Source organism: Peromyscus leucopus, chromosome 8a (genome assembly GCF_004664715.2).
Source record: "Peromyscus leucopus breed LL Stock chromosome 8a, UCI_PerLeu_2.1, whole genome shotgun sequence".
Lineage (NCBI taxonomy): Eukaryota > Metazoa > Chordata > Mammalia > Rodentia > Cricetidae > Peromyscus > Peromyscus leucopus.
Window position 1 is genome coordinate 14417032 of NC_051085.1, and position 144179 is coordinate 14561210.

Here is a 144179-nt window from a genome sequence, read left to right on the forward strand (position 1 = left end):
AGGGGAACATTTGCTAGCAGGGTCCTGGGTGGATACTTCAGCTCTGACAGTACTCACTGCACAGAGGGAAAGCAAGCCAGGGAGGTGGTCTTCAGGAGCCTGCAGAACTGCCGTGTTCCAGGAGGTGGGGCGGGACCTGGGCTCTGGCGGCAAGAGGCCGCCGCTACAGGCCCCGCCCCACTCGGCCGGCCCCGCCCTCCCAGACCACGCCCCACCCCGCCTGGCCCGGCTGTCCAGTAAGGCCCCGCCCCGTGAGGCCCCGCCCCGTGAGGCCCCGCCCTAGGTCGTCAGGCCCCGCCCTGCCCCGCCTCCTTCCTGCGAGCCTGGCTTGTCTTAGTGATTCCTCCCGGCGCGCTCTACCAGCCTTCCGGTCTCGGCACCCTCCGCTGCGCAGCCATGGCTCAGCACTTCTCCTTGGCCGCCTGCGACGTGGTGGGCTTCGACCTTGACCACACCCTGTGCCGCTATAACCTGCCCGAGAGTGCCCGGGTGAGTGGCGCGGGCAGCACCAAGCGCACCGCCTCCACGGCGGCTGCGCAGCGTCGTAGGTTCCCCCGGGCGCTGGGCGGAAGTGTGTTGGTGGGGCCCTGCGGGGACAGAGGAGGAAACCTGGGGCAGAAGATAGCACCCGATGGAGCACGGGAACCGGCTTCTAGGGCACTGGAAAGACTGGACCGGGGGCTTTGGGTGTCTTTTGCTGATCCTAGGCCCCGTTATTTCTTTCCAATTCCTCTGGGCACCCGCTGGTTGGGTACAGCCACTTCTGGAAAACGTGGCTGCACCTTTCCTTGTGCACGGCCGAATAATCACCTGTCAGAGTTTAAGCACTGCAATTAGGGAAGAGGCTGCCTAACAGTGTTGTGAGAAACACCGTCCGAAAAGTCATTAAAGTCTTAGCCCTACTTTGGTCTTTATCAAGAGAAGAAAAACGAGCGTTTATTGTGCACCCTACTACTTGCTCTGTGCATTTTAAATAAAGTTGTAATCTCAACGGAATCTGGTTGGCACCAGGGACTTAGTTAGGGACACAGAAATGAACCACTCACGGGAGGGGGGCGGCAGCAGCCTGTGAGCAGAAAAGTGGTGTAAAGTTCTTTTCCATCCTCGTAGTGGAGGGCAGTCTTTGCTGTCTTGCTGCATGCCGCTGCCTGTGCTGGAGGCCCCGCTTCACGGTGTCTCTCTTCTTCATGCAGGGGTCTCAGGTTAAATACCCTTCCCTTATAGAAGCCACCCCCAGCCCTTCCCTTCCCACCTGTGAACTGTATCATGTCACCACCTCCAGTTTTCCTGAAAACTTAACCTCACCAAACACTCACCGGAAGGGTTTTTTTTGTTTGTTTTTCGAGACAGGGTTTCCTTGTGTAGCTCTGCGCCTTTCCTGGAACTCACTGGGTAGCCCAGGCTGGCCTTGAACTCACGGAGATCCACCTGGCTCTGCCTCCCGAGTGCTGGGATTAAAGGCGTGCGCCACCACCGCCCAGCAGAAGGTTTTAACATTTTCCGGGTGCTCTTTGGAATCCTACCCCAGAAGCCCAGTCTTCTTAGCATCAGGCTGATGGACAGTGTTTTCTGTGTCCCGCGAGTTAGCACTGGGCACATTGGGCTCGGTAAATTATGATGTGGTTGGAGTTAAAGGACTTTGGTAGCTGAGTATGACACAGTCACTTTTTTCTGTTTTGGCATATGTGTGTGGGAGTGTGGGGGGTTTGTGATATGCGTGTATGTGTAGGGGTGTCCTACACACGTGGAAGTCAAAGGTCAATGTCATGTGTCTTCCTCTCCTGCTCTCCACCTTACCTTTTTAGACAGCGACTCCGTGAACATGGAAATCCCCACTTCGGCTAGACTGGCTGGCCAGCAAGCCCTTTGGAGCTGTCTGTCCCTGCGTTGCCCCCCCCCCCCCTTGGGATTATGGATTCACATAGCCACGATTTTAATATGGAATCTGCTTATGTGGGTGGATAAGTTGAACTTGTCTTAGTTACTTTTCTGATTGCTGTGACCAAATCCCTGACAAGAAGCAACTTAAGGAAGGATTTAATTTGGTTCACTGTTTCTAGGGTTTCAGTCCATCCTGGCCATGAGGGCAGAGCAGCAGGAAACTGAGGCAGCTGGTCACATTGTATCATCAGTCAGCAAGCAGAGAGAGAAATGCTGGTGCTCTGCTGGCAGTGTGTGTGTGTGTGTGTGTAAGCAGAGAGAGAAATGCTGGTGCTCTGCTGGCAGGGTGTGTGTGTGTGTGTGTGTGTGTGTGTGTGTGTGTGTGTGTACATGATGTGTGCACACGTGGAGTCAGTTATCTCCTTCCACCATGGGGGATCTGGGAATTGAACTCGGGTTGTCAGACTTGGCTGCAAGCACCTCTACCCACCAAGCCTTTTTTCCAATCCCTCCAGTTTATTTTTTATAACAGAGTCTCTTCACTGAACCTGGAGCCTAGCTCATTTTTTCAGCTAGGCTGGCTGGCTGAGGAGCTCTGAGGAATCCTGTCTCCTCCACTCTATGCTAAGGTTGCAGGTGTTTGTATGCCAAGTGCTGCAGCTACTGAGCCATCTCCCAACCCCTCTACCGGCTTTTTATTCCACTTTCATTCAGTCTGGGCTCCCAGCCCTTGGGACGGTACTACCTTCATTCAGAGTAGGTTGTACCTCCCCAGCGAAATCTCTGTGGAAACACCCTCAAAGACCGCCATAGAGGTCTGTCTCCTAGGTGGTTCCAAGATCCAAGTTGACAAGATTAGCTGGAGTAGCATCACAGCCCCTCTGGAGAATCCCTAACCACAGGGCACAAACCGGTTAAGTCCTTAGCAGATCCTGATATCTTTGGGTCCCTCCGCACACATGCACGATGCTGAGGCTTGAGTTCTCATGTCTCACGCCCAGGCACTCTTTTAAACTGCAGAGGAGAGGCCTAGGGCAAGGTGTCCACGTGGAGTTGGAACTGGAAGGTGGCAGGTGAAAGGGGCATGCAGGGGACAGCAGAGGTAGGTGTTCAGAAAGTGAGAACCGCAGAGGCTTGGAGAGGACTCGGGGATGTTCTCGGTGCGGCATTTAACGAGTGCATGGAATTTTGCAAATGTGCATCTGTATGTGTCCCTTCTCCCAGGGCTGCAGGGACAGCATCCCAGAGGACATGACGCTTGACACCTGTGTCCTTTGGGCTTGCGGACTGAAAGGTCAGGTGACACCCACTCACCAGTTTCAGGAGAATGGGGTGTCTGACACTGAGACTGTGCCCCATCTGAAGGAGTAGCCACACGCCAGTCTTTCCAGTGTTAACCAAGAGCAGCTCTGTCCCACCAGGTCTTCTAATTCACTTTTGTAAGCTGGAAATCTGAACTAATTTGAAACCTTCCCATTTCGGGACATTGCCTCATTTTCCAACACAGCGGGTTCATAGGGTTGCCAGGTTGAGCAAATTAAAAACACAGAGCACACAGTTCAATTTGAATTTCAAATTACGGAAGCATTCCTGGTTTTTATGAACACCCCAACTATTACATGGAACATGGTTATCAGGGGGAAAAAAAACCTATTTGCTATTAATCTAACATTTGGATTTACCTCGTCACTCTTTATTTGGCAGATTCTAGTGGAAGCCAAACCTGTGTTGGTGGCTGGCAGGATAGGTATATTTATACAGTGGAAACGGACAGGTGTTACAGTCAATCATGGTGTTGGTTTATAGTTAGCACAGGACCAATGACAATAGCAAATGCTTCCGTTGAATTTGCCTGTGTGCCAAGTACTTCTCTACGCCTTACGTCTGTTAACCCCAGGCTGGCAGTCGACCCTGCAGGCAGGATCACCACAGATACACTGTCACTGCTCGGAGTGGTTACTTTGAACCTTGGTGTGACTCAGTACATTTTAAAAAATTTTTTCAACTTGTATGTCTGTGGTTCCCAGGCTTCAAAAATCCTGCAGGGTCTGAGCCTGGTGGAGCACATGCTTCTTAATCCCGGTATTAGAGAGGCAGAGGCTGGTGGGTCTGTCTAGCTTCAGGCCAGCCAGGGCTACATAGTGAGATCCTATTTTAAAAGAGAGAGAGGAAAAAAAAAGAATCATAGGAACCCACCAGGGCCTCTCTCTTCCCTGAGAGTCTAGTGACTTTAGGAGGCAGCACCCATTCTGAATCACCTCCGTGATGTAGAACTGTTGATAAATAGTGTGACCTGGATGAGGGTCACACTGCACTAGACGGAGTCACACTCGGTGTTTTGAATCAGCGTTTAGACAGAGAGCAGCTCTCTTAGACAGAAGTCTTTGTTTTCTCCATTCTCATGTCCGAGCACCCAGCCCCCACCACCCCAGCCACTGCCGAGTACAGGCCCCTCGGTGCCTACTCCTGCCTGGTTCTCCATGTCCCTGGGTTCACCAGCTCTGCCCTGTCTTCTAGGTGGTGGTGAATCACTGCACTTGGCTCACAGATTCATCCAACCAGCAAGTTCTGGAGAACCACTTTCTCTGACCCCCCAGTGCTCCAGTTACAAATGGGTGTCATGCCCAGATTTTACGTGGGTGCTGGGGATTTGAACTCAGGTCCTCACGCTTACGCAGCAGGCACTTCGCCCACTGAGTCCTCTCCCCAGCATCAAGCTGCTTATTAAATATGGGTATTTTAATTAAAAAAAAAAAAGCTGTTGAGAAATCAGGTCTGTCAACAATGAGAGCTTTGATTTAACCTGTGCTGGCTTCCAAAGGCTTCCCGCCTCCTTTGTGCTTAGTTGCCTTTGCACAGACAGATCAGAGGCTCCTGTGTCTGATAGAGCTCATTTTTGTTCTGTCTTGTTTTTTTTTGTAGAGCCTTGTGTTTCCTCCTAACTCATCTGCCTGGCTTGATGTATCTCACTGAGTCTCCTGTCAGCCCAGGCCTTTGTTAGCACTGATAGACCAAAGCGAGAGCTAAGGATTGAATAGCCAGCGTGCTTATTGTCCTAGTGATAGTCTAGTAGCTACAGAGCATTGCCAGGTCTTACTGATGAGTGCCAATCCATTAGGACCTGGGTGTAAGATGATTCCTGTCTTTGGTTGTGTACTCAGGGTACAATTTCAGGACTCTTTGGGACTGACCAACTCGCCTGGGAAGGGGATTAATCAGCGGCAGAACTTCACCGTTATGGATAGTGCCCTGCTCCCTGGCCCCATCAGCGACCCCATTAGGTTTCCAGGTGTATGAAATGAAGAATGAATAGTGGACTTCATGGTTAATCTCTCTTTTTGCTTCCCTTCTTTGCAGCTCATTTACAACAGCTTTGCGCAGTTCTTAGTCAAGGAGAAGGGGTATGATAAGGAGTCGCTCACTCCGACACCAGAGGACTGGGATTTCTGGTAAGTCCCCCAGCCCCTTTTGCTACATCCCCTGTGTGTGGCCCTTAATGGTTGCTGGTAAAATCTTCGTGCTTACCCTTCTGTGAAGGTGAAAGGTGAAATGGAGTCAAAGGACAAAATAACTTCTGTGCTAAAAGTCTTGTGTTTAATGAGTTAAAGTCTTTTGTACTTTAAATGTGTCTAGACTTTATTTAATATGAAAATAAGCTTTCAGCTTGTGGCTACTTGTAGGATATTAATATGTAGTCAGTCAGTCACAGGAGGCTGAGAAGTTATTAAGAACTAAAATTTATATCTATATGAAAAAGTTTGTTTTGTTATTCAGAACCATGAAAGAGGAGTCATCATGTTTAAGTGACTGAATTGGGGCATTTGAATAAATATTCCTTCCTCATTCTTTTGTTCATCCCTTCCTGATTTATGATTCTTAACTTCATACAGGATGTTCTTTGTCTTTCGACCTCTAAACAAAAAAAAGAAGCAAAAAAAAGCTTCATCAACTTAAATTGTTCAGCTTAGACAGGTGTGGTAGCCTATGCATGCAGGTGTGAATGTAGTTCCAGCTACCTAAGGCCTGAGGGAGGAGGAGGCCAGTCAGGGTTAGCGGGGCAGCATGGAAGTCCTGGTCTCTTAGGTGAATTAGGACTGGGAAGATGGCTCAGTCAGTATACTGCAAGTGGGAGGACCTGGGTTTAGTCCTCCTGAGCCCACAGAAGCAAAAGGAGCCGGGTGCCTCCCAAGGCTCAGGGATCAGTGCAAAAGGAGGATGGAAAGATTCTAAGAGGTAAAGGAACCTTTCAGGACACAACAGAGTGGCCGCACATACCAACTCACAGAGGATGCGACAGCATGCACAAATCCTGGGTGAGCTCACGCCCAACCAAATCCAAGTATGGAGCAGGGCGATGGGCACCACATCCCACCTTAGCTGAGGCACTGTTAACAATTGATGGCTACTGAGAAGAAGGTCAGTTTTCTTCAAGGATGGGACATTGAGAGGCTACCCAGGTACCAGCAGAAGGCTCTCTACCCAGCCAAATACATGGACTCCGGACAACAACAGCAGCAGCAAGACAACATAGACAGGAAGTTGGGAGCAGATAATAGAGAGGATGGGGGAAGACTTGAAGCCCTTGGAATTCGGAGTGTGATCAAAGCACATGGCACATATACAAAATTCTCAAGAGAAAGGGGTGTGGAAGGAAGGCAGAACAGATCTGAACGCATCTGAGTGCAGTGGCGTCTCTGTAACCCCAGCATTAGGGAGGCAGAGACAGGGACCCGGGGCCTTGCCATCCAGTCCGCCCAGCCAACTGGGGAGCTCCAGCTTCAGTGAGAGAGACTGTTGAAAAGTAAGGTGGGGAGATGGAAGGATGCCTCGTGTCGACTTCTGGCTGCCCCTACACACAGGAACACTCATGTGAACACACATGAAAACATGTATACAAACAGACACACAAATTCAGAAAATAACCACCTGGTGTGTAATTAATGATCATAAAATAATTTATAATACATAAAATGCAGAATGAGCATGAATTGAGCATCCCTCTGAGATTTGTCTTTTGATATATCCTTTCTGTCCTGGGAAGTAACAGAAAGCTCTTGCCATGTGAAGTGATTGTTTCTAGGCGTTTTACTGTGAGTTGTGGATGCAAGTCAATAGTGCCCAGTTGCCCTTTCATTTCATTTAGCCTTGCTGCTTGTCAGCCATTGTGCTGTTTAGCTATTATTGTTCATAACGGCGAATCTATACATTTTATCCAGGTCCTACAAGGTTTTATAATAAAGAACCTAGAACTCAGTGTTTGACCTTCTTTTGCTGGTTTTCAATAATATACCTTACCCAGAGGGTAAGTTTTTATAAGTAGAACTATACGGAGGTTTGTTCAAAATAACGTAGAAAATGCCCTGGCAAAGAGGTTAGCTTGAGCATTGTAAGTGAGTGTGGATGTATATATTCCTGTGCATCTTTCTGTCTGTATGTGTTTTAAGTTTGTGTGTGTGTGTGTGTGTGTGTGTGTGTGTGTGTGTGTGTGCGTGCATGCATGTGTGAAGGTCTGGGGTCAACTTTCAGGAGTCTGTTCTCTCTTCCACCATGGATCTGGGCATTGAACTCAGATTGTCAGCTTTTACCCACCATGTCCCCGCCCACATGTATTAGATAATGGAAAACATTTGTATATTTTAACAAGGTACAGGATAATCTTCATTTAATATATTTTCTTTTGAGTGGTGTCTTTTTTGGCAAAAGCCTAAAGACTTTATGAGATGAACATACCACCCTGTGCCTCCTGGCACTTTTCCTTATGTATCTGTTTTTAAGAGATACTCAATTTTATAGTTCCTGAATGTTCTCTCTCATTGATAAACATGTTCTTCGTATAGGTGTGGAGGAAATCTCTTTTAACATTGTAACATTTAATAGTGCAGATTTTTGTCTCTGAGGTTCACTAAATGCATGAGCTGGTTGATAATCAGACTTTTCCATTTTAGTTGCAAGGGTTTGGCATTGGATCTGGAAGATGGCACCTTCGTCAAACTTGCAGCCGATGGCACTGTGCTCAGGTAATCCGAGGTCATTGTGGTCAGAGTCTTACTCCTTCCAGGGTACTTTATGACTAGTGTATTGTCCTTAAGCTACAAGATAAGGTTATTATTTTGGTCAATCAGATGGAGGGTAGTAGCTCTGAATTACTTTTCACTTCTTAGAAATATTTGCAGCAAATACAATAGAAATGACATGCCTTGTGACATTGCCTACCCTTTTTTCTTTCTTTTTTTTTTTTTTAAAGATCGTGGATATTTTACTGTTCCTCTTTTATTAGGTACTTAGAATAGCATCAGAGATCCTTTGATAAAGAAGATGCAGATGGCTACTGGGTAGGGGTTGATGGTCTGGGTATACCCCGTCAGGCCATGTTCTGTGTATACCCCGTCAGGCCATGTTCTGTGTATACCCATTCAGGCCATGGTCTGTGTATACCCCATCAGGCCATGGTCTGTGTATACCCCGTCAGGCCATGGTCTGGGTATACCCCGTCAGGCTATGATCTGTGTATACCCCGTCAGGCTGTGGTCTGGGTATACCCCATCAGGCCATGGTCTGTGTATACCCCATCAGGCCATGTTCTGTGTATACCCCGTCAGGCCATGGTCTGTGTATACCCCATCAGGCCATGTTCTGTGTATACCCCGTCAGGCTATGGTCTGTGTATACCCATTCAGGCCATGGTCTGGGTATACCCATTCAGGCCATGGTCTGGGTATACCCATTCAGGCCATGGTCTGGGTATACCCCGCCAGGCCATACTTGTTTCCCTTATGCATGCTCCTTGTGGACCTCATCAGCCCCACGCCCTGGTTTCCTTTCCGTTCCACCTTTCTGAGTGCATGCAGGCCTCACAGGGGTTGATCAGGGTATGGAAAACAGTCAGTAGCTGCTGTCACTACTGAGTCTCTGGACAAGCACCGTGGAGTGAAGATCTATTTCCCACCTCGTGCTAACAGTGTAGACACTCCAGCATGGCCGTGCAGATGTGCTGTTACTATTTATACCCAGTTGGTCAGAGACAAAGAAGACTCACTATAGGACCCCTGTGAATACTCCCTCTCTTGATACTTCTGATACATCACTTGCTCTGTAATCAGGGTACTTTCATATTTCTCCCAGATTCTCCCCTAAGGTACTTCTAAAAGGAGTAGGTATGGCCTTATCTCTTATTATTTTTGTAATTTATTTGCCTGTTTTTTTCAGGCAACTAGGGAGTGTGTTTATCTGTATGCAGTATGTAAATACTACATCCGTTGCCTTTAAGTCTGTGGTAAGCTTAGTAGTGTTCTTGGCAGTCTTCACTCATTCTCTAGTTGTTAACATCTGTCTGTCTGTCTGTCTGCTTGTCTGTCTGAATTTGTCTCTGTCTCTCTGAATTCAATTTCTGAAAAACCTGAAGTTTCTCTTGCACGCTTTCTCTCCTTGATGGCTTCTTTCATCCCACACAGTGGAGTCTGGTCTGCTCATGTGTTTCCCTAGGATCCCTCCATCTTGACATAGCATTCTGAAGGGTCAGCCTCTAAAGAAAAGAACTCCACGTGTGTTCTTTGTTCTTCCTTCATTTCTTCATTTTCCCATCAAAATGAAATACACTGTGTGTTAACATAATGAGCTATTTAAAATATCACCTATCCACTTACCTGCACGGTGAGAGTCCCATAACAAGGCTCTAATGGAGAAAAGCAGATTTCTAGCTATTTCTTCATCCTGTCTGGCACATTTCTGTGTGCTTCTAGTGTGTTTTTTGATCCAGTGTATGTGGCCTTGTGTGGTAGGTTGTCCATTCTTGTCCCCACAGGCCCTTGGTGCCAGGTGCCCACGGCTCCTGGGGACCTGATGTGGTTCTAACCTGCTCTTCCTCACCACTACCTACGTCACCTCCCCACTGTCTACATGGTTGTCCCCTCACTGTTCCAGTTGACTGTATTTTGCTCTTGCTTTGTGTGTGCCATTGAGGATAGAATCCAGGGCCCACACACATGCTAGGCGAGTTCCCTGCCACCAATCCACATCCCAATGCTTTCCTTAAGTTTTCCAGGATGGCTTTGAACTTGTGGCCCTCTGGATCTGGCATTCCAAGCATGTACCACAACACCAGCTTTGCCTTATCTTTTGATGACTCCACAGCTTCTCTAGGCAAGGGCAGCTCCTCGTCACTTGCGAGTGGATGGACTAAAAGGGGAAGAGCCACAGCTGTGGTGGAGACCCCAGAGCATCCAGACGATGATCTTTGAACTCAACTACTCTTACTTGTGTTACTTAGGCAAGTCTTTTCTATCTCAAGTGCCTAGTATCTTGGTGCTGTACTATAACCATAAAGTGCTTCTAGAATCCCAGACCAGATGAGATCAACCCAGTGAACACCAAATATGCAAAAGGAAAGACAGTGGTTGGCATGATGGCCCACGGGCAGCACTCGGGTGGCTGAGGCAGGAGGATCACAAGTTTGAGGCCAGCCTGGGCTATGGAAGGATGGGGATCGGGATTCTCAGTGTTATCAAAGAGGCAATCGAGGAGCTACCAGTGAGCACCGCAGTCCTCCCCAACAGGGCCAGCCACGGCACCAGGATGATGACTCCGGAGGCGCTGGCGGAGGCCTATGGCAAGAAGAACTGGAGGCACTGTGCGACAGACAAGCACTGTGCTGCGTCAAACGTCGACATTCCCTGCTGCTCAGGTAGGACACAAAGAACAGCCTCTGTCCCTCTGGCCAAGCAAGGTGTCCAGAGGAATGGCCTTGGCTTGATAGCATCAATAGTGTTTTTTAAGTGTGTCTGGTTTGGTCTGGCATGGGCTCAGGGTGGGCTTCCCATGTTTTCCCTGCTGTACAGAGGTTCCATTGAAGCTCCTTTTACCTGGGTTTGTTCTGGAGGGAAAAGATTACCCTGAAGACCATACATCTCTTAGCTGGGCTGGGTTCTTTGTGTGGCAGCTACATGCACCATCCTCAATTTCTGTCTTCCAGGTCTTATTTCCACTGTCTGCCACTCCTGTTTCCTAGACCCTGCTTCCTCACTGACAGCCCTGTCTCCTGCCTCTGGTTTTTATTTTAAAATGATTCCACACATTCTTCTCAAGTCTACAGAGAGCTTTGCTAAAGCAAAATGTGAAGCAGTATTCCAGAAATTATTTACTGACATAGGTATTAATAAGTCTTAGGCCTCCTGAAGGCCTCTCCACTGTCTCATTAAACCGAATCAGGAAAAGCCAGGTTTAATGGGTAAAGTGCTCCCAGGTGATTCCCCACATCCCACCCCCACCTGCCAGCCACAGAGAGGAGACTGGGACAAGACTGGAAGAACCACCTGTCTGTTTTGGGGATGCCCCTTATACACCCTGTGGGGGTGGTCTTGAGCCTCTCTGGGGAAGGAGCTGTGTTTGGCAGGCTTTGAAGGGGTGGGTTTGGGGAAAGAAATGGAGATGGGAGTTGAGGTGGGTCTTCCCTCAGACTGCTTCCAAACAGGTATGCCTGGATTGATTTGGTGTGGGTAAGATCTTTTTTTAATGGACAGGAAGTCCTCATTAAAATCATGCTGTTTCTCTGTTCTCTCTGTCTTAACCCTGTGTTCCTTCTACCACACTGTAGTGTTAAATTGCACCTGTTTCCTTTCAGACACGTGATAACCTGAAAATAGTTAACATTTATTTGTTACTACTGTGCTGCCCTGTTATATTTGCCTTCTTTGGGGATGTTTTGTTTAAATCTTTCTGGTGAGTTGAAAGTATTAGAAGATATGAGTGTTTTTGTCAAAATAAGTGTGTAAAAAAAGACAGTACCTTAGAGTTCAGTATAGGATGCTTTTGTGCATCTCAGTCGAAAGCTTTCTTCCCAAGTAATGATAATGAACTGCTGTCTCGGACTGGGATTATTGCTCACGGTAGAGTGTGCCTAGTATGTGTCAAGTTATACATTCAATTCCCAGTGACAAAAAACCCTGTTAAGTAAGTTCTTCCCTTTTCCAAGGAAAGCTAGACACATAGCTAAGTGTTTCACTTTCACTTGGAAATTCATTCAAAATCTGGAATATTTTTTAAGATAAAATAGTCCCTAGCTATGAGAAAGAGCTGGTACCGTTAGGACAGGTTTGTATTTTCACTGCGTTCCCACCAGAGGGCACTGTTTCTTTGAAGTGACAGCTCCTGTAAGCATCTTGGTGGTGATTTTGGAGTTGGTCTCATCTTACCTGGTTCATGGAGCAGAGCTGCCATCCAGAGTGCAGAGCCTGGGATGTCGACTGTGATACACAGTGAAGGCCTGTCTCTTCTAAGAAATAAAGCATTTAAGTGCACACAGAGGAGGATGTCAGATCTGGAGCTGGAGTTACAGGTGTTTGGTTGAAACCACCATGAGTGCTGGGATCTAAGCTCCGGTCTACTGGATGAACACTGCTTGTTCCTAACCACTGAGCCTTCTTTCAACCCACAAATATAATTGTATAAGTGTAGAGAAGGATGAAGGGGAAAAGGTCCAATGGTTCCATAACGCAATTAGACTATGCTTACATTAAAATACAATTAGAGCATATGGTTGGTAAAGTTAAATATTATATAAATATGGAACAGTGAGCTCCAGATATCCCTGAGATTTCTGGGGAGAACGGAGGTTGAGGTGCCCACTTCACTTGCTTGTTAGTTGAGTTGACCACCTGGGCCGCGTGACTCCAGGGCCTTGGGTGAAAGCACGTGACTCTGTCCTGTCTTTTGTGTGATGCTGCTCGGCAGCACAGCTGGAGTCAGATGTGACGCGGACCAGCAGAAGTGTGGCCCGGGACATGGAAATCCAAAGGTGACAGGTGTCCCAAGGAAGGGCTTGGATTTAATTTACCCCAAGACCAGACAAAATAAACCTTAGTCCTTTTCTCCCAAGAGACCCTGGAATGTACTTGCCCGTACTCTTGAGATTTTCTGACTCAGGCCACCTTCACTCACATGACATGACTTTTATTCTTGTCATTACTCTGGCTGTTCTCAAGTTTTCCTGTTTGTCTAAAAGGACATAAAAATTGAATACAGTATTCTCTATGCATTCATCAGCACAAGTGTTAGGGCAACTTCTAGGAACATTTCATGGCACTCTAATGTCAAATTATTTAACTGTTTTGAAATGTAACATTAAGACATATTGTGGCTTCTTCATATTGCATTTTATAGTGATATTATATTGTCTTGGGGTTATATATTATTTTGCAACTGGAATAAGTTTTAATAAAATGCTTGACTTACAGATGTCCTGTTCCAGCTTTCTTTTAGTGTAGAACATCAACATTCCTCAACAGATAAGGACGGGGACTGGAGAGATGGCTCAGCAGTTAAGAGCACTTATTCTGGCCGAGGACCTGATTCAGGTCACATGCCAGGTTACAACGGTCTCTAACTCCAGTTCCAGGGGCTCTGACACCCTGTTCTGGCCTCCACAGACACCAGGCACCCATGTAGTGCATATACACATGCAGATTAAACACTCAGGCACACTCAATAAAAAGAAAAAAATAAATTAAATAAACCTTTAAAATATGAAAAAAGGATAACCTGTAGTAATGCTAATTTGAATTGAAATGGGTTTTTCACTGGAATTACTACGGACAGTTCTCTCCATATCCGGCCAACAGTACCAGTGTGTGCTGCATTGTTCAAGGACAGGTGAACACAAGTAAAACGTCCCCAAAATAAAAAATGGAAAAGGATAGGGAAGACCTAACTTCAGTCCCCAGAACTCACATTTAAAAACCCTGCATGGTGCCACCTACACTCATAATCCCAGTGCTTGGAGGTGGAAACACGTGGAATCCTGGTGTCCTCTGGCCAGTCAGCCTGGCCTACGTGACAAGTTCCAGGCCAGTGACTGACCCTGTCTTACAAACACGTGGTGGCTGGTGCCTGAGGAATGACACCGGCTGTCGTCTGGCCTCCACTCCAGACACGCAGCACACACTCACACATCTTGCCCCACCCCCAGCACACAGGGTAGCCTGTAGTGGAGGCTTTTCAGACAAGGTTTTTCTCTTTTCCGCAAGCAGGAAGCATTGATTTTTTTTTTTCTGTTTGTTTGTTTTAGGCAAGTGTTACTTCTATGATAACTACTTTGACCTGCCAGGGCTCTTCTGTGTGCCAAGGTGGTGGACTCTTTAACAAAGGTGAGCGGGCACTCGGTTTTAAAACACTGCAGTTGGTCCTAAGTGTAAGAGCGTAATTTCACTTGGTTTACTTTCGGTGGTTTCAGGGTGACTAGGGAAGCAAACAAGGTGAATTTGGTCAAAAATGGTTTTGGAAAACTAAATAACAGTACCCTTTAAAAAAATGTTTGGTTAGGCAAAAGTCACCCTCTTACCCAGTAGGGGGTGTGAAAGTCTAGAGAAAGGGAACAGAAGACAGGCTCTGGACAAATATTTTCTTGCTTTCATTAGCAGATCAAGAAAAAAAAAAGTACAGATAATTAAGAAAAATTCCCTGTGTTTATGTATTCTAAATATCAAGCCAGGAAAACGAAGCAGTTTTTTTTAATTAATCATTTGCTTTGTGACTGTTCAGATGAAATAAATCTCTAGTTTGACAAGTTATACTTAAACTTAAGACCTATGACTATAACTCAGTTTGTGTGTCAGCATTACTTTTCTTTTTGCAGCGATTGTATTTGAAAACCGCAATTCAGTGCATAAGTGACTTATTATTGAAATGACAATTACCGTCATGCATTCATGAAAGTTTCCATTGAGCAGGAGAGGTTTTTGGTTTGGTTTGGGTGCTGGGAATTTTACCCGGGGGTAGATCCCCAGCATTGCGCTTTTTATCAGCACAAAGTGGAGTCTGTCTCTTAACTGACAACAATGAGGGGGGGAAGTATCAAGTCTTCTCCTCCCCTCCAGACCTGGAGATCAGATCCAGATCCTTCCACTTCCAGGCAAGGGCTGTACTGCTGAACTTTACCCCAGTTCATCAGCCTGTAGTATCTTGTAGTGTGCGTAATTATATATAAATACCTGATAATCTTTTTTGTATAGAAAGTAGACACTGTTGATGTTTCTATGAAGCAAAAGGCTGTAGAGTTGCGTAGTTGAGTGCAAATTGTTTTACCAGCTTGGAAAGTTCTCCATGAAATGATTGACATTTCAGACTTAGCACCTTCCTCCTGCTCCTGCAGTGAGTTACTGCTCAGCATGTGAAGTGCAGGACAGTGAATTCTGAACTACCCTGCTTCGGGCCCTGCTGCTACCATCATGCATGAAGTAGCACATTCAGCCAGTTCAGAAGCTAGAGCACTTGGTACATTTCTTGTATGTTTAAGGATTCTATACCTTAGGCTGTATGAGTGGACATTTTTACCTTCTTTGGGCTACACGAACTGCATTAATACTTAGTGATGTTTATTTATTTATGTGTTGACTTGTAGCAGTGATGTTTGAGAAACATTTCTGCATTGATCTGTCATGTTCTCTGAAACCCGAACTCCTACCTTAGAGTGAGTAGACGTAATTATTTGCTGTAGCTTACCACTCTGCTTAGGAACAGAATGACGGCATTTGTTACATTTGGAAATTTCTTTTTTTAGCAGAACAGAGGTCAAAAAACATTTGATTTTTGGAAGGATGTAGTTGCTGGTATACAACACAATTTTAAAATGTCAGCCTTTAAGGGTGAGTAACATGAGGAGGGGCTTTCCTGGTAGAGGTTTGTTACACGCCCGCCCCGTGTCTGCTGAGTTGATAGACACTCCCTCTCTTGCTCTGCTCCCCACTTGGGATTTGCTCTGATAAAAATGTTTACAGTTAGTTCTGGTACCTGTATTCATGCTGCTTTATGGTTGTAGCTGTCCGGAGTCTCAGCCGGTCTGTTCCTCTGCCTTCACATGCTCCCAGTGCAGCTCTCCTGGGCTGGAGGATGCTCCCTCAAATGAAGGTCCCAGTCCTTGTGTCGCGGCTTAGGAACGGGAGCTGGTGACAGCTGTAACCCTCGGTGCAGTAGTGCCAGAGAGACCAAGCACCCGCTGGTAGAATTTCCATTCTCTTGGTTTAAGGAACAGGAGTGGCTGACCCAGATTGGGGCCAGAGTTACTGCCAACCCCAAGCTAGGGCTTTTTGGTCTCCTCTGCAGGTTTACAGAGTCTTACTCCAAGTGTCAATAGCCTTTATGTTACCCTGACTGAGTCAGACTGACTTGATTAACAAGTGGGCTGATGGATTCAGCAGGATTTTAAGTTTTGAAATATGTTGCCTTTTGATTGACACCCCAAGATTACATGCCTTCCTTTCAGTAAATCAAGCTATCAAAATAATTCTAAATATTATGACTAAAATGTGCTAAGTCCATAAATAATAATTGCAGGATATTTGTTCCAATTTGATATTTCTCTGACACCTTCTTCTCTCCCGCCAAGACAAAACAGTGTTTTAAAGTGATGTTGGTATATGTTTATTTCCCTGTGTCTACTGATCAGCCTTGGTCCTGGCTCAGAGTGGCTTTTTTTTTTTTTTTTTTTTTTTTACTTCATAGTACATGGTGTGTGCCGTGCCCATCCTGACAAAGGGACAAACCCATGACAACTGTGAAGTCACCCTCTGCTTCATTATTTTCTCATTAGCTTTATCCAAGGAAAAGCGTGGTTTGTTGCTTTGAAGTAAACTCAGCGTAGAAAGAAGATCTATTCATGACATTTTATTGCTTTATAATAACAAGTAGATTGAGTACTCCGTGCTTGAATAAGTGAGGTACAGCTCAACAGTTTTAAACAGTAATATAAAAATACAGTACAGAGCATAAATAAATAATGTCTTTTCATTTCTAGACTGATTTTGAAACCTTCAATGTTAATTATGCTTTCACTGGAATGGAAAGCATCCCATGCTAATGTTCTGTAAGGCCCTAAAATCATTTTACAGAGATGCAGCCGAATTAAATCAGAGTGATCACACTGTGTGGCAGACAGCAGACTAGGTCAGACATCTGTTTCCAAGTCGCACCAGGTATGTGGACTTTCCACAATTGCAGAAAAGCTCGAAAAACTTGTGGCAAAGCACCATGTAGTTCAAATTCATGTTAATATGTTAGTTTGGTTTCTTATGCAAGCTTCAAAAAGTGTGCATGCACCTGTGCATTTGGATTTATCTTGATGAAAGGGGCTATATGAGCCTTAGAGTAATGCACCATCAGAAATATCCTAGGGTATACAGTGTCATTTAAATTTGAATATTCAAGTATTCAAATAATATAAAATTATGTGATACTTCCTGCATGTTTCTTAGAAGTTCTCATATTAATTATTAAAAACAGACTTAAAAAATGCTGCATTTCTGAAATGAAATTTATGGTGAGTTGGAACCTTATTTCTGTTTTTGTGAGGTTTTTGTTTTTTTTTTTTAACTTATGGTAAAAATTATGTAAAAGGGGAATTCACAGAAACCCACATGGGCTTTGGGGTTGCTGAGTGCTCAGGAGAGTCCTCACATAGTCACCATTGCTGCTCACTTTTCCAGGAGGAAACTCGGTCTCGGAGTGCATTTTTTAGAAAATTTCAATTGTTCACATTACTTTTAGCCTACCTCCATATGCATCTCCAGGGTGGACGTAATGGCGCTGGGGGGAAAGCCTTTCCAAGCAGAGGATTTATATGAGCTTGGTATTAAGTGCTCACATGGGAGCCACTAGGAATCCTGAGAAGGAGGAGTGGACGTATTCAGAGGAGTAGAGGCCATTTGACTCTGCATTGGGTAGCTGGAGCCACACCTGGTCGTTTTCTGTGAGCTCCATGACTGCGCTCCCTGAAGCCTGATCTAGGTAGCCTTTGCTGTACTCATCATATGTGTACATTGTGGGGGTGCCGTTCTTATACAGGCCTACCCACACGTGCGTCCCCTTCACGTGCACGTGATAGGAGAAGTAGTATACCCCGGGGATCTTACAGGTAAAGATTCCAGTCCTTGGGTCATAATGCTGCTGCCTGTTATACAAGATCTCATCAAATGGGATGGGGGCACCCACTGCTGGGTAAGCTTTGGAGAGGATGACAGTAAAAGCAGACACAGGCATCCCTGTTACTCCATGGTTAGCACTGACCAGCGGCGTCCCAGGGAGCCTGGGCCTTTGGCCTGCCTTTGTGAAACCATCGGGCATGACTCCTTGGCCGGGGGGGCCGGGGGGCCCCGGGGGACCCGGGAGACCAGGCTCTCCACTGTGTCCTCTTGGTCCAGGAGGGCCGGGAGGACCAGTGGGTCCACTGAGGCCTTTAGTTGCTATGCCAGCTGGGCCAGGAGGACCTGGGTTTCCAGGGACCCCCTTAGATCCAGGGAATCCTGGGGTACCTGGTGGCCCAATGGGACCTCTGCCACCTGGAATTCCAGGTTCACCTCTGGGACCTGCCTCACCATTGTGTCCAGGCAGTCCCTTAGCTCCTGCAGGGCCAACAGGACCTTGGAGACCAGGGGGTCCTCTCACTCCAGGATCACCTTTGGGGCCTGGTAACCCTGGGTTACCCTTAGCACCATTGAGACCTGGCTCCCCAGGGTACCCTGTTTTTCCATCTAACCCAGGGGGACCCCTTGCTCCTCTAGCCCCAGGTGGCCCTACAGGCCCAACTGGACCTGCCTCTCCTTTAGCACCTGGGATACCATGGTTCCCTGGGATTCCTTTAGGTCCTTGGGGTCCCATATTCCCAGGGGGTCCAGTCAGACCTGCCTCCCCAGGATGACCCGCTGGCCCTTGTTCACCTTTGGCACCTGGGGCCCCAGGAAGACCAGCAGGTCCCCTTTGTCCCCTCAAACCTGGCAAGCCTGGTTTTCCAAAGCCAGGAGCTCCTGGTGGCCCAGCTATTCCTGGAGCTCCTGGGTGGCCTTTTTCTCCTGGGATGCCCGGCTGACCTGGGGCTCCAGTGGTTCCTGGCTTCCCAACGCCTTCTCGTCCTTGTTTCCCAGGAGGCCCTTGGGGACCCGGTGGACCTGACGGTCCCCTTTCCCCTGGGAAGCCCCGGTCACCTTTGGTTCCCGGCTGCCCTGGAAAACCATTCTCTCCTCTTCTTCCCACCCCAGGAGGGCCAGGGGGTCCTGTGGGACCCTGAGGGCCTGGAAGACCCCTCTCACCTGGACGGCCAGGAGCACCGTATCCTGTTTCCCCTTTCTGTCCGTTTGCACCAGGGGCTCCTGGTGTCCCCTTTTCTCCAGGAAAGCCCCTGGGTCCTGGGGCCCCTGTAAGTCCCTGCTGTCCAGGTTTTCCCGACACAGAGATCCCAGCTGGGCCAGGGATTCCAGGTGGTCCTGGAGGGCCCCGAGGTCCTGGTAAGCCAGCTGGTCCAATGTCTCCTTTGTGTCCATATGGTCCTCTCTCCCCTGGTTTGCCTGGCAGGCCTGGCAGGCCTGGCTTCCCAGTGGTTGATATTCCTGGTGGTCCTGGCAACCCTGGCTCTCCTTGGAGCCCAGGGCTTCCATAGCCTGGCTTTCCTGGAGGTCCTGAGGGACCTGGGTGTCCTCGGGGTCCAGGTGGGCCTGGTGGACCAGGAATGCCTTGCTCTCCTCTTACTGGGATTCCTGTAAGACACAGCAACATACCACTCAACATCAGCATCATTAAATGCAACCAGAGGGCAGAGTGCGGTAATCCTGCATCCTAGAAAAATCTTCCACACAACCATCTTCAATGGGGTTGGAGGTGGCTTCACAAAGCCACAGCTACCTTGCCTCTTTCATCCTAATGAGGCAATGTAAATAAACTGGATTGAGGAATCCCTCTAAGGTAAACATAGCATGGAGGTGGGTTGATGGCGTTTGTCATAGGAAGATCATCTAGTTAGGAAGGTAAGGAAAGAAAAGGAAGAACTAAGCAGTCTAGACTCACTCAGGTTATTCTCTGAGGGAGGCAGGAGAGGCTTAGACCTGATCAGCGTGTCCTACGGAACAGCTTAGATCTAGACTCTTTGTCAAACTCAGTATATACTTGGGCTTTTGTTCTCCTTTACTGACCTAAAATTGAAGCAAAGCATGGCAGGACTAGACAAAATGCATTGATAAGGCACATAGAATAGTTTCAAAGTGATGATCAAAATATAGTAAATGTAGTGGCTTAATCTCATAACGCTGTGGATTCATTTAACCAGAACATTTTCCTGGTGTGCTAAATTCATCTTCAGTAGCCCCTTACTCAGTGCCTATGACAGACCCAGAGACGGTGGTGGAGCACGGAATGTGACCTGCCTCGGGGATAAAGTGTGATGATTACTGTAAGAAGCCCACGGAGTGGTGGGATCTAGCCTGCAGTGTAGACACTACCATATGCCATGAAGACAATGCTTGTTTGTGCCTATTGCCAGTAGTTATTGTAAATGTCACACAAAGTGTTTTCTTTTCTCAGAGAAATTAAATGTAACTAGTAAAGACGACAATAAAATGGCAGGTGATTTTTTTTTAAAATATTTACTTGTATAATTTTTATGTGAGTTATTTTATATAAGTTCCCAGAAACCTTTAGAGTTTTGTACTGTTGAAAAGCAGTTCATAGTAGTAGTGCTGATTTAGCAGATGTGACAGTAGATTGGTCAAAACTGTAAAAATGATGTTTAACTGTGATCTACTTATTTATCGTGTGTGTGTGTGTGTGTGTGTGTGTGTGTGTGTGTGTGTGTGTGTGTGTGTTCCTAGATCTCAAAACCAGAACTTTCGTGCTAGATGAGTGCTCTACCACTGAGTTAAACTCCTAATCATATATCTATCACTTTTAACCTAACTTTTAATATGGTAAACTCTTAAGACTTTAATGGTTTGAAAAGTCAAAATGGAGACTAGGGGATATTTATTAACAATTATAAATGATCTTTGATAACATTTTAAAGAATATCATTCCCTTTAGCCGTAAGTTATTAGTATGCAAGTACATTAATTTTTTAAAAAATCTCTCCTGTTAGATCTTTGGCCTTAAAGAGCAGTCAACCAACAGTAGTTACTAACATTCTCAAAGATGACTCCTGAAAGTAACTTTGGTGTATGTCCATGATAGTGTGTATACACTTTCACACACAAAAGAAAACTGATAAGTAAATAAGGGATTTGTAATGGCTTGGAGTAAAATAGCATAGTTTTCAAATGCAGAATTTACCTCGGCATCCAATTATCAGGTTCATCTTTATACAAAAAAAAAAAAAATTGTCATGGATCATGGAAATATGTTGTACTGTTAAAACAAAGGGGGCAAACTCATCTTACTGGAAAGGATAGCACCAGACACCATTGGAAACTTGACCTCCAGTGACAGGGTGATGATCTCTGTAGCCTGGACTGTTGCTGTTAGGATCCTAACCTCTCAGTGCAAGAAAGAGTCTGGCTTCTGTAGTATTGGGGGGATAGCCATCAAAAGTCAGATTAGGGAGCACCATCCCTCAGGACCAGCAGCTACCTTCTGAGAAGGTTCTAAGAGTCCGCAGGCTGCACTGTGGGTGGTGTAGTCTCCCTACTACACACCTGACTGAGCTTCAGCTCTTCTCTCCGTCAGCCTGTGCCGAGCAGATTTGCCCAGAGACTACATCACCCTCTGGGTTAGGTGTGTGTGTTTGTTAGAGGGCGCTGATGCCTGGCAGTGGGTGGGATTTCTGTTCATTATCGGAAAGAGACCAAGGTGGTTTAATAGTTAAAATAGAGCTTCTCTGCTTTGTATCTGTTAAGATATTTCCATTGTTCTGTAGGAACAATAGGATGAAGAGCAGTATGTTTAGGTGGGAAGACAGGGGGACATGTTTAACCTTCTAACAATGGTGTTTGTTTTTAATCCAGTACTTTTTGTACTGAACAGTCTGAATTTGGTCAAAGTGCCATACCCGTTTCTGCCTGCTGACATTTCAAACTACACTCACTGCTTTAAGTGGAGTAACTTTGTCTTCTATTCCTTCCTCCTAGCTTTTATCTTTTCCTCAATTTATATATGTTATCAGACAGTCAAGTGTATCTCTCATACTTTTTGAATATTAAGCTGCCTTTCATGAAATGCTTAATTCTTTTAAAAAGACATTCTTTTTTTTTTTTTTTTTTGGTTTTTTGAGACAGGATTTTTCTGTGTAGCTTTTGCTTTCTGAACTCACTTGGTAGCCCAGGCTGCCTCGAGCTCACAGAGATCACCTGGCTCTGCTTCCCGAGTGCTGGGATTAAAGGCGTGCGCCACCACTGCCCGGCTATAAAAAGACATTCTTAAACATTTGATTTTTTTCAAAATGTTTCTAAAACTGTACCATTTAAAGATTACAACACATGCCTTTGCTCTATGGTGGGCAAAATATATGAATAAAGTGAAAAATACTGTGGAAAATGAAATTTGGAAACAGTTTGTATTATCAGTAGTCATCGGGTCTCAATCTGTTAGATAGAATTAGCAAAGATATGACCTGATTGTTGCCCTTCTTGGACGATGTCATGTTATTTCACATGTACTGTCTCAGGTTCCTTCATAGTAACAAAGCCAGTAGGTGAGGTTAGATTCCAGAGGAAAGATCAAATGTCTCAGGCTATCCCAGTAGAGAAGCAGAAGAGAAAGCAGTGTGTGGATGTATAATAGCCAGACGTACACACTCGGCAGACGTAGACACATTTACACTTCACAGCAGCCCTTGGCACTCTGAGCTCACACAGCCAGCACTTAGCACTTAGTTATGTCTGGACATCCAGATGTCCAGTTAGTAAGTTAGTATGAGAATTGTTACTTTCTTTGCCAGTTAGGTTTATTGAGGGCTGTCTCCTTTTATTTGATGCCAGTTTTCTTTAATATCTGCAGGTTTGGGTTTTTTAAGTAAACGTTTAAGTAATTAGATACATAAAATTCCTAGTCTATGAAATTGTTTTTAGTTTAAACTAACTTAATTTTATTGAATTCATATTTCTAGATTCTGGGTAATTAGTTAATTGTATGAAGCCATCATTTGAAAGGGGGACAAAGCTGGCTCCATACATAGCCTTTGATATTTCTCAGGTGTGACTTTCTCTTCTGCCAACTCTGCAGGAATATTGTCTTTCTATAAAGACTTGTCTCTTCCACACATCAGTTTGTTGTAGTAACTTGAGCCGACCAAAAATTTAAAATAGAAGAACAGACTGTAAAGTATTTTGTTAAGGAGCTCATCATTAATATTTGAAAACACTAGCCCTCTGGTTAGAAGAGCAGAATGTGCAGCTGAGTTTACCTTTACTCTTTATGGAGTATGGGATGAAGAACTGTGCCTTGTGGTTGGCAAGTGGGCCCTTTATGCCTGTGGGAGTTTGGTATCGCTCGGCATAAAACACTCCATGGACTGAGGTCAAGGATGTTAGCAGCAGAAAGGCTATTTGTGGCAGCATATTTTCAGACAGATTCTGCAAAACAGAAGAGAGTGATTATACATAGCCCCATACCTGACATGTTTTATTTTTGTGATGTTCTGCAGATTGATTTGTTATATAGTTATGTCTTTTTTATGACTGACCTTTTACATTTTGAATATATTGCATAAAATAACAGGAAAGTTTTTGTTAAATGAATATACATGTCTTGCTAGTTTTCAAATGCAAATAGATGCTGCATTCAAATAATACTCTAAAAATAAAATGACCCCCACCAAATAATCTCATTACTAGATGACTGTATTAAATGATCCAGAATCTTTGACATAACTAACCTGAAATAGCTAAAACTTTCAAGATACATTGAAATTCACATTAAGGCAAATTTGTACAGTCCTTTTTATTAGCATATCTTAAGTAGATAATTACAAACGAACCTGTCTGGGTGCCTTTTGGTAGAAAGCCACCTTTTAAAATCATGCACACATAGACACAAAGATGTCTATAATTGACTGAAGTATGTTTCCAAGCCACCTGACAGGGACGTCTCCCAGTGATCCTTGGTCTAGACTTACCTGGTGCTAGGAGTTTCTGGAGATGTATGGGCAGCTTTCCTGGTTCCTCTGCCCGGTGAGCAGTGGATGATATCCTCGCACAGCTGCCCTGGGGTATTTATACTGTTTTTTTTTTTTCCCACTTATTGAATGAGGTTACCCTGAGCTTAAGCTCCACCCCTCAGGGGTGGTAAGCACTAATTATGGAGGAGAGTGCTATTGGGCAGGCATACAAAGTCAGGCTGGGTCCTCTTCTCCTTGTTTGTTTGTTTGTTTTATTGAAAAATAAACTTTTTGTCTTCAATATATATTAATAGCTTTAACTGTGCACCATTTTTTTTCTGTATTTCACTTTAGGAGTTCTGACCCCAGTGTTGATTCATGATGGAATGATGATTTGCCCTTTTTATTTTTAAAAAGTACATTCTTGTGTTATTTGATTGAAAATATTTGGTAGGAAAATTATGAGAGTTATTTTAGGGAGAATATGGATTTAAGTCATCATGGTAATCTTTCAGTTATTAGAAAAAAAAAAGGTTTTATAAAAGTAGCTGACCCAAATTTTTGCTCATTTGAGGGCCTTAAACTAAAAGGGAAATGGTGAAAATGTAAGTAGACTGTTTTGCATTTCAGGATTTTAGGGCAAGCTTTTAGAGGCTAATACAGGGAAACGATAGCATTAAATATTTCAGATATTTTCTTCTTAAATATTATTAAATTTTGAGACAAGTGCAAGATATCTTGGACTTATGGTAATTAGCTGTTCAATTTCCCTGGAGAGTTTAAATTCTTTATTCATAACTACACAAACGTCAATAAGTGTCTTTAGATTTTCCTCCTTAAATTTTCCTTCTCCCTTATAGTTGAAAGGCCGTTAATTTGATAATCCTACAATATGTTTATTTACATGAAATTGCTCTATTCATTTTGAAGGAAAAAGATCGTCCGACTCAGCTTTTTAAAAATAAGGTTGGCTAATGATGCAGTTTCCTAGGGATCTTGAAGCAGCCAGATTAGTAACCTTTTTCTCCCAGAGAAGTAAACATTATCTCCATCAGTTCTGGCCCTTGGTTTTCTCTTTCACAACCTTAGAGAACTTAGCATCAGTTTTCAGGAATTCTGAGAAATAGCAAGGAGTTGAGACCAACAGCATCCCCTTTAATGTCATCATTTGGGTTCGGAGCCAGATCAGCTGTGCGGGTGAGCAGGCTTGGAGCAGATTCGGTGCACAGCATGAATCCATCGTTTGCTGCATCTAGCTAGAATCAGGGCAGTGTACGCTGAGGATTGATCGGTGAGTAGAGTATTGACTGGTGAGTAGATAGAATAAGTTTGCCCCTTTCCTCTGACAGGGCTTTTCCTGTGTGTGTTTGAGCAAAACCTTGTACAGTTGTTGAAGGACAAATGCAGAATTTATTCTTCCTCTTCCTTCTTAATTTTAAATGTTTTGCTCACTGCCACATTTAACAATCAAAGTCATTGTGGTACTGGAAAGATGGCTCAGCAGCTAAGAGCTCTGGCTGCTCTTCCAGAAGACCTGGGTTTGGTTCAGACCCATGAGCTCACAACCCTGTTACTCAGTTCCTATTGATCACTTCTGACTTCTACTGCATGCATGTGTGATGCCATACAAAAAAAAAAAAATAAATTAAAAACTGCATTATCGTAATTTTATTTTCTTTTTCAGTATATATCTTTTTTTTTTTGCTTTTGTTTTTTTTTATAGAACCCTAGCTAGCCTGATCCTTATGCGTAGCCCAGGTACCTCTCAACTCACAACAATCCCTCTGACTCAGCCTCACAAGCACTGGAAATATACTGGGAATACAGAAGTGTAACACCATACCTGGTTTTTAATATGGCTTTTTTTTTTTTTTAAATCAGTCTAGATTATCAGGAGAACCAGAGAGTTGATATTCTTGTGTGTATTTTATCATTTAGAAATCATATAAAAAATAGCTTTTGCAGTAATATGAACTATGCTGCATCTGAGAAACCACAAAAGGTAAATGAGAAATCAAGCTACCTCCTCTGCACATGCTCAGTGGAGACTGTTCTGAATTAGGAAGTAACATGCTGAAACCCAGTGCTAGGAGGAAGACTGTGGAAACACATCTTCGGTATGGTCACCTCCACATCTGTGCTCAGGCTTGAGACCCATGCTCTGTCTGGTCAGTAAGTGTGTGTGTGTATATTTCCATGCTCAACTGAATCTGTGTTTCAGTAATGTGTGTGTATGGTCACATCCACACCTGTGCTCAGCTTGAGACCCATGCTCTGTCTGGTCAGTAAGTGTGTGTATGGTCACATCCACACCTGTGCTCAGGCTTGAGACCCATGCTCTGTCTGGTCAGTAAGTGTGTGTGTATGGTCACATCCACACCTGTGCTCAGGCTTGAGACCCATGCTCTGTCTGGTGTGGGGGGGGGGGTCTATGTGTCAGGCTTGAGACCCATGCTCTGTCTGGTTAGGTATCACTCCTGTGAACGCTCAGCAGAGTTGTCCTCAGCTATAGACTCAGATATCTGGCCTTATGCAGTGTGTCCAGCTGTGGGAATGCCTCATCTTTTCAGATCTTCTTCCTCAGCATTTCTACCCATCTGGTTTTTCACCAACACAACGAAACCTTTGTCCCAAGAGATTTCTAATCTCCTACTGCCTCTGTAGAGTCAGAACCTGTTTCAAGTTTAGAGAAAAAGGAAAATGGGGTTTGTGCTGGGTGTTTGTGTGCCTTCTTTGGCGGGGGTGTGTGACTCTATGTGACTGTCTCAGCCTGTGTTCCCCAGCTTTGAGAAGTGCGCTGTTTTACGGGCAGACTGGACAGCCGGCCCTTTTGGCAAACCCTGCGCTTATTTCAGCCCATGGCCTCGGCCTACCGTTTGCTTTGTTAGTCACTGACGAAGCACTGCCCTGGCCAAAACAGATTGTAGAATCGGAGTATTTGCTGGCCACACCCACACCTACTTGTGGGTATGAAACTATTTTTATTCTGGGTGTTTCCTTGTAGCTGTTCAGACTGACTGCTGTGTGGCTTTATGAAGGAAACCCTATTTTACTTGAAACAGAAGGCCCTGCCCTCTCAGCCCAGTGAGCCCCGAGGTTTCCATATCAAATATGAATTGCTGTTTTTGTACATGTAGCAGTTAGCTGCCATTATGTACCTTGGGCCATTCATTCATTCACCAGCCATTTCTTGAGTGCCCCTTAAATGTTAAACACTGGGTAAACACCACGTGAACGATGCACATTCCTATCCTTGGGGTGTTTCCACAGTGGTTCTCAGCTTCTCCCCACTGCTGCGGTCCTTCGGGCTATGACACAGATTGCTTAATGTTTGGAGTTGATTTAGGTGGCTAGAAGCCCTCAAGTAGCTGTGATAGACTCTGAGATGGAACGTGTGGTCTGTCTGATCGTGTTTTCAGAATCTTTCTCACGTTAGCTCCCTAATTTTTTGTGATTTGTGCTCATACTTTTAGCTTTATTATAGAAAAATTTGATCTTATCTGTAAACAGGGAATGGCCCATCACCTAGTCTTAACTCACGATCACTCAGTCTCCTCCCACCCATCCCTACCCCTCCAGATTTTGAAACAAATCATATGTATGGTGCTAATCCATCTATTCATATCTTAATAGATTTCAAAAGAAAAAAATTATTTAAAAAAAAATCTCATATCTAAAAAATAATTATTTCTCAATAATGTCAGACACTGTAGTGGCAGTTCATGTTTTCCCACTTACCTCAGGTACAGTACATACATGTAGAGACATATGTATAAATATGTGTGTGTGTGTATATATATATAGCTATGTGTGTATTATAGCCGTGTATAAACACATACTCTCGTGTAATTTTTAGTGGTTGGTTTATTTGTTCCAATAGTGTTCCTAAGGGGCCATTGACTAATAGGTTGCTTATCCCCATCTTCTTTCCCACTTGCAGTTTGTAGAAAAGCTGAGTCATCAGGCCTGTGCACCTACCTACACTCTGCCTCTGCTAGTGGACGTTAGATCTAGAGTGCTGATGTGATGCAGTTTTGAGATAAACGCATTCACGTACAAACAAACTCTTCTTTGTCAAGAACACTTTGCTACTTTAGAAAGAGCAGTATGGTGTCTCTGTCGGGGGCCCTCAGTTGCTGCTGGTTGTCTCTCGTGTTATTAGACATGGATGATTAACCTGGTCCATTATTTTTATTATAGGTTGCAAAATGCTGGTATGTATGTAACTTTTATAATTTCCTCTTTTATTTCATCAGCCAAAATATATCTGAGAGCAAAAAAAAAATGTCTTGACCAACTGTTTGGTTATCCTGGGGTACAGTTTATAAAGAGAGAAACAAGAAAAAAGGGAATTGCATTCACCAGTGTGAAGAGTAGTGTGCTTTCTTAATCTCGAGGGCCTGGCCAGTGTCTGTGTGTGAATGTTTAAGCATCACCGTGAACTCACGGATTTAAATGCATTGCCATGCAATCCTTGGCAGTTTTGTTACTGCTCAGCATTTTCCCTGTCTTTGGACAGAGAGGACAGAGAGGACATCCTCAGACAGGCTCCTGGGGCCCGGTGACTTCATCCCCGTTGTCTTTAATAGTATTTTTTCCCCTTCCAACGTTCTGTGCTTTCCTTGACCCAGATCTGTAATAAGATAGGTCTTATAAAGTCTTGTATCTAGTGGGAAATCGAAATTAGGAATTGAAGTTTGGGTACAGCTGCCTGGGTTCTTTGGATGCCCCATGTTCCTAGAATGGCCATTATTTTCTTATTTCCAGCTTATTTGGTGAAAAAAAGCTATGAGATTCATCATACATGTACTATCAGCTTGATTCATCATACATGTACTATCAGCTTAATACAACATACTGTAACTTCATACTTATATATGCAGTTCAGCTTCAGGACCATTAGATGTTTCTTAATGAACTCAGACTCCTTAATCCCACTCTCAATATCCTCGCTCTCCTGCAGTAATAACAGTGATTTGTTTAGCATATTTTATAATACTGATAATTTTCTCATAATAGAAGGCCAGCATTCACACTGTGATACTGAAAACAGTTAAACTGCTAAGCTGATTAATTCTGCAGTCCTTTTTACTGTTTCCAGATCTGTGAGGTCAGCTCACGGTGTTAGAAATTCTCTTGAAGTGTTCATTTAGAGGGAGCAGTGCTGTCCACCCGTTCACTGTTAGGCTTGTTCTGATTTAGCACTGTTGTAAGTTGCTTTGAACGTTCCTACAATCTCTACATTCCTTGTGGATCGCTGCTCAGACCCAGTGTGAGGGCAGCAGTTATGTACTGGCTGATTGCCACCGTCTAAACATTGCCAACCGGCACCATTTTCTAACTATCAAAGTAATGACCACCGGTTCACAGACCACTTGACTGTTTTCCAGGAGCCGGAATGAGCCAGCTCAGGCACGTACTGCTGACTTCCCGATTCAGATATGTAAAACAAAGACTTACAGACATTCTAGCCTCTGGGGCCGATCTAACCACCTACTGCCTCCCTTGTAGGTAGCCATGCGTACACACTTGTGTGCACTCCCATGTGCACATGCAGAGGCAAGAAGTGCACGTCAGGTGTCTCCTGCGACTCCATCTTGTTTTTTGAGTCAAGGTCTTTCACTGAGTCTGCAGCTAGCTCCCAGGCAGTGATGAGGCCTTAGTGACCTACCTGTCTCTATTCAACACACACACAGACGTGTGCTGGAATTGTAGACCTATCTCTCCCCACTTGGCTTTTTGTGAGGGTACTGGGGAATCCCAACTCAGATCCTCGTACTTGACAGGCAGATACTTTATCAAATGGACCATCTCTCCAGGCCCTTTAGAAAGCTAACTTATCTCTTATAATAATTTATTCCTGTTTCTTCTCTTTTTCCTAGATCAAGGTCATTGCACCTTCCACTTTATTTCCTTTTTATGTAACTGTTCATCATGAAAACCATATACATACAGAGATGATTTGATCTTGGCTCCTTTCTTTACAGTTTCATAGTACTCCACTATATGGATGTACAAGTGTGTCTTCCACCATTGTCCAGCTTATCTCTTGCCTTCTGTATTTTTCTTGTTAAAACAAATACTTCTACAGTGAGCAACTTTGCGTATGTATATTTTTTTGTCTTGATATTGACACTCTTAAAATTTGGATTCATGGGTCAGAAGGTAAACACAGACGTAATCTCAGGTATCATCCATTTCCCCTCTGTCAACACTGGATCATTTTGCATATTCCCTCAAGTATTATTTCTGCTTAAGGCTTAACAAACAGAATGTGTTTGTAATTTTATTCATGGCTGTTTAGGTTTTGACCCACCTTAGAGGTAAAAATGACAGTTTGATCTCCTTGTAATTTTTTTTTTCTTTTTCGAGACAGGGTTTCTCTGTGTAGCTCTGCGCCTGTCCTGGAACTCACTCTGTAGCCCAGGCTGGCCTCAAACTCACAGAGATCCGCCTGGCTCTGCCTCCCGAGTGCTAGGATCAAAGGCATGCGCCACCACCACCTGGTTCTCCTTGTATTTTCATGCATCTTACAGGTAGAGCATCTTTGCATATCATTAAGATGCTCACACCCAACAGCCCTATCTCTGGCTGTCTCCGGTGCACTTTCCCAGTGTTTAGGGATGCGAACCCTAGGACTTTGATAAGAACTTCCATGTATTTCTCCCCTCTGTGATCCATTTTTAGGGTTTGCTTAGGAAGTTCCCTTGATGTACAGAGCTTTTTTTTAATGTGGGTAGCATTTTGATTCTCTTATAAACTATAAGCTGTGAAGCTCGTGGGGAGCAAAGGTCATGGGGATCGGGTGTTCCATTCCTTAGATGGAGACCAGCTTCCCTGTCCCTCTGGTATGGGTTTAGTTTCTGACCGCGGCACTGCCGGTGACCGGGCCCACGGAGGGAAAGGGCTAGTGACTCAGCTTGTGCCTCTTCTCCTTTCTCCTCGGACACCGTCGTCCTGCACCTCTCTGACTTCATCTTTTCTCAGTGGGAATGGTCAGTGAACCCAGAAGTTCATTTAGGGCCCTCTAGGACCCACAACTCCCACTGCCACCGTGCCGTGCCTCATTCCTCTTTTAAAAAAATGTGAAGGGACATTTGTTGGTGCTGTGACAGAGTCAAAGCTGGGAATGACGTTTGTGTAAACAGTCTAATGTGGGTTTGTGGTCTGATAGCTACTGAGGGCTTGGAAAGAGACGCTCATGCATAAAAACAGGTGTTTATGAAAATCCTGCAGCGTCAGGTCAGGTCAAAAGACACTGAGAGTCATTTAAGAAGTTTAGACAAAGGCTTTATGTTTTATTTTATTTTCTGTTACACTCAAATTGCTGTGTTATTTATGGCAAGCTTATGGTTTTGTGCCTGGCACTTAATGACATCACTTTCTTTCCATAGTAACTTGATTGAGTTAAAAAATAGGAGCCCCCTGGTCCCTCACCTCAGCTCCTCAGGCTTCCTGGTGGCTTCACAGCCACGCAAACTCTCATGCAGTGTCTGCCAGCTTCTGAGGAGAAATACGTTAGAAATGCAGTGTTACGGAGGTCATAGGGTGGCGCTTAAAATGTGCCCCTGTGTTTATCATGCTTCAGAACGACTGTAGTCAGGGCTGTAGTTCCTACAGGGAACAAAACACGTCACTTCCATAGGCTATGAAGTTATCTGTTTTTACCTGATACCTGTAGCTTTGCATAGCAACACAGACCAAGATTCTACCCTGGGGACTCAAATAGTTATTGAACTTACTAATGGGAACATAGCCATCTCAGAGATTTTTATGTCATCAATGCTGGGATTCTTGTCTATTTAGCTTTTAATCCAGCAACTTTGTTGCCTGGGTAACAGACCTCTGCTCCTGAATGTGGGTGGCTGTAGGTTCTAAACCTTTCCCAGGGGGTCTCATGTCAGATGTCCTGCATATTTATATTACAATTCGTAACAGTAGCAAAATTGCAGTTATGAAGTAGCAACAAAGATAATTTTATGGTTGGGGGTCAGCACAGCATGAGGAAGTGTGGTAAGGGGTTGCCGCTAGGGAGGTCGGGAACCACTGCTGGAGATGGAAACCTCCCCTGCAGCCTCCGGCCCAATAGTCACTCTCAGAGTCACCTGGCCGCCTTTCATCTGATTGCCCCACTGGAAAAATCCATGAACACCTGCTTGCTTTCCTTTACATTCTAAAGGTGATTCCTACTTAGAGAAAAGAGCAAACAAAATAAATTTATATGCCATAGAGATGAAATGTTTGTAAATAATAATGACTTTACCCTGATGACCTTGTTAGACATTCTGTCATTTATATCTGGCACCTTGAAAGTCAGACTAACTCAACACTTTTGATACCACAAAGACCAAGGAACAGTAAACAGTGTGTATGGCCTAATCTTGCCTTCTCTTAATTTTACTGGTAAAATACCTTGAAATGCAGAATGAGCTGTGGATAAATGGTAGGATCGGTTTTCTCAAATATTTGCCTGTTCTCTGACTTTCTGCTGGATTCCACTCGGCAGGCGGCTCAGCAGAGCCTCCTGACAGTCCCAGAGCTTGCACCCAGCCCAGCCTTTACAGGCTCTGCTCCAGCTTTGCCAGTGTGAACCCACCTTCCAGGCCAGGAAATGGTGTTTTCTCATCACACCGTATACTCTGATGAGTGTGACTCAACGCTGCTTGGCCATTACTCATTGGAGCACTGTCCTCCATGGGTACAGAGTTGAGGAACGGTGCTGGCAGGATGCTCCTGGTCAGGAACTGAGAGCTTTAGACCAGGTTTCAGTATTTACAGGGTGTAGCAGTTTCTCTACACTTGTAGGCATTCAAAGGCGGACTCATTTGCACAGTGCTGTTTTGTACTGTTCAACGATGTCAGACCTTAAAATAGTGGAATTATAAGTGTCAACAACTGCTTCCAAAAGCAGTTCTCACAGATAAGTAAATAAATAATAGCTGTCATGGTAGCTGTGTCCCTCAGTCTGTGCTCTGTTGGCTGCCAGGTTACAGTTTCCGAGTTTGATTTTCTGATGGTAGTTAATGATCAGCTCATCGTGATAGGTACTTAGATGTAAGAGGCTTGGTGAAGGTTAGAAGCTAAGATAGAGTCAGAAACAAAGACAAGAAGAGGAGAGGAGAGGAGAGGAGAGGAGAGGAGAGGCATTAACTATACTGTATGCCACTTTTTGTTAAAGTTGCTGCCTTTGTTTTTAAATATGTCATTGCTAGTGGAGAGATGCAGAGGAAAAGAACTCATCTAGAATGGGATGCTGAAATATTCTCAGGGTCAGTGAATATGCCGTGTATAGGTTTGATTGACAAGGAGGACACACAGTGCTTTTTAAGTTTAATCCACTAGGAAAGTTATGCAGTATGCAAGCTTAAAACATTGTACAAGATTATAAATTCTATAACATATACGCTCTTTGAAATGTCATGCTCTGCAAATGTTATGTTGTAGAGGACAAATAATAACTGCTAATGTAGCCAGATGCATTTGTTTGGAAAGGTGAGCTATGATAGAATACTTGGATTTTCAACATCACCCAATCCAAGCTTAATATTCTTCACTGTGAAATTCTAAAAGAAAAATTAGTAACATTAAATCGATGGTGAAAAGAAATGCTGATTTTCAAGATACAGAACTTCCTCTATTCTTATGTTCTCTCTTAATAAAGACATCGTTACATCATTGTTTCAGGACAGTCACAAGCAGTATATTCATTTAAGATTATAGCATGGGTCCTGCTAGTTTATTAGGAGTCCCGCTGTTGAGATCACTCTTGCTTCAAATCTTTGCTCACATTTGTTTATTTACTGTGTTGTGTCTTTTACTGTCAATATTGGAGAGCTGCCATTGAGTTCCAGCTCTCTAAATACCAAATTTGTGTCATATTTCCACTGAAACACAAAAATTAACTGTTTGTTTTGGCTTTTTAGTAATTAGTCTTTTATAGGATACCTTTTCATGTTCAACAATAAGTTTATGGCTGAGTTGAAAATTGTTAACCAAGCACATGTAATTCTTTTTTTTTTTTTTTTTTTTTTTTTTTTTGGTTTTTTTTTTTTTCGAGACAGGGTTTCTCTGCGTAGCTTTGTGCCTTTCCTGGAGCTCACTTGGTAGCCAAGGCTGGCCTCGAACTCACAGAGATCCTCCTGGCTCTGCCTCCCGAGTGCTGGGATTAAAGGCGTGCGCCACCACCGCCCGGCGCACATGTAATTCTTTTGTAGCTTAACTTTTCTTAACATGCGTGTGATGATATTTAAAAGCACCATACACCTTCCCAGGGCTTTGTGTTTGGTTATTTTTGTTTGTTTGTCAGTCAGTCAGTCAGTCAGTTGTCTTGTTTTGCTGTTGTAAGGACTGAACCTAGGGGTTCAGTACACTAGGCAAACATGTACTAGGCAAACACTCCGTGTACACTAGGCAAACACTCCGTGTACACTAGGCAAACACTCCGTGTACACTAGGCAAACACTCCGTGTACACTAGGCAAACACTCCTCCGTGTACACTAGGCAAACACTCCGTGTACACTAGGCAAACACTCCTCCGTGTACACTAGGCAAACACTCCGTGTACACTAGGCAAACACTCCTCCGTGTACACTAGGCAAACACTCCTCCGTGTACACTAGGCAAACACTCCGTGTACACTAGGCAAACACTCCGTGTACACTAGGCAAACACTCCGTGTACACTAGGCAAACACTCCGTGTACACTAGGCAAACACTCCGTGTACACTAGGCAAACACTCCGTGTACACTAGGCAAACACTCCGTCACTAGCAAACACTCCGTGTACACTAGGCAAAAAAAAAAAAAAAAAAAAAAAAAAAAAAAACACTCCGTGTACACTAGGCAAACACTCCGTGTACACTAGGCAAACACTCCGTGTACACTAGGCAAACACTCCTCCGTGTACACTAGGCAAACACTCCGTGTACACTAGGCAAACACTCCGTGTACACTAGGCAAACACTCCGTGTACACTAGGCAAACACTCCGTGTACACTACCACTCCGTGTACACTAGGCAAACACTCCGTGCCTAGTGTTACACTCAGTGTACTAAACACTCCGTGTACACTAGGCAAACAACACTAGCAAACACTCCGTGTACACTAGGCAAACACTCCGTGTACACTAGGCAAACACTCCGTGTACACTAGGCAAACACTCCTCCGTGTACACTAGGCAAACACTCCGTGTACACTAGGCAAACACTCCGTGTACACTAGGCAAACACTCCGTGTACACTAGCAAACACTCCGTGTACACTAGGCAAACACTCCTTCCGATTGTACACTAGGCAAACACTCCGTGTACACTAGGCAAACACACTCCTCCGTGTACACTAGGCAAACACTCCTCCGTGTACACTAGGCAAACACTCCGTGTACACTAGGCAAACACTCCTCCGTGTACACTAGGTAAACACTCCTCCAGTGTACACTAGGCAAACACTCCTCCGTGTACACTAGGCAAACACTCCGTGTACACTAGGCAAACACTCCTCCGTGTACACTAGGCAAACACTCCGTGTACACTAGGCAAACACTCCTCCGTGTACACTAGGCAAACACTCCGTGTACACTAGGCAAACACTCCGTGTACACTAGGCAAACACTCCTCCGTGTACACTAGGCAAACACTCCTCCATGTACACTAGGCAAACACTCCTCCGTGTACACTAGGTAAACACTCCTCCGTGTACACTAGGCAAACACTCTCCGTGTACACTAGGGTACAAACACTCCGTGTACACTAGGCAAACACTCCGTGTACACTAGGCAAAAACACTCCTCCGTGTACACTAGGCAAAACACTCCTCCGTGTACACTAGGCTAAAACACTCCGTGTACACTAGTGTCAAACACTCCGTGTACACTAGGCAAACACTCCGTGTACACTAGGCAAACACTCCGTGTACACTAGGCAAACACTCCGTGTACACTAGGCAAACACTCCTCCGTGTACACTAGGCAAACACTCCGTGTACACTAGGCAAACACTCCGTGTACACTAGGCAAACACTCCTCCAGTGTACACTAGGCAAACACTCTGTGTACACTAGGCAAACACTCCGTGTACACTAGGCAAACACTCCGTGTACACTAGGCAAACACTCCTCCGTGTACACTAGGCAAACACTCCTCCGTGTACACTAGGCAAACACTCCGTGTACACTAGGCAACACTCCGTGTACACTAGGCAAAACACTCCTCCGTGTACACTAGGCAAACACTCGTGTACACTAGGCAAACACTCCGTGTACACTAGGCAAACACTCCTCCGTGTACACTAGGCAAACACTCCTCCGTGTACACTAGGCAAAAACACTCCTCCATGTACACTAGGCAAACACTCCGTGTACACTAGGCAAACACTCCGTGTACACTAGGCAAACACTCCTCCGTGTACACTAGGCAAACACTCCGTGTACACTAGGCAAAACACTCCTCCAGTGTACACTAGGCAAACACTCCGTGTACACTAGGCAAACACTCCTCCGTGTACACTAGGCAAACACTCCGTGTACACTAGGCAAACACTCCGTGTACACTAGGCAAACACTCCTCCGTGTACACTAGGTCAAACACTCCGTGTACACTAGCAACACTCCATGTACACTAGGTAAACACTCCTCCATGTACACTAGGTAAACACTCCTCCATGTACACTAGGCAAACACTCCGTGTACACTAGGCAAACACTCCTCCATATACACTAGGCAAACACTCCTCCATGTACACTAGGCAAACACTCCATCACTGAGCTAGACTCCCAGGTCTATGTTTAATAGTTGTTTTAATCTGGTATGAAGTCCAGTCTCTCTGCCGAAGGCTATGGCAGACTCAGCCCTCCCTTTCTTATCCTGGGGAGCAGCAGAGAACAGAGGAATGTGGGTTTCCATTTCCTCTCCTCTCACAGTTACTTGGCGCACTGTGGCCTACCTTGGTCGTAATTGGTACTGATTGGGGGAAGCATCTGTATTTTGTATGGAGAGTTTGGGGACTACAATATGAGGCAATGAAAAATCCCTGGGACATGATTAGTGAACCTAGAGAATCTTAAAATTTGACTCTAGAATGGAATTACCAGGAATTAATCAAATAAAAATTATGCAGGCCATCAAGAAAGAGTACAAGGCTGTGTACTTTTCAGGTGGGTGTGTCAACCTGTAGGTGCCTAATGAACTTGGCCATACTTTCTCCTCTAGAGTTTAAAGAAAAGGGGAAGAAAGGATTCCTCCAATGCTATGTGACATTATAAATAATGTGAGGTTCCTCGCTTAAAATGAGAGAAAGAAATGCCTTTGTGTTGAAACCCGGGGAATTCTTAGTTGACAGTTTAGAAACTTGCTCTCTCTCTTTTTATTTGTTTGTGTGGTTGGTTGATTTTTCAAGATAGGGTTTTTCTGTGTAGCCCTGGTTGTCCTGGAATTCACTCTGTAGACCAGGCTGGTTTCAAACTCACAAGAGATTCACCTGCCTCTGCCTCCTGAGTATTGGGCATTAAAGGCATGCGCCACTACCACTCAACTTAGAAACTTTCTCTTTAGAGAGAGAAAAATTGAATGTCAAAGGGAAGAAGTAGTTAAGTGAATTATGGTAATTTGAAAGAAGAGTTAAAGAGAGAAGAAATGTCCTTTCTATCTTATAGTTTCCTGTGGTTACAATACAATATAATATATTTCTAAAATTTCAGTATGTCATAAATTCTTCTCAATCTGCATTAACTTATTAGAGATCAAGTGTTTTCAATACATTAGTTAATCAAATTGATTAGATTAAAAAAATCTACAGATTGACCCAAAGGAATAAGTGGGTGTAATATATGGAAAAAGTAGCATTTCAAATCTGAGAAAGATGGGTTCTGAAGATAGTGTTTGACTTTAAATAGTCAATTGGAAAAAAAGTAAGTTGTGTTCTCATACCATATACCAAGACAAACTCCACAGAGATAAAAAGAATCTTAAGAATTAAAAAAAATATATGAAATGTCAATAGGAAATACATATGTTAATCCTGGAGTCAAAAAGCTTTTTGAAGTGTGACCTCAGACTCATAGATCAAAATGCAGGACTCTGGACAGGGGAATGATTAAGTGTGTAAAACTCTTGTCATGCAAGTCTGAGTTCAAATCCCAGAACCCACACACCCCCAGATATGGTAGCATAATCTGTAATCCCATTGCTCCTGTGGCAAGATGGGCAGCACAGTAGAGAATTCTGTGAGCTTGTAGGCCAGACACCCTGCAGTACAGGGAAGCAGACGGTATACCAGACAGCCTGAAGTGCAGGGCAGCAGGCGGTACATCAGACCCAATCTCCAGCAGGATTGTCCTCTGACCTCCACATGCAAACTGTTTCTCTTGAGCTACTAAGTTAAATGATAAAACTACTACGTTAAATGATAGACAGAGGAATAAACAATTTACAAAACAGAAAATACGCATTTTTGAGATCTCATTCATCATCTTTAAAAATGCAAGCAGACCCTGCTATAGAAAGTGTCGGTATGAATTTTAACATTTGAAATGCCTGTACCTCCCACCCAAGAGTACAGCTGTAAGAATCATTCTACAGCTGTATTTACATGTATGCAAATGATGAAACCACAGAGTGAGTCTTTAAAACACAGTGATAACTGCAGCAAACTGTTCAGATATTCATTACTAAAGAGGTAGTCACAGCTGGCTCATCTCTACAGTGGAACTTTAAGCAGCCACTAAAAAGATGGGGGCGGGGCACTGCATTGTGGAGGAAGAGGCCCAGAGCACCTGTGTGTGGAATTGAGTGCCCACTCTGCAGCACTTGCAGAAAGTGCAGCTGCCTGATTGGTAGATTCAGACTGTCATATCTAATATGCCTGGAATATTACATATGCACATATAATAACATACGGTATATATTATAACTCATGTAATCTGTCTCCTAGGACAGAAACTAGGAAAAAATGTTGACTTTTAGGAAAGCACTTGAGTGACTGGAGGCCGAAGGGGGAGGGGAACTCACTCTGTCATATGCCAGTCTGTACCCTGTGAATATTGTACTGAGAAAAAATATAATCTGTGCCCCACAGTTATCATATTTTTTAAAAATAAATGAAAAAGCTAAAGAACATAGCATGTTCTCATTGCCATTTGACATACATGCCATTCAAATATTACCTTCTCTTATAGCATTTGAGTATAATAATAATGTTCTTATTATTATATTTACCATGTATTTTCACACTAATCTAGCTCCTCCTTGAGTTGCCTTGGACTATTATTATGAGTCTTTGCTTTCATTTTCCTCTCTGTGGCCATATTAACAAGTAAAAGTACAGCAGTTTATGGTGCATCTTTTTCAGCACATTGACTTTTTGGTTGGGAAGAAATAACTGGAAATTAAGTAGTTCGTGTACTAAACTGATCAGTAACTAAGTTGAGTTTTTGAGAAATGTTTTGGTTTCCTTTTTGACCTGTGGGAAAGAAGCAATTGAACAAAGTGATGTTTAATCTTAAAATTTGCTTAACTGTTTTAAAACTATATTTTGAGTGATCTGCTTCATTAACAGTTATTGTCCTAAGTAAATCAAAGTGAAAGAAAAAATAGCAATGTAGCCAAAGAAATACATTCAGTATAGTGTGTGACCCGGATGTTTCAGTTACAGCTTCCACTAAAGAGCCAATACATGGTTTCCTTAGCTGAAAGACACTGAACACCTCAGTGCTGGAAAGTGCCTGTACTTCTCAAACTTGACTTGACCTGTGGGTTTTTAACTCACTCTTCACATTTCTCACATTTTGCTTTCTTTAGGACAGGTGTGTGATCCATGGATAAACACAGTGGACATTAAGTCAGGAAGGTTCTCAGAAGTATATTTTACCTGGCAGGACCGTTAGGGTAATTATACATTTGGTTCGCAATTTGAAGGTGTAGATGATATTATTAGCAAATTCAACACAGTTTTAAATTTTAAATGAAGAACGTTTCTATAATTAACAGCTTAACTATCTTTTCATCATTGCAGTGTGTCAGCTATTTTAATGTACTAATTTATGCTGCTTCTCACTATGTGTGACAGGAAGTCAGGTAGACACTGGGTTGACTGCATTCTTAGGATTAGAGTCTTCAAAATTATTTCTGTGCCAGTGTTAACACAACACTGGCCTCGTCAAGGCTACGTTAGCCGGCTAATAAGTTGAGTCTGAAATGGAGCTTTCGAAACACTGTGATGTTTGAAGAGTGAAGAGTATATATCACTGGTGCTTCTAACCAAGAGGAACCAAAGGAGAGCTGTCATGAGTATCTATCTAGACTTTGGAGAAATAGTTACTTTGAAAATTCTAAATGACTCATGCTGACACAGAAATGAATGAGGGGACAATGTTGATTTGCCGAATCAGAATGGAGACTAATGAAGAGCCTGTGGGTGTGGCATCTCCATGTAAAATAAGTGGTCGAAGAGTCCTGCCTCAGACTGGAGAGTCAAATAGAGGTCTCTTGAGCCACCTCTTTCCTGCAGAGATGAAGAAACTTAGAAGGTATTTGACCTACACAGAGAATCGGGATTTACACTCCTGCCTTTTACCTAGTGTTCAGTGTCCCTTCCCTGTCCTACTCTCAAACAGGTGCCATTGAAGGAATTGGCACATCGTCATACCATTATTCCTTCTGATAACTTTCTTCAGTGATGGCCTCCGAGCTGTTGTGGAGCCCAAATGATTTGAGCTACAGGGAACAGTTTCATTGGGCCTGTTAAAAAAAAAGACTGGTCTTTTGAAAAAACACTATCAGACTGGGTTTTAAGGAGTTTATTTACAAAAGTGACCCAATTAGATGGGTGTTTGGTTGTTTTTAAAACCCCTCTGTCTGCAATATGGAGAACATACAGAGGGAACCAGTGGTCACTGAGAAATCAGTTGAAAGGATGGTGTGTTAGAAGAGAATTGTACAGTGGGAAAGGATAAAGTCTGAATAGGAGATGCTCTTAGGTCTTTTTCCTTTTCTGTACAGATTGAAGCATTAATAGGATAGTATTTGGTGAGCTGATTTTGATTCCATGTGTTTACTTTTGTTACTGTCTGCCATTATACCTTTAACAGATTATCTATCTGTTGTGAATCTGAAGAGACTTGGTGAATTGTATGTCTCGTGATTATCAAGTGTTTCCTTGGGAATGTTACTTAAATTTCTATGTAATATTTACAAATTCAAATTTAACATTACATAAGTTGACTTAGGCGCTGTGTCAACATTTAAATTTACAATCAGAAATAGTTCATGCTGTGTAGTTTTACAGCTTAATAAATAAGGGAATAATAAGGTGGCATTTGATAGCCCTATGGCATTTAAAAGTGTTATTATGTAGATTGAATTCTTGACATCTCCAGGCTCATATAACTTCCTGAATTTGATCAGGGTTTCGAATTTATAGCTCCTAATTACAGTATCTTCAATCTCAAATAGAGATGGTCATCCCCACTTCAGTGCCTGCACCCTCACCTCATGCCCCTTTCCTCCACTGGGCCTCACCTTCAAGGACTCTGTGCCCTTCTCATAACATGACATTCATCTTGGATCTCATGCATAAGTGCAAATTCCATGCATGTTTCTCTTGGGTTATTTCTCTTCAAAATAAATTAGAGAGGAAGGAAATCCTTTTAATATTTTCACTGGTTTTGATTTTCGCAGACTAAGTGATCATATAGTTAAAAGCATTTGTAGACAAAAATTGTATTCCATTTTATTCCATTTTTCAGGTACATTGAGCACTTACATACTGTTCCTTATTTAAGTTCATTAACACAAGGTAATTCAGTGCTAGTGATGTATATGTGATCTGTTGGTATGCTTTTAAAATTCAGTGTTGTCCAACATGCAATAAGGAAAAACATAATTACTGGGTCATTACCTTTAGAGTTAGGTTTATAGGCAGAATGATTGAAACCTTATTTTATTTTCTTCCCACTTCAATGGGGGTAAGGCATCCAGGTCAGCTTGTCCATATTAACTACTGACTTAGGTTCCCACAGCAAATACATTGTAAATTTAAAAATAAGCAGCAACAAAACAATTCTCCACAGTGGGTGAAGAACAGCAACCCTTTTCTCAGTTGTTGAGAGGTTTATGAACTGATAGTTTTGTGTCGTCAAATATTCTTTTGTTTCTGGAACACCAAGGTGTTGATTTTGGCTTGTGGACCTTCAGAAAGACGTGTTGTTAGGGGAGTATGTGGTGCCAACTTTATTGAAAACAACTATTTTATTTTGCTAAGGCACTTCCCTTGACGAAGATGCAGGATCACAGTGACCTGCTTGATTCTGCTACACTCCTCCTTCCAAAAGAGAGATGTGGAAATTTTTGAGATGGTGGAACTCTTCGTATTCCAGAGTCTGCTTTCAAAGGACACACTGTCCTTTTTTTATTTTTGTTGTGCTTTACCATTGATACCAGAAATGCAAGTGTTAAACTAATGAAAGCTTCAGAATGTTGAGTGAATGTAGAGGCTGGGAATTATATGAGCTGCTTGACTTCTCTTTGTCTAATAGTTATAACGGTCTTTGTGTAAATGCGGAGGCGTATGCATATGAGGTGTGCGTGTGCAAATGGAGGCCAGAGCAAGATGCTGGGTGTCTTCCTCTGTCAGTCTCTGTCTCATTGCCTTGGCCTCTCGCCGAGCTGGAAGCTTGCCATTGCAGCTAGGCTGGCTGGCCCATTTTCTGTACCTCCTGTGTTGGAGTTAGATGCATGCACAGCAAAACCGTGCTTGGTGTGGATTTTCTGTGGATGCTAAGGATTGGGACTCAGGCCCTCAGGCCTGCCCAGCAAGCAGTGTACCCACTGAGCCATCTCCTCAGCCCGTGAGGAGAGTCTTAAGAGTTTTAAGGGTAGACACAGTAATTTATTAGTTTGGGTTTTTTGGTGGTGATGGTGGTTGGTATGTGTGTGTGTGTGTGGAGCGGGGGGTGGCTAGGAGGCCAGAGGCCAATGACAGATACCATTACTTAAAAGCCATCCATCCATCATGTTTTTTTGAGACAAAGAAGCCCCAAAGAGCTACCTGTCTCTGCTTCCCCAGCCCTGGGATTGCGTAAGATTAGGCACCGCCATGCTTGCCTTGTTCGCCCTGATTCAGACTCAAGCTCCCAGGCTTTCTTTCGCGGCAGCCCTTTCCCAGTGGGGCAGCTTTCTCTCCAGCCTCGCTGTACAGATCCTATTACCATTTACCTCCCATCACCGTCCCACTGGCCTCCCCTGCCTGACGGGCATCCCTTTGCCTGCTTCAGAACTCAGGAAAGGGAACATTAGCTGTCTCTTCACCCCTTCTCCGCCTTGGAACTCAACCAACTCAACAATCATAGTGACTGGCACACAGCTGGTCACAGCTGGCTGTCTCTTTCTCCTTGATCTCCCTGAGACTTTCAGTCTCTGTCCTCTAGATCTTTGTTTGCGCTTTTAACATATTTGAGACTTTAATGCCTATAGTTCCACAGTTCATTCTCTTTCTTTCTGGCCGCCCTCCCTTCACAGCTATCCTGAATGGACTAACCTATACTTTTCCATTTCCTTAAGTCATGATGCCGTTCTTGTTCTCTCTTCTCGGTTTTTCCTACCAACCACGAGTTTCCTCTTCCTCTGGTATCCTGACTTCTGATTTGGTCATCTCATGAGTGTTGGGATTCCTAAAAGTCATATCTGGACCTCTTTTTTCCCATCCTTACATAACTTCTTTCACCATTTCCTTTCTTTCTTTCTTCTTCTGTAGCCTCTTTGTAGGATTGCTCCCCTCTGTTCCCCGGCCGTATTTGAACACTGTTTGAACTCAGTAGGTACAGGGAGTTAGGAGTCAGCACTGTTACATACAGCTAGCCTCATGAAAGATACTGTTCAGCTACACTCAGGATGAGAGAAATTCGGTGTTTCCAGAACAGAGTGAGGGAGGAGACTGTAGAATCAAGAGAAGTTCGGTGTTTCCAGAACAGAGTGAGGGAGGAGACTGCAGAATCAAGCATTCTGGTTGGTGGAGAAACTGAGGGGATGACTGAGATTTACAGTTGGGTCTTTTGAAGATTTCTAACTTAGAGAATGAGAGAAATGAGTGGAACTTTCAAAGATGACAGTTCTGTCTTTGAACATGCAGAGTTGGGAGGATCTGTTGGTCTTTAACTGTTCCTTTGAATGTGTGAAGTCCAGAGAGAGGGCTCACATGCGCATGGTGAATTTGAAAGGAACACCTGTGCAGATAGGCGTGCAAGACGAGCACACATAGCATAGCACTCAAGAAAGACTAACATCGCTCCTCCTCCTAGTAACTGATGTCTTCCCATCCTCTCCATGTCAGCTTGGTTGTAGCCAGGACAGATTGTGTGGAGGCCTTTAATGTGCTGCAATCTTGTTCCTTTGTTGTTATTCACATGTATTGTAATGTCCGGAATACCCCACTACCCTTCTGGTGAATTCCCCTTTTTCTCCTCCCTTATTTGTGTGTACACACACACACACACACACTCCCCTCCGAGACACTGCAGTGAGGTGTGTTCCTTCTTTCTCCCTGTTTCTGCAGCACCTTACAGCGGCACCTTTTGGCTCTGTGGCTTTTATATGTCTAGCCCATTGCCTGCAGACAGTAACCCCTGTAGACTTACAGCGTGTGGTGGCAAGTTTGGTGCCAAATCTACTTCCTCAGCAAGGTCATTGGAACTTCGGTGAGATGCTTTATAAACACTCAGCTCACTAAAGTGTAATGAAAAGTTAACTTGAACCTAATACTTAACTCTAGTCATATTGAAACATGACTTTTTAAAAGTCTGGGAAGAAAATCCATCAGGATTCTTTGTTGTACTTGGTGAGTTCACCAAAGGAAAGAAACAGTAAATTTAAACCAGCTGTGCTACCCTGTATTGCTGCTCGGCTTATTTTATTACATAATGGAATGTAGAAACGGTGTTGCTTTGTGCTTTACCACTAGGTGGCTGAACTGCATTGCTTGGGAAAAGAAGTTAAATCACTTGAAGTAGTTCTGTGCACAACATTTAACAATATATTTTCCATTTGGCAAACGGTGCATGTACCTCTGTTTACATATAAACATACATGCTGGTACATGTACACATACATACTAATGTACATATAAATAGTTTTGAGTAGCAGAGTTAGAATTAAGAATTGTTTCTTAAAAATCTATCAGAATTATGACCTTGCATGCTTTTAGCTCCATGTGTAAGGTTTCTTGTGTATGATATACAAGATTAATACATTTTAAAAATGTGATCTTACACAGAGGATGCACAGCCATAAGCTCTGAAGTTTCCACAGAAAGCTTGAGGTGAGTGTGGCCCTGTTGTAGCCTACCATCAGTTGTCAGGTGAGGACATCGCTTACATGAAACCTTTTCAGTCTCTTCCGGTCAAATCATCAGCTATCAATAAGTACTTCCTCCTTTGTTGATGGTTTTTTTTGTTTACTCCATGAGGTGTCGCCATTTATCAGGTGTCAAAAACACTCAAATAACAGCAGTCCTGTGTGATTCAGTGTAATCACTTTCTTATTAGTCATGATTTTCATTTCTGTGTTCTCTGCAATAAACTTGAGTAGTCCCATGGAAAAGACTTTCAACTTGACCTTGATACTTGTCCCTCTGTCTTCTCTGGAATTTTGTGGGTGATATGTATACAGAAATGTAATTTGATAAAATAAAGTTTGGAGGGGATAGGCCATGTGACATACCAAATGTTTTTCCAGCTACTTTCCATATAAAGTGACATACACAGTATTTGGGAAATGCAGGGTGCATCACTGAACATAATCTGTGGCTATCTAGAGGGCTTATTTCTAGACTTGATGATGTGCTAGTTGAAATAATAGAAGAAGGAGATGTTAAAGCATAGCTTTCCAGTCAGCTAATAATGTGTCTTGTCTTTTCCCGGGACAGCATTTTTGTTTAATTTATTTTGTATGTGGTGTGTGTGTGTGTGTGTGTGTGTGTGTGTGTGTGTGTACACATATATGTGTGTTTATGTAGGTTTGTGTGTATGTGTGCAGATACCTGTGTACATGTACATGGGGTCAGAGGTCAAGCTCAGGTATATTCCTTAATCATTCTCTACCATGCATTTTGAGATAGGGTCTCTGCATCTGGAGCTCACTGATTTAGCAAGGATGGAAGGCCAGTCCCATACAGCTGTGCACCACTGCCTTGAGACCTTCTGTGGATGTTAGTGATCCAAACTCAGGTCCCCATGCTTATGTAGTAAGCTCTTTACTGCTGGGGTATCTCCCAAGACCAGCAGTTACATTTGATTATGTACTGGTAATGTTAATGTTTAATGAAAATACATAAAATTGTGAAATCAGTGGTGTGGTAAACATGCTTAATATTGAAAAAAAAAATAGTAAACTATCTGAAGTGATCGTTTTGGCTAAACTAAAATGTTGTCTCTAAGCCTTGATCTCCTTCCGTTCCAAACACTGCCCCTGGTGACAGGCTTTCTTCTCCAAAGTAGACATGGCCTTGACTCCTTTTCCTCCTTGAACTCTGACAGCACATTCACCCAACACCTCGTCTCTTTGCTACAGGTGATCATGTTCATGGTTTGGAGTGCTCATGTAACCTTAAGTCTCCTAGCAAAATGCTAATTCAAAAAATACGCAGAACTCTGTATTTGCTTAAAAGATGCCAGCACAGTGAGCCAGTGTTCAGCAGTTTGAAAGTTCACCGTTCATGTGTTTGTTTGGTAAATTTACAGGTTGATTTAATTAGGGAAGGGAGAGGTTCTCCCTGAGAAATCCATGGGTGTTTCTGATGGTGAATTAAAAAATTCCTTATTTGCTCTGTTTTATTTTATCCATCCATCTAAAAATAAAGCCACATTTAACTTGTTTATGCCTCAGGATTATTAATTAAGAGATTCTTCTCTTACCAAACATGCCATACTACATTCCTCAGCTTGGTGGTGATACATTGGAGACAAGGAAAACTAATGATTTAGAAAATAAAATACCTTTTTATCTTGAGTAAGCAATATAAACACAGTCAGGTTTTTCAAGCCAGAAAACAACCTTTAGCAACTACGTTGTTCTTTCTACGTTTCTTTTACTCCCTGTTGATTAGGAAAGGGACTGACAGAACAGAACTTAGTTTGGTCCTTGACTGGGTGTGTATGGATTTCCTGTGTTGGCAACTATCTATAATGTAACATCGAGGGGTCTTTCTCATTTGGATGGGTTGTAGGTTATAGAGTTTTTATGGCTTTAGAGCTCAAAGGCCAAACATACTTGAATATTGTACAAGTTCCTAAAATTTCCAAACTACTCCACACATGGGATAATCTGAGAGACAGTCTCTCTTACTATGCATGACAAACTTGGTTAGTTAGCTCTTCCCATGGGTAGTTCTTGTCGCTCACTACCACCAGGCACTGTTAGAAGACCCTCTGAATGACCAGCGTGAATCAGCATCTGTGTAAAACCATCTTTTTAAAATAAATAATATACAACAGACAATTTAAGAACCTTGAAATGGCCTTTTAAAAGATAAAGTAGCATTAGAAGCAATTTAAATTAATTTTGAACCAATAAAAAAAATCCTGAATGCATTTACCTATCAATAATCCAATTCATCAGTGAAATAACATGTGAATGGTGATCCATTACCACATGGGCCCATTACATTAGAACAAGGCCCATGCTCTTCTAGGAGCTAATGGTAAATAAACCACCTGTGCCTGTGCAGAGGAAATCATATGGTTCTCCCCAAAAGCAAAAAAAAAAGTAGTTTGTTCTGTAGGTAAGGTGATGTAAGGATTCCCAAGATGTATAAATTTTAAAACCTCAGATGCACAAATATATGCATTGATGCTATCTTTTATAAAATGGAATGAGGATGGGTAAATATGCAAAGAAATGCTGGAAACATACCAAGAAATTGAAAGGTTTTAGGGATGAGAATGTGCCAGAAAGAAATTGCATTCATTTTAACAAAGTTCAAGGATAGCTTTTACCTCCTGTAATGAAATATCATAATAATAACCAATCTACTTACTTAAAATTCTTGAGCTCATTTAAATATGAATATCATTTACTTTGAAAAAAAACCAGTATCATTGATATCCTGTTCACTGTCGTTTCTCATTCAGGAAAATAGTAAAGTTTTTCTCTTTGATTCCTGGTTTAGCTCTTCAATTTATGGAGTTGTTTTTTGTTTTTGTTTCCTTCTGAGTCGATCTGATTTTCTGTCAAAACTTTCTCATTTAACTGGTTGAGGGTTTTGTTTGTTTGTTTGGGCTTTTTAATACTATATTGAAACTTTGGGATTTCATGCTATATTGTATGATCCCTACTTTTGAGATTTTCATATTATCCATAGTGTATCTATTAAAGAATTGCATGGTGTGTATAGTACAAAATAGAATGAACTGTGCTTTTAAAGGGCACAAGTAATGTGAGAGAGGGGAAACGAAGTGCTGACAGAACACGGATGGAGGAGCTCTGTGGAATCCTTCATGGAGATAATGGGATCAGCGAGGCCCAGAGAGATGAATGTGGTCAGGAAAGAGACAGGACATAAGTCAGATGGGATGACACTAACCATCATCTCAACATGCCTCCATAGTGTTTGCTTTTAAATTACATTTTACCTTAAATAAGAGTTTCATTTCAGAGTGAAGTCACATATATCTGTAGATGGAAGAAGGTGTCGATCAGATGCAGTAGCAGTGGGTTTTCGATCCTCCCTCCCCCTTGTGGCCTATCACAGCACACCTCTTCTCAGGCCCAGGTTCCTTCCCCGACTACAGTTTGTGTGTAACAGCTGCTGCAGGACTGAGCTGCCGGGCTCCATAACAGGAAGACCTGCTGCATCGTCCTCATACAAACTGCATCTGGGCTCTGATATATTCATGGTACACCACCACCTCCCTTCCACCAAACGGGGGAGGGGGTACCAGTGTTGGGCGCACTAGAATTGTTTAGGAGAACGTAGAAGAACAAAGCTAAACTTATTTATAGGCACCCTAGATTTTGTCCCACCCTACCCCAGTTCCCCGTACCTGTTTTCTTGAATAATTTGGTTTAGGAACAAGTTCAAGTTTCTTTTGAACTAACTGTTGCCCATCAGCCAGTTTTGAAACTGTCTACCCATGCCAGAACAGTCAGTGGTGAGAGTTAAGTGTTTAGTGGAAGCCCAAACAGACAGCCCTGTGGGCCTCGTCCTCACTTCCATTCTCTGGCTGCTGGCGCCTTGGAAGGTCAAGCAGTAGGAAAATAGAGTGGCGACAGGTTCAAAGAGCTGAACCTGGTGAAAGGAATGGCTGCTAGAATCCAGTATTGAAATATTAAAACCAAATTGTTTTTAAATTCAAAAAAGATTAGCATGCATTGTTGAAGAGATTTGAGTCCATTGGGGGATCAAGTGTATGTGAAATTGCATTTTTTAAAAATTTTCAGTAGACTAACAAAGTGCATGAAGGGAGAGAGTATCTCCCTGCCCTCCTAGAATTTGGAATTCTTTCTCTTACCCAAATAAATAAATGAATGAAGAAAGGGGAAAAAAGCATTGATGTAAATGAAAATGTTGAAGTGGTGAAGGAGGAGGAAGTCAGGAGCCACATCAGCCATGGAAACTAAACTGTACAGGGCTAGAAGACTCTAGCTGTCCTGGTCCAACTACCAAGTCTCTTTCCAAAAGGCTTTTCATCCTTTACTTCCACATCTTCTAGCCTACTAAGAATATTAAAGAGCAAAACCTAAATGCATCATCAGTTATGGGACCATTCAGAAAAATGAAAAGCATATTTTCTACATGTAGTCTCATATTTTCATTTCTAGTCTTGGCATTTCCCACTTTTTTTTTTTCCTTAAGCACATCTCATTGACAGCTTGAGACTCAAGAAAGCAGTTCTTCTAAAATGGCGAGAACATTTTAGTCTCAATAGCTGTAACCAGTTCAGACTACTCTACTGCATGTCTAGAAGTCACGCTCCAGACATTCCCTGGTTCCTGGAGACGCTGATACCGTAGTGCTGTAAAGGGAAACCTCGCTGGGGGCCAGACATCCCGACACCCGCTTCCTCACTAGTCTTTCTGCACATCTGCTGATGTTCCTCCCTTCATTTCAACTGTCTCCTCCAGCTTCTCTTACAGTCCAGAAAAAAAACATGTTGCTCGTCAATGATCTGCTTTCTTTTTTAATTACTGAAGACCAAAAGGTTCGACTTTATAGTGGTCTTATGAGACACAGAGAAAAGTATTCCACATTTTTCTTAAGAATTTTTTTATTCATTTTACATACCAATCACAGATCCCCCTCTTCCCTCCTCCCGCCCTCTAGCCTCCACTTTTTAAAAAACATGCGCCCCGTCTCCTCTCTGAAACTGTTTAAATTGTTACGGCTAGTGTTCATGCCCTGTTTCCTATCTGTTCACATTGTGACCAGGTACACCAGTTGTCACATTTGCATTTTCTCCTACCTGTGTCTGCTGAGAGTCCCCCGCGTGCTTGTCTGCTTCTCTTACAGCAAGGGGCAGCTTTGCCGCGGTGCGTGGGCTTCCGCTGCACAGTCCGAAGTAAGGACGTTGAGGGCAGTGATTCCAGGAAGGGTCAAAGCCGTCCACTATTGCAGAGCCCCACGACTGTTTCTGAACTTTGTGCTTTTTATACAAAGCTCTGCTGAATCATGTTCTGGCTACTGAGCGATGGTCTGCCTTCAGATTCCCTTCCAGGAGAGAATCAATTTCTGTTGTTCCCAGCAGCCGGTGACTGTGGACGTGGCTGGGGATTGGGGAGTCTCACTTGCTTGATCCCATGTGTTATTGTAAGGACAGACTGACACCTTGGCACAGACTCTTAGTGGGACTTTTAATTATTAGATCTAAAGGATGTTTCTGTTTCAAAGGGGGAAATTCCTTTGTGTCTCTGCCTACTAGCCAGTGATGCTAGCCAGTTTCCACAGATGGATGTCTCCTATGCCATCCCCTGCCATCAATGCTGTTTTTGAGGTAGTTGATGACATGTGACTATTTTGTAGTTTTATTAACTTTTTTCTATATTATTGTCTTTTTAAATTAACTCAGCTTTGTCTTTGCTCAAAGCAAAAATCAGAAAAACGTGATTTTCTTTTATCTAGAGAGAAAAAGTGTTTATTATGGAATCTTCCGTCCTATTCTTTTCTTGTATGCTTCTTCCCACCTGTTTGATAATTACTCCCCTGTGATTACCCGTTTTCAGGCCGTTCCTTTGTCCTGTGTTGTGCAGTAGTCAGAAAGTACCCAGCATTCCTGAATGCCGGAATACCGGTGATAGCATAACATCATGGCTGCCTGGCTGTAGTTAATTTACCAGCTTATTTAATCTCTGTCTAGGGTTCCAGCCCATGTAGTTTTTATGCTCCCTGGAGCTAAACTAATACTCATGTCCTTATCTCCATGAATAAATACAAAACACTCCTTTAGAAAATAGTTCAATGATAGTCTAAGCCCATGGGAAATTTATGGCAAATTTTCATCTTTGCCTTTGTTTTTTGAGACAGTCTCTTTCTGTAGCAGGGGCTGACCTGGAACTCGCAGAAGTGTTCCTGCCTCAGTTTCCCAAATGCTGGGATTACAGACGTGAGCTAACGGTCCAGCTTCCTACTGAATTCATGGGGCTTTTCTCTCATTTGCATCTAGTGGTTAGAGTATGTGGAAGATAATGTGATTCCCTGCAGTCGGCCTCATTGAGGGCTTTCTGGAGAAGAGGAAGCACTTGGGCCTGGTGGGTCATGGCACTTGTTCTGCAGAGCTTTCATGAAGCGGGGAGAGAACTGACTTAGCACAGTCCTCTGACCGCCACACATGTGCCGTGACATGCACGCACACACAATCATGCACTCACACGCATAAGATAAGAACAGCATTCTTACAGACAAGAGGGCTGAACTGAGTGTGTGGTTCCCATCCTGAATTGAGAATTATTTTTTCTTATGGCAGTTGAAACTTTCTTTCCTATCTGAATGTTGTTTAATTGTGCTAGACTCTGCTGTGTATGAGGCTTGCTGTAGAATTTACAAATGCTTCCTTTCAAGATTAAATCACACTTGGACCAGTCAGAACATTCAGTTACCCTTAAATCAGTATTCGCACACCTTTACCACCCATGACTGTAGTGGGTAGCCATTCCAGCTTTGTCTGGAAGATCCAACCCCCATTGAGACTTCAGTAACTGTCATGCCTACAAGGCGGGGCCAAGGGAGGGCCCTGAAGACCTGAGATCCAGATGTGCAGGCTCTCTTGGTTCCTGGACCCTGGACGCTAGAGGTAGACCGAACAGAGTTCTTCAGAGAACACTACCGGACTGCGCTCTGTCTTTCCCAGACCCTGTAGCCTACCTATCTCTTCACTTGTAAGTTATGCCACTAAATAAACCTCCCTTTTAACTACGTGGAATGGCCTTAATAATTTCACCAATAATGACTTTCATGTGTAACAAAATGTACCTTGGTATTCCGAAAGCATTTGTAAAATTAGCTCAAATACTTCTGACCTTCAAAGGCAAGAAGGGTGACATAAATGTCTGTCTAATTGACTCCTGAACTGTACATATTTATGTACTTTGAGACACACAGTATGCAATGATCAAAGCGTTTGAATTGGCAAGTCTCTCATCTCAGACACTTCTCATCTTCCTGTGCGTTAGTGTTCCTCCTGTGCCAGTACACACACCCCTGACCTATCACCACCCTCTGCCCGTCCCCCGTTGACCCTTGTCCTGCCTGTGAGACCAGCTTTTCCTAACTTTAACTTTGACATATGAGAACATGCAGTATGTGTCTTTCTGTGCTTTCCTCCCAATAAAGAAAATGTGAAATATATATACAATGAATTTTTTTCCACCGGAAAGAAGCTAAGTCCTATGCAAAAGAATAGATGTAGCTGGAGATAGTCGTACTGAGGGAGTCTGTGGTTCCGACTTTTAGGTAGATACATAGAATCATGCATGAATATAGGGTGTAAAAGTAGAAGCAAAACTGTCTAGAAAAACAAAGGGATATCAGGGAGGGGCACAGAGAAAGGAAGGGCCAGGCTTAGTGGGCAGATCAGCTCAATGTGTATTAGATACTTGTATGAAAATGCCCATACGGAATAGCACACATTGAAAACTTTTTAAAATTAAAAGGTACGTAACTTTGGCTTCACTTAATTGTAGAATTTCACATGATGAAATTCAGACATTTTAGGAGTTAATATTCCTTCCTTTTTTTTTTTTTCCTTAGCCCTGTACTGTCCGTCAGTGGCTTCTTTTCAATCATTCATAAACGATTATATTCAAGGGCTTACCAAGTAGGACTTACTTAGAAAATGCAACAATTTGGGCCTTTTTTGTTTGTTTCTTTTGAGACAGGATGTTTCCATGATGTAGCTCTGGCCGTGCTGGACTGGCTGTGTAGACCAGGCTGGCCTCAAACTCACACAGATCCACCTGCCTCTGCCACCTGAGGGCTAGGGTTAAAGGTGTGTGCCACCACACCGGCTGGCCCATTGTTGATTAATTACTTCACAGAACTGCCGAGCTGTGATAATGGAGATGATATTTAACTCAATTGGAATATGAAAAATTATACTATGGTGTTTTTTAACAATTTTTTGGCTTTTTTGTAATTATAAAATAATTATGTCATTTCCTCCTTTTCTTTCCTCCCATCCACCCTCTGATGCATCATCCTTGCTGTCTTTCAAATTCACGGCTTCTTTTTTTGCACTGCCTTCTTTTTCTGTGTGCTTGTTGACAAGCCTGTGGTCTGTCTAATTGTTTTTCATTTATTTCTATGCATATCAGTGATTTGCTTGTGTGTGTGTGTGTGTGTGTGTCTGTGTGTGTGTGTCTGTGTGTGTGTGTCTGTGTGAGAGTGTCAGGAACTGGAGTTACAGACAGTTGGGAGCCTCCTGGTGGGTGCTGGGAATTGAACCCGGACCTCTGGAAGAGCAGCCAGGGTTCTTAACCTCTGAGCCATCTCTCCAGCCCCCCTAATTGTTTTTAAAACCACAATCTGCTTTGCCCAGACAACTTCTTTATCTACTTTAGGTTTTTACTCTGCTATACCTTAATATCATTGATTTTCTTTGTCTTCCTTGGTGTTCTCAGGACTTCTCAACTGTGTATGTAGTACAATCGGGTAGTTTGGGAAATTTCCAAGCCATTGTGTCTAAGGCTGCCACATCTGTCTCTTTTCATTAAGCCGAAATAGCCTTAGAGTGGGGGATTTCTTTTATTCCCCAGGACAGCCCTAGACCTGTAGTAGACATTTAGGAGATTATTGAATGAAAGTTAATTTAAATGCAAATTAGCTGTTATATAATTGTTGCCACTGTTACAGCTTTGCATATTTTAAAGGTGTAATCACTGGGCCTATTTGGCAATTACTCACCAAGATTATTTTAAAAATACACATTTGAAATCAAATAAATATGTGGTGTTTGCTCAGGCTTTGAAGAGCTTTGTTTTGTGCACAGACTTTGAGCTCAGGAATTAGGACTAGACACTGTTCCAAAAGGTCATTTGTAATCTAGTTACCAGAAGTTTAGGATTACTTTATAAAAACAAGTCATGCTGTGCGCTAGTGGTAATGAAAGTGGCTGCTGTTGTGATGATAATCAGAACTCGGAAGTGGATGTCCCAGGAGGTCCTGGGTTGGGAGTGGCCTGGTGTGATGATGCAGGGAGGTCCTGGGGAGGCAGAGGGTAGACTGGCGTTGTACAGCGAGGTGGTCCAGGCAGCACAGATGGAGGATATTTGGTCCAGTGGTCCTTCCTGATGCTGTGAACCTTTAATACAATTCTTCATGTTAGGGTGACCCCAACCCTAAAATTGTTTTGTTGCTGTTTCATAACTAATTTTGCTACTGTTATGAATCGTAATGTAAATATCTGATATGCCACCCCTGTGAAAGGATCTTCCAACCTCCAAAGGGGTCGCAACCCACAGGTTGAAGCCACTGCTTTAGGCTGTGTTTGCCTGTGCTGGATTCTCTCCAGTATCCCCTGTTCTTTACCACTTTGCTCTATCTACTGTTGCTGGTGTACATGGGAGCTTGAACATGAATGCAAAACTCTTCGATCCTTACGGCTTTTTCTCGTGGTGAGAGCAGGGCCCCCGCTGGCCACTGAGTCATGAAGACTCCGTGGACAGTGATTGTGTGAAGATGTGGTTCTTCAGTCGAGTGTTCCAATGTTGGAAAGGAGAGGGAGAGCTGAGTCTTGCCCCAATACTGTTACTTTATTCCACAAATCTTGAGCTCCTTTTTTTTAATTCCTGTCTGTACATCAGATGGATATGAAGCATTTTCTAACATTGCCAGTTTGTGAACATACTCCACAAAATGCAGTGAGTCACAGAAGTTTTAAAAATTTCTTGATCTTCATAGTCCATAAAGTTTTAGGTTTAATGAAATAAGTCCATATTTTTGTTAAAGATTGCATTGAAGATCATCGTTAATGGGTTATATTATTTTCCTTAATATTTATACTTCATAAAGATCTTAGTTTTTCTTTATGTAAATGATAGTTTAGTTATATAAGAACATTTTAGTTGAGGGCATTTAAAGTATTTCTAAGGTTTATGTGTTATGGCATCAAAAATATAGAAAAACAGCTGTGTGTATGTGTGTGTGTGTGTATGTGTGTGTACATGTATGAGGGGTGCTCACACGGTCAGAAGACAGTGTCATGTCCCCTGGAGCAGGAGTTACAGGCAGTTGTGAGCTGCTTGACCTAGATGCTGGGAACCAAACTCGGGTCCTCTATAAGAGCAGCTAGCACTCCTGCCCGCCCAGCCGCCCCTGCAGCCTTCCTTCATTTCCAAGTGAGATGAGCTGGATGATTTCAGGCTTTGCTGGCAGCCACTTTGCCTTGGAGTCACACTGCAGGGTAGGAAGCCAGTTAGGATAAAGTTCATCTTTATGTCTTGAGATATCCTGCTGTTTAAACACAAGACATTTCATTAGACAAGTTCAGTTCACAAATAGAATTGTCTGGGGTGAACCTGTAGAATTAATTATTTTTTATGTTCTCCCATAGTTTTTTAAGTCCAGATTTTATGGTTTTCGTACTTTCTTTTTGGGCTTTAATCTGTAATTCATTATGGGGATAAATTAAATACAGTGGAGTAAAATTAATAACTCAGAACACTGTATAGGAGTCTAGGCCACAGCCCCTAGCAGTATAATCTGAGAGTGAACTGGGCATGCTCCTGACTTCATGGAGACTGCTTTCCACTCATTTACAGTTCCTAACAGGTTTTGTTTTAAAGAGCAGCAAATTTGAAAATTGGGGGGGGGGGGCATGATTAAAAATAAGAAATTAGAACATTTGCCTTTAATGACCGGAAACTGAAAGAGCTCCAGCCCCCTGGGGTAGGAACACCCTGACAGTTCTTCCGGGCCGAGTGATTTTTGGACAATGGAATAAAATCCTACAGTGCTGTGCTGTTAAGAGGGGAGACAGTAGGCCATCCCCGCAGAGCAGTGAGCTGCGTTCACACTGAGTGTTCTAGAGAGCGCTGAAGGTGAGCGAGTGCCTGAGTGTGGGAGAATTCAGACACTGGGAGAGCGCCCTTTGCAGCTCTCCCCACACATATCAGGTGTGTTGTCATATAAAACACTTGTTTGAAGAGAACCCCCGGGTTGAGAGGAAAAGATAATCCACAGAGATCCTGAATACCCTTCACCCGGTTCTTCTTGTGGAACGCCTTGGTACGAACCCTGGATGCTACTGTGAACGACCCTGCAGGGCCCTTTCGTTCCAACAGCTTTTCCCCTGAATGGCTTTTTCTGTTCCAGGATATTAGTCTCCTCTGGTCTGTGACGGCTTCCCATTCTTTTCTTATTTCTCATGACCTTGACAGTCTAGAGTGCTGGCCAGGTATTTGGTAAACTATCCTTCTGTTTGGGTTTGTCTGATGTTTTCCCCCTGACTAGACTGGAGTTGTTGATTTGGAAGAATACATCCCCAGAGGTGAGGTGCCCTTCTCATCACCTCGTCCCAGGGATCCCAGCTGTCAGCATGTCTCTGGTAATGTTAACACTGATGATCTAACCGACAGAGCCTCGACTGGGAAGCTAATATTTTCTGGGCTAGAGAGACTGACTGCCTAGTGGTTAAGAGTACTTGCTGCTTCAAGAAGATCCAAATTCCGTTTCAAGCAGCCACCTCAGATGGCTCACAACTGCCTGTCACTCCAGCTCCAGGAGTTAAGACACCCTCTTCTGGCTTCTGTGGACACCTGCACACGCGTGCCTTACACTCACAGACACCGGCACATACATGTAAATACAAACAAAAGGAGCCTCAGAGTAACTAGTTTTCATTTTCCAAACTACTCTTAGGAAGCGAGTCACCAAGTTCAGTTCACATTGGGAAATTGGACTCAATCTGCTGCCGGGAGTGGGAAAATAAAGTTATTTGGAATACGTTATAAGAAACATTACGGATATATTGTTTTCACCTCCTTATTTTAGACAAAGCCTCGTGTATCCCATGCTAGCCTCCATCTTCCTGATGCTAGGCATAAGCATTAGTCTGGATTGAATAGTGCAGGGGATGAACCCCAGGGCTTTGTGTGTGCTAGGCGGGCACTGTTCCAGGCTAAATCCCCAGCTCTTTTGACCCTACCAATAGGACTGTTGGCCAGAGTTAATTCTTTCCCTCTCTTTTCAGGCAAAATGTACTATGCATATTCAATGAAACAAGCAACTTAAAGATAACTGTGACTAAATGTAATGATCATAAAACTCAAACTGCAAGTATTAAGTAGACAGAACATTGCCTATTTTTACTTTTATTCATAGTAAACTCCTGGCGAGACCCTCCCCTGAAGACAAGGTGGACCGGCGTTTCAGTCCTTTCCCTGTACTGTTTTCAGTGAGGTTTTCCTAAGCCACTTTACATTTTTAGCCACGTAGTTTTAATCTACTTCTAGTCTCATGAATTTATTTTGCGTTTGTCTTTTGCTTAGCTTTGGTTCCCCCTCTACCACCCCATTTTAATTGGCTGGTGACATGAGATGTGGCTAATTCGGTCAAACTTTAGTCTTTTGATAGTCTGTTCTGTAACCACTAATTGAGTCTTACTCAAATGTCAGGAGTTTCTTACCACTTTAAACCTAATCTAAAAAATACTGCAAAGTCATGTTTTCTTTAAAAATATAATAACCTTTGGATTTATATTTCAAATGGTAGGATGTGGTCATGATAGTCACTTATGAGGATCATGGAAAATTTTGTGTGAAAATTAGGGAACCTTGTTGGCTTATCGGTGTAACAGATTTAACTGTATTGAAGCATGACATTGAAGCTGCTTGTACCGCATACTGTTGGATGTAACCCTGCTGTGTTTATACGCGTACAGAATTGCCACCCCACCAGGATACAGAACATTTCCAGAATGGTCCCTCCCACCTCCATTCCCACAGCAAATGATACCAGTCTTCTGAAAATCTAGACTAGTTTTGGTATTTATCTTTTTCCTGCTGCCTTCGGGGATTTCTCCTCATGGTCGCTTTCAGCAGCTTGCCTATAATGTGGTAAATGTTCAGCAGAATGATGCTTATCTCTCCAGGACTTCTCTGGACATCTTGGGTCTGTGGTTGATAGCATTCATGATTGTTTTGGAAAATTCTTGATTAGTGTGTCTTCAAATACCTACTACTCCCTAATCCGTGAGTGTCCTGTCACTGTATGTGTGTTATGCCATTTGATAATGTCCTATAGCGTGTCATACTGGCCTCCTCATCGTCCCTGTGGTATTTTCTTCACTTTGTGCTTCAACATAGGAAAATTTGATTGACTCCTCTTCACCGTCCCTGATAAATCCTTAGTTACATGAGAGGCCCGTGAGCCCACTGAAGGGATTGTCCTCATCTCTGGGATCTGTCCCTCTCTGTTTTTGATACTTCCTGTTTCTGTACTAAAATAAACCATCTCAGTCAGGTTCGTACTTTTTATTGGATCCTTTAACACCTTAATCCTTGTCTCTTCCTGACAGATCCAAGCCGTGAATCATCTCCAAGTCTTTTCCTTAACAGTGAGAGGCTTGAGGGAGTTGTTTGTTTAGTGCGTCAGTCATAAAACTTCATTGAGTGCCAGGCCTGGTGTGGGCATCAGACACTGAAATAAGCACTGTTTATACTACGGGGTGAGCCGGCGTCTTCTGTTAGGTGATCGCTAAGTGAAATGTGAGGTTCAGTCAGTCTCATTGGGAGCTGACTGGGGCTGGTTGTTATACCTTCAGTGGACCCTGGGGTTCAAGTGGGCACTCAGGCCTGATGTGCTAGAGAGTTTCCCACCAGAGCTGCTGTCCGCTCTCACCATGAAGCTGCCCAGCACATCTGTAGCACTGAAGTGTGTCCGCACTCACAGTCTTGCCCAGTACGAAACTGCCACTGTGTGTCTCTCTCCTTTTAGAAGTAGAGACACAGGGTGGTTCTGAGCCAGTAGCCAGGCTAGTCTTGGAGAGGCATGTGCCTGGATTTATGGGATTCTTCTGCGTTCCTGGTTTTCCTCCCTGTGATAGCCAAATGCTGCCTTTTGTTTATAGCTGACATCAGGTAGAGGTTTCCTGACCCCTTCCGGTAGCAGGTGACCTATACTTACTTTGTATTGACATAGAATGTTTGGCCCACAGCTGTTTTGTGCCCAGGACAGAACTTTCATCTTTCACCCCTGCAGAGTTCATCCTTTGAGGTCCCTGTGGACACTCACTGCCCTTCCTCTAGCTGCCTAACAGACTCACTTCATTATCATGAAGGGGCTGAGGAAGTAGGAGGCCTTTGTACCTGTCTCCCACAGAAACCTTTAGAACCAAACCTTCCCACAAGAATGGATCACCTTCTTGAAGCCCTGTGGGCTGGTGGACTTACTGTTCCAACCCTGAGGAGCTGATCCATCCAAGTCAGCCTGGTTTCTTGTCTGGTTCACTCTCATATGGTAGTGGAATTCCTCGCGGCTTGACCTGTGGTCCAGGGTATGAAATGGCTTCTTCCAAGTTTCCTATATGTGACAGCTAATTTCTATTTGTTAATATAAATACTTTCCACCTTGTACTTACTAAACATTAATGGCAATGTTAATCATAACCTTCCTGTCCTCAAATGGTTTTCAGATAGTATCTGTATTTGAAACCTCAGCTTTGAAATATAAGACATTTTTGCTTTTATAAATGGCCTCATTTAAAACATCTAAACATCCCTAAAAGTAGCATTATATTTTAAGTAACCACTTTAAATCTTTAACAATTTTGTTTAATTGGTCATTTACTTAAAAATATTTTTAAAAAAGAGAATGTTTTGATTATATATTTATTTAAAGAAATAAAAATAAATTAAAAAGTTTAGGAAGTGATGCATCTAAATATATATGGCTTGAAGCTGGAGAGATGGCTCATTGTTGCTCTTATAGAGGACTTGGATTCTGTTCCCAGCACCAACATGAGCTAACACCCTTCTGTAAACTCACTTTCCAGGACACAGTGCCCTCTTCTGACTTCTCTGGGCACTGCATGCACATGGTACAGACATACATGCAGGCCAGACTCATGCATACATATAAAATAAGAACATCAACAAAAACAAAGCACACTATGTCTTCTTTTGGTTAGAGTCAACTGTTTTTGTTTTACCAAGTTATTCCTCTACAAGAGGTTTTCTGTGCTTGTAACTATATAGTATTTCTGGAAAAGAAATCCCAAGAGTAAAAACTAGGAGACATAAAAAATATTAAATGCCAAGGAAATTCATTAACACCGCAGTAAATCTGTGTTAGTAAAAGATAAACTTAGGCAGAGTCAGGCGGATCTCTGTGAGTTCAAGGCAGCTAATCTACAGAGTAAGATCCAGGACAGGCACCAAAACTGCACAGAGAAACCCTGTCTCGACTTTACCTCATCACACAACATGCTGTCTGCCTGTCTGTCTGTGTGTCTCTGTTTGCAGCTCTGAGAACTGAATCAGGGTCTCAGACATGCTGGTCAGGGTCCTGCTCCTACAGGAGCTCTCAGCCCCTGAGAGAACTATAAGAGAGTGAGATAGAGAATGAAGATAAAATGGCCGCCATGCTTGTTTTAGATTTAGAAGTAATGTGATCAAGGTCTTGACTCTCTGATTGCCAGCTACATATTCTGATATGTCTTTGAAGATGTTAATATCTACTGCTATCAAAGTGAAAAATCATCTATATGACAATCCAACCCACAAGAGCTTAAAGTGAGAGAGAGAGAGAGAAAGAGAGCGAGAGCAAGAGAGAGAGAGAGAGAGAGAGAGAGAGAAAGAGAGAGAGAGTGCTGACAGCCTAAGAAAATCTGCATCGTGGGTTTTCTGCAGATTTTCTGGGAACAGAAGAAAAGATATGACTGAGAGAATATACTGAAAAGATTTTGGCAAAATAAAGCACACTTTGTCTTACATCGGAAATTTGGGAGTTAGAGTATCAGGTGCTGCCATTTACCAACTTGACCCTAGAATTCCTATTTTGAGAATGCACAATTTATTGCTCCATTTCACACTTGCCTTTCATTCTGAAATTTCCATGTCACCTGTGACTTGACCCAATTGAAAAACACCATAATGTTCTTGAAAATGGTAATTTACTAATTAACTCGTGTGTAATAGAGTTTGTATAATTAGGTTTTTTAAGAGACACTGTGGGATACATACATGTGTTGAAAATATGCAAGAGGACACAGGAAGGTGTGTAAGAAGTGAGAGTACAAATTCTACCAGTTAAGCCCACCTCCAAGCCAGTAGCCATCTGGACACACTGAGGCTCTCGGCCACTTAGACTGTTTGAGAAGGGAGGCCTCATGACCTCATGACCTCACTGGCTTCCTGGTGTGCCGCTGTGCTCCTAATATACTTGACTTCTCCCCGTCAGCTCATAAAATGCAGGGTCTCCAAATTTAATAAGTTTGCTGATTTTTTTCAGGGTCTTTCTAATAATAAGCAACAAACCCAGAATAGTGAGACTCTGATTATGTAGTGTGCAGATTACTTTCAGCTAATCACTTCAGTTAAATACAAAACTGTAATCTCACTTCCGACTTCATTTCACAATACTGACATGTTTGTAAAGAAAGTTTGTTTTGTTTTTTAAATGAAAGAATACTATGAAAGTCTTAAGTGCTAGCAAAGGCCTTCCAAAGGCAACCTCAGTAGAGAGTTAACAGTACAGTCTGGGTTTTGTTTATTCTCCATACTTAATTTTATAAAGCTTATAAGAATGAAGGCCTGGAGAGATGGCTCAGTGGTTAAAAGCCCTGGCTGCTTTTCCAGAGGTCCTGAGTTCAATTCCCAGCAACCACATGGTGGCTCACAACCATCTGTAATGAGATCTGGTGCCCTCTTCTGGCCTGCAGTTATACATGCAGGCAGAACACTCATTTAAAAAAAAAAAAAAAAAAAAAAAAAAAAAAAAGAATGATAGGTAAGTTTGATGCAGCTCTGTGTTTAATTGAATTGGGACTGGCGCACACACATGCAGACTATAAAATGTGAAGCTCCTATTACTAGTGCAGCTTCTGTGACAATGTGTGGACTAGTTTGGGCATTGTCTTAGTTTATTCTCTATTGCTATGATTAAAAAACAACCAACACCGTGAACAAAATAAACTTAGGAATGAAATGGTTTATTATCAGCTTACAGTTTATAGTCATCATGGAGGGAAGTCAGGGCAGAAACTGAACCTCGGAGGAGCACCCTTCCAGGATCACTCCCATGGTTTGCTCAGCCTGCTTTCTTGCACACCCAGGGCCACCTCTCAGGAGTGGCACCCCCTAAAATAAGCTGGCCCCACTCACATCAATCATGAATCAAGAAAATGTCCCACAGACTAGACTTACCTGCAGGCAAATCTGACGGAGGCATTTTCTCAATTGGGGCTCCCTCTTCCCAGGTGACTCTGGTCTGTGTGAAGTTGACAGAAAAAAAAACTAGCCAGCACAGGTATGAACACTCAGAGATGTCTCACGGAATTGAGTTCCTGCTTAAGACTATAAAAACGTAAGTCCGTTGATAACAGGCCCTTTCCACTTCAAGTTCTCAATGCAGATAGCGAAGCCGAGTCCGCACGATTGTGTCCCCTTGCTGTGCCCTTGACTGTGTCACATTCCTGGCATACTTTCTCAATTAACTGCATTTTCATTCATGCACATTATAAATCTTAAAGAAAAAACTGGGTAGAATGCCTCCAAAGACAGGCGCCACTGTAAGATCTAGACTTATTGTTTTTGCCATGGGAGCTCACTGCGCTAAATGTTACAAATGGCTTCCATCTGTTTCATTGCTGAACTGGGTTGGACAGTAATCATGAGCTTTTCCTTTTTAGTGATGTGGATTTCCTTCTCAGATGTGAACTATACTACTAAATTTAAAATATTCGTTCACCTAAATAGATCATGTTTTGTTTTGAGACATGCTCCCATCCTGAAACTCGGGTTGACCCCCAATACACTCCTCAAACTAGCCTCCAAATCATGTAGTCCTCCTGCCTCAGTGTGAGTGCTGGAATTGCAGGTGTGAGCTGGTGATAAAGTATATTTGTGAGTTCATAATTAGCTTCTCTTTTTTCTTTAGGATTTTTGGTCTTATTCTCTAGCCATGACTGCCCTCAAGCTCATAACTCTCCTCCTGCCTACACCTCCCAAGTCCTGTGATTACAATTACAATGGTCATCTGTGATTACCCTCTCAAATTGTTTCCTACATCCTTAATTGTCCAGAGGCCTTGTTGCTTTTTGTGACGTGTGTTTTTGTTTGTGTTTTTTGTGTGTAATATGCTACCATGCAACTTCTTACAGAATTCTGTCCATACATACCTGTAGCTAGAGTTTTCCTGCCTAGCCCACAGTCAGGACAAATCTCTCTCACCCGCCAGTCCCACAGCTGCTCAGACCCAACCAAGTAAACATAGAGACTTACATTGCTTACAAACTGTATGGCCGTGGCAGGCTTCTTGCTAACTGTTCTTATAGCTTAAATTAATCCATTTCTATAAATCAATACCTTGCCACGTGGCTCATGGCTTACCGGCATCTTCACATTGCTGCTTATCCAGGCGGCGGCTGGCAGTGACTCCTTCTGCCTTCCTGTTCTTTCTTTTCTCCTCTCTGTTAGTCCCGCCTATACTTCCTGCCTAGCCACTGGCCAATCAGTATTTTATTTATTGACCAATCAGAGCAACACATTTGCCATACAGAACATCCCACAGCACATACCTTTCATAAAGAACATTAAGTTTAAACTTTTGAGACTCAGTTGTCCTTTGTATCCTTTGCCTAGGCAGTTTCATCTACTTTTAAAACAGTACACATTGTAGGTAAGCCTATGCTTTCAGTATCCCTAACCTTATTAGCTGAAGTTTGTTCCAAAATTGATAGAAATGAAAACTGTAATATATAAAAATTCAGTCATCTATGTAAAAGTTTATTACTAAATAATTTGAGCACAATCAAAATTAATTAGAAGCTAAAATTTAAGTAAGTACCATTTGTTAGTGTTGTTACAAAATACCAAGTGGTTAAGGTTAGTGCATGGTGTCCAGAGTGATATCGTAGGTCAATGAGCAGGGTGGCTTCTGTAAAGAGTGGCTGGAGAGTTCGATCCTTACATGATAACCATAAAACTTCATCCCTACTAAATCATACTTAAAAAAAAAAAAAAAAAAACTATGAATTATAGGCTTAAGCATGAAGACAACTCAGTAAGGCTTAGGAAAAATGTAAGAAAAGAACTTAATGATTGAAGATAGTGAAAGATTTCTTTAGTGCCAATTAGTATTGATCTTCAAGGAAAAAGTGGACAAATTGACAAACAGTAAAACTCAGTATCTCCATTTGTCAAAAAAGCATAGATGATGGATGGATGGATGGATGGATGGATGATGATGATAGATAGATAGATAGATAGATAGATAGATAGATAGATAGATAGATGATGATGGATGGATATAGATGATAGATAGATAGATAGATAGATAGATAGATAGATAGATAGATAGATAGACAGACAGACAAATGATAGATGATAGGTTGAAATAAGGAAGAAGTCTGGAATATATGTTGTCACAAAGGATTTATATCTAGAATTAGGAAGGAGTTCTGTAAGTCAGTCAGTAACAGAAAGCAGCAAGTCAGTGAGAAACTGAGAAGGGGGTCCTGCACAAATGGCCAGTTTGCCTGGAGTAAGATAAATACAAACCTCCTTTGCCGTGTTAGAACATTACTGTATTTAGAACAGATTCTATAAATCCTGGAAGTTGTAGCTTTGCATATTCTCAATTACAGGAGTCTTTGTAATGTCCTTCATTATAATTTGTGTGTGTGTGTGTGTGTGTGTGTGTGTGTGTGTGTGTGTGTGTGTGTGAGACGTACTTATCCTTGTGTGTATATTCATGGAGAGGCCAGAGGTGGTCTTACAGTGTCATCCTCCACTCTCTGCGCCTTTCTGTTTTAGAAGGAGCTTCTCCCTGAACCTTGAGTTTACTGATTTGGCTGGGCTGGCTGGCCGATGAGCTTCAGCAGTCTACTGCTCCAGCCTGTCCCTCCAAGCAGTGGTAGGTCCCCATGTGCCACCATTGTCCATTGGTCCAGGGGATCCGGATTCAGTCCCTCGTGTCCACACAAGCAGCATTTTCTCTACTTGGCTGTCTTCCCAGCTTTGCAAGTGCTTCTGTAGCTAGCTTCTCTCCAGTTCCCAAGCCCCGCAGTCCACAATCACTTAAAATAATCACTCAGACGCTATATCACTTATAACTGTATGGCCGTGCAGGCTTCCTGCTAACTGTTCTTTTATCTTAAATTACCCATTTTTTAAATCTATACCTTGCACGTGGCTGTGTTACGCGTCTTTACAGGTTGCTCTCCTGCGGTGGCTGCAGTCTCTCTCTCCTTCTTCCTGTTTCCCCATTCTCCTCTCTCTTTGTCCCGCTATACTTCCTGCTGTCACTGGCATCAGTTTTTTTTATATGATATCCACAGCAGCTTTCCAAGAGCATTCCGTGAAACAAGGTGCAGGGCAGTGGTCGTGAGGAAGACACTTCCTCCTGGAATTGTGGCCATTTTAAAAAATTCACCACTCTTGAGAAATTTTCTTATCTGAGTAAATTCTTATAAAAGCTTTGCCTCTGTTAATTTGGACTTTTTTTTTTTTCTCCTGTTAGAATTATGTAGTTGTCTGTGTATTTCTAACTATGCCGCTCATACAGTGAGGGCTAGTGAGCTCGGAGGCCGGTTTGTCATTATTACTACAGGCTGGCATTTTGCTTCTTTTCTTCCTTAGCAGTGTTTCATGATGATTTCCTCAGGTTGATGGATTTGTTCTTTATGCACGTCTGTCTTATTTCTAAGCAGTGCCAGTAACTGAGATCTTTTGGCATGAAAGAGGAAGACATGAATGGACTGTCACATGTAGGAGTTATGCCTGACCCTAGATGTTATTCATGACATCCATGGTTTTCTGCAGTTTTTTCTGCTGAGTAAAGTTTGAGCCAGAGATGCAGGCTGTTTTTCTCTCCTTTAAAAAGGCTCTTGCCTGTCAGAGGAGGGCAAATATTTATAGTTGGCCATGACAGGACGTTCTGGGGGTGAAGAAAATGATTTTAATAGAACTGCGTCCTTAGTGGGAGAGGGATACAAAAATCCATTTCTCTGCAGAAGGGAGGGGTGTGGAGGAACATAAACAGCACTTAGGTCAGTGCAAAGTGCCCGTTAGCATCCTGTTAGAGGAAGTGCATCCTTTATTGTATACTGTACAGTATATGCACAGTATTTGCCTTCGGGGAGTTTTTTAAACCAGTTCAATGAGGAATGAAATGTACGTGTTTTTGTTTTTGGTTTTTTTATTTCAGCAGCTTTAGGTAGTGGCAATGCAGTGACAATGCAGAGTCATGGACTCTGCTGAAATGAGAGTAAACAGTTTCCTCCCTCAGAATTAGCCTTGGGACCCTGGTCAGCTGGAACACAAATACAGCAGTAGTTCTCAGAGAGGTAGGAGTGGGCATTAAATGATACATATGTATAAAATACGTAGCACATTTAGCATATATTCATTTTCCTCTTTTCCTTTCCACACATTTTTCTACATTGGAAATTCAATATTCCCTGAGCTAAAACAGCCTTTTTTTTAAATCGATCTGCCTAATTTTCATTTTACTATGCTGTGAAATACTGCCTCATCCCTTGAAAAACAAGGTTATTTTCACATGATAAAAGAAGCTAAATTGTTTTTAATTCTTATTTTCAAAGATCAGAAACATTGGTTTGTTCCTCGTTGTAGAACTTGAGGGAAGATGTGAACAGTTAGGGAATGAGGAGCAAGAGGTGAGGAAGACAGCGAGATGAAAGAGTTGATGATGCTTGGAGTCTCGAGAAAACAAAACACCCACCACAGCTGTCTGCAGTTAAACTTGCTGAGAGGCATCAAAGTGGTAATGATCGTCAGCTAACTCCCCCCAGGTGGGAGAGGAGCCGCCGCTCTCGCCCAGCTCCGCTTTATTGGGTCTTGAGGAAAATCAAACAGGAAAGACTTTAGACCTGCGAAACTGCCAAAAATGTGGTGGTATCTGGACTCTGGACAGCTGAGCTGCCGGAGCCATGTGATATGGAAAGGGCTAGGAAGAAGTAACTAGCGTGAGGAGTAAGGGCCAGGCCTGCTAGATTTTAGAAACCCAATGTGCGTGAGACAAGCTCCTGGTTTCACTGGTACTGGTCCTACGTGGCACTTATATATGATCCTCTTGAGTGGATTCACCTATTTGCATAGAAAAATGGAGGGAACTCTTAGAATTCCATCACAGGAAGAGCTTGAGAAATTACCTCTAGATCTCTTTATTTCAGTAAAGATACTGATGTCCACAGGCAAAGCAATCCCCGGAGTTGGATTAGTGTGAGAGTTGGGGACAAACCTGTTTCTGAACTCAGCTGCAAACCAAAGGCAGGAGAAGCCATTCTTTGAGAACACAATGCCCATTTGTGATCACTACACATTATTCAGCCCAGAAAGTCAATATGCTCAATCAAGAAAGAAAAATAAACAGCTCCTACCTTTCCTTCTGTAGTTTAGCAAAAATCTAAACTCTGACCCAACACAACAGGCCAAGTTGCCTTAAAATACAAGAAGAGGAAGAGTGCCTGAGATCTTTGAGAATGTCAGTCATAATAAAACGAAAGCTGTGAGGTCAAGATTCCAGGAGAGACAAGAAAGGAAACACATTTGTGATATAGGAGACTTGTGTGTGCACAGCTGTAATGTACTGCTGTAGTACTTATTAACTTGTCCTTCTATGAACTGAAGCAGCTTCATCAGTCACTGTCTAACTGAAAGTCATTTGATGAACTAAACAGGAGAATAATCACTCCTCAAAGTGCCCACCACCACCAATTTCACGGCGTGAAGTGCAGCAGGAGAATGAAGTCAGTCAGTATTTATGATAAAGAAACTTCCTGTTGAATTTGACTAACTTTTTTTTAGTAATGATGTATGATGCAGGTTATGTAAGTTTTCAGAATGAACAGCTAAATTCTGGAATATTTCTCCTGCGTGTGTGTGTGTGTGTGTGTGTGTGTGTGTGTGTGTGTGTGTGTGTGTGTGCGCGTGCCACCATGCTTTTCTGGTTAGAGGACAATTTGTGGGAGCTGGCTCTCTCCCTCTGCTATGTAGATCCCAGGTAGCAAACTCAGATCCTCAGACTTGCCAGAAATTGCCTTTACCCACTGAGGTATTGTGCCTACCTACAGAATATTCTATGAACAAGCTCTATCCTTCCTCTATGGATGTGCTCTGTGGTAAAGTGCTTGCTTAGCAGGAATAAGCCCCTCAGCTTGACAGCAGTGGCTGAAGAGCAAAGGCATGTCCCTGGTTTTGGTTTTGGTTATTGTATAACCACATAATCTTTTTTATAATATTTATTTTATATTTTAATTATTGTATACACTGTGTGTGACTTGGGGGGTGGGGGGTTCCTGAAGTCCTACCCCTGAAAAAGTGTGTTCTAGTCTCCAGTCCCCTGTGTCCTGACACAGCACCTTCAGCAGACTGTATATTTCCTCCTGAAAAATCTCCTGACCTTTCTGAGCCAATACATGGAGCTATTTGTATAGTAGGATATTGGTGAAATTATTAAGGCCACTCCACATAGTTAGAAGGGAGGTTTGTTTAGTGGCGTAACTTACAAGTGAAGGGATAGGTAGGTTGCAGGTTCTGGGAAAGACGAAGCGCAGTCCAGCGGTGTTCTCTGCAGAACTCTGTTCGGTCTACCTCCAGGAACTAAGAGAGCCGGCACATCTGGATCTGGGGTCTTCAAGGTCCTCTCTTGGCCCCGTCTTGTAGGCATGACAGTTGCCGAAGCCTCAGTGGGGTTTGGAACTTCCAGATCAAGGTTGGAATGGCTACCCACTACAGTAGAAAGCTATCTGTGAGACCCATGTGCTGGTTAGAGTGTAACTGGGACTGTCTCCCCTCTTAGGAAATGTTTATGTCGTTACATCATTAGTAGCTGCCAGAGTCCTGGTGTTGTAGACTCACAGGAGTTCCTTCAGAAAGTGCCCGGGAATCCTTGGCCGTCCGGACTATTTAGTCTGTTCATGTAGCAAATCTTCCTGTAACGGACTTCTCATGTATGTGTTTTTCTGCGGCTTCTTCTCTCTTTCTAGTTGTTGATTTGCTGAAGTCCTCTTCATGACATCTGGTAATAAGTGAGCTCTACAAGTACTGTCTGGATTCCCATAGCAGTGCTGTAGTTATAACAAAACCCGTAATCCTAAAGTTAGGGTGCTTAACTAGACCAAAGGCAGGGCTGCATCAGGGAGCCGTGCTGGGAGCAGAGAACACACATTGGTCTTTGAAAAGCAAGTTTCTGTGTTAGAGCTGACCATCTAGTCTCTCTGACTCTGAAATGGTATATCTTTAAAATGGAGACAGTATTGACTTTATGGACTCAGAGCATAAAATAATATAAGCAAGCAGTGTTTTATAAGGACATTGAATTTATCTTATCTCAGTGCTAATAAACACAAGAATGATCAGGTGTCTTTGTTTAAGAATTTGAAAACAAGTATTTCCAAAGTTTGTTTTAATTATAATTCTCCTATAATATAATTAAGTTTCCATCTTTATAGATTAAGATATATAATTATAAGTTTAGGATTTGGTGTATAATATGAAGGTAAAGGCAATTAAAAACTCCAGGCAAAGTAGAAAGCTGAACTGTGACCTTATGGCCCAGTCATACAACAAAACATGGAGTTTTAAGATTTTGAAAAATCATGAAAATCAAGAAATCTTTATTCGAATGGAAAAAAAAAAAAAAAAACAAAAACAAAAACAAAACAAAACAAAAAAAAATTTTTTTGAAAAATCATGAAAATCAAGAAAACTAAATCTGGGGCTGGAAAGTTGTCTCAGTGGTTAAGAGCACGTGCTTCTCTTTCAGGGGACCCTGGTTTGGCTCCTAGCATCCACATGATAGCTCATGGCAGTCATGTGTCCAGTGCTGTAGAGTCTAGTGCTTTCTCCGGGCCTTTCTCGGAGGGCGCCTGCATACATGTGATGCACATATGCAGGCATGCACACAAAATAAATACTTCTAAAGGAAAACTATCTGTTTGGCTTCCTTCTAGTAACATGCTGTTTTACACAGCAAGATTAGAACTGGAGAAGGAATAAAAATGGACCATTGAAATAGAAATCTAATTCTAGGACATGCTTACTTTTTGCAGTGATGAATATTCACAGCACCATACACTCTGGTTCAGTACAGTGATGTAACAGTAATCCAAATGCTCTTGTTTTACACATGACTCCAGGTCTTAGAAACAAGTTGTAGACTGAGTGTAGAAAGATTAGTTGGGAATTTAGGGAGAAGATAGTGTGTAGAACATGAGAGTTGGTGGGTGAATCACTAGGAGTTAGGTTATCTTTGGGAAAGTTAAAATTGATGGTACAACAAATAGAGCTTGAAGTTTCTTACTTGAAGTCAGTAAAGAGTAAAGTAATAAAGCTATAACCATAAACTTTGTAGAGAGGGGATGAAAAACAAAGTGTGATGGTGAGTTAGGTGAGTTAGTGAGTTAGTGAGTTGATATTGGCCATAGCTTATGAACTAAGAATTTTTAATATCATTATATTATTTGGAACTGTGAATGTAAGGGTTTAAAAAAATAAATAGTTCAAGGGGCTGGAGAGATGACTCAGCAACCAAGAGCACTTACTGTTCTTGCAGAGGACCCAAGTTCAGTTCCCAGCTCACAATGGTCTGTAACTCCAGCTCCAGGGAATCTGACACACCTCCTGGCCTTTCTAGGCACCTATCACCTACATAGTACATACACATACATGCAGAGAAATACTTATACACGTTAAGTAAAAATAAATAGTCTTTTAAAAAATAAAGTAAGTGACTCTGAGTGTCAGTTTGGTGAATAATCCCAAATGAGAGCAAGTACCACACTGGAACTGGTTGTTCTTTATTACAGCCCTCTCTGCATCTCTAAAGTCACTATTGTTGTGTATACATTATATGTTAAGTATTGATGGCAAAAAAGCCGTTGATGGATACTATGGTTTGCCTACCCTCTCCTCTCCTCTCTAGATTGTTGGCATGAAGAACTGTCACCCTCACTGTCTCTTCCTTCCTTGAGTAGACACAAGGCTTCATGGGGTTTGGGCCACTGATCAGTTTTGTGTGATTATGATGTAGCTGTCACTCTGATCCTGATCAGAGTAGTCACAGTTTGTTAGCACATCTGTGGCGTTACACCACAGCTTCCAGATTCTGATCGATCAGCAAACATAGATAAAGATTATAGCGAGAATTTGGAGATAAAAAAAAATAAAGACAGCTCGAGAGGCTGAACCTATCCAACGGCCCCGACTGTCTCTGCCCAGAGTTTTATAGAGACGCAAGGGTGGAGCAAAAGACCTCCTCCCCAGCACAGCCAAGTGCAGACCATCTCAGACACTGCACTCAGCCATGTCCTGATCATCCTCTATTCGACCTGCTGGTAAGCACGAGAACCCGAGAACGGGCTCCCACACCCTTCTTGAAGTCATGTGACACAACTGAATCTTTTAGAAAACGCGCAACAAGGCCTTGCCTTTATAGATCTCTTGATTATCATCTTATTGGATTTAAAGAGCTAAGGGATTGTATCATTATAAAATATTGAGTGGGTGAGTTTTAATAGTCATGACCCTTTCCATTTACCACTCAAGACTTAAGAACTAACAGCCAGATACAGTGATTAGTATCTTCAGGGGCTGTAATGGGGTCTTGGAACAGTCTAATACAATAATAAATATAATCAACTCATAGAATTAGATTGGTAGATATTGAAATGTCAGCTCTACTATTTTTAAAAATGTTTTTATTAGCCTTTTGACACAATTACTTTTGAATTCTATCAGATTAGCCTGATAATAAATGGTGTTTATCTCATAGGGGAGTCGTGAGGAGTCAGTGAGGCAGCATGTGAACACTTAGCACAGAGTTTGACACATGAAAGTCCTAAGTAAGCTTTTGTTGGTATTGTTACTGCTGATGGACAGTTGTGTACTGGACATTGTGGTGCACTGAGTTCTCCTCATTCCCATGTTGACTACATCAGAAGCTCCACAAACAGATTCATACCAGGTAATACTGCTGCCTTATGCCCTCTGAGCTTTTTCAGATGAAGCAGTGACAATTAACAGCTCCAGGATCCTGAGCTTTGCTCAGAAAATGGCCTTTATTAACTTAGTAGCACCAGGAGTGAGCAAGCTTTTTCTAAAGCTTCCAAGAGGGATCCCAGTAAACAGAGGGGTTCTTTCTCCTGTCCAGCTACTGGGTGGCCAATGACTACATCAACAAACAAGGATTTGGTCAGTCATTTCCTTCCAAGTTGAGGTCACCAAGTAGTGAACAACAGTTTCTGGATAGTATCCATCTCCTTAGTAAGGTTCCCTCACTCACTGGGGGATATTCCAGCCATCCACCGCACTGTCGTGCACTGCTCCTTCTCGAACCAGAAGATGACAGATGGCATGCTCACTAACTGATGGTCAATGCACAGGTAGTTTCCTCCCTTTGCAAGACCATTCACCCAGATTGTCCACACCTGAGGGAAGTTACTGTGTTGCGCATGCCCTGCTAGACTCAAGCAGCTCATTTTAAAGACTGTCCCTCCTTCTGTCTGTGCAGTACGTAAGAGCCCTCAGAGAGCCTTGTCAACTAAGGCCCACATTGTTTAACCATAATGGTTTCTTTTTCCTGACACACTAACTCATGAAATATCTCTCTCTCTCTCTCTCTCTCTCTCTCTCTCTCTCTCTCTCTTCTCTCTCTCTCTCTCCTCTCTCTCACACACACACACACACACACACACACACACACACACACAGTCTTTTAGATTTGTTCTTGAGGAGCCAACAATTGAGGAATAGTTTAACAAGACTAAAAGTAGTATGAAATTGGTGAAATTTTTCTAGCACTCATTCCTTTGGCCATCTTACCATTTAACATTTGGGACTGGATAATTCTTCGTAAGAAATGGTCTATATATTGTAGACTTGGCTTTGCTGTAAGAGGTGTTCCACATACTGTAGGACATTGAGCAACAGGCCTGGCTTCCGGCTTCCAGATGCCTGTAGCGGTGCCCTTGGAAATGAAAAGGTCTCCAGATATCCCCAGTGTCCCGTGAGGAGCAGGGCTGGGAAGACTAAGCTGCCCCCAGCTGAGAAGCGCTGCTGGGACATCGCCAGCAGGTTCTTTCCCTAGAAGACTTTTGTCCTGCACTTGGCCCTGTAGACGGGTAAGAGAGTCTGTGACATAGCCCTGGGAAGGTTTCGTTCCTGAGAGAACCAGTTCTGGACCTTTTCCTTTCTCCACTTTCCTTCAAGTCAATAGTCAGGTCTTCAGTGCTGTACTCAGTCATCAGGTGGTAGAATGAACAAAATTCTCAGCAGAAGTCTGTTCTTAGCCTTCTGTCAGGTCCTTCCTCTGCTGTTCTGAGCCTCTGTTTACCCATTTGTCAGTGAAGATGTGTAAAGGAAGAGAATGTTATGTTGTATCACTAAAGCCAAAGAAGTCACTAAATCTTGTTGAATAATAATAGCATGCTCTAGAAACAGGAACTGGCTTTTTCCAGAAATGCCTGATCTGGGCAGAAAATACACAGGGTGGTCAGAGCATATTGGCAACCAATGAAGTGCTATAAATTACAAAAATAAATTTTTTAAAATGCATTTATGGAGCATGTCAAAGGGACATGGGAATGACAGCTTTTGTTGGCCAAGGCTGGAACAATTTAGGAACAAAATTAGACTGGATTGGATTGTATCCCAGAGTATAAAGAATAATGAGTTTATATAAATAAACGATTATACAAATAAATAAACAAGATATTCCCCATACAAAAAATATAAAGTATTGCCGGGCGGTGGTGGCGCACGCCTTTAATCCCAGCACTTGGGAGGCAGAGCCAGGCGGATCTCTGTGAGTTCGAGGCCAGCCTGGGCTACCAAGTGAGTTCCAGAAAAGGCGCAAAGCTACACAAGAGAAACCCTGTCTCGAAAAACCAAATATATATATATATATCAAGTATTTGTTGTGAAGATTTCACCCTCAAGAGGTAGAGAATAACCCCCATTTTTTTTTAAGTGCAAGCAATGCATCACAACTTTGTTACAGAGTATAGTGTGGAACATGGCAAGAGGGATGTGATTGCACCGTGGAGACTTCTGGTGAGTACTGTCAAGGTTAGCATCGACAGCAATGAGTCGTGTTGATAGTGTGCTCTGAACATCAGGCAACTCCCAACTAAGGGATACTCTTCAAAATACCTAACCAGATGTTGGTGGTGTGGTGTTGAGCATAGCTGCCTTCCATGATACCTTACCAGAAAGCCTCAGAACTGTCAAGACTATTTAAAAAAAAAAATATCTCAGGAGACTTGACTACTGTATTAGTTACTTTCTGTTAATTATTAGTTACTTCTAATAAAATATGACCAAGGCAACTTATAGAAGGAAGTGCTAACTTGGGTTTATTATTTTAGAGGGACAGTTCATAATGGTGGGAGAGGCATGGGAAGCTGAGAGATCATATCTTCAACTGAAAGCACAAAGCAGAGAAGTCAAACTCCACAAAGGCCTCCCTCCCCCAGTGATGTACTTACTCCACTAAGACTACAGCACCTCCCCCCCAAATTTCACCACCAACAGGGGACTAAGTGTTCAATGCCCAAGACTATGGGGGAAGTTTCTCATTCAAACCCCACAACACTAACTGGCCCATGAGATTATGGAAAATAAAAAGGAGGTTGGATAATAATGAAGAGAACATGAATAAGGTGTAGACTTTATCATGTGTCCATGTTGTTTCATTAACTGTGACAGGTCTACCATAATACTGTAAGATGTTGAGAGGAAAACTGAGTGTGAAATACATAGAAATGTGCTATTATCATTTTTCTGTAAATATGAAACTACTCTAAAATTAAATGTTGATTAAAATGTAATGAAATACACCCAAAACACTGTTGCATACAGTGGTGATCTTATCCTGGAAGTCATCGTCAGGCTGAGGTCTGAATTTCCTTAGTGTTACAAGGCCATCCCTGAAGTCTCCCCACTTCTCTCTTTTCCTGGGAGCTTCCGGTCCTTCCCAATGGCATTCCATTTCTCCCTCCACCAGTTTGGAGCAGCTTTTGGTTTCCAACTACAGAGGCCAAAGGGCATCTATCACTTTGAAGCTCTGCACCTTCTTGCCCCTTCCTTTTGAGCAAGTCCACAGGGGTGCCTCCGTCTTCCCCTCACTTGGTCAGAAACACCATTGCCCTGGCTGTTTATATATGCCTTTTTCTTGCTAAGTCAAAAAAAAAATTCCATTTGGTTTATTTGTCTCTAAGGAGAAGTGGAAATAAAGTTGGGGCGCACCGTTGACGGTTCCCTTTTATAGCTGAACAGTGCGGTACAGTCCTCCTGGGAAATGGCATGAGTAATGTGGGCAGAACAGGAAAGGAAGGGAAGGATCCTTCAGAGTGGGTTGTCAGTATGAAATCCTTGGAGGACAGTACGTTGGAGGATAAAAACTTACATGTAGGTAACTAGAATAAGTTATTTCCCTGATATTTTTGCCTTTCTGGCTATGGCTGTAATATCTTAATGTCTAAAAATTTAGTCTACCATATGTATTTTCAAGAACGGTTTTGTTTGTAGATTCTAGCCACAAAGCGCTATATAAAATATGGATTTTAACACTGTTCTTTGTAGAAGTTGATCCAGAACTATTTTATTATATAGAGAACAGCTTTCTGTAGTGTTGGTGAATGATTGGCCAGTGACTTGTGGAATCATCTCCGTAGGCCTTTCAGCTCTGAGCCACACAGTGAGGGGAATGTATGCCAGAGCCAGGTTCCTGGTTGTTAGTTACTCGGTCACTGCTGTGATACAATGCCTGACAAGAGCCACTGTGGAATAAAGGGTTTGTTTTAACTCACTCTGTAAAGCTACAGTCCACTGGAGCAGGGAAGTCACGGCAGCAGTAGCATGGAGTAGCTGGTCACATTGCAGCCACACTCGAGAAGCCACAAATTCAGACTCCTGGAGCTCAGCGGGCTTCCTCTCTTATATTTAGTCCAGGATCCCAGCCTGTGGACTAATACAGCCCACTTCAGTTAATGGAATCTAGAAAATCCCTCACAGAAAATTGTTTCCATGGTGATTCTAAACCCTATCAAGTTGACAAGATTAACTATCAGAATGATGGTCTAGGATTGTCATTTAATACATAAATACTCTCTAGGATTCTTACCCTGTAAGCTTATTTGACATTCCATCCCTCCCTACCTTTGATGTGGAGAAGGTAACAGCACTGCCTCTGGAAGAGCGCACAGAGTCGGGGTAGGGAAGGTAACATGGCTGCCTCTGGAAGAGGGCACAGAGTCGGGGTAGGGAAGGTAACATGGCTGCCTCTGGAAGAGGACACAGAGTTGGGGTAAGGAAGGTAATGTGGCTGCCTCTGGAAGAGGGCACAGAGTCGGGGTAGGGAAGGTAACTTGGCTCTGGAAGAGGACACAGTCGGGGTAGGGAAGGTAATGTGGCTGCTTGAGGTACAGGTGTAAAGACGCAGCCACCCGTTCTGGGAATAGTTCCTATTAACCTGTGCTGAAGCACCGAAATAGATTCAGGATTATAATTATTCCTTCTATTTTTTAAAGTGCCCTATGCCGGTCCTGTTTACTTATTCTGATCCAAGTACCGCACTCTCGTTGTATGTAGCCACAACTGATCATTTTAGGAACCGTGAACTGAAGTTAACTTACCCCCGGGGAGGGCTAGCCAACACAACTTCCTGCCATGATGAAATGGCCTATATCTGTGCTGCCCAGTGTGGTAGCCACTAAACCACACGTGGCTCTCAAGCACTTGAAATATGGCTCGAGTGTTGCAGGAACCGACTTTCCAACTTTATTTACTTGTACTTAATTTTAAGTAGCTACCTTTGACAAATGGCATGCCGGAGCACAGGCCTGGACAGTTTAGGAATCCTCCATCATAATGCAGGCCTCTGTGTGGCAGCTCTTTGCATAGCTTATACACACTAGTCATCTTGAGAAAAAAAAAAAGGTTCTTTTGAAGACCTGTTAGTCTTAGAATATTTGATGTATGTATCACTAGAGGAACAGGGTTTGTTTCAGTTTGACCCATTTCAGTCTGAAGCTAAAACAGTTTGAACTCTTCTCTAAAAAATGGAATTTGATGAAATGATGATAGAAATATGATCGAAATATGTGTGTGTGCTTATATTTATACAAAATTCTGAAAGACTTCTTTTCAAAAGAAGCGAAGTTTGCTGAACTTGGTTCTCACAGTCTTTTGGGAAGCGGGGGTTGTAGCCCATATGTCCTTAATTCTGCCTTCAAGAGTCTGAGCCTTCAGAAAATTATTATTGGCAAGAGGTTATTTCTTTAATTCTGAAAACAAAGAACTATTTTCTTTTACAGATACAAGTCTGTTATTTGATGCCTACAAAGTTCAGTGACACTTTCAATTCAGATTGAGTGTTATTTACAGAGCCAGACAAAAATCCAGTCTCATGATATTTCCATTAGGCTAAGAATGGAATTCAGAGATTATGGTCTGGGAAAGGGGAAGTGTGGTTTATGAATTCATAAATACTTTGCAGATAAACATTCAACTCTTAAAACAGTGACAGCTGTTTCCATCACTGTTCCTAAATTAGATTAATAGATTCAGGAACTCTGGAAGAAACCAGGAAAGGTGAGAATTCTCGACAACTTCCTTCCTTTCTCGAGAATGTCCTCCAGAGTGAGGACAGCGCAGAGCTGACAGGTGTTACAGGGGCAACGGGCTGAACAAAAGACAAGGGGGGGGCCTGTCCCCCAAGAAAACTCCTCATGTGACTTTTGTCTTCTTAAACACACATGGTTTCATTGTTTAGTACACAGCTCTCCCATCGATTATAAAATTCAAAAACACTTCTTAGGTTTGCAAAAGGGAATGGTTATGTTTCTGAATGGACAGATTTACAGTGTCACTGGATTGTTTTATGTGGTTATTCACATTGACTCTTTCCATGCGAACCTTTCATGACTGGTTAACACTTGCTTTCGGTCTGTTTCTCACACTCACTTTCCTGGTCATAATACCACTGAGTCAGTTTTCTCTCGCTGCACTTGTTCAACTCTGTTGGTGGCGGTGAACACGGTTTTCTCTAGTGAGACTCTCATTGTCTCCCGAAGCCCTGTCCGTGTTCCTTCTACCTGAGACTTTCTCTGGAGAGACGTCTAACACCACGGACTAACTCTCCTGGTTTTGTGTGTTTCTGTATGTTTATCCCTGTACTCCAGTTTATCCACACTACAGAAGGGAGACATGTAGGATAATTAAGTTGCTTCCTGGTCATCATTCACGTGTAGTTTATGTAACTGCCTGTTGTACTGGTCTCTACCTAAAAATGGAATCACTACACTACAGAATCAGTGCGTATGGGAGTGGAGGGTTCAGCCTGACGGCGACTGCTTCGTCTTCTCCGAGGTAGTCCTCAGTCCTCAGTAGAGGAATGGCCCAGATACTTTTTATGTTGTCAGGATTATTTTTCCGTTTCAGTATCCATAATGATAATCACAGTTTAACTTAGGAGAAAGCCAGTAGTGCCTAGCCCTTTTGCTATTTTAGGTCACAGGCTTCATTACAATGATCCTCAAATATATTCATTCCCAATTTTCGGACTGACTGACACCCCTAACCCCCACCACATAAAAGAAAACAAAAAAAAAAAACAACAACAAAAAAAACTCTTAAGGGAGTAGCCTTTGACCCAGTTCAGTTTTTTCAAAATAACTTGCATTTTGGTCCTGCAGTGGAGCTGTTGGGGAAGGGAAAGGTTGGTTCAGTGCTATGATGTAAAAGGTCGTGTGTGTGTGTGTGTGTGTGTGTGTGTGTGTGTGTGTCCGCAGTACTCGAAGAGTTAATAAAATTGGATGTCAGGTGTTCCAAAGTGTGGTTAGTGAGTGTACAAGGATGTGTTCCTTATCCAGAACAGGATTGGTCACTGTTCTCCAACAGCATTCATGGAGCGTAAGTGAGACGTAAGAAAATCTGTTGTTCAGTTTATGAATTGTACAGGAAAATAAGTGAAGAAACACTGGAGTATTATTGGATTGGAAAGAGTTGGTGTGGAAAAGGTAAATAGGCTGAAGAAGGAACATAAGGAGTGGCGTGGGGGAGGCGAGCTGAAGTAGAACCCTACCTAGGGCAGGCTGTTTCCCAGGAAGCCCTGCGCGGCCACTGTTCACCCGTGAGCCCCATCCACTCAGGTGCCGGCTGTTTTCCAGCTGACGCTGGACAGAGCTCTGAGCTGTGGTAACATTAAGACAATAAACCACTGGGTTTGTAAAGGAGAAAGCCGTGCCCACCCCAGACACCCTGTGTTCTCTGCTCTGTCTACGCTCTGATACAGTGTAGACTGTAAACTCGGTGCCGCTGATGGATCCACTTTTGTTATTATGTTCTCTGGGAGCTTTAGTTCTCAGCGTGTATAGACTGAGAGGCTGTCTTAGCATTCTGTCAGCCTACATGCTGCAGAAGAAAAAATGGGTTATAGAAACCACAGTGGCCATACTGCTCCAGGGCTTTGGTTGGTTAAATAACTGAGCTCTTGGGTCCTCGGTGGGAGGCAAATTACCTTTAAATTTTTGTAGTAAGTGAACTGTAATATCTAGAATGTGATTCCTTTGTTCCTGTTAGTGGTTCTGATTTCTGTGTGCCTCGGAGCTGAAGGAATCCGCTGCACTCTTTTTTTTATGGAATGGAATAAGCACACTGTGCCGGAGGCAGTCTGTTACAGTTCACCTGGTTTTTTCCAGATCCTGTCTTCTGAAGGACCTGGTAGGTTTCAAATCGGGAGAATCAGTCAGTGACCAGCTCCTGTTGAAAACAACACTTCCCAGGGTGTTTTGTGTGTCTTGCAAATGAAGGCTGTTACACAACAAAGCTCTTAAGGCCAGCCCCTAAAACCTGTCCATTTTTTATCTGCAGGCGTCATTAGACCATTGTTCCGGGGCAGGGGGCGAGGATCCCATTTCTTTTACAGGTACTATTTAAGGTGGTATTGAAGCAGAAGAGACCTTGCTCATGGCACTGGAACTGTCTAGGTCCTTCTGATGATGTCAGCACGGGCTGCCTGGAGCTTTCCACTTCCTCTGATATTAGCAAGGGAAAATATTGCCAGCTGTCAGCTTTTTAGCCCTGAGCTTACATTGTCTTGCTGTGACTCCTGCTATTTATTACCAAGTACCTCAAGTGAACCTGAAAACATGTCATTCAGAGTCAAAAAGTAAAGTATATCAGAATTCTGATGGCAACAGTAAAGATAAAATTAGATTTCTTTTTAAAAGTCCATGGATGTTTAAGAAAGCGGAAGATTGAAGTGACCATTTCTGAACCATGGAAAATAAACTGTTGAAAAGATGAGACTAGAGACAGGTGGGGGACAGTGGCATCGTGCCTGGGATTCTGCACATGAAGACATGTGTATTACCTTGTAGAAAAGCAGTGTATCACAAAACAATGGCATCTAAGCCAGTTTTGTTTACAAGTACTTAATATGGTTGGCTTTATTAGTAAGAAATATATCTGTGAAGACATTGAAGATGCTCGAGTCACGTAAGTAGAGAAACAGTCCACCTCTTATTATAGATGTCATCTGTTAAATGAGCTTCGTTTTGAAGACTAAATAGTGGTGACTCATCCCTCAGCAAAGGAAATTGCCTATGCTTCCTTTGGTGTCCCACTTAGACGATCCCATTCTACTAGGGAAAGTTTTCACATGCTCTCTGGATTTATGTGTGTTCTAATGCAACCATTCTTAAAATATGGGCGTAAACCAACAGAATCAGAAACTCTGAGAGTAAATCCTCTAGAGGTCTGTTTGCCCTTAACTTTGAGACCCACTAGTGTGTAGAAATCTTTCCTCTGAAAGCCTTCATGCATAAAACAAAGAGAAACAGTAAGGAAGGGGCCCCCATTGGGATGGGAGTCCTCAGGAGGGAATCACTGCAGAGACACAGGTGTGGTGCAGATAGACATTCTCAGGGACCACCAGTTTTCCGAGAGTGGTGCACAGGAAGTGACAGATGCTACAAGTGCTGGAGTGTTCTGCTGTGCCCCCAGGCTTGGAAGTCACACGGAGGCACCAGAGTTTACCATCCTCTCTATTCATGCCGACCAATCCAGTCTCCTCTTAACACAGACAGTTCCTAACGCTTGCACATCTCACTCACCTATACCTTCCCTTCTCTTCATTTCTGTCTTGAACAAAGGCCTCATCTATAGGGCTCTCTCTGGTCCAGTGTGCTTACTCCTGTGTTGCCATGGCAATCCCCTGACTGACTACTTCTTGAGCAGTGCCATTCAAAGACGGACCCATAACCCAGGTGTATCTGATTAAGAGTGGGGATTGCTGAGTTATTGATCGTAGGGGCCCCATGGAAACCCTCTAAAAACACAGGCTATTACCAAGCCTATTGGTTGCTCTCCGCAAACTGGTGATAAGGCCCTTTTGCTGAAGACAACATCTACATTACTCACTGAACATGGAGAAGTCAAACCTTCACCCCTAGTGACTAGTGTTCATGATACTGGAAGGTACTCTGCCCACTACCACAGGAGGAAGGTAAACACTAACCCAGCTACAAACCCATCAATCTACAATGTTGACCTACCCACAAGATATGCTAAAGCAGTACAGTAGCACGGAAGTTATTAGAGTAACCATCCACTATCTGATTGGAATTAAGGCCTATTCCATGAGATGGAGCCCATCCCCAACGCTGCCCAGGTGCCTGAGAACTTGAGACTAGACAGGACGTGGACCTAGCAGAAAACCAAATACTGCTGTTCTGCTAAAGGAACTGTAGCAAAAAAATGACTCCTAAGATAGATCAGTGCCTTGCTCAGCCATCATCAGAGAAACTTCCTCCTGCAATTAATGAGAACAGATACAGAGACCCACAGCTAGACAATGTGCATAGAGGGAGAGATCTTGGAACACTCAGTCCTAAATGGGGTGTCTCCCCTCGGATCCCTCCTCTCAGAGCTTAGGAAACTCTAGAAGAGGAAGTGGAAGAATGTAAGGGCCAGTGGGGATGAAAGACACCAAGGAACCAAAGCCTTCTAGACACAAGACTGACGTCAACACAGTGTACTCCAGAGTCTGGGACAGAATGCACAGGGCCGGCACAGGTCTAAGTAAGTTGGGGTTCCAGCACGAGAAGGGAGGCAGACACAAGCTTTCATCCGTAACCCACCAGTTATCTCCACATGATAACTGCTCACAAAGGAAAAATTCGTTTTCTACAACAGAATCTCACTTAAAAACCATACTTAAGGGCAACCTTGTGCCTAGCAGTAGATGAAATGTACACAAAATGAATTCAGTGGCATTTTGTGGACGGTTTTGTTTCATATTGCTTTGGGCATTTTGATTTTTTTTTAACTAAACAAATCTTTTGCTTACATAAATGGTTTCCAATTTAGTTTTTATGGGTTTTGTGTGTGTGTGTGTGTGTGTGTGTGTGTGTGTGTGTGTGTGTGTGAATATGTGTGTGTCTCAGTATGTGTTTCTTACACTTTTTCTTTGGCTCTTTTTTTTTCCCCTCTGCTTGTTTGTTTTGTCTTATTCTTGTTTATTTATTTTATTATTTTTTACATGCCTGTTTGTGTTCTAATGAGAAATAAAGAAAGGATATGGATTTAGGTGGGTAGTGAAGTTGGGAGGGTCTGAGGAGTTGGGGGGACTGTAACTAGAACATACTATATGAAAAATCTATTTAAATTTTAAAAAAAAAGAGTGGGGATTGCGTCTTCTTGGATCTGAACATTGTATTGGTACCCCCAAGAATGAATACATTGTAAGAACAGCCCCCAGGCTTGTTGGTTACATCCTGCCTATGTTGGAGAGCTTGGGCTAAGTGGAGACTCTCATTGCTAAACTACTCAGAAGAGACGGCTCTTCCACTAGTGCGCGTGCGTAGCTGAGGTTCCTACCGACCAGTACCTCTGTGTTACCTAGCAGCTTGTGCAGATGGCATCGTAGACAGCTGTGCCATCGGATGGGCCTGCTGTGCCTCCAGCTGTCGCTGTCCTTGTTAGAGGACCATCTGTTTCCTCCAAGATTATCAGTATCTACCCAGTAACCATACCAGAAGGAGCAAACTCTGTCCTGCTACAGAACCTCATCCTGTCATCGTGGGAGAACAGGCTGTGAACTCCCGTGCTGACAAGTGAGTTGCCTAGGCCAAGTTAAACACACAGGGACTGCGCAGGTTGTGGTAAACTAATAGAGAATATATGTACCCCGACTTAAACACTGAAACACAAGAGCTTATAAATCACATGCATAGTGCATAGACTTTCTAACCGTTTGGTAGCTGTGCTAGTTAAGGTTTTTTGTCAACTTGACACAAGCTGGAGTCATTTGGGAAGAAGGAATCTCAATTGAGAAAAATGCCTTCATCTGATTGGCTTGTAAGCAAATCTGGGGGTCATTTTCTTGATTAATGATTAGTGTGGAAAGCCCAACGCACTGTGGGTGGTGCCTCCCTTGGGCAGGTGATCCTGGGAGGTCTAAGGAAGGTAGCTCTGTGAGCTTGGGGAGGAAACTCTCTGCTTCAGTTCCTGCCTTAGGTTCCTGCGTTGAGTTGCTGCACTGACTTTCCAGATGGACTATTGAAATAAACTCTTTCCTCCCCAGGTAGCTTTTGATCATGGTGTTTAATCACAGCAATAGAAAGAACACCTAAGACAGTAGCTCTGGAGCCATAAAAGAGCATCTTTGGCTTATCAGTGATTCATTTGGACTATGTGAATAAATTTTCTAAAAGAGCCCTGTGACAGCCTTTTTACCACAGGAATTCTCCAGTTATAGATAACAAATTGTAATGCCAACTAAACAGAATGTCATGCTAATTTATATAAGAGTAAACATTTTAAAGGTAATTATCCCCAATAACATTTCAGATAATCAACAATTGGGCCAGCACGATGGCTCAGTATTTAATTAATTAGACACTTGTGGCCAAGCCTGACAACCTGAGTTTGGTCCCCAGAACCCACATGGTAGAAGGAGAGAGTTAACTCCCACAAATTGGCCTTTCTGTAGCATTTGCACCACACACACACACACACACACACACACACAACACACACACACACACACACAGTAGACAAAACATAATAAACAGCAGTTAATATATGTTTTGGTTTCCTTTCTCATAAACAGAGAACTACTTTAGGCAATAAAGTTGCTTTAAAATTAAAATGCTTAGAGAGCCTGTGACTCTCATTGATGCATGCAAAACATGTAGATGATTGCAGAAAGACGCTAAGTGTGCATAGTTAGAGCACTGCTTCTTAACCTAATGTCACCTTAGAAATACTTCAGGGTCCTCAAAACACACCCATATTGTGGCCCAGACCAAACCAGCTGAGGTGCATCATTGGAATGAGGCATTGGTATATGAATTAAATTTCAGAGATAGAAATAAGATGTTGTTAAAATGTATATTTTATATGGTTTTTTTCCAGTATACTATATAGTTCACTTCCCAATTCTTTGGGGTTCTTTTCTGAGCATTATATTTAGCATACAGATTTTTCACTTCCATTCATATGTATTTACTTACAAATAAATCATCAGATTGGTACAAACTACAGAGAGACTATAAATAGTTTTATATATTTAAAAAACACTGTTTTTTAAAATTTCAGCTGCACCCTTTGCCCTCTATAAATACACAAAGAGATGTACCTCTTTTGTCCTCTGTTAAATATCTCAGCCTTTTGTAGACAACATTTTTTTTCAGAAAATCATTAATTGGATCATCTCTATAGCACACACATTTTAACAGCCCACAGGAAATGTTTCAGCTGTTTACTGACACGCTCTTATCTAACTGGTAAGGTTGATATTTTCAGTCTCCTCAATTCCGTTCTGCAGTGGCAGCAGCAGCAGACCTTTGCTGGAGGCTGATGGTGGAGGTTTTAGCATCCCAGTGTCTCCATCCCCTTCCCCCCCAGATCGAAGAACAAGGGCAGTAGCTGAGTAACCAGGAGTGAGAGTAGTGATGTGGCACTAAGTTCTCAGGATTTGAGTTGTAGCAGCTCCCTCTGACCACCAGAGGTCTCCCGAGCCTGCATGAGTCCTGCAGGCTGTCTTCTGTGCACAGCAGACCGCTCCAGCATGGCGGCTTTTCCTTGAAGCTCTATCAACCAGCATTTTAACATGAGAGCGCTGAACTTCTATTCTTTTTTTTTTTTTTTTTTTTTTTTTTTTTTTTTTGGTTTTTTGAGACAGGGTTTCTCTGTGTAGCTTTGCGCCTTTCCTGGAGCTCACTTGGTAGCCCAGGCTGGCCTCGAACTCACAGAGATCCACCTGGCTCTGCCTCTCGAGTGCTGGGATTAAAGGCGTGCGCCACCAACGCCCGGCCTGAACTTCTATTCTTAAAGTCCGCTTTTTGAAATTTTACTTCTCTTTCCATCTAGACAGAGAAAACAGCATCTCAGGCTAAGAGGGGCAGGAAAGCCGGGGAAAACGGGGAAAATGAGTTCCATAAAGTGGCAGTGAATTCCCTCAGAGAATAAGCAAAAATGCAGACTTCTTTGCAAGTTCAAAACAAACAAGACCGTTGCTTTCCACCTTAGATCTGAATTCCCTATCTTGTCCAATTAGTGGTAATCTGATGACATTGTGTTAAACGTGATTTTATAATGGTAAAAACCAGTGCTTTAGATACAGACGACTTAGACAGCACATAGTGAATATAGATGTTATTTGTTATGCACAGTTCGGCAGCATGCCACAAGTCATATCATTACTTTGACTATAAAGACATTAATGTTCTTGTGTTTTCTTCTATACGAATCCAGCGTTCATGCATTGTCAGCCTCATGCCAAGCAGAAAGGTACATTTCTTGCCTTCAAAGTTTAGTCTCTTGGGAAATCATTTAATAGAAAAACTGTGTCGTAATAAGAATATAGTTTGAGGGCTGGGCAGACAGTGGCCTTAGTCACCAGTGCTGGCAGCCTGAGTTCAATGACTGGGATTCCCCTGAGCTGTCCTCTGAGCTCACACATGTGCCATGATAAGTGTCTGCACACATAGAGTAAATGAATGTAATTTTAAAATTTGTTGAATAATACGGTTGGAGGGGCCTAGGGAGATGGCTTGGCAAATCCTTGCCTTGCAAGCATCAGAACCTGAGTTCAGTCCCCACACCCCGCACCCCACACCCCACACCCTGCACAAAAAGCCAGGCACAGTGGTGCCTGCTTATAATTGTAGCACTGGGAAGATGGAGACAGCAGCTCCCTGGGGCTCACAGGCCACCAGTCTAACCGACTTGTCGGTCTCCAGGCCAGTGAGCGATGCTGAAAGCTGTACCTGAGGTTGTCTTCTGGCTCCCACATCCGCACAGGTACGCGGACATACACACACACACACACACACACACACACACACACACACACACACACACACACACACACAATGGTTTCAGGTTACAGAGGTGTGTCAGTCTGTGATCTTTTTAGTACAGGCAACTAGGAATCTACCATTGGCATCTGTTCAAACAGTGTTGTGTTTTTTAGTCTGTCCCATTCGGTGGCTGATGAAAGAGTAACCTCAGTATTAATGACCTTCCTGGTTAAGTTAGTATACTTGCCTTCTTGGGTTAGACTTACTAAGAGTTACTGTTAAAATTAATCTAGATAACAAATTTAAAGTGTGCTACTTAAATATATATGCTTTTTCTCTCCCGTTGTAATGCCAGCGCTAATTTTAAAAGCAATTCATATTTTGATCGCTAGAGGGCAGTAGGCACACATCACCAAGAAAAATCTTCTAAATACAGAAAAGATGGTCTCTAAATGTTCTCCGCATCATGCATTATAAAGCTTTGTTTCCAGATGTAAAATTTACTTGTTACAAAAGCGCATGCCACTCTTCATGTGTAAAGGCCTCTGGAATCGATTGAGTGGTTAGGGTTAGGGTTAGGGTTAGGGTTTGTCAGGACCTGTTAAACGGTCGTGTTCTTAGCCGTTTGCATTTGTTGTTTTTCTTAACTTCCTTTAGTTACCAGAACCTTTTCTTCACTGAAGAGCAGAAAATATATTTTAATGTTTAAGAAGCATTTAAGAAAATGCTTCTGAAACATTCGCGATCCAGAGAACTGCACTCATGTCCTGTGGGAGCAAATACAAAGAGAACTGTGTGAACAGTTGTCTTTACACCAGTCTTCTGAAGTCTGATTGTTTTCTCGCAATAACATACCCTCTCTCATGCTGTGCTCTAGTCTGGTTGTGATGTCCTTGTGGTGTATTGTCCTCTGTGTCAGGATGTTCAAGGCATCCTCATGGGTATTCTTAATGTGTATGCGGGTTATTACAGAATTGAGTTTCTTTCATCTGAGCAAATTTCATCTAGAGGTTTGTTAACTCAGTGCCTTGTCGTGAGGCCACTGATGTTATCAGGAGTCTGGGTGTCCTTCATATGTCTTTGCTCCCATCCCTGACTTGTTCTTTGCACTGAAGGCACCTGCTGCAGGTCTAAATAGAACCTGTAACCATGACAAAGCCGGGTAGTGGAAGAGCGCTATCTCACATTTTCAGTGGTTTGCACTACTTGGGGACTCCTACTTCTGGGGTGCTCGCTTTGGCCCTCATTTGCCACATGGGGTCTCTGCACCTCTCTATGAGATTCACTGGTAAGTAGGGGAAATCCTCATTGTGTGTGTGGACAGAGACATCGGGATTCTACCAGGTGTCAGGGCCCTGAAAGGAAAAATGAAACATCCCACAAATTGTGGTATTCGCCAGCAGAGAAGAAGTGGGGTGGACCTGGGCAGGCAGGAAACAGGCTTTGCTCCTGTGTTGGACTTCGTTTTTGTGTGTTTCACATAGAGACTCTCTGGCCTGGTGTCCTGATAGTCTCAAAATGTAATCTTCATCTCTGCTCTTTCACGTGCATTGCTATGGACAGAGTTGCAGGGTAGCCCATAGTTATGGAGTCAGTACGGTTCAGCATCTTAGTTTGTCCTTGCGTTGTTCTCCTCCTAGCACTAAAGGAACTAAGAACTTCGATTTCCTCCTCTGATTATTGGTACAACCGTGCTCAGAAAAACAGTCGTTCTAAGCTGCTCCTTGAGTCCAGTAGCCTTCAGCAAATCCCGCAGCTGCCGACGCTGTGAGGGCTGGGCCCAGCAGCTCCAGTTCAGCCATGCAGCCGGTGGAGTGCCGGGCAGCCTTCTCTGCAGCTTTGCTCGGGCACCGCAAGTGGCTGGAACCTAGCAATCAACAGCTGTTCGTGTCCCATCAGAAATGGCATGGTTGTGCCTCTGAAGGACACAGAGGGCCGAGGAGCTGCTCCGTGGCAAAGACGGGCGCCTGGGGCGTTCGTTATCTGAGTGTTTGGTTCTTATCGCTTTCAGTATTTGTTCGGTATTTATTAATCAGCTCACTTAAAATACAGTAAGGCTTTTCTCTGTTTTGAAATGTTGATGATACTCTATTATATGGTTTTAATAGCATATTGATTATTCATGAACTAGTATTATCAATTGTCATGATTTTTTAAAGTAAACAAATGCTTTTTTTACAGATCTGGGGTTTTTGTTTGTTTGTTTGGTTGGTTGGTTTTTGGTTTTTTGAGACAGGGTTTCTCTGTGTAGCTTTGTGCCTTTCCTCGAACTCACTTGGTAGCCCAGGCTGGCCTCAACTCACAGAGATCCGCCTGGCTCTGCCTCCTGAGTGCTTGGATTAAAGGTGTGTGCTACCACCGCCCGGCACAGATCTATTTTTATTTTCTATTTTGTTTGTGTCTGTCTATATCTGTGTGGGATATCTTTATCTGAGTGAAGGTTTTGAGGACAACAGAAGACACTGGGCCCCTGGAGCTGGATTTACAGGCAGGGCGTAGATAGGCAGATCCCTGTGAATTCCAGAATAGCCAGGACTACATAGAGAGAGCCTGTCTCCAAACCAAAAACAAACAAACAAACAAACAAAAAGTAGTTAGTATTGGCGTAATGGCTAGATTGTTTGAACCCAATCTTTATGCCTTTTAATTTTCTGCAGCTTTGAAAGACATGTACTTGTCTGAGATTAAACTAAGTTTAGAAACATTTTTATTAAAGATACTGCCTTTCTGTTTTTATTTTTCAGAAAATTGTGGATTCTTCTTCCCAGAAATAAAAAGAAATCTAGGCAAATATGTGCACCGCTGTCCTGACTCTGTAAGAAGATGGCTTCAAGAGCTGAAGGCTGCTGGGAAAATCACCATGCTGATCACCAGTTCTCACAGCGACTACTGTAAACTTCTCGGCACTTACATCCTCGGGTAAGTGACCAGCCATGCTTCGTGGATTTCATTGCTCTGCTTTAGGTGATCACTGAGGACTGACTGGAATCTTTCCTGGAATGCTGGGGCTGTTCATGGACGATAGCAAGCCATGTGTTTTCACTTCTGTAAACAAGGTTGGCTGCCCCAGCTGCCCAGGACATACTTGATCACACACAGACAGGAGGTATGTAGGCAGGCAGTCTGTCAGGGTGTATGCTTGTCCCCAGTTGATCGAAGACAGAAGTATGTAGTCTTGTGGGTTTTACCTTTACGCTGACTAACTTAATTCACGGCCATTTTCAGAATCCCAGCCAGCATCCATGCCTAGCCAGTGCCCATCATCCTGGCCAGTATTTAATAAATTGGCTTCAAATCTGGCTTTTAAAAAATACATATATACTCCCCTCGAGATTGTATCCATTTCAGTGCAGATTCATGCAACATGCTGTTTAGCAAAGCCAGCGATGGAATTAACATAAAATCAAGGCAATAGATTTTGAAAAGGGATCAACATGATTCAGGGCCTTCTTTATAACTACTTGTGTGGCCTGGGATACAGTTTGTAACTTCTTTGAGCCTTAATTTCATTGTCTTAAACTATTAAACAATTCCTTATGAATATAAGGGCGTATTTAAATAGTACATACAGTACATGCTACCCATACATATTGGGCAGAATAGCTGATAAGCTTTAATAATTGTTAAACTAATATACCTCATCCTTGGCAATCCCGGGAAGGCCCAGGATTCCACAGAGGGTTGTTAGATTTCTTCTAAGATTACAAACCTCAGCAAACACAATTGCCTTGAGTGTGAACCAAGCCGTAGCCCCTCGGCTTACCTCCATCTTTAGCCCCAGGATTTCTGTGTTCTTTAGCATGTGTGCAGATTTAGTCTACTCTGTGGCATACTTACCAGGGAATGGATTTCCTGCTTTCTGAGCAATATGTAGGCAGCTTCCTTGCAGTGAACTCAAGCTGGTGTCCAGGGTCCCTGGGAAGGGCACCCCTTCAGGAGACCTTTGCAGCCTTGGTGTAGGACCATGCATGGGAACACCCAGGGCTTTCAGTTCCCTTTTCCACCATGGGTAACCAACATCCTGCTTCTCATCTTAATTTCTAGTCTCTGCACATTTCATTTATTACCATATCCTGAAGTGGTGTTTCTCCAGGGTAATGGTGAGCCCCGGAGAGAACTGCCCTTCATCAGATGGCCTTTAGCATAGCAGTCCATGTACACTGATGTTGTCATCTACAAATAAAGTAACTTCCTGTGTTTTGAACACTCTGGGAACTGTCCCTGGGCTTAATATAATGCTGCATTCTGTAGGACCCATATAGTACCAAATCCATGACTCTTCAGCTAGTAAGTACAGATGGACTCCAGTCCTCGTGTCTGCGAATGTGGACCATTTCCGGCTCCTAGAGATTCTCTTGCTTGCCAGGGTGTTTTCACGAGAGTGAGTTCCACATCTAGGTCAGCACTGCCTCTGTGCTCTCGCGCTCTCTCTCTCTCTCTCTCTCTCTCTCTCTCTCTCTCTCTCTCTCTCTCTCTCTCCTTTTCTTTCTTCTTTACTTGTGTTTCTTTTCTTCGTTATGTTTGTGCTTTGGTAATTGTCATATTTTCAGACAAATTGGCTAGGACCCAACCACCTTCTCTTTCCAGCGTAGCTTCCAACGTAGAGTGTATAAAGTAAACGTAAAGCATGTGAGAGTTGATCAAAAGATGAACGTGGATGCCGTGATAAAATGCTCGGGCAAAGATTAGATTCTGTTTTCTATGGAACTTTCTAATTCCTTAAGGGAAATCTACTTTGCTTTTTAGGAAGGACTTTGCAGACCTTTTTGACATTGTGATTACAAATGCTTTAAAGCCTGGATTCTTCTCGCATTTCCCGAACCAGAGGCCTTTCCACACTCTTCAGTAAGTTCAGTTTCGCTGTCTCTCATTTGTATCTTTGACGAAAACCAAGTGTAAAACAATCTGTTATATAGGGAACATCATGTCTCCTCAAGAAGAGAAGGAAAATATAAGCCTGCTTTTACATTAAATTTTACTCAGCTTTGTTTATAACTCATTTTATATGGTAATCATTTGTTTACATGCCAGCCTCTCTTTTCAGTGACAGAGGGCAGGGATCGCTCCTGAAATGTTGTGATATAAGTAATACACTGCAAGTGCTTGAGGGGATGGGTTAATAAGTCAGAGTCAGCCATTTTGGGAGCAGAAGCCCCTACAGAATCCACAAAGGTCAAAACAGCACTGGCACATATGCATGTGTGTGCACGCATGCGTGCACACACACACACACACACAGACATACACACACATATATACATGCACACGGACACAGGCTTTCTCTGCAACAGGCCAGGCCTTCAGAAAAGGTTAGTGAGACTTGTCACAGTCATCAAGAGAGAGACCGGTGGACAGACAAGGCTGCTTGAAAAGAGCAGACACTTTGCAGTGGAGAAAGAATTTTCCCAGCCCTATTTTCAATTTTTGGAGGAACTTCTATGCTATACTCATTTTCTTATACTCAGTAGTATGCAAGAATGCCCTTTTCTTGATATCCTTACCATGTACTACTTTTTTAAATTCTCTCATATATTACATCCTAGTCACAGTTTTCACTCCCTTTCCCTCCCCAGTCTCTCATTCCCGCTTCCCCTTTCCCCCAGATCCACCCGCTCCTCCTCCCCTCAGAAAAGAGCAGGCCACCCAGGGACATCAACCAAATATGGCATACATATGCTACAATAAGACCAAGCATGTACCATCATATCAAGGTGACTCAGTAGGAGGAAAAGGATCCCACAAGCAGCCAAAAGAGTCCGAGACAGCCCCCGCTCCCACTGTTAGGAATCCCACAAGAACACCGAGCTACTCGGCCATAACATATATGTAGAGGATGTAGGTAGGACTGCTACAGGCACCCTGAACTCTGCCAGCCTCCCTGAGTCTCGGTCAGTTGATTCTGTGAGCCATGTTCTCATGGTGTCCCTGTTCCCTCTGGTTCCTCTGATCCTTCCTTCCCCTCCTCCACAGGACTCCCAAGCTCTGCCTAATGTTTGGCTGTGGGACTCAGCATCTGCTGCCATTAGTTGATAGATGAAGTCTCTCTAGTCTTTTCTAATAAAAAGAAAAAGAAAACTTTCTGAAAGGAGTGAGGTGGTAACTCTGAGCCTTTGACTTGCTTTCTCTTATTGATTAATGACGATGAACTTCTTCGTAGATTATTGGGCATTTGTGTATCTTTAAAGTAATGCTTGCTCAGGCCCTTTGTCTCACTCAGGTTGTTACTTTTCTGCTGAGTTCCTTATGTGTTTACCACTCTGGTGGTGGAACCTGGGAGAATCAAGCCTAAAAATGAGGTGGACTAAAGTCTCGTACCATAACCAACTTTATTCAGAGCATCAGACAATTTATACTCCTGGGGTCAAGGAGAATCACATGACTAAGTGCTCATAAGTTCAAGCTGTATGTAATCACAAGGACAGGCCACACATGGCAAAAACACGTTTTTCCCTAGAGGCCTCTAAAGGATAGTGTAAACAGTTAATTGAGTAACAGCAGCAAGTAGTCTGAAGTAAACTCACTCCTATCCGCTACACCTGAGAGGAGCACACATTCCAAGAGCAACTCTGTGTTTTGAAGAAACTGAGGTCACAAGACTTTTGTCTTGTTTCCTTGGAGTGTTCTCACGAGAACTCAGAATTCTCCTCACATGGCTCTGGAGATTCCTGGACCGTGTTCCAACACTCCCCACCCCCCTTTTTAAAACAGGATTCCAGAGCAGTTTTGACTTGAGATGATGTAGATAAATCTGTCATTTGATGCATGAGTATCCTATAAGCAAGCACATTATAAACATTAGGTCAGTGAAAACATTGTGTGTAATACTCTGCCACCAAGAACAGGGATTCAAACTATGTCCAGTTTTATTGATCACATCATTATACTGACTGGAAAAATCTAGAGAATATCTTGAAAAGAGACCCATATGTAGTTCTGATATCTTGTAGAATGTAAGTCCATGTTTGCCTTTAATAGGAACACAAATATTATGATGTCCTATGCAAATAAATGATTTCAATCCCAAGGAAAAATAAAATACATTGCCTTCTTCAGATGAATAAATGAGTCTGTTACAGTCCCAAGGTCCAGTCATAAACACAGAGTCATTAGTAAAGATAACAGGAGCTGGATCCATCTAGTCTATAAGTTGAAGCAAAGGAGGATGAGGAACTTAAGACCAATACACATGCTCAGGCAGCATTCACTGCAGATGCACAGGTCAGTGGAAGATGAGGAACATATGACCAGTACATGTGCTCAGAGGTACTCACCACAGATGCACAGGTCCAAGCAGCTAGCATTGCCAGAAAGAGATTCTCAGGTGACAAGGGCTCTGTGTGTTTACTTCTTCCTTGATGCATATAGGGCCTTAACTTGACCCCAGATGGGCAGACTTGGCTTCTGATGAGATGGTTGATTTCTTGTTTTGCCCTTTAGCTGGAGGTTTGCTATCTTTCTGGTGACTTCCACTGTCTCCTCACCTTCTGCCATTGTCCTTGATGGCCCGGGGCTGGAGGAGCCAGAGAGGAATCCCAAATGTCTCAGTGATCCATCTGCAATGACAGATGTATAACCCTCCCCAGTTTTCTTCTGGAGAAGTAGAAATAGGGCAGGTTAATGCATCAGCTTGCTTATTTCCTTCTGAAAACAAACAAAAATGACAGGAAATTGTTGGAGTGTGCAGGAGTATGAGTCTGTTGCTGGAAATAATCCTACAACATAAGCAGAATCTGACATATATTTAAGGGTTTATGAATTAACCATAATAAGTGAATCAAGGGGCTGGAGAGTTGGCTCAGTGGTTAAGAGCACTGGCTGCTCTTCCAGAGGTCCTGAGTTCAATTCCTAGCAACCACATGTAATGGGATCTGATGCCCTCTTCTGTCATGCAGGCGTACATGGAGGCAAAAAACTGTATTCATAATAAATAAATCTAAAAAAAAAAGTGAATCAAAACAACCAGGTCTACCTGTTGGGCTGAAGAAAAAGAAGTATTAATAAATTGGTGACTATCTAGACCATGAATTCTTCCAGTACCCTTAGATGAACCATCAATACACTAAGTATCTGCCTGTGGAATGGGAGAAGGTTGGAGTCAAGTCAGCAGTTAGGATTTTATGGTCCTTGTGCTGTAAATAAATCCATTCCAAAGGTGTATCCTCTTGTGCTGTTGGAGACAATTTAGTGGGGAAAATAAGTAAGTTTAAAGTCAGTGAAGGGTCCACATGATTCACAAATTCAAATAACTAATTCTTTTCTTGCCTCGCGAGATAATATGCCAAGACTGTCCCATGCCGCTTCTCCTTCCAGAGTTTTAAACAGATTGGCTGGTGCATTAGAAATACCAAGCACCGTTCATGAGGCCCAGAGGAGCTGGAAAAAGAATTCCATTCCCCTGCCATGCTCCAGCTTGTCTAGGTTGTAAAGTTAGCTTTCTCCTGGGCTCTCCTAAGTCCTCATCAGAAAAGTTGAATAGAGTAAGTTGGTTATCAGCTTCCTCACCCCAGGCTTCAGGGCCACCGTGGGGCAATGGAGGATGTCTATCTAAAGGAGGCTGCAGTAAAGGACCCAGGGAGCTGTCAGCAGCATAGCTTTACTTTCAACTCTTACTGAAGAGGGAAAATCTTTTTGGCCTCTTTTGCCAATTTTAAAGTTAGATCATCTAGTTTATATTCATTCAAGGAATTAGCCATCTCTCCCTCATGATTAATGTCTTCCTTACCACCCTTAAATATTTGAATAACAGTCCAAATTAATCCCCTTATCACCCTTAAATATTGCCCAAGTGACCCAAAATTGAACAGGGATTTCTTTTCCCCTACTATATGTGCCTTTTCAATATTATTTTGGACTCTGTCCCATACTCTTACATCTAAAGTTCCTTCTTTTGGAAACTAGGGATTGTAATCATAAACAACTTGCAAGCAGTCTAATAGCTGTGATTTTAATACTTGTGCCCTCCTTTTTAAAAATGATGCACAAGCTGAACATGAGGCAAAGCCTTCCGTGGTTCCTGGCCCATCATGCTCACTCACCTGTGAGGGCCCCACTCTCTTGTCTCATCGCTGACCGCAGGTCCCTGATTTGTGACACCCCTTGTTTACCACTCTAAAGGCAGTGGGACATGGGGAAATGGAGCCTAAAAATGTGGTGGACTACATAAATAATAAATGCAATAGCCAAGCTTATCCAGAGCCTCAGACAGGTTCTATTCTGAGGGTTAAGGAGAATCACATGAGTGAAGTTCTTATGAGTTCAAGCTCCGTACAGTCACAGGAACAGGCCATACACGGCAAGACAAGTTCTTCCGTAGAAGCGTAGAAAGGAAAGTGTGAACAGTTAATTGAATAACAGCAGCCAGCGACAGTGAGTCATCTGAAGTAAACTCACTCCTACCCGTTACAACCGGGAGGAACACAAAAGCATATTCCAAGAACAAGTCCATGTTTTGAAGAAACTGAGGTCATAGAACTCTTGTCTTGTTTTCCTGGAGTCTTCTCACCAGCTCTCAGAACTCTCCTCACACAGCTCCCTTCCTAGAAGGCATGTCCACTCTTACGCATTTCGGAGATCAGCCCCTCCCTCATTTGGGCTTTGCAGATGTATTCCCCCTCCTACATGTTGTCTTTCTACTCCACTGACTGTTTCTTTCGCTGTGTAGAAGGCAGCTTTTTAGTGTGACGTCGTAACCCATTTGTCCAGTTTTACTCTATAACCCCGATTTGGAATCCGGAAAAGTCTTCTAAAACCTAAGTTTGTAATTCTAGTCTGCTCTTTCAAAGTCTAGATTGGTCTGTTGTGACTTCTGTAAGATGCCTAGAAACCTCCATTATAAATGTCTCTTCATGCTCACCGTATAGATGTTTAGAAATGCCTCAGTGTCCGAGTGTGTCTGAGGTTCTTTGGTGCCTTGGTCTTCTGGACTTCTGACAGAAAACATTTAAATGGAAGATACAAAGAATCCTAAGGTCTGGGGATGTAAGGCAAAAGGATGCGGTTGGGAGTGCAAGAGAAGATCTGTGGTGGTCTGTGTTCATCAGAGCCTGGTGGTCTGTGTTCATCAGAGCGTGGCATTGCTCTTCCTGGAGAGCCTGTGGCTCATGCCCTGTCGCTGTGTTTACTTCCTGTGAGCTCTGCCCTCTCCAGCTGTGTCAGTGCCCCACCCCACCCCCCACCCACCCCGACACCCCACCCCCCACCCACCCCGTCACCCCACCCCCCTTCGGTCCCCATCTTCCTGCTAATGATCGCAGCCTTCCGTGTGGGCATCTCCTTCCCTCTGCTGGCCTTCAGCTCTGTGGCTGCTTTTGCTCACTTGTGCGTGGATGGATAGGGCCCAATTTCTTGTCCTCTGACCTACAGAGATGTAGTTTGACCTTTACGCTGTCCACGCCCCAGAGCAGGTCTGGAAAACTGGATTGCTCCCAGGAGCTCATCAGCCCCCTGCCCCTCAGCACGCTGACATTTCCTCGATCCCCAGTTCTCTCAGGAATTTTGCCAGCCACTTATCTTATGAAAATGAGGAGAACTCAGTTATTCTCTGGGTCACCCTGCTCCCCATCTGTCCTGTGGCTCGCCACTGCCCTCCTACCTCTGCCCTCATCTTCTGTCAGGTGGTCTGATGCAGCTCTGCTGTATGTTGGGGTCACTACACTCAGTCACCGAGCTCCAGCCCACATCAGCCTGTAACCCTCAAGCCACCCTCCCTGTTAACGCTGCCCCTCAGATCAGGCCTCTGCTACGCCGCCAGAAGTAAATTAAATCTTTGTTCCAGTTAAAGGCGGAGAAGTAAAATGAAGACAGTGACCTTGCTGAAATAGAAAATTCCAGGAGCCGATCTCTGTATTCAGTGCGTCTTTGATGAGTGGCATGTGCCTGACGTCAGTGGTTGTCATGGTAACTAGAGAAGAGCTGATGGTGCTGTAGCCAATGGGGGCCCAGCAACTCTTTCAGCCTGATCCCTGCTGGCCTTAAGAAAAGTGTGGGGGCGAGAGAAGCATCATGTAGGCAGAATCTGCATCCTCCTTTTCTTCACTACGCAAAGGGAGACCACAGCCCTTACCAGGGCTGAGGTTTTAGGGAGGAAGTGGGGGGATCTCCATCTCTAATATTATAAATTTCGGATGGACCCAATTCCTATCTGGCCACCGTACTGCCAACTCCCTCCCGGCCCCATTGTGGAAACTCAACATCCATCTCTGGTCCCTTGGCCTCAGCTGTTGTCAACACGTGGGCTCCCCATCTTTCTCTACATTAGTCTCCTTTCCTGACTCTCACGGGATATTTTCTCCTGCGCAACATTCGCTTTCCTTCCATCTAGAAAACAAAGACGACCAAGCATGCTGATGAATCACCTTGTGTGATTGCGAGCTGACTTAACCATGAAGCTGCCGGAGCCAGAGCCCCTTGTCCCCAGGCTTTCACATGCTGCGCAATCCTTATGTAATCTCTCACCCTGCCGCTCTCCTCCTAACCCTCCTACCTCCCTTCTGCGGCTTTTCATTCACACTGACGTCAGTTTGCCGTTAAGCAGGTCAGTATCTTTCCAGTTACTCGCTTATTGGCAGGCACAGTGTGTATTTAATCACATCCACACAGTCATGTAGGTTCCCACTCCATGTAAGCATCCTTTGGCAAATACGTTCTCCTTCTCTTCCCTAATGTGTACTGGCTACAGTATCTCTGCTGAAAACATGGCCTTTTACTGCTCATCAGGGTCTTTGTCCTGGCTGTTCTCCCTGTCGCTGCTTCTGAGGCAGTAGTGTACATACAAAATCACCCATGGCTCTTGTTAAGATGGCGACTGCTTCCGTGGGCCCGGTGAAGCCTTGGGTTCTGCATTGCTAAGCTCAGAAGATGACTCTCTTAGGGACAGGAAATACAGGGGAAGCTTCGCCCTCTCCTCTGTCTGGTGACTCCCTAGCCTTGCCCTGTGGCACTCACAGGTAGTAGGCGCTTTCTGGTCCTTCTCTAGAGCTCCAGGCGGTTCCCTCCTGGCCATCAAGAGGAAGTTGCCTGCTGAGGTTTCTCTCCCACTGAGATGTGCCTTCTATGGGTAGCAGCTGTGTTTAGAAAGCTGTCCTTAGCACTGTGCCCATAACATTGAAACATTACTGAATAAAAGTGGCTGAATCTGTCACTGTACCAGGTACGATTCCTGAGGCACAGCCGGATTACAGGTGTGTGCTTACCACATTGGGCCTGTGTGGGCTCTGGGGACCCAAACAAGGTCCTTCAAGAAGCACTTTTTCCAGTAAGCCATCTATCTCCCCAGGCTGTCTTCCTGGTTCTGATCTATTCTGTTTGCTCCTACTTACTAGCAAGCTGTTTGTTTTCTTTAGCAGTACAATTTTCCTGGTATAGCCCCTGTTTCATGAACTTCTCCTGAGGACACACAATTAGAACTACTTAGCCTAGTCAGGATGCCAGCAGAAACAAAGAAATAATTGTGCCAGTGACTTAGTTTAGCTAATTAGGAGCCTGTGCTCCTCTAAGTAAACCACTAAAAGAAAAAAATTTCTTTTTCTTCCAGCAGTTAAATGACTGACTACCTATCCTCAGGAAGGGATAGGACTTCATGGCCCCCCCCAGAAAAAGGGACAGTTAATGGACCCAGCCTTCTGCAGGTCTCCTGCCTCTTCCTGATGCCCACAGTTGCTAAGGATTCAAAAGGCAGGAGCCATGTCACCCTAGAAAAGAAGTCATTAGTAGGATAATTATTGTATCCTAACCCCCAATACAAATTAGCGTTTTAATAGATACTTTGCTTGAACTTTTTCATTCTACTCATGGCAAGAAAGATACATAAACTGTATGAAGATGTGCAGTGCTGGGCGGGAGTTGGGGGAGGCCCTAGCTCACACTGTGGAAAAGTTAAATGAAGCTAAGTGGGACCATTCATCAAGGCTCGCATATAGGAAGGAATCCTTGAAACAGCGAGACTTCCAACTAGGTTTAACATCATAATCCATGGCTAGTAATGTTAGAGACAGAGAAAGGATGATCTTGGTGTTACACAAAGGAACACATGAGCAAGGCAAAGTGTCCATATAAAAATGGTAAGTTGTGGCTCAGAGCAGGCTAGCAAGCACATGTGTAGCTCTTGAGATGGCTCCCATCCTTTATCCTTGACGGATTGGTGACTCTATCTCATCCCATTGGCTGGAAGTTCATTTCATCATCTGCCACAATTGGCTAATAGTGCAGAGGAAAAGGGGAGGTTCAGGAAATATGAGTCCTTGCCAGGCTAACTACACATCCATCATGACCTCTACCTTTCACATACAATGAGCACAATCTTCACGGTATTCCGCAGACTTGCTATTAAAAAATATTTTATATATGTTAACTATGACTTTGTCCTGCTTTTTTAAAAATAGATATTCCAATCCCCCACTTTTACAAGGAAAGAGCTGCAAATAGATTGTACACACCCTGTAGAATAAATGAGAATCTGAACTGGAAGCAGAAATCAGTTACTTTCTCATCTCACTTCTTTTAGTGACTGGGTTTCTACATCCATTTGAATCAGAAATTTTTGGGGGGCCAGAAATCAAACCCAGAACCTCATACATGCTAAGCAAGTTCTCTACCACTGAGCTATGTACATGGTACTCAAAATTTCAGAAACCATAATTCTATAGACTTATTTGTACGTCATAAGCAGCAGAAAGATTTCCACTGTCTTTGAGAAGTGAATATCTACATATCACATCTAAGTCTACTTACTTACTGGGTTAAAAAGCCCTTTACCATCAGCTGCCAGTTGTACATGCAGCTTTAATCATCTATATTTGTACTTTCGTAAGTGTTCAAAGTAGTTTAGATTGGATAGACATTTACTTCATGTTATAGTGATATATATTTCACCTGTTGTTTTGAGGTTGATAGATTACTTCCCATTTAGCTGCACTGACCATCATTTAGTCTACAAATACACATATAAGGTCATTTGTATTATAAGCTGAACACACATTTAGGGAGCCTGCTTATGACTTTTACAAGTAGAAATTAAATTTTAGCTTGAGGTACTTATCAGTACCAGAGATGTGGCTTTAATACCTGACTTACATAGCTTTTCCCATTCTATGTAAACTCCTGTTCCAACATTGATTTTATAGAAAAGCTGACAAAACTTAAGCTTTAGGACCCCCTCAATTGTCCTTCTCAGATCCCAGTAGAGACCATGACAATGTGGTATTCATTCTCTAAAAGAGGATTCTTTGTATATGGCTGTGTCTCATTGAGAACATTCTCAGAGGCACAGCAAAGAAGCCAAAGGTAACAATAAAGAACAACTGCTGTGAAATGGAAGGTCGTTGCATTCCTGGGAGAGGGAGGCTTCTTCCTCCAGTGTAAATTTCTAAAGCTGTAATAATGGCTACCAGAGTCTTGGATAACATACCACCTTTTTCATTAAAGTTTATTAAACAGGCAGATTATCATCAGCTCCCAGCCTGTGTCCAAGGCATGTAATAGCAGGGTGTTAGATACAATCCAGGGTGTTAGATGCCCTTAACGTCTTTCACTAGCCCTGCTTTATCAGGGGTAGGGAGAGCTGTGGATTAGGCAAAGATCAATAGCATGGTGGGAGAGAGAAGACAGTTTGGACCAGTTGGCACTCAGGCTTTGCCATCAGGTGGTCCTCCACTACTCCCTCTTCCTGCCCTAAGCTAGAAGTAGGGTGAAGTAATTGAATCCTCTCAGAGGCAATTTTGTTTTGTTTATTGAGACAGGATTTCTCTGTGTAACAGTGCTGGCTGACCTGGAACTCACTCTGTAGACCAGGCTGGCCTCGAACTTACAGAGATCTGCCTGCTCTGCCTCCCAAATACTGAGATTAAAAGCATGTGCTACCACTGCCTGGCTGCAATATTTTTAATTAAAAAATGTATACAATGTATTCTGATCACATTTTCCTCTTTCTCAACCCCTCCCGAACCCTCCCTATTTCCTCGCTAATTTAACTCCTTGCCCTTTCTCTCTCTCAATACAAACAGAAAAAAAAAACAAACAAGAAACATAAAGACCACACACACCAAAATATACAAGCAAAAGATCAATAAGACCAAAAAACAACCCACAAAGCAATATGAGAAAAAAAAATTACCAACATACCATTGGGTTTGTTTTGTGTTGGCCAACTACTCCTGGGCATGGGGCTTACCCTGATGTGGTTAATATACCCAGCAAGATTCCGTTAAAGACTACTACGTTTTCCTTCCTTCCTTCCAGTTGCAGATAGCTTCTTTGTTAGGGGAGGGACCCATGTCCACCTCCCCCTCTCAGTGCTGAGATAGGACGCAAATTTTAAACCTGGATTTAACAAGTCACTGATAAAAGTCTATTCCCTCTGCTCTACTTCCCAAAAGACAGGATTGAATTGGGTTTCCATAATGATGTTCACTAAGTGAACCATTTTATTAAAGCAGAAGCAGGGTAACAAGCAGGTAAGGGTGCTTCCTGCCCAGACGGAGTACCCACAAACCTGAGTTTAAGCTATAGAACCCATTTAGTTGAAGGGCAGAACCAACTCCTGAGATTTGCACCTCCAGATGTGCACCATGGCATGCATGTATGCCCATGCCTGTATGAATAAATGTGAACACACACACACACACACACACACACACACACAGTGCTTCCTGAATGCACGAGTCCTTCCCACATGGTTTCCTTCTGTCCGTGGTCTGTGGCCCTGGGTGAAGCCCAACTAAAAAGTGGTTGTCAACCATATCTGCAGAGAACGATGAGGAGCAGGAGGAGCTGCCTTCTCTGGATAAACCTGGCTGGTACTCCCAAGGGAACGCCGCCCACCTTTATGAGCTTCTGAAGAAAATGACGGACAAGCCTGAACCCAAGGTAATTTCTGATGGAGGCAGAGTCCTGGATGCCCATGTGCAGATGCAGACGGTTGTAAACAAAAGCATGGCTGTAAATGGTTACGGTTAAGTATCTAGGTGGGTCATATGCCTCTGAGCATCTGCTGCGTCTCTTCTTTTTCCTCTTCTGACTAGATACTCTTTTGGTAGGTACTTGGTCTTTATCTGTGACAGAGAAACAAGGATTCCAAAGAGGCCACAGCTCAAGGAAGTACATGATTCAGACATGGGATGCCTGAGAAATGGCATTCTGATAACACCTAATCAAAGAATATTTTATGCATAAAACAAGCAGTGTCTGAAATGGCAGTGACTTACCAGCTTTCCCCTGAATTGCTTGCATTTGACCCCCTGTTCACACTGTCAAGGTTGGACATTGGTGTGTGTTTACAGCACAGTTCTTTCCTCTCCATGATGTATACCATAAGCCCAGTGAGCAGGAAAAATCACTGGGTAGCTGAGTCCTGGTCCAGGCTTTCTTAGCCTCCTGAGAACTGGTCAGGGGTTCCGTGGACACAGGACCTAAATGAGGAGCCTCTGGTTCTTACCTTAACCTCACACTGTCTTCTGTGAATTGAGGGGTGTAGTCTGGAGCAGTAGGGCTTTGCCTCAGAATACCTGGGGTGGGGGGGCTTCTAAACTTTACATGCTGGAGCTATTCATTCATGAGTTCTGTTTCAGCAGATCCAGGGTGAGTTCTCAGGGTGGATAAACTCTTGAACAGTGGTTATGGTATGTGTTCTTAATAATAGGTAATCCCTGTAAGTTGTCAGTTTTAGTTCTAGAGGCAGATTTAATTATAGATGTGTGAAAATACACAGGCTCGCTTCTTCATTAGAAAAATCAAATGAAATTGTTCTTCATCTTCTGCCTTCCTTCCATCTTAAACAAACCTCCAGTTCAATTAGGACAAATAATTGGTCGGTCATCCGTGAAATTATTTATGAAGTTTAAGTCACTTACGCCACTTTGGTTCTCGGACTCTGATGCCTGTTGAGGGCAGTTTTTCTATTTTCTGTGCAGTGGCCACCGTTCTCACATCCACGCCTCATTCAGAGCTTTCTGTCTGCATCATAGGTCGTTTACTTTGGTGACAGCATGCACTCAGATATTTTCCCAGCCCATCACTACAGTAACTGGGAGACAGTCCTCATTCTTGAGGAGCTTCAGGGGCAAGAGATGGAGAAGGCTGAGGACGCAGAGCCTCTGGAGAAGAGAGGAAAATATGAGGTAAGGGTCCTGTCTGTCCTTTTCTTAGGTGTTTGAAAGCTGAAGTCCCCTTATGCTATCTTACGCTAGAATGAGCTGGGAATGGTGTCATCTGCCTATAGTCCCACCACATGATAAGTGGAACAAGAGGGTCTGTATCTCAGGGCTAGCCTTGGCTACATAGTGAGTTTTACCCCAGCCTTGGCTTCATGAGACCCTGTCTCAAAAACCAAATTATTCTGGTCTGACTGAATACCTTCATGTTTCTATAGTTTACGTTTGAATCGCTGTAATTTAATGGCTTCCACCTAAGCAGATAGCTGTAGCCAACGTACTTGTATCATCTGCTTTTAAGGACCTAGTATGTGCCATCATCATTCCATCGTGGATGCAGAGAACTGCATGACACACCCCCACCTTAAACCGGGGAGCTCTTGGCTGTGGGAGACAATGAGTCATTTTTTTTCAGTGGTGTAGGTGCTGCTATGGTGCCCATGTTCCAGTAAAAAAGCTCACACCCTTGCTCCTGCAAGCAGCCCTAATTATACTCAGTGACTCATTTTTTAAAAAGATGCCAAAGTCGGAGGGGACTTGTTGGGAAGAGGGAGTTCAGGGGAAGGGGGAGAGGGGTAAGGGTGTGAATATAATCCAAATTCATAATATACATGTGTGAAATCAAGGGAAAAATAACAAAAGAAAAAAATGTAATCTGTCATGTATCTCCCTGCCTAGGTTTAAAAGTAAAGGAAGCAACTGTATGTTGTTTTGTTTTGTTTTGTTTTGTTTTGTTTTGTTTTGTTTTGTTTTGTTTCCACATATATCTTGACATAAACCTGAGCCTCCCGCCTGATGATGTCCTGTTGTGCGATGCAGAGCTCAGGCCTGTTGCTCTGAACAGCACAGTATAAACACCACCTCATCAGGTTTAGTCACTTTCCTGCCTCCCTGTGGAGGAACAGAACTCAAACATCTTCTATCCCAGCAGAAGGGGACATTCCCTAGAAAACTAACAGAACACTGCCACTGTGGAGAGTCTGTTGAGGTTGTTAAAAAAAAAATGTAGCTTTCCCAACCAAGTGTCAAGCATGTAATATAGAAAAGAGTCTCTTTCTGCTCAGAAGTTCAGAAACTTCTACAGAGGATCTGATTCACATTCCTAATGACTTTATTCAATGAGCTTTTCCAACCAAGTGTCAGGCATGTAATATAGAAAAGAGTCTCTCTTTCTGTTCAGAAAGTTCAAAAACTGCCTACAGAAGGATCTGATTTACATTCCTAATGACTGTATTCAATGAGCTTTCACAAATAAAGTTAGTTAACAGGGAATTAGCCGAATCTTCTCAAAGCTGATGCCGTGAACTGGAATACTTTCCTGCGGTGACGCATTCTGTGCTGATCAGTTTCCTTTTGCTGTTTGAACTCCATTTCTACAGTGTTTTGTAATACTTTCCAATCTAAGCAAAGTCCATCTGGAATCTGACGATCACTTCTTACCTCCCAGGATTTGTGACAGGAAACATGAGGACCGGGACATCTGTAATGGAACTTGGCAAGCTTCTGCACAAACTCCTTTTTCTAGACTCTTGGTACATCAGGTCATTATGCACGCTTCTGTCAGAGCTTGGTGACAGATGAGGAAAGAGTACATGTTAGTGATTCACAAGGCTACTAGAGTGACTAAGGAATATTATCCTTTACCTCATAAATCATAAACAAGCAGCCAGTCAACAGTCTGTTCTTGAGAGTAGGAATCACTGAGAGTCTTGGCCATGTAGCCAGCCTTGTGTTGAAGGACCAGGACTCTCTCCTGTGGCTTCCTTTGTTACTGTCCTAGGTTGTTTCTTCACTTTAACTAAAAACAAATGAAAAAGAAATTGCATACTTTTTAGAATATTGTGTCTTAAGTTTGAGTTAAAAAATAATTTACTTTTAATGCTGAGCATTTTTAACAAATAAGAAAAATAAGGTAATAAATATCCTTAAGTTAGGGAAAGCCTATCTACTGAATCCACAGTAGGAATGTGCTGTAGCTGAAGAAAATGAAGGAAGAGGGAAAATGCTTACCTGTGTAAATATATTAATTACGTGGAGACCGAGGCAGGGCCCAGCAGGGTCTCCTTCCACGTTCTGAGCTGGACAATGATACCTCTTCTTGATTACACCATGTAACAGAACTGGCCATGAGAAAAGAGGAAAAAATGTGGAATGAGCTTAAAAGGTGGTTTAGCAAATTGTCGTATTTTACAGTTATATGACCATTAGCATAGAAAGAATCATCAAGGTACCAAAATTAATAGGAAAGTTCAGTCAGAATGCTGGCACCAAATTGGCATTCAAAAGCTAACAGCTGTTCTCTACAGTAGTCATAGCAACAAACTGTAGAGAGAGACAAATTATCTACACAGACAACAAAGTGAAAACTCTAGGAAGTAACCCACCAAACACATAAGAGCACCATCAGTAAAACTTAAGCTTCTATTAAAGTTTTTAAATACAAACCTACATAATTGAAGAGATATACTTAAGAGAGTGTGTTAGAGTCTATTTATAAGATTGATGCAGTGCTGTGTAAAGTCCTGGGAGGATTTGGACAGGTTTTCTGCAGTTTAGAAGACTCAGCCCTCATGAGACTAAAGATATGAAATGGGTAAGGAAGCAGGAACTTTTAGCCATATTACAAAGCTTTAATTTTTTTTTATTCTAGTACTCATGACTTGGTACCAAGTGAGCATAACCTAACCCAGAATTCTAAAAGCTCCATACTCTGAACACTTTTGCATTTTGAGTCTGACCTCACTATGTAGCCCAGGCTTGCCTCAAGCTTGAAGCCCTCTTGCTTCGGTCTCTTGAGTTCCAGGAGTATATGGATCAACTACTACACCTGGCTGGTTTCTGAAATTTTTTTAATACCAATATGATGTTGCTCAAAAATTCCAGTATTTAGAACCTTTGAATTCTGAATTTTCAGATAATGGATGCTTAAGTAAAATATATTCAGATATTCTCAAAACTGACAAATTCTAAAATCTGGGTAATCCTCCTAGCCTCAAGATGTCAGGAGGAGACATTCACCCCATATATAACAAATGTTGTATAGAGAATAGCATCCAGACAAAGTCCCTTATCAGACCACACAGGAGCCAACAGAACATTCCAGTCAGGAGTGAAAGGAGGAGAAAAGTACTCTGATCCCCTTCCTCATCCTTCACATAAAATTAACCCCTGAAGGGATTACAGACCTGAAAATAAAACCACACCTGTAATGTTTATTGAAAAAAACTTTGAAAATATTTTTGTAACCGTGGTGGTCTGAATGAGAATGACCCTCATAGGTTCATATATTTGAATACTTGGTCCACAGCTGCTGGAACTGTTTGGGAAGGATTAAGAGGTGTGGCCCTGTTAGAGGAAGTGTGTCACTGCAGGGGGGCTTTGAGGTTTCAAGAGCCAAAGCCGTTCCCTGTTAGTTCTCTGTGTCCTCCTCGCTACCATGCTCCCCACCATGATGATCCTGGACTCGAACTTAACTATCAGCCCCCAATACACTCTTCTATAAATTGTCATGGTCATGGTGTCTCTTCACATCAATAGAAAAGTGGCTAAGACAGTAACCTCACTGGAAGGAGAAGAAGCAGAAATACGGAGCTGGGGAGATAGCTCAGTCAGTGAAGTGCTTGCCTCAAAGTCGTAAGGACCTGAGTTCAGTTCTCAGAAGCTATGTTCTTAAAAAGCCAGGCTTGGTGGCACGTGTTTGTAATGCCTGTGGGAGATAGGGGGTGGAGTCGGGAAGGACCACAGGGCTTGCTGGCCAGCCACTCCAGCCAAATCAGGGAGCACCAGGTTCAGTGAGAGAACCTGTCTCAAAAAATAAGGTTTAGAAAGAGCCAGTCCAGTAAGACGCTCAACATCGACCTCTACCCTGCACACACACACACACATGCACACAGAACTAAATAAATACCTACCCTTTGGAAAATCCATCCATAGAGAGTCTACCTGGGAAAGAGTCTGTGGTTAGCCCTAGAAGTGGACATATTTATCTCTCAGTCTCCTCAGAGAAAGCTAGAAAATACTCTTTTAGGAAAAAATAAATACAAAACAAAACTAGTAACCCAGGCATGGTGGTACATACCTTTAATCCCAGCACTTGGGAGTCAGAAGCAAATGATGAATGAATGAATGAATGAATGAATGAATGAAGACTGATGGTTTTTTTAATTAATTTATTTTTTTTAAAAGGTGTGGGTTTTTTTTCATTTTACATACCAATCCCAGTTCCCCCTCCTCCCCTTCTCCTGCCCCACCCCCACTCCCCCATCTACTCCTCAAGGGTAATAAGGCCTCCCTTGGGGGGGGTGGTCAACAAAGTCTGGCATACTAAGTTGAGGCAGGACCGAGCCCCTCCCCCCGTGTCAAGGCTGAGCAAGGTATCTCACCCTAGGGAGTGTGTTCCAAAAAGGCCATTTCATACACCCAGGATAAGTCCTGGTCCCACTGCCAGGAACTCTGCAAACAGATCTAAAGCTAGTCATTTTAAACCTTTATTGATGGACTGGCTTCATGTTTCAGATATACTGAAAGCAATAAGTAAGTTTTCATGTCCTCACCCTCTCCTACCAAAGAAAAAAAAACCTGAGAAAATTCCTATGAAATTGATTTTTTAATTAGCCTTCAATGTAGTAATACTAGTAATGATGGTAAGTAAATTAGAATTACTTTAACTGTAGAGAAAATATCTTACTATAGACTTTAGGATAGTTTTCAGATTGTGACAACTGACCATTAAAGAGCCAATTCTGGATCATGTCAAAGGGCACTCATAATAAGGAAATGGTATTTTCTTTGCAAAAATGTAATAAGTTCCCAAGCTGGGCTCACAGGTTCTATAGCATTTTCCTACTTCCTTTTATCTAGTGAGTGAATAAAACACTTGCAAGAGCAGTTCACTGCAGATGCCATTTGAATCACAGTTGTTCCATTCTCTTTCAGGAACCAAAGGTAAAGCCTCTAAATTCCTTGTCAAATAAATGGGGCTCATATTTTACTGACTCAGTCTCGAGACGAGGGGATGCAGAAGACTCCTTGGTTTCTACGTGGTCCGCTAGGCGAATCAGCACCTACAGCACGATTGCGATTCCAAGCATTGAAGCGATCGCAGGTAATGGAGGAATACCTGGGAGGCCGCCTGTCCAAGACAGTAACTCTCACAGTGTTGTCTTAAAAGAAGGAGTCTTCTCAAGACATTGTTACTTTGTTCCTTTACTTTTGAGATTAGAATTTAATTACATCATTTCTCACTTCCATTTCCTCTCTTCAAATCCTCTCATATACCTCTCCTTGTTCTCTTTCAAATTCATGGCTTTTTTTCATTAATTGGTGATGTGTGTGTGTGTGTGTGTGTGTGTGTGTGTGTGTGTGTGTGTGGTGTGTGTGTGTGTGTTCCTAAATAGATCCTGCTCTGTCTGTATAATGAGTTTTTTGTTGTTGTTGTTGTTGTTGTTTGTTTGTTTTGTTTTGTTTTAGGGGAAAGAGCTTCTAGATATGGCAGCCTGGGTTAGGGGACACACACACACACACACACACACACACACACACACACACACACACACACCTTTCTGGAGCCAACAACAAAGGCTAGACACTGTTTGGAGAAATGGGATACAGGTTGGGAGAACTACCAGGACAAGATGCTTAGGAAGCCCAGTCAGATGAACCTGACTTTGGGACTGCTTTCCCCCAAAGAGTCCACTGATGTTGAGTGAACCTTTCAGTAACTCATGTAACTTCTCAAATAGGAACTAGAAGAGATAACGGGCCTGGTGAGCTCCTTCGGTCTCTGTTGTAAGGATGAATTAAGGTGAGGTCCACATTTTCACAGGGGCTGACTAGCAAAAAATCACAGTCCATGAATGGTTAATGCCTCCACATACTTGGTGGAAATGAGTACCCATTCACATTATTCTGGGTCTCAAATACTTCCTTAAAACAAGTCATATAATGTATAGCCCAGAGTGAGTAATTGCCAGGAATATGAGGCTCAAAACCACAAAAATAATAACAAAAGCAGCCAACTGCAGAAAACAAAGGAATGAGATATTTTGTAAAATGTAACTCAGAGAATGGAAATTTTTAATCAAATCTTTCCAAATCAAAATTCATTTGTAGTGCATAGACTTCACAGCTGATTAGACACAGTACAAAGTGAAATAGTTCAAAGGAGATGTGCAGTGGCCGGCAGCTGAGCTGTGTGTCAGAGACAGCAGGTCAGACAAAGCTGAAAGGAGCCAGGTGTCGTGGCTGGGAAAGGGGGAGAGAGGTGTATCTTATCTGTTCTGATGTTGGAGACACTTCCTCACAACGTAACACAGTAATCATGTTCTTAGGAATGAGTTATGTCTCCTACAGAACCCTGGCTTGATTCTGTCAGTGACAGACTCCACTGCGTTGCTTACCTCAGCATAAGAAAGGCAGCTCGAAGAAGAAGTGTGATGGTCATGGCTGTGCACATCCGAAAGATAAAATCGAAAGGACTCAAATCCTACTGATTTCTGTTGACGTCCTGAGAGCTGTTCTGTTTCTGTGTTATTTTACAGTGTAGGAATGTATTCATTTTGGTTCACTCGATTTAATTGTTCCAGAGTTGGGATAACATGGCTGATATGGTGTACTCGTGACAGAATTGAAGAGAAAGCTGCACGATAAGCCAGCATCAGGAGAAGGGAGCCTTTTCTATTCTGTTCTGAGTAGTCAGCCGCCATCAGCGACCTCCTACAACAGAGCTGTGACTGCTTTCTTCTCGCTTACTCCATGGGCTCCAGAATCCTGAGTTTGACAGTGTTTTTGACCTTACTTTGCCTATTCTATATCCAGATGCGTGTGTGTGTGTGTGTGTGTGTGTGTGTGTCTGTCTGTCTGTCTGTCTGTGTCTGTATGCGTATGTGTATGTGTGTTTCTTCAGGCAACATCCACCTTTCCCTTTCACAGGGCTAGAACTCACCAAGTAACCACATAGGTAGGCTAGCTAGCTGGTCAGCAAGCTAGACAGTTGTCTATACCCGCCTGCTCAACAGTGGAATTTATAACCATGCACCACTGCCCCCAGTTCTTAAATGTGGGTTCTGGGGATCCAACTCAGAGCCACCTCCCAAGCCTCAGGTTTATTTTTTTAATTTCTATTATTCATAGTGAGGTGTGTATAACAATATGTACACACGTGTGAATGAGTCCCATAGAGGCCAGAAGAGGACTTTAGACACCATGGAGCTGGAGACATAGGTGTTGGTGAGCTGCTGGGATCAGAACTCTGATCCTCTTGATGAACCAGCAAGCACTGTTAACCCCTGAGTCATCTCTCCAGCTCCCTGTTGTCTTTTCTTTTTCTACTTTTTTTTAGGATTTATTTTTATTACTTTAAATTATGTGTGTCTGTGTCTGTCTGTGTCTCTGTTGGTATACACACTGGAATGCAGGTGTCCACATAGGCATCAGATCCCCTTGGAGCTGCAGTTACAGTCAGTGTGAGCCAGCTGATGTGGGTTCTGGAAAGGGGAGCCTGGGATAGACAGCTCTCTAGCTTGCTGACCAGCAAGCCTTGGGTCCTCTGTGAGAGCAATACATGTTCTTATCCACTGAGCTACCGCTCCAACCAACCCCACTTTTTAAGGTGTTTGGGGGGCAGGGCATGGAGGCCAGAAGAGGCATCAATCCCTGAAACTGGCGTCACAGGTGTTCGTGAATGTGGGTGCTGGGAACCAAATTCCAGTCCTTAGGAAGAGCAGCAAGTGCTTTTAACTGTGGAGCCATTTTACCAGCCTCTATATTTATATTTTTTTAGATTTAGTTATTTATTTATTATGTATACAGTGTTCTGCCTGCATGTATGCCTGTTTGCCAGAAGAGGGTACCAGATCTCATAGATGGTTGTAAGCCACCATGTGGGTACGGGAATTGAACTCAGGACCTCTGGAAGAGCAGCCAGTGCTCTTAACCTCTGAGCCATCTCTCCAGCCCAAGCTCCATATTTCTTGATAATAACAAATCTTTGTTGTTCCCTGAAACAGCATTGCTGTTGCATGTTAATGTCATTCATATTTAAATACCCAGAATCCAGGGTATCTGATGCTTTCTAATGCTAAATGTTTCCCTTTTTACAATAACCGTGACTTTCTCTGGCATCAAGAAAGCAATATTCCCCCTTCCTATCCAACAGTAGTTTTTTTCTGGTAGAGATTAACTGCTTGAGTCTTAATGCCTCTCAGTGACATCTAATAAAAAGTGTAATTTGGGCAGAGTTCTGGGGATTGTGTATAGTATATATAAATGCAGTTTGGCATACATCATGTTACAAATTTTATATATTTACTCTATACTCTTATCCCTGGTGCCAACCTATCTGTAGCACAAGTATCAAAATTACTGATAAAATAGAAACACTGATTTTTTTTTTTCTTTTGGTTTTTTGGATTTTTTTTTTTGAAACTATAATATAATTACATCATTTTCCCTTTCCTCCTTCCAAGTCTTCCCATATATTCCTTCTTCCTCTTTCACATTCATGCCCTCTTTTCTCATTAATGCTGTTACATGAATACACACACACACACACACACACACACACACAACACACACACACACACACACACATTCTTAAATACATAAATACATACTACTCGGTATGTATAATGCTACTTGTATGTACCTGTTTTCAAGGTTAACCATTTGGCACTAGGTAGGTAATCAATGATGTGCTCTTCCCTGGTCAAGACTGTGACTCCCACTCCCATCATTCCTCAGTTATCTGTAGTTCTTTGTGTGGAAGCTTCATGGTTATTTCCCCACCCACTTGAATCTGACTATTATTGTTGTCCTTGTTCTGATCATGAAACACTGCATTTTAATCTAATTATATTTATGAAAGGCGTTTGGTAAATAACAAAACAATCATTTTTTTTTCCTTCCCTCCCTCACAGAGTTACCCCTGGACTACAAATTTACAAGATTCTCTACAAACAATTCAAAAACAGCTGGTTACTATCCATTGGTCCATTATGACTTGGGTTCTCAAGATACAGACAGCAAAATATTTACTCAAAAATGAACCAACCATATGTGCAGCGGACACACTGTTAAAAAAAAGTTAATTTTCAAAAAATGCAAACGATTTATAGGAACAATTTTTCAGTGAAAATTGACCAAATGGGTACTTGTTAATCTGTCTTTTTGAAATATATATCATTTTATATAAATAATTTTAATGTTTAACAGTTCTTGTTATAGTAAAATTTTTAGTACCCTAAACTGAAAAAGAATATGTTTAATATTTTCTATACTAGTAGTTTTGAGGATTCTCCCAAGATGATAACAAACACCTATGCAAGAGTATATTTATACGTCTGCCTAGTCCAGCATTTTCCAAAGCCTGGTCCACAGACTGATAGCAGAGCAACATAGAACTTGAAAATGCAAATTTGAATGCCTTGTTCCAAACCTCCTGAATCACTTTGGGAGTAGGGCCCAGCAATGGCTTTTAAACAAGCCTTCCAATGAATGTGATTCTCAATTGTGATTTGAGACCTAGTGAATAAACTCTGTGCTCCAAAAATAAATTTGTATAGTTAAATACAGGTGAATATTCATATCTTTGATATGTCCATTTCAAAAAGTATAACCAGAATTGATAGCCAACACCAGAGTCTAATGAAACTCAGTTCTTTTTCCAAGCTACCAAGCTTTTTGCTATTTCTTCTTTTCCCAAAATACATAAAGAAACATGATTTCTTGAGATAATATAGCCTTACTCCTTAGTATTAATTTCCCCCCTTAGGAAGAAGTTAGATTTACACCTGTTAAACTGAGTTCCAAGTTTGTCCTTGGGGAGAGAGGAGGAAATGGCTGAAGGCAGCACTGTTCAGAGCTGCATCAGTCCAGTGCAGCTCAGGTAGGTGTGTCCTGGGCGGTTCCCTGAGCTGTGTGAGTAGCATTTGCATCAGATCATGTGCACACAGGATGTTTGCTTCGGTTGATGGAAGTTCCTGGGTCCTCTTTTGCCTGTTAACCTCACTGTCCATAACAGACAAGACTAGAAAACATTATCGTTATTTTTTGTGGAATTTAGCTTATTAACATATACACTGAAAAACTATTTTCTTAAAATGTGTAAATGTTCAGATAAATCCCACGTGTACTATGAAGGTGTTTCTCAGGGTAATTAAAAGGATAACATTTTTCCTTATCTGTATCTTTGATGCTGATCAATAAGTTTACATAAACAGTGATGTATTTGATCTCCAAAATGTCGTTGGAGTGTTTGTTATACTGAGCACGCACAATCCAGCTTAGGGCCAAATAAAAGATGCTATCTATTGTATGCTTTAGTAGAGGTTTCACTTTGCTTTAAAATAAAACTATTTTTCCCTATGGGTGTTTCTTGTGTTAGTGAAAAGAAAGCTTTTTTTTTTTAACGTGTGTGTGTGTGTGTGTGTGTGTGTGTGTGTGTGTGTGTAGAGAGAGAGCGCGCTTTCTCTCTACCATGTGTGTCCCAGGGATTAAACCCAGGTCATCACACTTGGAGCAAAGTGCCGTTACCCACTGAGCCATCTTGTGACCCAAGACTGTGTGTTTCAATGCTCATAAGAATTGAGAAGCCCAAATTTTAAAAATAAATTGTAATTGTACTTTTTTTTTGACCACTGAAGAGTAGGGGGAAAGTAACGTCAAGTGAAAAGTGCTTTCCCGGTTCCCACCTGAAGACCTTGACCGAGGCGCCACCTCCTGTGACCTCACCTTTTCCGTCTAGAAGAGTCGGAGACTAGAGCACTTCCTCCGGTCACACCTGCTGCCTTGTCACTGCTGACCCTCGTGAATGCTTCTTCACTAAGCGACCCTTCAATTTATTTCATGGTTCATAAAAAGTACCAGTGTTTCTCGCTGGAAAAGGAAGGTGAACATGGGGCTAACAGGATGGTTTTGTGGATAACAATGCTCGTTGCCTGAATCCAATGACCTGAAACCCTGAAACCCATGTAAAGGTGGAAAGAACGAGCTGGCCCCACTGACTTGTGACCTCTACACACATGCCGTGCCATACTCGTGTCCAAATACACACGATGATAAAAAAAATTAAGCTTTAAAATAGCAAAAACAAGAAAAAAATTAGTATTAAAAATTAAGAAGAGGGAACTGGAGAGGTGCATGGCTCAGCATTTAAGAATACTTGCTACTTTTACAGAAGACCTGGGCAGCTCACAGCTGTCTGTAACACCAGTTCCAAGAGATCTGAAACCCTCTTCTGGCCTCCTGGTCTCTATAGGCACCAGGCACTCGTATATAAGACAAGTCTTTTTTTTAATTAAAAATATTATCAAAAAGCTATTTTTATTGTATCATTTTTTTATTTATGTGTGTGCCTGCTTGTCTGTGTGTACACATGCATGCAACTGCCCATGGAGGCCAGAAGAAAGCATTAGATTCCCCTGAAGCCTCATTATAAATGATTGTGGGTGCCAGGGACCAAACTGGAATCTTCTGCAAGAGCAACAGGAGCTCTTAACCACTGAGCTATCTTTCCAGCCTGTGTGTCTTCTTTCATAGTCATATGCACAAAAAGCAGGCAACTTTCTAACATAACCAGTGGGGTTTTATAATAATTTAAGGAGCTGTACTGATTTTTATCCCTTACAATACTGTTGTCGTTGGAAAGATTCCCTTTGTGAGCTAACCTTGTTTCCAGTTTTGCTAACAGCACCTCCCTTGGTCTGTCTTAAGGGGCTGAAAATAGCCTCTGTAAGAAACATGGAATCTGTGAATGCTAAATGATTTCCCTGCAGCAGTGTGGTGCTTGGAAAGGAGTACTCAGTGGTACATACCTGTAATCCTGGCACTTAGGGAGACAGAAGCAGGACGATCAAGAGTTGGAAACCAGCCTGGGTTACAGACTCAAAAAGACAAAACAGTTAATAGGAATACCCAAAATATGAGTTTGTGACTGAAATATATCTAGACAGACTTAAAAGATTTCACATTTTCAGTTACTAGTGATAGTTTTCCCAGCCACTATTCCATAAAGGTTTAGAGGCTGAATACTTCTGTATTATCTCTATTAAGGAAGGTATGGATGCTACGTGGTTTATGAAAATGAATAACCAGATATTTTAGCCATGTAAGCAAAAATTTGACAAGTGGACCAAGATTTCTGCTAAATTAAAATGTGTCAAGTAGCTGCACAGTCCATGAAGTTGCTGGCAACTGGCACGTTTTCTACATGCCAGTCTTGCTAATATGATTTCTGGGCTCAGAGATTAAAGAGAGCTGGCTGGGTTTCCTTTGCAGGTTAACCATCCGTTCGGCCTCTGCCTTTTCCTATCCCAGATGTAGTCAGAGCATGCCGCTGTACCCTGCCATCCCTTTCTTTTCAGCCTTAGTCTAACAAAGGTCTTCCTTCTGATGAGACAGCGTCACTCACTCGCTGCAGGTTAACATGGCTTCTATTCTGCTTAATTTACCATGAAAATAGACTCGGACATCCTGTCGACATCACTTGCCCAACAGCTGGTTCATTCCTACAGCCCTGCGCCTGCGCCATTCCCTTGAATTTATTTCATTCTTCCTCAGTTTTAGATCTTAATTTCCTTCCTTTGATGTAGTCTCAATACAAGATACATATGGAAATATATAGATATGTGTGCCATTTATACTCCATATAGACATCTTGTATTAAGACTATATCTTGTACACACACACACACACACACACACACACACACACACACACACACACACACACACACACGGCAGCCCAGCTGCCTGTGAGTTGCTTTGTAGCCCAAGCTGACTCAGACCCCAGCTCCTCCTTCCTGAGGCTCCCAAGAGCTGCAGTCAGGAACGTTGCTACCACACCCAGTTCCCCCAGTTATTCTCTGTGCAGCCCAAAACCAGTTCAGAGAGCCTCTCACCTGCTGGCCCAAAAAAAAAAAAAATTTGGTCTGCCCAGTTTCTGTTGCCCTGTGAATAGAGGTGAAGCATTTCATCATTGCCCAACCTGTATTAGCCCAGACAGCACAGAGCTTTTTATTCATTTTTATTCATTTATTTCTTTTTGGTGAAGACAAGAAACATAACAGTAACATTTTTCCTTCAAGCACACAGGAGAAGACAAAGGACTAAGATTCTCATTTAGTGTGATAGCAATTCTAGTCCCCACACTGGTTAAGAACATGTCAAGTATCACTACAGCAAGAAATATCAGTAAGACGAGTTACATTTTTCTTTTTGAAACCACTTGTACAAGACACAGCAACGGTTTACAAAGTCTTCAGACTTTAAAGATCACATTGTGCGGATTGTGTTTCTAAGAATACAGCTGTATATGAACAGACACCAGAATAAGTTAATCTAGTAATGAATATTCACGGAGGTCTTCATATTGCAAAGGACAGTAATTCAAATGTTTGCAGTTGGTCTCAATTAGAAGCAAGAGGCAGGCTTGTAAACATCAATTCTGCCAGTCAGCTGACAGGGAATAATAGGGTTTGGCCAAGCACAGTGGGATAAGGATTACACACCATTGATCTCCCACAGACAAAGGTCACTCCTCGAATCTGAAGAAAAAACACCCAGACTTACGTCTGTTTACAGAAGATCTATTGGTGAAGTTGAGAATTAGGGAAAACTATAGGAAAATCCTCCAAGCATCCCCTTTAAATCCCAACCCACCTGCTCTGGAACATGCCTCGGGGACCCCTCCCCCCAACCCGGCTCCTGTAAGACGTCAATCATCACAGCAGGCCTAGAAGAACTCACTCTGCAATGGGCTACCCTTTCCCTCCAGTCCTCTTCAATTCCCAGCTCCCACTGAAGGTATCGAGACCTCCTGAGCCCTGGAGGAGCCTTAGACAAATCCTTTTAAGTCAGAAAGGGTGGGCAAGGGCTGCCGCTGCCTACCCACAGGAGCGTGTCCGACAAACCCAGACTCCACACATCCCCCATCCCTCAGGAGATGCTTGGAGTCTCCCACAATGCACTCTACAGCCCTCTTCCTCCTTTGTTAGGATGGAGACAAGGGGAGAGAAATTCAAAAGCTGAGTAAGGGCCACAGCCCGGCAGACAACAGGGATGACGCACACTGATGCTCTCTAGTCATTCTACAGGCCCGAAAATGCCCCGCTGTGTCTTCAGAAACGTGGGACCTGGGTGCCGTGTTAGTTGCATTCATTCACATCCTGCTCAGGGGCTGCGGTCTGTCCTCCGGCTGCTTCTTCCTCTTCTCCCGGCTTCTCAAACTAGAGCTTAAGAAATACACAGCCTCTGCTAGAATGGAGGAGGAGGAGGAGGAGGCAAGAGTGGAGGTGGTCTCCCTTGGAATTTTCAGACGTTGCCAAGAGAAGGGTGATATAGTGAGGGCAGCAAGAGATTTGGAGTCTACTTGACAGTACCTTTTTCCTGCCTGTACACAACGGGGGGGGGGGGGGGGGGGGGGAGGTGCAACCTTGCTGCCCATTTTGTTTTTCTGTCTCTGGCTGTGACTGCTTCAAAGAGAAAGGAACAGGGGAAGAAAAGGAAAAGAGTCAGTGGAGTCAGTGGGAGAAAGACACAGCAAACCCTGTGTGCCACAAATGATTTCTAACTGCCCCAACCTAGGCAGCTTTGACTTACTTAATCGGAGTGGGTGTGGACACAGGAAGAAGGGGTTTACCTTCAGAGTCATTTGTTGGCTAGGGCTCAGAACTAACTGCTAGAAGGGAGCCATTCCAGCTATCTATGCCTTGGGCACTGCCACATGGGACTACACATCCTGCCCAATAGCGAACAGAGTCATGGGTAAGTGAATGGTACAGTAAGGGGGTCCTGTGGGCTGCCTAGGAGCTTAGGTCCTTAGATAGTTCCTGAGGAACAGTGTTGGCCTGGGCAAAGCTCAACCAGGAGAGAACTAGTGGGCAATTGCACAGGCCTCCATACTCACCAGTAGCTGATCACAGTGCACAGTAACCAAAGTAACCAATGTGGTAACATAAAAACACTCCTCACCTGTTACTTCACTCATACCTAGTAGTCAAACCCACCAGTCACCTGCTTGTTATACCCGTAACAAGCAGGATAAATAAATAGCAAAGGCCCAGGAAGACAGCTAGGATCAGTTGGAATGTCCCGTTGGGCTGATTGCTGGGTTGGGATACAGTTCCATCTTGCAGTGGTCAACATCACAGTTCATCACAGTACCTAGAGATATCAGGGACGCAGCAGAGAATATGAAACCTGGCAAGTTCTTGGTTAAGGATGTGTCAAGCTTTCCTGTGGTAGAGAACCACTTTAAAAAACTGGAAGAAGACCATGATCACAGACAGGGACCAAGCCATGCAAAGGAAGGCAGTACAAACTACAGCACTGTGAGCTTGTCATAGAAGCAGTTTGGAGGCCATGCACTTGGAACACCATGAACACTATGCAAGACATCGTGATGGCCTAGAGAAAGAAGAGCAGAGACTTGGGAGCCACAATCTTCTTGAAACTACTGGAGACTCAGAAGAACCAAAGGACACAATCCAACAAGAAGAGGAAGCAGACAGAAGGCTTCATGCTGCTGGCCGAGCCGAGGAGGTGGTGGGACTCTCCTGCAGAAGCTTCTCGAAAGGACAGAGCTTAGCCAGACTGGAACCTGAAGGACCTGGGGCTCTCCACTGGCTGTCTTGGTGGGACGCGAACTCCTCTGCGTGGCCCATCACCCATCAGGTAGTATTGTAGGGGGTTGGACCACAGCTCCCCCTTGATAATTTCAGCTATTCTGTCGAATTCTAGGAGGCTGTGATCTGAGAACCAATTGAAGAAACTGGGAATCGTGTTCCCTTCCCGATTCCTGTGGATATGGGCCTGGGGTTCTTGGCCCCGGTGCCAGCGGATTGGAGTGGAGAGCGACACCACTCGACCAGAGGATCTGCGCTCATATTCCTTGACCAGCCCCTCATTTCGGAAGTAGGGGTTGCTTTGAAAGATGAACTTGAATTTGCAGCCTGCTCTTGGGTGCTTAAGCTCCTCCACCTCCAAATTGATCATGTACCTCATCATGTCTTCATCTTGGCCACTGATCATTGGTGACAGCTGAGGGTGGTTCCGAAAAGCGGTGACCCAGAAACCTGGGATGTTTTGGATGATGAAACTTCTGCGCTGCATGTGGAGCCTTCTCATCCGCCCAAATTTGCGCTCCAGCTGGAGGAAGGCCCTGTCGGCCTGCGCATTTACGTTTGACAGCTCTTGATCGATGGCCTCCAGCGAGTCCATGCAATTGATCTTCGGGGCCCTGGGACGATTCTCCTCCTTCCCTCCTCCAGCTACCTTTTTCTCCTTCTGTGCCCCCTTCTTCTCCTGCATCGCCGCCCCCGCTTCCCCCTCCTTCCCCGCGGCTGCAGAGATGGCGCACTTGGTCGCCGTCATTTCCTTGGTCTTCTTTGCCCCCGGATCATCTGAGACCCCAGGCCCACGCACCACAGGCTTCTAGAGCTTTCGGCCCAGCAGGGCTGCGCGGCTCTCCAGGCTGACAGCCATTTTCATTGCTGTCGTCCGCTGCCACAGGGGCTGAGGCTGCGTCCCCGCCCTTTGATGGAGACAGAGCATCCACCAGCCCCTCTCCGGCTGCCGCTGCAGCACCGGGATTCTCAGCCGCTGCAAGGCAAAGCGCAGGGCCGCAGGGCTCGGAATCCGGGGGCGCGCCTCCCTCTGCACCGGCCTCACCTGCAGCCTCCATCGCCCGCGCCGCGTCGCTTTCCTCGCGGAGCTCCTGGTTCTGCTTCAGATCCAGATCTTCCGGGGCACGGGCGGGGGTCGTGGTGTTGCGAGAGGGAGCTCGTTGCCCTCATCCAGGCCGCTCATTTTGGCAGATGTCAGCCCTGCAGAGGTTTCTTCCTTGTCCTCTGCAGACGCAGCGCAGCACCGCAGTGAGTGCTTAGCTCCACCCCTTTTCCTTCGGGCTGCTGCTACCATGGCAACCTGTGACGTCAGGGTAGCAGCTGCGTCTAGCTGTAGCGCGAGAACTCGCTACCCAGGTAATTATGCTTGTCAATCAAGTGTATTCTTTTTGTCTTTTCACACGATGCTGTAAATTTAATCATATCTGGGAGATTGCGTTTATTTACATAAATGGATGCAGAATTATATTAACGTGTATTCGTAAATCTCTGAATTAATTTCAGCAGTATCTAAACCACTGTCTCAAAATAAATTAAAAAATAGGAGCTATTGTCTAATGAAATCAGATCTCATCGAGCTTCTCAGAAATAGAAAAACGAATTCACCAGCTCACAGGCCTTCCTTAATTGCGGACAGAAATTCATGGCGGCTACTGAGGAATTGCGCAGAATCCGATTTTGAAAAAGAAGTGTCGTTGCTGTTTTTATTGCCATGCAAACAAGACATTCATAAGGTTAATTTTTATTTCTATGACGATTTTGATGTTTGTATACATTGCCCGATGTCTATGAAGCGTCTGGATATTTCTTCATTTTTAAATGAATAGAAAACTGCTTCTTACTTACAGGTGGCTACATGAATGCCATATGCACAAATTTAGCCCTTAGGTATTACTGGAGGAAATACAATCTCAAAGTACTTTGATTTCTAAAACGACGCATATTGAGTTATAATCTTAGTTTCTGCTTCATGCTGTTGGGTATAAAGTCAACAAACATTTGCCCAAATTTGCTTTTGTGAGGGTAGAAACAATGATCAGGTGCTTTTTGTTGTTGTTGTTGTTTTGTTTTTCCAGGCAGTCTCTTTAAAATATCTACTTAAGGGTTGGGGATTTAGTTCAGTGGTAGAGCGCTTGCCTAGCAAATGCAAGACCCTGAGTTCAATCCTCAGCTTAAAAAAAAATAATAATCTACTTAAAAAGAAGAAAGGTCATTCATTCAAGTCAACTTAGAGAATTTATGTGTAATCACCACTGTCTCTTAGTTTGCTAAAGTCAGAATGCCAATGTTAACCCTTATGGATGGGTAAGACCAAAGAGAGACTTAAATTCTGCATATTTAATGTTTCAATTCCTGTTAGAGCAAAGCGTTACAGCTCTTTGCGTTGGGAAATTGACTCTCCCTCAGAGTATGGTTACGCTCAAATACGCATCTGGCAATGAGGGTTTAAAGGAAAACAGCATTACCCCCAAAACTCTACTGGGGGAAGTAGTACCCGGTTCAACTAAGACTGGAGGTGACGAGAGAGACAATGGCTAGCAATGAATGGCATATCATGAAGTTCAACTTTTTTTTTCTTTCTACTCTGAAGTTGGGTGTCCCTACGCAAAGACTGGCCTCTTCCTGCTAGAAAATAAATCAGTTAGTTATCCAAATAAAATAAAAATGTGCAAAAAGATTAGCTCCAAAATGTGCAAAAAAAAATACAATTATTTTTCTGGGCCCTTTCCTTTTTCTCTTAACAAATGTTCTACTTGCCTTACTGAGCTGAAGTCAGTGTGTTGTTTTACTTCCTTTGTGAACAAATAAACACTGAGCTGCAATTGACTTTGTGACTTTTAAGTTATTCTTTGACCTCCCACAGTTTCTTTACCTAAAGACTTTTCACACTGTTGTGGGAACAACAGACACTCTTGGACTTCAGCCTAAACCAAGATGCAGAGAAGCATCAAATGCTGAACCAAGTTCCAGGGCCATGTAGGAGGAAGAAAAAAAGTTTGCTCTTATATCATTTCATAACAATGAGAAAATCGCATGTGGACTTTTTTCTCTCTTGTATTTATCAATGTTTTAAAGATTTATCTCTCTACCGATGAAACAACCCTGCCTCCATCTTTGATTTGGTTATACCTGTCTCCTAAATCATTTGTTTATCCCTCACAGCACGCCCCTCCTTTAAATGTCTATAGAGATCGCATTGCACATTTAAATCACATTGTTTAACATACCCAAAAATTCAGGAAGCACTGAGAAATCAAGTTGCCCATCCATACTAGGACTAGTGACAAACTGCTTCTTCCCGGCTCTATCTTCTGTACTGCTCACCACCTTAGCATTGTTGGTCCTCTGGATTCCTGTAGTTCTCATGACTTTTGACACCCAGTTTAGAACTTACCTAGGTTTTACTCATTAACATTTTTGGTTGTTTTATGATGACCATTTTCCTCATCCTAGCAAGACAATGATGCTACCTAGCAAGCAGCTCCGTTGACATTTAATACAGTACCAGCTAGTATCTCATAGAAAGTTTTCATTTACTGGGAAGTCAGAAGTCCAAACATAATAGTCAAAGAAAAACAATTTTACTGAAGTATATAGTAAATATTAACAAATTTATGAACTATGCCCTGTTATTCTTCAGGACTGTTTTTTTTTTTCAGAATAATAGTATTTCTAATTATATGTTCATTGTGAGTTATATTCAGTTGTGCTTTTGTGTGGGAGGCCAAGGGAGTCCAGCTCCTACCTTTCCCACCTTTTCTAGGATTCTTAGGAGGAGGAGAGAAGGATAAGAAAATATCAGATAGAGAGACCTGAATGACCAGAAGAAAGACAGAAACAGAGGATAGCTTCGGGGGGGCCTGGATCAATAGCCAACAACCTCAAAGGTTTATTCAAAAGGCGTTTTACAACATACCAAGGAGAGAGGCAAAAGATCTCCCCCTTGCTAGATCAAAGCACACCATACAGCCAAGTGGAGACCCTTCCAAACACCTGGTAAACACGCCCGTGCCAAATCATCTCCTTATGCAGCCCTGCTGGGTAAAGCGAGCTCAGATTCTCTGACCCTGAGTAATTTGGGCCTCCACACTTTTGTATACTTTTACATACTTAAATATATGACCTCCACTTTGCTTCAGATGGAACCAAAGTGAGGAGAAGTTGATTTATAATCACACAGCAAACGGTGAAGCCTCACTCTGCACCTACATAGCCTGGCTCAGGACCTTGTGTGCTCACTAATGATACTATCCTGAAAACGTGCAAAATGTACAGTTAAGAGAGCACTTTTTGAAACATTAAGACCACATGCCATCGCAGCCTTGTGTTAAACCCTCTCTCTAGCCCTCCTAACCCTGTTAGTCATTTCGGGGTGCTATAACAACACACCCTAGGCTGGGTGAACTATGAACAACAGGAAGTTGTTTCTTGGAGTTCTGGAGACTATGAAGTCAAAAGTAGAGTTTCTGTCTGGTGGGGACCTGCTTCTTGGTTCAGAAGCAGCACTTTTTTGCTGTGTCCTTACATGAGGAGGACGTTTGGAGATCTTCTTATAGTGGCACTAATCCCATATTAATGGGACCCCATATTAATCCTCAACTGAGCCCTCAATAAGCAAATAAATTGATTCTCAAAGACTCCACTTTTACCCTCACACTGGGGTTTATGTTTCAACATATTATTGGAGGGGCATAAACATTTGATCTACAGCATCTGTTTCCCTCACACAATTAAGAGGAGGACGTACCTAGTTCTTAAAGAAGAAAATAATCCTCCAGTTCAATATCTTACCAGTTCCCAATCCATCTAATATTACTTTTATAATAAATATTATGACTGTTTTCCTTTCTTTTTTTGTTTTTGTTTTGTTGTTGTTGTTTGTTTGTTGTTTGTTTGTTTGTTTGTTTGTTTGTTTTTCAAGACAGGGTTTCTCTGTGTAGCTTTGCGCCTTTCCTGGAACTCACTTGGTAGCCCAGGCTGGCCTCGAACTCAGAGATCTGCCTGGCTCTGCCTCCCGAGTGCTGGGATTAAAGGCGTGTGCCACCACCGCCTGGCTATGACTGTTTTCCTTTCTTGAAATTCACATAGTATACAATAATGTATAGGGAGAGGGGAGAGAGAAAGATGATCATTGCTCTGTCTTGTATTGTTCTAAGTGACTCTGGGGTTTGAAGAGGGTGGAAATCTAGTACTAATTGCTTGCTAGAAGCTATCACTCTGGCGAGGACACCACAGGCTGGGCTCTGCCCTCGCTGGGCCAGGCACGGTGGGAGGAAGCGAGCAAGTACGTGGTGGAGAGATGCGAGAGCAAGAAACAAGCAAAATATGTTGTGAAGAGACGGGAAAGAATGAGAAGCTGAGCGGGTCTGTGCCCCACGAAGAGAGGTGGAACTGGACGGCAGTGAGGAACACCTTGATGTGAGGAACACCGTGATGTGAGATCCCTGCTCAGCTACCCAAACTGTGGTGCTGTGTGGGCCCCTCCTGGGGCCTAGGGCCATGTCTGGGTCTATTGTCCCCATGCAGCCGGGGTCTGGATGGACGTCAGTGGCCCATGCTACAAGAGAAGACTGTGAGAATGTCCGGCATCTGTACCTGCTGCCAGAAGCCGTGTTGACATCTGAGGACTGCCCCGAGATGGCCCTGCCCCCTCCCCCACCCTTGGTACACCGTGGTACCAAGGGTGACATGTGCTTGGGAGAGTTGGCCCCAACAGCATGGGTGCAGGAGAGCCAGTCCTGGCCTTCGAGTGAATGGCTCAGGAGAGCTGGCTTCCATGGCTTGGATGTGGGTGAACTGCCCCCAACTCTCTCTGGCTGATCTTGCCTGGGCAGCCTGGGAAAGCAGGCCCTGTTGTCAAGGACCCAGGACAGCTGGTCCGACCTCTTGTTGATGCTACTGGTGGGAGAGCTGGTCCTGCTCCCTCTGGGCAGTGTGGGAGAACTGGCCTTGGTGGTGAGACACTGGAGAGCCAGCCCCTATGACATGGGCATGGGAGAGCTGGCCCCTCCTCTTGCCCAAAGGGATGCAGATGCTGGAGAGCTGGTCCTGTCCCTCGCCTGGGCAGAGGCGGAGCTGGCTCTGGTGGTGTGGATGAGGGAATTCTGGCAGGCTGACCAATTCAACTACCACCCAGGTCCAGAGCCGGGGCTTTGAATTGACCCACCCCAACATCTTCTCCATTGAGGAGCTGCTGGAGCGTGCGAAGGGATCGGCCCTGCCAATCCATAACTGCAGGATCTCCCCACAACTCAGGGCAAGAGCAGGATGTCTGAGAGTTTCTCTGAGGGTCCAGGATTGATGTGGTAGCAGAAACCAAAGGCCTTGAACTAGCCCTAATGACTAATTGCAGTAAACATTTGAAAGAAAAGCAGTGTGGGCTGATGGGGCAAAGGGGACACTATGTGACACACGGCGACTTCGAATGTCACTACAATGAAAGATTCTGTGATGGAGATTGGGGAAGACAGAAGAGTGGAACGGTACATGCACGGAACACTGTATTTGACAGAGGAGCGGTTTTTTTTTTTTTTTTTTAATTAACTTTGATTGGGGTAGGCTACAAGGATGAAGGGCAGATATGGAAAGACAAGGAAACGAGTGGGATTAGGGTACATGATGTGAAATACCCAAAGACTCAATAAAAAATTATGTTTTAAAAAAGCCATCACTCCATTGACTAAATCCAAGCAATGTACATATTCTACATTTCTTTTCTTTTTCCTTTTGTTCTTGTTTTATCAAGATAGGATTTCTCTGTGCAGCTCTGGCTGTCCTAGAACTCACTTTTAGACCAGGCTAGCCTTGAATTCAGAGATCCACCTGCCTCTGTGCACCACCACGGCCAGTTGTACTCTACATTTCATAAGGATGCCAATTCCTTTTTTCTCAGTAGCTAGTTTACACATGCTAAAATATTTGAATTTCTTTGGTTCATTCTGCTGTGAGGGCAAGTGTAGCCAAGCAACTTAATCTGCCCAGTAAACATCAGAAATTATATTTGTAAAGACAAGAAAGTTATAATCTTGGGGGGGATGACATTAAACTAACATCAAGCTATACATATTTAGAATTACATATATATAATTTATGACAAAATTAGAAGCTGCCACAATAGAGTACAAGTGCTTGAAATGAAAAAATGAATGCAGTCCATGTTATTTATATCTTGGGTAATAGACTTTTTTGCTGAACCTATATTGAAAATATGAACCTATATATGGAAATAATGAGCCAAAAATGATGGAATTAGAAAATAAGAACATACACTAAATTGTTGATACAGCTATGAATGTGTTTACAAAGGCTTCAGTTTGATGGTGGTATGCATTTCCAGGATGCTGTCTTCTGAGTGCAGACACTTGAAGTGGTACCATCATAGATTACATGTGCTCATAGTGACTTGGTGAGTGAGACACAGTGGTGATCAATAATGATGCAGTCTTCTATCGTAAACAATAGGCATTGAATGCTGTTTAGAAGACAGGAAAATATTCTCCTATGTCACCAGGGTTACTTGACACCTCACTGAACTCCACACATCACTCACCATGCTCTACAGTCAGTCCTGTGCTTCATGCTACATCCGCAGGTGAGATGGGAAAGCCCCAAAACTTCCTATTTTCCTGCCAATTACTTTTCATGATATAAGCAAACATAACCTCTTGTCAATTATTTTTCATCTCCAACACAGCCCCTACAATATCAAAAAAGAAAAATTATGCATGAAGGAGGGTTGCTACAAAAATTAAAAAGATGACTTTGAGGCTCTCAGCTTAAATTGCAGGGAATTTGGACAAATTTTTACAGACTTAATTTGAGAAGACAGACATTGTATGCAAAGCCAAGCTGGCAAATTCAGTGTGTTCCACAGACTGCATCATAAGGACAAAACACCTGAACTGAAAAACATAAATCTCCCTTTTCAACAGAAAACTTGTCTAAGTAACAGCTCAGAGGGATTTTATTGCAAAATCTATTTATGTGTTAGCATATTTAATGGCAAAAAATATCAGAACTGTTTACTGGTGGTAAGTTTATTAAATCATGAATGGAACATGGTTTAATATCCCCTTTAAGAGTAATAGTTCTAAAATCAGTTTGTTTCACCAGACTATAAGCATGCAATTTGAGGAAATCGGGTGGCATGAATTATGAGGAGTAGATTTTACATTTGATGCTTAAATGATGGGTCGCCACACTTATGCCGTAAACACAGTTCATCTTGCCATTGTTGCTAAACATTTATGACCATCATGCTCCTGAAGAAATGGCTTCTTTCATGCTATTAGAAGACAACTAGATCAAAAGATTTATACCAAGCAGTAAAAAAATAAGCTAAAGGAATTTTCTTGTCCATTGTCAACGTGTCTAGTAGTTACTGCTAATGCCTTGGAGACAGAAGATAAAGGAGCAGGGGCTGTAATGTAACAGAAGACAGTGTAACCATTGTCCCAAATCTATGTTTGAAGAAATATGACTGCAAAACACAACAATGAAATGTATGCACAAAATCGCTATAAATGGACAATATCATGCATATTGTCACCAACCTATGAATCTTGGAAGAACCAATGATCGAATCATAGCCAATTCAGGAATTCCTCTAAAGTGTTGATGTTGGCTATGGAGACATCATTTACTTTTCAAAAGTAAGATGGCTAAGTTGAGACCAAATGTTGAAAGTATTTTATGGTTTAGGACATTTTATCAAGTTGTTTATGGAATCAAAAGCTGAATTTGTGTCAGCACTTAATAATTAAAAACTGGCTTAAAGATTTAATATTTCTATATTTAAATGGATTAAGCCTATGTATTCAAAATGAAAACTAACTCATTAATGCAATGTTTCCAACTATAACAGAAATCCAGATGAAACTGGAATTAGGACAAGCTCAAATTAAGACAAACAATTTTAAGTTTTCAACACATTGGCTGAGCAGTTTTGTATACAGCAAAAAAAAAAAAAAAAAAAAAAAAAAAAAAAAAAAACATGTAGCCTTGCTTTTCAGTTTGATATAGTTTGAAAACAGATTTCAAGATTTCTGGGAAAATTGTATTTTGGTAAAGTTACAACTCTATTTTCATCAACATACATATGTTACTTGACAGTTTTCAAAGGAAACACATAAAGATTCAATCTAACATTCGAAATAAGATAATTCTCTTCTAATATGACCTAGAGAAGCCGAAATGGTTGAACACCTCTGTGGTGATATTTTATTTGTGCACCCCAATAAAGCTTATCTGAAGGTCAGAGGAAGAAGCCAGCCACTATAGTAAACTTAGAAGCCAGGCAATCGTAGCACACGCCTTTAATCCCAGCACTAACAATGGAGGTCTGGAGGTCTGTGCAACAGACAGGAAGTGACAGAGCTGGGCAGAAAGAGGAAGTGATGTAGCTGGGCAGAGAGAGGAAGTAAGAGTGCAGGGACAGAAAGGCATATAGGCGTGGGTATACAGGAAGTAGGTATCTTGGGCTGAGGATTTCTAGTGGTAAGAACGTGACTGGCTGCTTTCTGCTTCCCTGGTCTCTCAGTTCTTACCCCAATATCTGGCTAAGACCATTTAGAATTCGTCTCACACACCTCCATCCTAGAGCATGAGCAAACATGGTTGCTGAACACTACTTCCAGAGATTCAGTCAGCCTTGAGTGGGGCATCTCTAATATGATCCATAATGTTCATCCTGCTAGACTAGAGCTACCCTTAAAAGTTCCTTGTTTAGGTGTGATGGAAAGGAACAGATTGGAGTTGAAGCTGTCAGGGAACTGTATTGTGAACACTGTTATGTTCGGAAATGGGAAGGAAGGCCCACATTCTTGGCAGTGCCCTAGGGAAAATTAAATTTGAGTATATCAACACTGTTTACAAGGCAGTAGATCCTGAGCAGACCTCATGACAGTGACCAGGTGATTGCACATCTCTTAATTTGTAAGATCAGCGTTGGCCTGGTACTAATGAATGAAAATCTAAAAGCTTAAACAGGTACTATTCCTCTGGCTCTTTTAATCTTTCTTTTTATTTGTTCTTTGTGTCTTTCACATCATGCGTCTTGATCCCACCTACCCACCCCCAATAAAAGAAAATAAAAATTTCAGACAAAAAAAAAAAAAAAAGGGAAAATCTCGTTATGGAAGCTATAGTGTGACACAGTGAATCATACAGTAAACTCCTTTAACCATACATTTTTACATGCAGGCACTCATCACAAAGAATCATTGGTCTGATTGGAGGTCCCTGGTCTCTGCTACACCATCGACGCAGGGCCCTCACTAGGACTCTTCCTGGACATCCTGTTGCTGCCCTGTGTCATGGACATCGTGCAACCCTGGGCCCACAGGACCGGATTCCCACCCCTCATCCGCCCCCAACACACTCCCCCACCCTCATGCTCCAGCAGATCACAGATGGCGTATATGTCGCGGTGGGCCAATGCATAACCCTGGTTCTGGGCCCGGGTAATTGCAAGGCTGGTCCGCCCTCCAGCTCTCCCGTCTTCACCACCAGGGGGAGCTCTCTAGCATTGCCCTGGTTAGTCCATCCCTGGCAGCAATGAGCAAGGGCCGGGGCTAGTTCTCCCCTTTCACCTTCTCAGGGTGGATTCTCCCACACCTCCACCTTCAGGGTCAGCTCTACAGTGTTGCCCAGGCGAGGTGTAGGCGCCACTCTCCCAAGTGCTGCAGCTGATGAGGGGTAGGGACAGCTCTCTCGTTATGGCCTCAGGGTCAGTTCTCCCACCTCCACCCCCCTCCGCCCCCCCCCACCGTGTTGGCTGGCTCACCCACACCTTTGCCAACAGGGTCACCTCTACTGTGCTGCCCAGGCAAAGGGCAGGGGCCCACTTTCCCGAGAGCTGCAGTTGGTAAGGGGTAGGGTCTGCTCCCTCACCCACCACAGATGGCAGGGTAAAGGGGGAGGCATCTTTCCCTTGCCCTCACCACCACATGGCAGAGGAGGGAGGTGTGGCCAGCCACCCCACTCCCACACCCTCGGGGCTATCTCATCTGCACCCCTGCCTACAGGGTCAGCTCTACTGTGCTGCCCAGGTGAGGAACAGCACCTGTTCTCCTCAGTGATGCAGCTGGTAAGGGGGAGGGTAAAGAGAGGCATCTCTCCCCCATCCACACCTCCGCATGACAGATGCCTAGTCAGATAGCAGCATCTGAGACAGATAGCTCTCCCATGCTCACTTTGGGGGCTGGCTCACCTACCCCTCCACCAACAGGGTTGGCTCTACCGTGCTGCCCAGGTGAGGTGCAGGGTCTGCTCTCCTGAGTGGTGGGGGGAGGGCAGGGGAAGGTCTCCTGCTCTTAGGACCTCAGGACCAGCTCTCACACCTACCTCTGCCGTTGATGGGGGCGGGCATCTCTCGCCCACCCATGCTACCATATGGCCGATGAGGGACAGGCACAGGTCTCCCATGCTCACGTTCTCAGGCCAGCCTCAGGCCAGCTTACCTGTGCCCTGGTCAATAGGGTGGTGCCCCAGAGGAGGAGTAGGGCTCGCTTTGCCAAGTGTTAGAGCTGGTAAAGGGACGGGTCAGCTCCCTCTCCAGCTGGAGGCAGTAGGGGCAAGATGGAAGGGCATCTTTCCCTCACCCACACTGCCACATGGCAGATGGGAGCGGCCTGACCTACTCTCCCATTCTCATGCCCTCAGGGCCAGCTCAACCATGCCCCCTGCGAACAGGGTCAGCTCTACTGTGCTGCCCAAATGAGGTGTAGGACTCTCTCCTGAGTGTTTCTACCAGTGAAGGGTAAGACCAGTTCTCCCTAGTGTTACAGCCAGTGAGGGGCGGGGCCAACTCTGTACATTCCCTATCCTCTCATTTTTGATGGTATCAGGAGCCTCAGATATCAAGAGATAGTGGATGCATGATAGATAGTGATGCATGACTGCATCAGGGTCATGAACCTAGACACGGGCCCCTGCAGCTGCCAAGACCCAAGCATCACCCTGGCTCTGAAAACTATCACCATGGTTTTTAAGGTGAGATTACTTCAAGTCTTTCTGGGCATCTTCCTCTTTCATCTGAGTGGTTCATTCTGTCATTCAACAATTTGCTCACAACTATGTGCAAAACATGGTAGCTGAATTAAGGAAGTGAAATACACTTAACTATTTTCACCAGGTTTCTAAACTCAGAGGGAAGAAAAAGTGAAAATGTGAAATATCTTTATTTACTGTATCATGGTGGTGTTTGCATATCAGGTGTGACAATGTTTTAACACTGAAAAGAATGGAATCTTTTTATTTTACTTCTCAAGACCTAGCAGAATGCCTTAATAAGAACTTGGGTAATTTACCACATGAATAATTATGTTATTTTCCAGTAACAGAGGAGGAGAAATACAAGGCAGAGGAGTTACTACAACAGGCCTTGAAGATTTGACCAATGGAGGATAAAGTTAAGAAGAAAAGGTCTGGAAACAGTATATTCCATGGTAAGGACTCTCTAAGTGCCTGCTTATGAAATGTACATTAGAACCAAACATGGAAATATCATCGGTGGAGGCAGAAATTGTGAGCCTGAGAAGGAAGGGAAGGGGCTTGTGGTGCACAGCTGTGCAGAAGTTAGGGACATCTTGTGAGCAGCTGTAACTGTCAACATTTTAAAGCGACAGGACAAGGACAGTAGCGACGACACTTGTGCCCTGAAGACACAGCACTGTGCTCTCTGGTCATACCTTTGGGATAATGTCGGTGGTGTCCATTTAAGAAATTTGGTAATTCCATAATCTCATCAGTTCTACAAACTTACTAAAGCAGTGTATGGCCAAAGTGAAAAATAAACGTCCAAAAGAGTGCCATGCTTTTATTTACCATCTTGCATACAAGTGACAACAAATATACTCCTAGTACAGTTCTAATTTGACAGAGTACAACTATTGTGCAATTTAAGAGGCTACCAAAACAGTCAAGTCACATACCTATTTTTCCATGAAGACAATAATTTGACAAACTTGATAAAGACCAAATTATCTAAACTACGTTTCTAATAATTTAGATTAATATGGAAAATTGTTATGAATATCCATTTAAGTCTAAGTATTGTCAAGATTATTGTTCTTCCAAATGGTTTCAAATAAATGCAAAAGAAAGTATTTAAACTTTCCCAGTAAATAGAAACAAATAGCATTTTACTAAATGTTGGTAAAATGGGCACAATATTACTCTTTCAGATACATCAGGCCATATATAAAAAGAGAAAAATAACCCAAACTTGTACTGTTTCTTAAAAGAACCATTGTCTAGGCAACATTTAACACTCAAACTCCTATAATGTTTCTATTGCAATCCTGAGAAAGTTATTTTTCACATCACCATTAACCAACCAGGACTTGAAAGCTCTGTCAGCCCTGTGTTCATCTTCAGCCCCATTTTTTATGACTTACTTTGATCCTAACTCTTTTCAGTTCACTTTCCCTGCTTAAGGTACCCATCACAAACCCTTTAGTTCTTCCATACCTTATGAGGAACAAGATCTCCTCCGTTCCCAACTAGCTTCAGCTCCCTATAAGCCTATTAGGACTTGCTAACCAGGCTGGGGAGTTGGGAAGAGAGGAGACAAGGCAGTCAAGAGTTCCTCTCTGGAAATGCTACCAGTCTAAATGGACTACGAATACTGACCTTGCAGTATTTCTGAACTACATCTTTTCACTTAAAGTAACAGGAGAAAGATGGAGAGTGAGTGTGAGGAACCTTGGCAAGCGCCAGTGGAGCTTGGTATAGCCAAGAGCAAGCAGTATTGGAAAGTGGTGCAGAAAGAGTCACAAAAAACCGACAGAAGGCGGCCCACTCCCGTTCTCCTGCAACATCATTAATGCCCAGTAACTGTCTGCAAACTTGGTGTCCATATTGCCACATGCTCAACAGGTAAATAAAAAAAAGGGCCCCTAGACAAAGCAAAAAAAATCCAGGTGGCAGTACACAGGTGGCAGACTGAACACAACCGAGTCCCAGGAGTGTGAAAGCTGTGTAGCCGTCAGTACCATGTGTGAAGCTCAGCAAGGGTCGTGAACAAGCAGATACTAATACACAACAGCACGGCGGCCATGTGAAAGCAGAAGCATGTCTACGATCTTCATCTTGATGCAGAAGAGTCAGCAGGAAAAAAAAATCAAAATCACTGCATACCCGTTGCATTTGCTCAAGCACAGGTGAGAAGGGACTTGCTCCAGGGGTCTTTTCAGAGGCAAGGGTTAGCCTGACTGGAAGCCAAAGGGCCTGGGAATCTCCACTGGCTCTCTTACGGGGCGCCGTCTGGGTCGACGGATTCCGTCACGCGACAGGTAGTACTGCAGTGGGTTTGGCCACAGGTCCTCTTTGATGATCTCAGCGATTCGGTCGGATTCTGGAAGGCTGTGGTCTGAAAACCAGGTGAAGAAGCTGCAGATGAGGTTCTGGTTTCTGCGAATGAAGGACTGCGGCTCGTGTCCTCTCCGCCAGATGATCGGCGTGGAAAGAGACACCACCCGACCCGAAGACCTCACTTCATACTCCTTGACGATCAGCTTGTTCCTGAAGTAGGGGTTTCTCCGAAAGAAGAACTTGAATTTGCAGCCGGCCTTGGGGTGCCTGAGTTCCTTCACCTCCAGATTGGTTACGTACCTTAACATCTCTGCATCCTGACCCCTGATCATGGCGGACAACTGGGGGTGGTTCCGGAAGGCGGTCATCCAGAAGCCTGGGATGTTCTGAATGATGTAGTTCCTCCGCTCCAGATAGTGTCGCCGCATCCGCCCAAACTTCTGCTCCAGATGCTGGAAGGCCCTGTCGGCCTGAGCGTTCACAGTGTCCAGTTCCTGCTGGATGGCCTCCAGGGGGTTCATGCGGAGATTGATGCCCAGATGCCAGGGCCCTGCCTCTGCCTCCTCCTCCTCCTCCACCTCCCTGGCCTCTCTACTCGCCTCCATGAGCATCTCCATTTCCTCGGGCTTCTGCTCCACCTGCATCCCCTCCTCCTCCTCCTTTCCTTCGGCCGCCACTCCGGGCTGCTGCTCCTCGGCGGCTGCCACCGCCACGGTGCCCGGTTCGGTCTCCGCGTCGCGGCCTGCGCCTCGGCGCCCCGAGGTTCCAGGGCCTGCTGCTCCCCGTCTTCCGGAGCCGCGGCAGCCGGGGGACCCTCGGCGGGAGGCGGAGTCTCTCCCTGCCGGGCTGCGGTCCCCCACAGCGGGGGGTCAAGCCCCGCGACACCCCGGGGCGCCGGGGTCTCCGCGCGGGCCTCACCTGTCACCACCACGGTCGCCGAGCTTTCCTCGCCGGGCAGCCGGCCTGGGTTCCCCGGGACACCGTCAGCCGCATCGCGGAGGCCGCGGCTGCGGGGGACAAGGGTGGTCCCCTCGCCCGGCTCCGGGGCGCTCATGTCCGGGACGGTGGCGCCACAACCCGCAGCGGACACCCGAGTCCCCCTCCCTCCGGGAGTCCACGCCGCCGCCGCCACCGCCGCCCGCCGCGTCCGCTACGCCCCGCCCCTGTCTCCGGGGCGGTGACGTCAGAGCGGCAGCCCCGCGGGTCTCGCGAGAGCTGGCGGCCGCCCCCGGGGATTGGTTCCGCCGCCCGGATTGGCTGCCCTTGTCTCCGGGGCTGCGGGTTGCCATGGTCCCGTGGATGCCCGCCGAGGAGTGCGCGTCGTCCTCGGAGAGCCGGGGGCGGGCAGCGGCGGACCGCCTTCCGCTCTCCAGCGATGTGGAAAAGGGTGACAGTGTCGCCGGGCATCCGGAAGAGCCGGGAGCAGAAATGTCCGTATTTAACCGAGGCGGTTGCCAAAGGTCCGTCCCCCCACTGTGGATTCTAACCTCCTAGGACGACGGGTCCTGGACTGTCGCATCCCGGCCCGCCGGTGCTGGGGAGGATCGCGACTTCTAGGCTAACCTGGGCTACAGAGGGAGACGCCCCCCCCCAACCCCCCGCCCATCCCGGCTCAAAACAATAATCAAAACGCAATTCACTTCCAATCTCTTGACGTTGCTGGGGAACAAAGCTCTGTGGGTTTGTTTAGGAATTGCTGTTTTTTGTTTTTTTGTTTTCTGGAAGATGTTTTGTGGTTATAGTTAAGGATTGCGCTCTTACTGTGATAAACACCACGTCATATGGTTTCTTAACAAGAATCCTGTGAAGTGTTGATGGTATTCCTTTTACTCACAATGGAGCTGAGACGAGGAGAAACCGAGTCGCTTGCTAAAATGAAGCAGAAAATGACAGAGGACTGATGTGAGCCCCCAGAGGTTTGATTCCGATGCCCTCCGAACAGAATATGACGCCACTCTAATATAAAAGCAGAAACGCAGTCAGTGTCAAGTTGAGACATATTTTCTCCCTCCTCATCCACACACAGATTCATATTTAAGGACAGATTGATTCATTTCATTTCTGTTATTTTTTTTTTAAAAAAAAAAAGCAGATAGCTATGTCTGGTCCTCAAATTCAGTATTTTGTCAAAATTATCAGAACAAATGTCACGTTTTGTCTAACAGATATTTCCAAGACATTATTCACCTTCGTGCAATGAAGTTCATAGACAATATAACCTCGCTACACACATAAATAGAAAAACTTAATATAACAATTTTACCATAAAAGTTCTAGTAATGGCGGTTTTAGTATGCCCTGTGATGGTGGCGTCGTTAGAAAGTTATACTTCTCATAAAAGTCACTGTAGATTAAGCCTGACCCGGATTTCCATATCAGGTATTCTGAAATTGTAATCAAATTTTGGTGAAGTTCTGGGTTAAAAAATGTGACACACACACACACTCACCAAGAAACGTATTTTCACTTTTAAATATTTGCTGGCTGTGTTATTCCCATTAACTCTCACTAGAGGGAGCCACCTGTCCTTTAGAAAGTGACAATAAGCCTAGGACAGACCTGGAGTCTTGTAAATTGACCCACAATCTGTTATTCCCATTAAACTACGATTGTTAAAAGATGCATCTCAGACAGGATTAGTTTATTTTGATGTTCCAGGAACCATCAGACTGAAGTGCCCCACTTGGTTCCGCCTGATAAGGTCCCCACCAGTCTTGGACTTGATTCAAATTCTAGCTCCATCGTTCATTGGCTAGTTGACCTGGACAAGTCACCTCACCTTTCTAGGCCACAGTTTTCTAATAAAAAAAAATTGGGGGCCGGCAAGATGGCTCCTCAGGGAAAGGTGCTTGCCACCTAGCCTAAGGGTGAGTTTTATCCCTAAGACCAACATGGAAGAAAGAAAATGATTCCTGCAAGTTGACCTCTGACCAATGCCAGTACCCCTATGTCACGCACAAAATTAATAAATCAGTGATTCTAAAGGAATGTTTATATTTAAAATGGAAATTACCATTCATATTTTCGAACCCTAATATGAAGATGACCAAGATGTATAAAATAAAAAATGATGTAGAAAGTATGTAGCATTATAAGCTTTCAATTAATAGAAAAGAGTAATATTACTTTTATGACAAAGCTTACGTATATTTTAATTAAACTTTTATAGACTACTTAATGATTTCCTTTAGAGCGGTAAGGACACAGAGTTCAAAGACAAAGTCATTCATGCAGATGAGAGTATCCGGTGTATGCTTATGGAGGAAATGAAATTTGACTTGGTTCCTACTTTGGAGAAAAACTAACCAGCTGGAGAAGAGGTGGAGCCCGGGAACATAGGAAGTATATTTGCACACTAATGCAGCTACGCCATTGTTCGTGCTACACTTGACTAATAAAAAAACCACCGTTCCCGTGTGGCTAGTATTTTCATATCGATCAAAGAGCAATACAATTTTGAGCTGGTCAGCCACAGTCACTTCCTTTCCTTTGAGTGGCGAGATCTGAGTAGCGGCTGCTAAACTGAAGAGCACAGCATTCCATCGTGGGACAGTTTGATTCCGCGTTTTTCTAGACACAGCATCATGGGGGAAGGCAGGCTTGTGGGAACTAAAATGCCATACAAAGAGACAGCAGGGACGCAACGAATAAATGCTTGATAGAGACAAAACAGTGGAATTCATCCTTTTGTTTTTCATTTATATATAATTGGGAAGGAACGGTATTACTACAAGTACTGACTGTCTCACATAATATCAAAAAGATGTGCCAGCATCTCAGGTGGATAGGTGGGGTGGGGTAGGGGGCACTGGAGATGGGAACAGGAGAGATCAGGTGTGGGGAGAGACAACGGGAATTGAGGGGGGCATCTCAGGAACAAGCTAGAAACTTAGTGTGTAAGACGAATTGCTAAACAGTCTTATTAATATGAAAAAAAAACAACCCAGAGCCAGATATTGGGGTGAAAGCTGAAAGATCAGAGAAGCAGAATAAGCCACAGCTAATCTTACCTTGCCAACTCCTCAGCCGATCCTGTTTCCATGAAGGCTCAGACTGAAAGCCTCTGAATCCTCACCCCTGAGAGTCTCAGCTGAACTGCTTAAAAGCCTTTAGTTCCTGGTTCTCACATCTTATATACCTTTCTGCTTCCTGCCATCTCTTCCTGGGATTAAAGGCATGTGTCCTTCCCAAGCAAAGGCATGAGATTTCAAGTCCTGAGATTAAAAGTGTGTACCACCATGCCTGGCTCTGTTCCAGTGTGGCCTTGAACTCACAGAGATCCAGATGGATCTCTGCCTCCCGAATGCTAGGATTAAAGGCGTGTGCTACCACTGCCTAACCTCTATGTTTAATATAGTGGCTGTTCTGTTCTCTGACCCCCAGATAAATTTATTGGGGTGCACAATATATTGGGGGACACATATCACCACATTAGTGCAATGGAAACTTATCTAGGGTGGCCCTAGGTAAGACTCCTAGCAATGGGGGATGAGAGTCTGAACCCACCTTCTCCTGTAACCAGGCAAGGCTTCCCCTGGAGGGACTGGGATCCCAACCAGCCACATAACCTCTGATCTACAGTTTGTCCTGCCGACAAGATGTGCTGGGGTGGTGCAGAAATTGGGGGAGTGGCCAACCAATGACTGGTCCAGCTTGAGACCCAGGCCACCAGAGAGAGCCCACCACTAACACTGCCTGGAGGGCCAGGACCCAGAGACTGAATAGCCCAGAGACCTAGGATAGAACCAAACATGACTAGCAGGAAGAAAAAAAAAAAAGCCAATGAAATGATTCCTGATGATACTCTGCTGTACTCATAGACTGGTGCCTAGCCCAATCAACAGTCATTAGAGAAGCTTTATCCAGCAACTGAAGGAAACAGATGCAGAGACCCACAGCCAAACATTAGGCAGATCTTGGGGAATCCTGATGAAGAGAGGGAGGAAGGATTGTAGGAGTCAGAGGGGTCAAGGGCACCACAAGAAAATTCACAGAGTCAACTAACCTGGGCTCATAGGGCTCACAGAGACTGAACCGACAACCAGGGAGCCTGCAGGGGACTGACCTAGGCCCTCTGCATATATGTGACTGTTGTGTAGCTTGGTCTTCTTGTGGGACTCCTAAGAGTGGGAGCAGAGGCTGTCACTGACTCTTTTTCTGGCCTTTGGGACCCTTTTCCTCATAATGGGTTGCCTTATCAGCCTTAGTATAAGGGAAGGTGCCTAGTCTTGCTGCAACTTGATGTGCCATGTTTTTAGTGATATTCGTGGAAGGCCTGCCCTTTTCTGGAGAGAAATAGAGGAGGAGTTGATGGGGGAAGCAGAGGGAAAGCGAGGGGGGGGGGCTGGGAGGAAAAGAGGGAGGGATATAAAAATAAAATAAAATACAAAAGATGATCCAGATGATGTGTACCATCACTAAGAAACCCACGGATGTAAAATAAATTACAAAACTGACTAAGCCATCACCCTCTGGAAAGAAGAATGATGCTAAATACAGCAGTGCTGAAGTGTCCCTTGAAAAAATTGAAAATTAAATTATTTATAAAATAAATAAATGGCTATTGGCAGATACCTAGTATATTTTTGTAAAGTACTAGTGTAAATAACTTTTTAAACATTTGTACATTATATAGATATTTTAAAGTCACTAAGAACCACAGAGATTTAGGGAGTATAATATCTGAATTTAACAGTGAAGCCACTTCATAAATATGGCTTTTGTATTTGAAACATTTCTAATTCCTAAGGCTCAGAAATTTCATACAAGGGAAAATATTTCTGAGTATTTTCTATGTGTGGGGTATAGATGAGTAGCCAAAGTCCTTTAAAGATTGTTCTCATGAATTTGTGCTAGCTACCATTCATTAAAACACCAGACCTCATATATAATCTTACAAAAATACAAGCAACTTTCAAAAATATGGGTACAGTTCCAGAGTCAAAGAACCCTTTTAGAACAACCAGACCTTTATAATTAAAAACACAACAAAAATAAATAAAAACAAAGAGCCCTTCTGTCTTAAAAGAACGTTCATCAAGGTCACTCATTTTCCAAATAAAAGTTAATTCAATACGAAAAGCTAATATTTTGATATCTAATTTAATACCTTAGTTGTCATAACTCTTCATCTTTTAACTGAAAACTCTGTCTTGTGAAATCATTGGCTCTAGGATTACATTGTAACTTCCTTTGGTTTGCAAGCAAACATTCTATGCGTATCTATTTCAAAAATGTGAAGGCAGCATTTGGAAAGAAACCACCATTCGATCCTTCAATTATCAGTGGAAAGGTTCATAATTACTGAACTTTTGCCAAATAATATGTACTATGCTAAATGTCTCCATGACTAGAAGCAACTTCACTTTGTTGTAAAGATTAACGCGCTTCTGTATGTTATGTTAACTAATTTTAGTGAAACATAGGTATAGCCCCTTTTACCATGATGCCAGAGCTCTCCCTGCTATACCATGTTGCTTTTCTGATTTCTTGAAACACTTAGCAACATATGGAAACCTGAGAGTGACTGCTGCTGATTTCTATTGACACATTTCCAGGATCTATATCTTGAATAATAGCAACCCCCAGGATCCCTAAGCAGTGTTGTCTTCATTGACTGAATGAATGATCCTACCCTTGTCCTAGTTAGGGTTTCTATTGCTGAGATGAAACATCATAACTAAAGGCAAGTTGGAAAGGAAAAGGTTTATTTGGCTTATGCTTCCACATCCATTGTAGACCAGCATTGAAGAAATCAGGACAGGAACTCAAATACAGCAGGAACCTGGAGGCAGGAGCTGATGCAGAGGCCATGGAAGAGTGCTGCTTACTGTCTTGCTCCTCATGGCTTGGTCAGCTTGCACAGCAGTACAGGACGTCCCCACCCAGAATAGGCTGGACCCTCACTCATCAATCTATAATTAAGTAAATGCCCTACAGGCTTGTCTACAGCCCTATCTTATGGAGGTTTTTTTTTTTTTTCCTCCATTGAGGCTCCCTCCTCAATGACTCTACCTTGTGTCAAGTTGACATAAAACTAGCCAGCACTCTCTGTGCGTTCGAGGCCAGCCTGATCTACAGAGCGAGATCCAGCACAGGCACCAAAACTACACAGAGAAGCCGTGTCTCGAAAAAACTACAACAAAACTAGCCAACACAACCATGAAGGCTAATGTGTGTAACTATGAAAACTTTAGTGTCAATTATAACATGCTAATTTAAACATAGCATATAACTTTAGGAGGTAAGTACCTTTCAGTAGAAGCAATTATTAAATGTGGAACAAGACTGGAGGTACATGCCATTTGTTATTTCCAGACACTATCAACTCAAACTTATTTGTTAATTTCTACTGCACACAGGACACTGAGTATGTGATGCCACACAGAGACCCAAAAACATGGTCTGTGTTCACTGGGGATGTATGGCACTGCGAAGAAGACACAGAAACAAATCATTGAAACACCACATGCTAAATGCACCAAGAGATGAGAACAAAGGACGTTGGGTAGGCGGAGAAGGAAGTTTCTGTGATTGTATATGATAATAGAAGTGAGTCAGGATTCACAGAGGAGATCCTTTTGAGACAAATCCTAATAGGAAAAACAAGATTATAACAGGAAAAGGAAGTCAAACTAATTCTAGGCTGACAAAACACCCTTAATATAAAAACCAAATCACAAGCAAGAGTCGAGACTGTCTGAGAGGGAAAGATGGGATGATTTTTTGGGTGCAATGTTTTCAGTAGAATGGAATGTGACAGGTAAGAACCTTCTTCTGTGCTGTTATATGTGTATATTAAACTATAGTGGGTTAAATATAATGATTTTATATGCCTTTATTAGTTCTATGAGTGTTAGAGTATTGAGGTAGGGTGTAAAACAAAGTTACATGAATTGAGTCAGGAAATAAAATTAATCATCATATGGAAGGTTGTACAATTAAAAGCTGGGATATCAGTTGTGAAATGCTTTTAAAAATCTAGACAGCATCAAGGAAGGTATCTTTAGGGATATGATGAGCAATAACAAAAGACTTAAAAGAATAAAACTGATTAAAACATCAGTACTAGTTTGAACAGTGATTTAAAACAACTAAAATTCAGTCAAAATCTTAATTTATAGCAGTAGTACTCCAAGTAATGGGGTGTGTTAGTTGCTTTAATAAATGAGTTACATACTGCCTTGATGATAGATTTGATATTATTTCTTTTTTTTCTAAAGTATATTTTAAAATATGCAAACTAATAATTATTTCACAATTAATAAAAATGCCCATTCTTTATGTAAACTTAGCATAAGGAAGGTCTAGTAATTCGAGAAATCCACAGAGTCTGCTTAAAGGGTAAAGGAATTTATTAGGAAGAAAGACTCACAGCAGTGCAGGAGATTTATTGTAGGGTCCTGGAAGGCCGAGGTACAGTCCCATGCTGTTCTTCTGCCTGAGTCTACCCCAGCATCCTGGCCCATGAGGGAGAGAAGAGAGCAGTGTAAGTGCATCTCAGGTCTTAAGGGTAGCCCTGAGGCCACGCCCCAGGAGCAGGAACTTCAAGGGCGTAGGTTGGTAGGACAGTTACCTGCTACATCTCCAGAGGTGGTGCTTCAAGGTCATAGATAGAACAGATATCACTACATCTCCCCCTTTTGTCTAAATAAGAAAGTTCTAACCTAATACAAAACTAGATACAATAGGAACAATTATCAAGTGTTGTCCAGGAGAAGAAAAAGGTAATAACATAAACAAAACCAGAAATACAACCAGCAAGATCAACATCAAACAAGAGACACGTACTAAAATCCAGAAATGTCCAGATCATAGGTAAATGGCATGTAACAGAGATTACTCCAATAGCTGTCCTAGCCTAAAGAATCTAATTTTATTATCTGAAATATTCTTAGCTAAGATATGAGAGGATTATAACTGTTACTATCTGCTCTTCGACCCCATCAAAGACTGAAGAAGGAGAATATTACCTGAGAAAACAGGAAGTGTAAACAAGCAATTTCCAAGAAATTTCGAGAATAGACAGAGACAGCTGGTAGCTTGGACAGCCTCCTAAAGATTCTCAGCACTGTTGGGGCATCCTTCCCCCATTCTCCTCTGAGGGAATCCTAAAACCAGGTGCATTTTCAGCAACTCCTTGACGAGTGTAAATGTTGACAACCACACCATAAAAGAAGCTGCTCTTGCCCTTAACAGACCCACAGTGCATGCAGCGGGACAATCTGGAAACCCGTCATTACATTCCAGAAAGGGCAGGCGGAACAGAGTAGTGTTCTTCTCACCCCTCCCAAAGACATCAATGACCTAATCCCCATAGCCTGTGAGTGTGTTGCCTTCACCGGGAACTACGGTTGCAGATGGAACTAAGGTCACTCATCAGCTGACCTTGGAGTAGGGCTATTCTGGTGGGCCCAGTGATGTATTGCGAGGATCCTTTAAAGTAGAAGAGGCTGGCAGAAGAGGTCAGAGTGATGTAATAGGTAAGGAATTCAACCTTCCACTGCCGGCTTTGAAGACGGTGGAAGGCACCATTAGTCAAGGAATGCCATCAACTCACAGGAGCTGCAAAGATCAAGGGAATAGCTTCATCTCTAGAGGCCCTGAAAACACGGAAGCCCTGATGATGAATGCCTCCAGCTTAGTCCAGTGAAACCTTTCGGACTTCTGATCTCACAACTGTATGATGACAAATTTGTGTTGTGCTAAGTAACTAAATTTGTTTTAACTTGTTACAGCAATTGCGGATAACAAAATATGAAAAACAGCTAATAAAGTATTACATTTATACTATTCGTACAATCCTTTCGTCTCTTGCAATTTCAGGTCTTACATGAAGCATTTGACCTTTCTGCATTTCACCAAATGATCCAGAAAAAAATGAACAGTCCTTTCCTCCTTTACCCATTCATTGAACCCCAAATTAAAAAAAAATACCCTAGTCTAGATATATTCTCTTTTTTTGAACCTTAGGCATTACTTACATATCTACTATGATACTTCTTTTATTTTCCGAGTTATTTGTTATTTGACTTATCCTTCCCAGTTTGGAAACAAATTGAATGTGAGAAAGATTCTCCCGAGGTTTAACTCTTCCCAGGATAGCATCAATATGCATGAGGAAGGCCACACATGCCAAGCTGTAAGTATAGAGGAGACCGTGAGGCTTAGAAAGTGAGCATGCCTACCTTCGTGCCGGGGCAAAACTTCGTTTGCAAGAGAGATAGAGAAGTTAGTCCTCATTAATATAGCTGTGTGCTATGTAAACTCTCCAGGAAAGAGAGGTCTGACTCTTGAGGAACAGTGAGAAGTTTCTCCCTCGGCTGGTTTTGACAATAAATTGAGCCAATTCGCTATAATTATAGCTTTAGAGACTGTGAGCATAAAGTGCCCAAAGGTATGGTAAACTAAACATGTAAGTAAACTC

General features: G+C 43.3%; 4 protein-coding genes and 1 long non-coding RNA gene across 7 annotated transcripts; 1 reads left to right on the plus strand and 4 right to left on the minus strand.

Moving 5' to 3' along the window:
• The first annotated feature begins 5290 nt into the window (after window positions 1–5290).
• On the plus strand, window positions 5291–114183 carry Nt5dc1 (5'-nucleotidase domain containing 1). 2 transcript variants are annotated; one of them, XM_028874818.2, is made up of 10 exons: window positions 5291–5330; window positions 7827–7898; window positions 10434–10561; window positions 13940–14018; window positions 89422–89596; window positions 91424–91520; window positions 102419–102538; window positions 103636–103788; window positions 108757–108925; window positions 112737–114183. In XM_028874818.2, the coding sequence occupies exons 3-10, from the start codon at window positions 10484–10486 to the stop codon at window positions 112862–112864; spliced, it is 999 nt and encodes a 332-aa protein (XP_028730651.1). In that variant the 5' UTR covers window positions 5291–5330; window positions 7827–7898; window positions 10434–10483; the 3' UTR covers window positions 112865–114183. The 2 variants fall into 2 exon arrangements, with proteins under 2 accessions (XP_028730651.1, XP_037056310.1); XM_037200415.1 differs by lacking the exons at window positions 5291–5330; window positions 10434–10561 and having other exon boundaries at window positions 7836–7898.
• On the minus strand, window positions 16515–23809 carry Col10a1 (collagen type X alpha 1 chain). Of its 2 annotated transcripts, XM_037200414.1 has the most exons (3): window positions 23735–23809; window positions 23024–23192; window positions 16515–19394 (listed from the first exon to the last, which is right to left on the minus strand). In XM_037200414.1, exons 2-3 carry the CDS (start codon window positions 23175–23177, stop codon window positions 17506–17508), a joined length of 2043 nt encoding a protein of 680 aa, XP_037056309.1. In that variant the 5' UTR covers window positions 23178–23192; window positions 23735–23809; the 3' UTR covers window positions 16515–17505. The 2 variants fall into 2 exon arrangements, with proteins under 2 accessions (XP_037056309.1, XP_028730653.1); XM_028874820.2 differs by lacking the exon at window positions 23735–23809 and having other exon boundaries at window positions 16519–19394; window positions 23024–23214.
• LOC119086867 lies at window positions 92990–96688 on the minus strand. The gene is made up of 2 exons (XR_005090248.1): window positions 95713–96688; window positions 92990–94318 (listed from the first exon to the last, which is right to left on the minus strand). It is a non-coding gene; the product is annotated as an uncharacterized LOC119086867 (long non-coding RNA).
• Window positions 114184–118250: 4067 nt separating the features above from the next.
• Window positions 118251–120723, minus strand: Tspyl4 (TSPY like 4). Its single transcript, XM_028874815.2, is given in 3 exon segments — window positions 118251–120234; window positions 120236–120587; window positions 120590–120723. Coding segments are annotated over 3 exon segments (1221 nt in total). The 5' UTR covers window positions 120624–120723; the 3' UTR covers window positions 118251–119399.
• Window positions 120724–132239: 11516 nt separating this feature from the next.
• On the minus strand, window positions 132240–134900 carry Tspyl1 (TSPY like 1). The gene is given in 2 exon segments (XM_028874814.2): window positions 132240–134495; window positions 134498–134900. Coding segments are annotated over 2 exon segments (1161 nt in total). The 5' UTR covers window positions 134808–134900; the 3' UTR covers window positions 132240–133644.
• Between the last annotated feature and the right edge of the window lie 9279 nt (window positions 134901–144179).

Excerpts from the sequence above, each read along its gene's own strand:
- Col10a1 (XM_037200414.1), bottom strand. The coding sequence starts at position 23,177 with ATGCTGCCACAAATAGCCTTTCTGCTGCTAACATCCTTGACCTCAGTC. Across the intron at positions 19,395-23,023 it reads ATACTCCATAAAGAGTAAAG|GAATCCCAGTAAGAGGAGAG; the intron begins GTAAACTCAGCT and ends TGTGTCTTACAG.
- Nt5dc1 (XM_028874818.2), top strand. The coding sequence starts at position 10,484 with ATGGCAAGAAGAACTGGAGGCACTGTGCGACAGACAAGCACTGTGCTG. Across the intron at positions 14,019-89,421 it reads TGGTGGACTCTTTAACAAAG|AAAATTGTGGATTCTTCTTC; the intron begins GTGAGCGGGCAC and ends TTTATTTTTCAG. Across the intron at positions 91,521-102,418 it reads AGAGGCCTTTCCACACTCTT|GAGAACGATGAGGAGCAGGA; the intron begins CAGTAAGTTCAG and ends ACCATATCTGCA.